The sequence below is a fragment of the Mustela erminea genome, chromosome 8 (genome assembly GCF_009829155.1).
Source record: "Mustela erminea isolate mMusErm1 chromosome 8, mMusErm1.Pri, whole genome shotgun sequence".
NCBI classification, from domain to species: Eukaryota; Metazoa; Chordata; class Mammalia; order Carnivora; family Mustelidae; genus Mustela; species Mustela erminea.
In genome coordinates this window covers 54,394,838-54,518,562 of record NC_045621.1, presented here as the reverse complement: position 1 = coordinate 54,518,562, position 123,725 = coordinate 54,394,838, and the positions used below count along the sequence as shown (strand labels likewise).

Below are 123,725 nucleotides of genomic sequence, written 5' to 3'. Positions count from 1 at the left end.
ATTGCCACCTGGGCCCTGAAGAGTCTTGATTATGCTCAGTGTCTTGCCACATTTCCCTAATTATGAGATTCAAACCCAGGTCAGTAGGCCTGGTGAGTAATACATATAGGAAAATAAAGGAGAGTATATTTATGACCCTCCAGAGGGTAAAACCTTCCTGGGGATTCACAAAACTCATAAATTAAGAAGGAATTCATCAACTGATTTATATATTTAAAAGTGGAGAATTTTTGTTCAATAGACATCAAAAGCAGAGTTAAAAAACAATTGTCAACCTGACAAAAATTTTTGCTACATGTATACACAAAAAGATATCAGCTTTAGTATCTAAGGTTTCATGCAAATTAAGAAGGAAAAAAACAACCTAATACAAATCTTATAAAGTATAAATGGTTAATAAACATGTTAAAAATGTTCAAATGCAAATTCAAACGGAGCCATATTTTTGCCTTTCAGAAAGACAAACCCTTAGAATATTTATAAGTCAGGAGGATGGGTACATTCCACATAGAAATGTAATTTGGGAGTACCGAAAAAATTATACTGTAGATACACCTTGAACAGACAAATGTCACTTCTGGATATCTTTTTTACATACATAGGTGCACTAAGACATATGATTAAGAGAATTAAAATTACCACATCAGAAAGAAAAAGTAGAAATAATCTAAATATCTATAGATAGAAGAATGGTTGATATGGAGCATTATAGAATGGTTAAACATCGTGTGGTTAAGTACCAATGAAAGGTTTCTCAAACATGTTATTATATAATAATAATATATATCATATTTAACAATATTATAAGCAAGTTGCAGAATAAAATGCATAGTATAATTCCATAAATGATAAGAAATCCTTCAGACAAAAGTATGTCATATATCTAACTATATAGAAAAATGTCTGGAAAAAAAGCACACCTAAAAGGTAAGGGAGTGCTTCTGATAATGAGAGTGAGGTCCATGGTGGGGGGAGCAGTGGGGAGGTAAGAAAGTAAGAGAGAGTTACACTTTTATTCTCTACACCTCTCTCTTGTTTATTATTTTTTTAAGATTTATTTATTTATTTGAGAGAGAGAACTGCACGAGTTGGGGGAGGGGCAGAGGGAAAGAATCCTCCAGTGGACTCCCTGCTGAGCACGGAGCCCCATATGGTAGGCTGGATTCCACCACCCCAGGAAATCACAACCCCAGTGGAAACCAAGAATCAGGTGCTCAGCGGACTCAACCACCCAGGAGCCCCCTTCTCTATTTAAATGGGTTATGACTAGAATATATTCACTTGTACTTATATAACAAAACAAAAACAAAAACAAAAACAAAACAAACAAACAAAAAAACCCAAATCAAAGTTATCCTTAGATAGTCCTGCTTGCTATGAAGTTCACCAGAATGAGAACTTCCAAAATTTTACCCAAGGTAATTTATATTTTCACAATACAATTGGAAATTCAAATACAAGATCACAAATAATCAGGACGCGTAGCAGGGTGATTCATAAAGCACTAAATTCAGGACTGGCTTCGGCACAGTATATATTTTAAGTTAATGTCGAACGCCTCATTAGAGCGAGTCAGTTGGGTCGAGGTGGTTTTGCGGACACACTGCATCGAGCCCCGTCACACTGAATGTCGTACTGCAGCAAAGAGTGTGACACGCTGGGATGGACCTTTCTCCTCTGCTGCGCTCTACTGAACTTTTGCTCTTTAACATATGAGAAAAACAGTGCAGAACGAAACTTCCCTGGTATTATTAAAATTGTGAAACGGACTTCAAACAGTTGTTTGGCAAAGTCGTTGCACAAGGACGTCGTTAATCTTTCTTGAAATTTCATGAGAAAGAGATTGATGCCCTAATATCCTTCAGTGTTCTGCCTCTACGACTGACCTCTTTGGTCTGCCATTTTTTTCCTGCTTTTGACTAAGACTGGAGTCCAAAAAATATTTCACTTTCCTCTTCTCTGTACACACTAGCTATAGAAGCAAAATAAAAGTGAAAACCCGACGGTAAACAGCGGTGTTTCTCTGCAGCAGCAGGAAGCGTCAAGGCAAGAGGAGGACTGGTTCCGAATAGTAAGTGTATGTGTGCCCCATTCCAGGGGGGCAGCTCCAGTCCGTTCCCACTGATAGTTGCCCTTTTGGAATAGAAATCCAGAGCTGCAGATGTTCTCACTGTCAAAGAAAAAAAAAAATCCTGATGATATGTAATTTTTACCAATTTTTAAATTGAGAAGTAAAAAATAGAAATATAAGACATAACATATAAAAACCATTTAGCCATAAGACACAGGAAAGCCAAATTTAGCATATGGGCTGCTGCTCTGCGATTTTGGATATATGTTGTTCCGTGTTCTGAATGTGCTGCATCACAGGTTTTCAAACAAGGCAGTGGGTAAGGATTACCTGCAGAAGTTACAAATAAAAAATACAGATAGCAGGCCTCACTCCGTGTACTAGATTTGAAACTATGTTTTTAACCAGTTCCCTTGTCTTCTGTAGACAGCTAGCCCAGCAAGACCTTCTGACTAGTGGCTCATCAGCCATAACTGGAATGGCAGATGGGACCCATAATGAATGCAAATCCAATTCCTTAATGGTGCACGGTTTAGGGCAGGGATTGGAGGAGTACTGCCACATTGTGACCAGATGCAGTGGGAAAGGATTGGTGATCTTTCAGTGATGCCTCCTTTGGGCATAGGGGGAGGGAAATGAGAACATGTGCAAATTCTTTGCTGACCATGACCCATGGGGTAGGAGTTACGGTTTCCAAAATATTTAAATTCCTCCATGATGAGGAATTCTTCTTCTTCTCGTCTCTAGTTTCATTATCCATTATACCCTGCCTCTTACGTGAGCTTCCAGCAACGTACTTTTACTTCCCTGTGGCTTTGCTTTTGTGGGTTCCCTCACCCACCTTTCCCTTGCTGGCTGACTCCTGTTCTGTTTCGGGCTCAGCTTGGACATCTACCTTCCAGAGGTGGATTATTCTGATCTCTTCTTACATTTCAGAATGGATTAAGTGTCTTGTGCTTCTTCGTAAAAGCATCCTAAGACTATCTCCATCATAGTATGTGCCTCATGTTATTAAAATGATCAGTTTTGGAGTACCTGGGTTGCTCAGTGAGTTAAAGCCTCTGCCTTCAGCTCAGGTCATGATCTCAGGGTCCTGGGGTTGAGCCCCGCATTGGGCTCTCTGCTCAGTGGCGAGTCTGCTTCCCTTCCTCTCTCTCTGCCTGCCTCTCTGCCTACTTGTGATCTCTGTCAAATAAACAAATAAATAAAATCTTAAAAAAAAAAAAAGAAAGAAAAGTAAAAAAAGATCAGTTTACACTTGCCATTTCCTCCCTAACCTGGAAGCTTTCCCATCTTGAATATCTTCGTTATACATGTGTGACTTCACAGAGTATTATTGATTGTATATCTAAACTACATATGGCACATTTGCAGTGCTCAATTAATACTTATTAAATTGAACTTTGCCGTTTGTATTATATGTACAGCCCTGTAGTATATATATTTGCATTGAAGACACTTATTGCTGAATTTTATTTTGTTTAAGGACAAGGTATCTGGAAATACAGATGTTCAAAAAAACTTAAAGCATAAAAGTCCCTTTAGAAATTATCTTATCAATATGTTTTTCATGTAATTATGTCTAAGAGGTTTCAGGAATCAGACTGTCTGGGTTCAAATTCTGACTCTGCCACTTCCTAGCCATGTGCACTTAGATATAAAGTCTAAGCTTCAGATTCTGATGTGAATATGAGGCCAATAATACTAACTACCTTATAGGGATAATATGTTGGTTCAATGAGAAAACCTACTTTCAGGGCTTGATAAAACTCTTATCATGTTGCGGGGTGCCTGGGTGGCTCAGTGGTTTAAGCTGCTGCCTTCGGCTCAGGTCATGATCTCAGGGTCCTGGGATCGGGTCCCGCATCGGGCTCTCTGCTCGGCAGAGAGCCTGCTTCCCTCTCTCTCTCTCTGCCTGTCTCTCCATCTACTTGTGATTTCTCTCTGTCAAATAAATAAATAAAATCTTTAAAAAAAAAAAAACTCTTATCATGTTGCAAAGATTAAATAAATGTTAGTTGTCATAATAAGTTAAGTCATTTACCCTCAAAATAACAGTCTTAGTGAAAGAGCCAGAAGGAGAACCCAGTTTGCTATTTTTAACAGTTTGATTGGATCCTGTTCCCGGGGGCCCTCCCGCAGGTTTGTCCCACTGAGCAGGGCTCCAGCCAGACAACATACTGGATCCCCTCACAGGGCAGAGTTTGACATTCCCCTGGATGCACAGGGAACTGTTGCTAAGTCGGGGCAGAGGACTGGACCGGGAAAGGACACCTTCAGCTCAGGAATCCTAGCCTGCACACTGCCCACAGCATGCTCTCTCATCACTCCCTGCCAGGCTGCAGGGGGTGGGAGCTTGGCCAGAAGCCCCTCTGCTGGCCGTGAGGGCTTGAGCAATGTGTGTGTTTTTGGGAAGCTTTTGAGCATGCCCTCTGCACCTAGGCACTGTCCAGGTCTGTGCGGGGAGAGGCCTGGGAGTTGCATTCCTGAGTGGTGTGAGCCCAGCTTATCAGGTCTGGTGAGGAAGAGTGGTGTCCTCAGCAGAAGAGGAAACCATCATCTTGTCCTGGAGTGGATCTCAATAGAAAATATCTCCAACAGTTGGTCTCGAGGTATGGAGCAGGGAGCTGTGATACTGAGGGCACATATTGGAAGATTAACAGAAGTGGGAGGAAGTCTCCAGGATTCTGCCCCATGTCAGTGCAAAAACCACCCAGGCTGGAGACCAGGTACAGACTTGCAGATCAGTAGCAGTGGGGAAAAGTCTTTAGGGCAGCCACCTAGACTAAACCCTGGAGCTAGTGGGGGGCAGGTGTGCGAATTGGGGCAGCTTGCGGTTTGAGAAGCACAAAGGGCAGAGACCTGCCTGGCCCTGGGAATGTTGCTGTGAGGTGCACACCCCAGGATGCTGTGGCTTTTAGCAGCACAGACAGAAACAAAGGCAGTGTGGCCTGGAGAGCTCAGTGAAGAGCAGACTGTGATCTCTCTGTTCTGAGACAGAGATTTGGATATGGCCACTTCTGCTCTGACTCTTGGAAGTGATGCAGAAAGCTGCCAGAGAAAGCTGCCAGAAGAGCCCCCACAAAACCGGTTTTCACTGAGCCCATCCCCCTCCCACAGGGGGCAGGGCAACTCTGCCCAAATAGGGTTACCTAAGTAACAGCATGACAGTCCCCTCCCCCAGAAGACAGGCTGGAAGAACAATAGGCTGACAACCCTAAGGTCCCTATAAAACAGGTGCATCTTGCTTGGGTTGTGGTCAATAATTTGGGCTCTGCACATTTCCTCAACCACCCCTCAACAGAATGACTAAGAGGAGGAACCCCCAACAAAAGAAAGAATGAGAGAATGTGACCTCTGCCACAGAACAAATGGATATGGATATAACCAAGATGTCAGAAATAGGCTTTAGAGTAATAATTATCAAGGCAAAATCTAGGTTTGAGAAAAATATTAATGACAATATAGAATCTCTAAGGACAGAAATGAGACCTAATCAGGTCAAACTTAAAAATGCTATGAATGAAATGCAGTCTAAACTGGATACTTTGACTGCCAAAATAAGCAAGACAAAAGAATGAATAGTGAGCTAGAGGATAAGATGATAGAAAAGAAGGAAACTGAAGCAACATGGGAAAAACAATTAAAACCCAAGGAATCAAACTGAGAGAGATTAGTCACTCAATGAAACATTCTAATATCAGAATTGTTGGCATCCCTGAGAGGGTGGTGTGAGGTCTAGAAGATATATTTGAGCAAATCGTAGCTGACAACTGCTAATCTGGGGAAGGAAACAAGCGTTCATATCCAAGAAGCAGAGAAGACCCCCTCAAGATCAAGATCAATGAGGACAGACTGACGTCATGACATAAAAATAGAACTTGCAAATCTTATATACAAGGAGACAACCTTGAAAGTGATGAGAAGAGATTGTTTTTTTTTTTTTTTAAGATTTTATTTATTTATTTATTTGACGACAGAGATCACAAGTAGACAGAGAGGCAGGCAGAGAGAGAGGGGTGGAAGCAGGCTTCCTGCAGAGCAGAGAGCCTGATGCAGGGCTAGATCCCAGGACCCTGATCATGATCTGAGCTGAAAGTGTAGGCTTAACCCACTGAGCCACCCAGGCACCCCGGGGAAGAGATTTCTTATGTACAGAGGGAGGAATATCAGAATAATGTCAGACCTGTCCGCAGAGAACTGGCAAACCAGAAAGGGCTGGCAAAACATATTCAGAGTACTAAATGAGAGGAACGTGCAGCCAAAGATACTTGATTCAGCAAGGCTGTCAATCATAATGGATGGAGAGACACTTTCCAAGACCAGCAGAAACTGAAAGAATATGTGACCACAAAGCTGGCCCTGCAAGAAATATGAAGGGAGCTTCTATAAAAGGAGAAAGATCCCAAGAGTGATATAGAACAGAGGTTTACAGAGAAATTTACAGAGAAAATCTGTAGAAACAAGGACTTCACAGACAACATGATGACAATAAAATCATAACTTCAATATGCTCCCATAAAATAACATAGAGTTGCAGATTGGATAAAAAGCCATCACCCATCCATATGCTGTCTATGAGAGATCATTCTGAACCTAAAGATACATCTGGACTGTAAGTAAAGGGATGGAGAACCATTTTTCATACCAGTGGACCTCAAAAGAAAGCTGGGGTAGCAATTCTCATATCAGACAAATTAGATTTTATGCTAAAGACTCTAGTTAGAGATACAGAAGGACACTATATCATTCTTAAAGGGTCCTATCAGACAAATTAGATTTTATGCTAAAGACTCTAGTTAGAGATATAGAAGGACACTATATCATTCTTAAAGGGTCTATCCTACAAGAGGGTCTAACAATTGTAAATATCTGTGCCCCAACAGGGGAAGAACCAACTACATAAGCCAACTGTTTACCAAAATAAAGAGACATATTGATAATAAGACCTTAATAGTAGGACACCTCAACACTCCACTCTCAGCAATAGGCAAATCATCTAAACAGGAAATAAACAAAGAAACAAGAGCTTTGAAGGACACACTGGACCAGACGGACCTCATATCTATACAGAACATTCCGCCCTAAAACAACAGAACACTCAATCCTCTTGAATGAACATGGAACTCTCTCCAGAATAGATTACATAATGGATCACAAATCAGGTCTCAACTGATACTAAAAGATTGAGATTGCATGTTTTCAGACCACAGTGCTTTGAAACTGGAACTCAATCACAAGAAAAGATTTGGAAGAAATTCAAATACTTGGAAGCTGAAGACCATCCTGCTTAAGAATGTTTGGGTCAACCAAGAAATCAACGAACTTAGACAATTCTTGGAAACCAATGAGAATGAAAACACATGGTCCAAAAACCTATGGGAATCAGCAAAGGTGGCCCTAAGGGGGAAATACATAGTCAGCCAAGCCTCAAAAAAAAAATTAACTTTATATCATTTATATGTATATGTATATATATAAAATATATTATGTAATATATATAATATATAACAAATTAATTTTGTATCTTAAAGAACTGAAGAAAGAACAACCAATAAAGCCTAAACCATGCATGAGAAGAGAAATAACTAAGATTATAGCAGAGATCAATGAATTAGAAACCAGAAATAAAGTAGAGCAAATTAATGAAACTGGAAGCTGTTTCTTTGAAAGAATTAATAAGATCGATAAACCACAGGCCAGACTTCTCCAAAAGAAAAGAGAAAGGACCCAAATTAATAAAATTATGAATAAAAGGGGAGAAATCACTACTAATGCTAAGGAAATGGAAACAATTATTAAAGATTATTATCAACAACTATATGCCAATAGATTAAGCAACCTGGAAGAAATGGATGCTTTCCTGGAAACCTATAAACTACCAAGTCTTAAACAGGAAGAAACTAACAACTTGAATAGACCAATCTCCTGTAATGAGATTAAAGCAGTGATCAAACACCCCCCCCCCCCAAAAAAAAAGAGTCCAGGACCTGATGGATCCCCTGGGGGAATTCTACAAAACATTCAAAGAAGAAATAATATCTATTCTCCTGAAGCTGTTTTAAAAAATAGAAACAGAAGGAAAACTTCCAAACTCATTCTATGAGACCAGCATTACCTTGATCCCCAAACCAGGCAAAAACCTTATAAAAAAGGAGAATTACTGCCCAATGTCCCTGGTGAATATGAATGCCAAAATTCTCAACCAAAGCCTAGCTAAAAGGATCTAACAGTACATTAAAAGGTTTATCTATCATGACCAGGTGGGATGTATCCCTGGGATGCAAGGGCGCTTCAGCATTCCTAAATCAATCAGTGTGATAGAATATATTATTAAGAGAAGTGACAAGAACCATATGGTCCTCTCAACTGGTGCAGAAAAAGCATTTGACAAAAATACAGCATCTTTTCCTGATTAAAACTCTTCAGAGTGTAAGGTTAGAGGGAATATTCCTCAATTTTATTTAAAAAAATCTAGGAAAAGCCCACAGTGAATATCATTCTCAGTGGGAAAAAGCTGAGAGCATTCCCCTTAAGATCAGGAACATGAAAAGGATGCTCACTTTCGCCACTATTGTTCAACATAGAACTAGAAATCCTAGCAACAGCAATCAGACAACAAAAAGAAATAAAATGTATTCAAATTGCCAAAGAAGAAGTCAAACATTCTCTCTTCATAGATGACATGAATTTTTATGTGGAAAACCCAAAAGACTCCACCCTCAAATTACTAGAACTCATACAGCAATTTAGTAATGTGGCAGGATATAAAATCAATGAACAGAAATCAGTTGCTTTCTTATATAATAACAATGTTACTGTAGAAAGAAAAATTGGGGAATTGATTCTATTTACAATAGCACCAAAACCCATAAGATGTCTTGGAATAAACCTAACCAAAGTGGTAAAGGATCTATACTCTAGAAACTACATAACACTTATGAAAGAAATTGAAGAAGACACAAAAAGATGGAAAAACATTCCATGCTCATGGATCAGAATAATAAACATTGTTAAAATGTTTATGCTCCCCAGAGAAATCTATACTTTCAACACCATCCCTATCAAAATACCAATGACATTTTTCAAAGTGCTGGAACAAACAATCCTGAAATTTGTATGGAACCAGAAAAGACCCCAAATTGCCAACGAAATGTTGAAAAAGAAAGACAAAGCGGGGGGCATCACATTGCTTGATTTCAAGCTTTATTACAAAGCCATGATCACCAAGACAGCATGGCAGTGGTACAAAAACAGACACATAGGTCAATGGAACAGAATAGAGAGCCCAGATATCGACCTTCAACTCTATCATCAACTAATCATCGACAAAACAGAAAAAAAATATACAGTGGAAAAATGACAGTCTCTTCAATAAATGGTGCTGGGAAAATTGGACAGCTATACACAGGAGAATGAAACTTGATCATTCTCTTACACCATACACAAAGATAAACTCAAAATGGATGAATGACCTCAACGTGAGACAACAATCCATCAAAATCCTAGAGGAGAACATGGACAGTAACCTCTTTGACATCAGCCACGGCAACTTCTTTTAAGACACATCTCCAAAGGAAAGAGAAACAAAAGAGAAAATGAACTTTATGGACTTCATCAAGATTAAGAGCTTCTACACAACAAAGGAAATAGTCAACAAAACAAAGAAACCCTACGGAATGGGAGAAGATATTTGCAAATGACACTACAGATAAGGGGTTGGTATCCAAGATCTATAAAGAACTTCTCAAACTCAATACCCTAAAATCAAATAATCAAGTCAAAAAATGGGCAGAAGATATGAGCAGACACTTCTCCAAAGAAGATACAGAAATGGCTTACAGACACATGAAAAATGTTCAATATCATTAGTTATCAAGGAAATTCAAATCAAAACCAAATTGAGATATCACCTTACACTGGCTAGAATGGCAAAAATTGACAAGGCAAGAAACAACAAATGTTGGAGAGGTTGTGAGGAAAGGGGGACCCATTCCCTGTTGGTGGGAATGCAAGGTGGTGCACCCACTCTGGAAAACAGTGTGGATATTCCTCAAAAAGTTAAAAATGAGCTACCTATGGCCCAGAAATTGCATTGCTGGGTATTTACCCCAAAGGTACAGATGTAGTGAAAAGAAAGGGCACATGCACCACAATGTTCATAGCAGCAATGACCACGGCAGCCAAACTATGGAAGAGCCAAGATTCCCTTCAACAGATGGATAAAGAAGATGTGGTCCATATATACAATGGAATATTACTCAGCTGTCAGAAAGGACTATTACTCAGTCATCCAACATTTGCGTCAACATGGATGAAACTGGAGATTATGCTAAGTGAACTAAGTAAAGCAGAGAAAGATAATTATCATATGGTTTCACTTATTTGTGGAACATAAGGAATAGCATGGAGGACATTAAGAGAAGGAAGGGAAAAATGAAGGGGGAGGGAATCAGAGCGGGAGACAAACCATGAAAGACTATGGACTCCAGGAAACAATCTGAGGGTTTGGAGGGGAGGGGGGTGGGAGTATAGGTGAACCCGGTCATGGGTATTAAGGAGGGCATGTATTGTATGGAGCACTGGGTGTTTTAAGCAAACAATGAATCATGGAACATTACATCAAAAACTAATGATGTACTATATGGTGACTAACATAACATAATAAAAAAATGAAAAAAAAAAAAAGAAAATACCCACAAACAAACAAACAAACCATTTGATTGATTCTCTTCTATGGCAGACTAGATGTTCCCTAATTCTGGCATTGGCTTGCCCCCAAGTGCCTAATACCTAGCATGTTTTCTCAGATGAGGGATTTTTGCTAGGGCTTTTTACTTTGACAAGTAACTTCTAGGTACTGGGAAAGTGTTCTCTACCAAAAACAAAATGAGACCAATAAAACAATCGGGACTGAGTGAATCAACAAATTCTTTTCCTCACATATAATGTATTATGTAAAGCATGTACATAAGCTACTAAATACATTTGAATCAAGTTTGCTTATGATTTTTTAAAAGTCATCCATTGTGAAATGTTGAGAAACATATCTGTGTCCTCTCAATAATGTTGTGCTTATAAAATGTCTAGCATATACAAGTCCTTGCTAAAATCATGACAAGTATTTAAATCCTAATCATTGTAAATAGTGAAAATAAATTATTCTTCTAAACATTGTCTGTAGCACTTCAAATTGTTGAAGTTCTTGTTTTTAAATCAACTGTTCAAGATTCTCATTAATCTGAAGAAACCAAAGAATTTTGTGCCATTGCAGTGGGCAACCAATTGTTTATCTCGTCAGCTTCATACAGGATGTTCTGTTTGATGAAGTTTCTGGCATCAATTTCTTTGTCTTGCTTATGAAATTCTCCATCTAGGCTCCTAGACATAATTTCATATTAGCTATACTCATTGGAAACTGATTAATTTGATCATATGTGTATAAACTAATATATGATGCATATCATATATGATCAAATTAGTCAATTTTTAATACATATTATTTTTAAATTAATCAGTTTTAATAGCTATCAAATATCTTGGGATAATTCCAGCTTTGAAGCTGACAGAAGTTATTCTGTTTTTACTGCAAAAAATAATGCTTAATTTTAGATTTAGATCAATGTATGGCAGGAATCTAAATCTTTTTTTTTCTTTAAAGGGCATATGTCATTTGTGCAGAGTTGAAACTGACATGGAACTTTGGTTCTTTTTTTTTTTTTTAAAGATTTTATTTATTTATTTGACAGAGAGAGATCACAAGTAGGCAGAATGGCAGGCAGAGAGAGAGGAAGGGAAGCAGGACCCTGCTGAGCAGAGAGCCTGATGCGGGACTCGATCCCAGGACCCTGAGATCATGACCTGAGCCAAAGGCAGTCGCTTAACCCACTGAGCCACCCAGGTGCCCGGAACTTTGGTTTTTGATGAAAATGTGATCTACCAAATGAACATCAAGACTGCCTATCTTCAATTTCCTTATTAATGAATAAGAACTGGGCTATATGCCTATCACTAGACTAATCATTGGCAAATAGAGACTTGGGCCAATGATAATTCACCCTTGGGGCTGGACACATTGAAACAAATCGGAAAGAAGGGGATAATGAGTGTTGAGAAAGTGACCATCATTGGGTGCTGTATCACACATAGAAATTAATTCAAAGAACAGAACCCAGTGCTACAATAAAGAACATTATCTCACACCAAGGCTGTCATTCCTAACAATCAGGCATTCATGTTCATAAAAAGCTTGGAGGAAAAAAGGTATGCAAAAGCAATAATTATTATGAATTTTATTGTGGTAATAAAATGTACACTAATCTATCTAAAGACTGCTCTAGTATCTATGCATATTGTGGTATATTTAGGAAAACTTTTGTTATTTTAGGGCCACTAACTGGTGCTACTTAATAAAGAGGTTTTAGTTAATAAATAAGATTAATGTTATACCAAAAGGGTTAGTAATCACTAGTTGTAACCCAAACTGGGCTTTAGAAATTCCAAGGGTTTATGGGATAAATGAAGAGCATTAGTGTGAAAAGTGAACGGCCCAAGGTATTTGTGATTTGAGCAACAAAGATATTTGTAGACATTTTGTGACCTACAGAGTTTAAAGTGACAATATATAAAATAAACATGCCTGTTCTGAGCATATTAGTATTCTTAAAGGGTGAATAAAATGTAGTTAAGTGTGAGTAGAAACCTTTGTTTAAAAAAAAAAAATGAAACAAGCCTACTTGTGTTTGCCTCTATCCAGTGGTTTTTTAACTTTCTGGGTTTGAGGGCCTCATTGAGAATCTGAACAAGATTATGGAACATTTCCCAGAGATTCACATTTGCATATTCATGTAATGTTTTGAATATTAATAACCCCTTCTCTAATGTTCTTCTTGATCCTATTTAAAAAACTGCAGCAGCATAACTAACAACTAACAATAGATACCGTTAATCCAGTCCTTACCAGTCTTCCACTTTCCACCTAGATCTCCTGAATTAGAAGATTTCGGAGCTCAAAAATTCACAATTTTATAAAGTTCCTTTATAGGTTCTGAATTCAATTGGATCTCTCTTTATTAGCCGAAAAGCAAGGGCTTTAGAATCAGACATACTTGAGTTAAAAATAAAAATCTTAGACACGGGGCACTTGGGTGCCTCAGTGGTTTAAGCCTCCGCCTTCGGCTCAGGTCATGTTCTCATGGTCTCAGGGTCCTGGGATCGAGCCCCACATGGGGCTCTCTGCTCAGTAGAGAGCCTGCTTCCCCCCCCACCCCGTCCCCCCTCCCCCGTCTGCCTCTCTGCCTCCTGTGATCTCTGTCAAATAAATAAAATCTTTAAAAAACAAACAAACAAACAAACAAAAACCTTAGAATTAGACTCATTGAGCTAGGGCAAGTCACTTAAAACCTTCTGAGCCTTAATTTATCCACCAATGGTAGCTGTCCTCTCACCAGTGTGGCAAAGAATGTATGACAGCATCAGCGCACCCCTAGCGTATAGTAAATACCATAAATATCTGTTATTTATTGTGGGTATTCATAAAGGACCTGCTTCATTTGAGGTGAAGATATGGTCTATTAAGCAATTATTTGAGCTAAGAGATTCATGGCTGCAATATTTGCAAATTGCAAAATTTGTAACTGTTAAGAACAGAAATTGGGATACTAAAATAAAGATAACCATAGCAATGACATGAGCTGGAGAAGCCTTTTATTTGAGCCACATAATGTATAAACACATCAGCAAGTCAAAGGTCTCAGAAAACAAAGCTCACTGACCCTAGAACCTCATGCTTCATCTTTAACCCTAATTTTGCAAGGCTTTTGGAAGTGTTCCAAATCTTAAAGCTTTAAAATGTTCATTCCTATACAGTACATTCTTGGTTGTATGGAAGAAGACTCTGTCAAGCATTCAAAATAGTTCTGAATTGGGAAAAAAATAAAACAAGCCACGTTGTATGCTTAGCAACAACAACAACAAAAGAATCTTTGAGCATGATGCAATGAACTGCAGAGAGGAGTTGAGATTTCTAGATTTACCCTGATTTGTTGTTTAGTCAACAGAAAGGGTATTCTTATTACAAATGCTAGCTTTTAAAAGGACAAAAAGAAAGTCTAGGTTAGGAAAGAAAATAAATAAAAGGGCAGTAAAGGCACAGGGTGAAATTACTCAGGGAATGGGAGAAAGTTGTTCTGAACAAGAGAAGCAGTGACGATTGCTGGCAATTTTGGAGAGGTTTTAAAGTAATTTTGTACTGCTCGGTAACTTACCTGGAAGTTTTCTGTCATTTCTTATGTTAATGCATCCTTGACGTATCCAAGGGGCTGTGGGGTGGGCTAGGCATACTCAGGTCAATGACAGAGTGTCCATAAATAGAATCAGATCAATAAAGGAGCTTAGTGAAAGTTAGTGAGCCATGAGGCCACTATTATTTTTTAGAGAAACAGCTTATAAGATAAATATATTCTCAGAGCTCATGAATGTCCTGTTGAAATGGAGACTGGGGAAGAGTGATTGTGAGTCAGTACCTTCATAAAGAACCGAGCCAACTCATGTTTGCCTTTTTGCAGTAGTCTCCACATTTTTCATTCATGGACCTTATTGAAAATCTGAAAAATGAATCTATATACCCTTCCTAAGAAATAGTTTTCATTTACATATAAGCATAGTGTTTTATAGATTGATTACCACTTCTCTAATGTTCTGGGTCTTTTTTTTTTTTAAAGATTTATTAATTAATTTGTTTGAGAGAGAGAGAGAGTATGAGCAGGGGAAGAGGCAGAGGGAGAGGAAAAGGAGAGACTCCCCCCCCTTAGCCCGACTGGGGACTCCATCTCATGACCCTGAGATCATGACCTGAGTCAAAATCAAGAGTTGGACGCTCAACTGACTAAAGCATCCAGGTACTCATTGGTTGTTCTTGGTCTTATGGGGAAATGGGAACAGTGTAACTAAAAATGATAGCTTCAATTCATTGATTAAATTGATCAAACTAATGATAACTAATAGCTACTATTAAGTCCTTACTGTGTTAGAGATATGATGCTAAGCCCTCTATATGCATTATCTCATTTAATCCTTACCTTGACCCTATGAAATAAAATATATTATCAGCCTCATTTTACAGATGGGAAAACAGAGGCATAGGGAAGTTACACAGCTTGCTCAAAGCTCTCCAGCCAGAAGGGGCAGAACCTGGAATTAAACTGAGTTCTGTTTGATCCCAGAGCATATACTCTTAAGCAGTTTCTCATATTACCTCTAATTATTTATGTAATTTTTTTCAGGTACTTAAGATCCTGTATTAAAACCTAGGTTTGGAAAGATTAGTGAATCTTTTGAATTTACGTGCTACTGTGTTTGTGTGTGTGCACACACACGTTTTTGCAATATTTGTTTTGCTGGAGATCCATAGTTTGAATCAGATTCCCTTAGGATAGCTCATCTAAACAGTTAAAAGTTAGTCATCCAGCTATGCTAGAGTTTAGCTATGGATTAAGTTAGGCCGTCACAGAGCCACGTATTTGGGGCACATGGGTCATCTCCCCTCTACTTTCTCATTTCACAGAATTATTGTTATGGGTTTGGTTTTGGAATTAGGTCCTAATCTTGAATTGAAGCATACTACTAGAAATAGTGGTACAAAATCTACTATTGCATTTTATTCTAGAGATATGTTTGAACAATATTTTTAAATATATCTTTTGGAGCCCTTTAAAGAAAACCTCAAGCAATACTTTTGGAAGAAAGAAAATATCTTTCTTGTGTATAATAAAGAATGTAATGACATATCCTTTTATTCAAAAGCCGAAATTTCAGACTCAAATCTGCAATCCAACCTTAGTACTTGTGCAGGGGTCTTTGGCCTATACATTTGCATTTTACCTTTTTCCTCATTAATAACCATCTGCTCCAATTTCAATTTTTTCATGTTTTGAATATATAGATTTCATATGTTATTGTAAGACATCTCAAATTCTTCGTGGAACACAGAGAAATATAAATTAAAAATTTAACTTTTGTTACTTTTGCCTTTTCTATTACTCTATGCCTAAGAAGAGGCAGAGCTTTGAAATCTTGCAGAACTTTGTTCTTTAATACCTTAACCTTCACAGACACATGAAAATGATCCTCACTTAGGAAAACATAGCAGATTAAAATAATACCAAGACCTTCAATGGCAAAAACTTTCTTACTGATAAACCTAGTAGAGGATTAGATCTTTTTTCCCTCTTCCCCTACAAGTACTTCTCTCAAACAAAAAAGACTTTCATCCATGATTGAATTTTCCAAGAATTAGCTCTATTGTATGTATTTTGCACTGTGAATCAAGTGAAGGCCATATGCTTTAAACCCTAGATTCAAAGGGGGCAAAGTTCTCTTTCAGTTGTGTACACTTGAGTACACAAATGTGAAGTCTATCCCAGTCAAAAGATCAACACACCTACACAGGAATTGGCCAATATAGTGCTATCTATGCACAGAGTCAACATTTTTCTCAAGGAAAAATTTTGGGTTTTCTTAAGTAGTTGCAGCAATTGGTTGAGAGTCCATACCTTGGTGCCATAGAGCATAGCTCTTGAAAACATTTTAAGTCAGGATGAACCAATTGAACTTTGCTGGGAGTCTATAAAAAATCAGGAAAAAACTCTAGACACTTTCACTGGATGTCTCATTTAAAAACATGTATCCAGAAAATCTTATCCACAGCCTTGGTTTTAATTACCTCTTGCATACCAGGAGAACTCTCAAAGATTTGCTTCTAACCAAGACCAATATTCTGAACCCTAAAGCTATTTTTTCTAATTACTGCCTCCTCAGCTCCACTTGGGTGTCTCACATTCATTCCAAACTCAAAGTCCTTAGTGGAATTCATACATATCCAACCTGAATCTTCACAGTGTTCCCTTTTTTAGTGAATGGAATCTTTGTTCAATCAGCGCAGAGATCAGAACCTTGGGGCATGCCTAGAACATTTCTCTCTTTTCCTGCCTACTCCTTCCTCAACAAATAACCCTTCTTTCCATCTCCCCTGCCCGAGTGGGTTCTTTTTTTTTTTTTTTTTTTAAAGATTTTATTTATTTATTTGTCAGGCATAGAGGGAGAGCGAGCGAGTGAGCACAGGCAGACAGAGAGGCAGGCAGAGGCAGAGGGAGAAGCAGGCTCCCTGCCGAGCAAGGAGCCTGATGCGGGACTCGATCCCAGGACGCTGGGATCATGACCTGAGCCGAAGGCAGCCACTTAACCAACTGAGCCACCCAGGCGTCCCCCCAAGTGGGTTCTTGACAAAAATCCTTTATCACCCACATGATTGAATAATCCTCCCAACTAGTGACTGAGATTTAACTTGTGCCTAGGCACAGCCCATTCTCCATACTAGTATCTGTAAGCGTTATTTTAATATTTCAGACTATGGCATTCTCTTTCTTAGAGTTTTTCAGTGACTTCCCATTACCTTAAAAATTGGGTGCCAAATTCTTAATGTGGCCTAAAAGACACCCACCTGATCGAAATATTTCTTCTGACTCATCTAGTACTTTTCCATCTTGTCACATTGGCCTTATTCAGGTCCCTTTAAAACCACATGCCTTCTTGCCCAAGTCCTTAAGATCACACTCATACACAAACAACATCTAGCTAATTTCTGTTCTACTTTCCAGCCCTGGTCGACATATTTTGTACTACAAACTTTCCTTGCTACCTCCGACAGATCAACTTTATCTTCTTGTGTTTTATAGATACACAAGGATTAGCATCTCCCATGTTGTAGGTGTTCAGTAGTATTTTTAGATAGCTATGTTGATTTACTTAGACTTTTATTAACAAAAGGAGTGCCTGGACTCTAAGTCTGTTTGACTTCTGTGTCAAGAAACCATTTCCATAATGGAGTGACATAATGGTCACTCCAATTCTGAAAGACTGTGGAAAAGACAGCTATTAGCAGTAGTGCTTTGATATATACACTAAAGATGTATTAATGGTTCAGAAAACTTAAAACTTAAAACTTGGGGGCTTTTTGGAAGTAATCTTAATCAAACCAAGATAGAAAACAGCAAGTTTTCTATCTGCTTCTTTGCCATATGTTATCAGAAACTTTGACCTCTGAGGTTTATGAAAGCATCTACAAACATTCTTGTTCTCCATTTCAATTATCCTAATTCCATCAGAGCTTGCTAGATGTGTCTGTGCTATAACATGACATGTTTCAGGACCTTGAAGAGGCAGATGACAACTGGTTGTCCACTTCCCTGTCCCTATCTTATTTTCTTGGCTTGTTTTCTTAAGAGACAGCTGCAACAGGGCAACAGAACTGGCCACTCTCTTCAGGGAAACTTATCTTTGGTGTTTTTGATTTCAAACTTGACTGCCAGTCATCCCCATAGAGTTAAATCTGGTGCTGCAGAGAATTGAGACCCTTGCTACTGTGTGTGTATCTGTGTGTGTGTGTGTGTGTGTGTGTGTGTATTGCACTCATGCATGTGTCTCTTTGGTGCTCTTTTGCTTTGGATTCTGATATGGTTATTCTGTGAAGTGATAAAGCCATGCCTACGTGGGTGGGAGGAGAGTGTATTTTCACTTTAAAGAGTTGGATTTTCCAGGGGTCAATGATGTGGTGAAGAGGAGGGTTTGTGGAAAAGAATGAATATTGAGACGGTGGGCTTAAAAGTGCAAGAGGAAATATCGGTTGCTCTCTGTGGTCAGCCTCCATCTTGTTAAAGATGGCCCCCGCCAAATAGGCCACAGGAAAAGGAGCCTGGAACTGTAGGATGAGGGAGAAAGGCCTCTCTAGAGACTACAGGATAAAATATGAGCAAATGATATTTTGTGAATTATGTTGCCTAGTTGTATGGTTTTGTTTTTATCTGGTTTGTTTCCCTTTTTATTATATCTGAGCTTTAAGTGGAATTTATTTAAATATTCCATTCCTGTCAACTCTAGTACTAGAAATTTAGAGAATAGTTGTGTTCCACATTTGAGCCAGAGTATTATAGGTGAACATTTTCTTCTACTTGACTACCTTATGTCCTCACTCGCTGGGACCAAGTAGTGGTATCAGAATTATAAGCTATCTATCCATCTTCCTGTTCCCCACCTGACAATATCCTCTCCATTGAAATCACAGAAAATATTAGACTTAATTTATTGAGTCTGATTCTGGTCTCCTTAGAGGAATATCTTTAGACTCTTCTTTACAGTAACATTTCAAGTTTCTCCATAGCCCTCAGATTTCTCCTGAATCAGGTTGCCGTTCTTTGGAAGTCGTTGAAGAAAAATAGAAGTACTCAGCTATAGTAGTAGCCTGACAGAATTTTGTTCATTCTGAATTATACTGTATTGACCAATAAACGTATGATTTCATAACATTTCTTGATTGAATGAGAGGTATGGGCCAAAAATAGAATTCTTTTGTACAGAGATGAAGGAAATAAGAGAAGCTAGAAATATCAATGGCAAGCTGGGGTTACTTTGCCTTTTTTCTTGGAGTGATGCATATTTACTTTCAACTAGATCTAGATAACAGGCTGTGCTCTGAGTCCTTTTGGTCTATGGGGAATGTGATAAGCTATGAGCCAACCTGGTTTTGAGTAATGGGCCAAGTACTGGGTGAGTTTTTCCCCAACCACAGCAGTGTTTCTTAGGAAGAATCCAACTCCCAGAGAATGCCTAATAAATAGAAGTTTGAGTACATTTTACATTTCTACATGACAGGAGGAGGGAACTACCGAGAAAATAATGTACCCCACCATCCCAAATGTCATAGTTTGCTGTATAGTTAAAGGTCTTGATGTAAGAGTCATCTTAAAAGAAATAGTTGTGTTGATAATGGCTTATGAATTTCTAAGAGCAGAGACACATTTAGGGGACCTTACCACAAGATAAATACCCTACTTTGGCAACAGATTGGTGAAAGCCATTGGGTCACGTAGAAAATCTAACAAGAAAAAGTTTGGATCCAAACACTATAAAACCTGTTGGGTTTTATTGAGATGGCCCACCATTCTTCTTCTCAGTCTCATACCTGTGCCTCTGCAGCTTCAGACAGCAGTGCTTTCCATCCTTGTTCTCTTCAGTTTTTTATTTTTATTTTTATTTTTATTTTCTATTAGGTTCTAGAAGAAGCCCTGATTTCTGAGTTTAGGGATAAGTGGCTTAGTCCAAGGGAATAGAAAGTGATTCTTTTTGGGGTGTGTGTGTGTGTGTGTGTGTGTGTGGCTTTTGTCATTTGCAATCCTTTTTTAAATTTTTTTTACATTTTATGTTTTACATTTTGTTTTGAAAAGCATGGAGAACCAAGCCCCTGCCAGACAAAGAAACAGGCAAATAGGAACAAGAAGAAATACACGGTCCCTTTAATTTGGAAACAGGTCACTCATGCCAACCAATATTTGTACATAAACGTCATTTACCATCAAAACAGCAATGGTAGAAAAAGATCCAGTATTTTTCAAAGAATTTTAGCAACAATGTAACTTGCAATTTTTAGAACTACATTTAAGTATTCTACTCTTTTCTTTCTAACGCAAGTGATTAAAAATCTGTTGCCTGTGTTTGTCCAACTTCTTCGGAAATTCAAAAAGACTCCACATGATCTTATCTCATTATCAACAGTTCTATGCAGGGGAAAATATTATCCCTATTTTGTGATAATGATATTATTACCACTTTATACTTGCATAGTAGTCTAAATAAACCTTGGAGGTACTTTTCCCATATTATAGAAGAGTGTAAAATGTTGTAAAGCTGTCGCTACATAAAGCTTACAGGAAAAACCTCAATATCTGACTGTAACTTTGGAAAGCTTAGGTAACTAGCCTAAATTCTAGAAAACTGAGACCAGAACTGGATTTCAGGATTCCAGCTTGTCATTCATTCCTTTTGGACCACCAGCGCCTTCTAGTATTGATCCAGTTTGGGGGGAATTCCTGACTTTATGAATCCTTACTCTATAAAAAAAGCCTGATGCTTGGGTCCCAAACCTCATTTGAAACTCCAGTTAGGGTGAAGAAAACTGGCTAGTGTCCAGATGTAGCAGCTGGAAATGCTTTAGCTGAATCATGCACTGTCCAGCCTCAGGGTGTTAATGGTGCAAGATGTCCTGTCTGTGCTTTGTGAAAGAAGGGGGGCAGAGCATCTCTGAGGCCGGGTCTATGGTGGGATGGGTATGTTGTCCCTGGCCCTGTGATTTCCAAGCCTCTTCCTTTCTTTTCTTTTCCTTTTCTTTTTCTTTTCTTTTCTTTCCTTTCCTTCTCTTTTCCTTTCTTTCCTTTCCTCTTCTTCTCTTTTGTCTTCTTCCTTCCTTCCTTCCTTCCTCTTTCTCTCTTTCTTTCCTTTTCTTAAGATTTTGTGTATTTATTTGAGAGAGAGAGAGAAAAAAAAAACACACACACAAGTAGTGGCGCGGGGGGTAGAGGCAGAGAGAGAAGCCGGAAGACTCCCTGCTTATCAGGGAACCTATCACAGGGCTCAATCCCAGGACCTGGAGATCATGACCTGAGCCAAATGCAGAGACTTAACCACCCAGGTCTCCTACATGGACTTCTCTAGAGAAGGTATGAGCTATTTAATATTCTTTAATAAGCTTAATTTCTGCTTAAACTTATTAAGATAAGCTTGTTTGCAACTAAAAGCTTTGACCAATATGCAGCTCAAGTTTCTTTTGTTGGGATGACTTAGACCACAAGCCAGATGAGCACTCTTTTGTCCTTTTTAATGTTTACTCACTTTCAGCTTTGGCATTCATTCACATTATCTGTACTTTACCCAAATCACTGTCTCTGGTTTGGCAATGTGAATGAAAAGGGAGCAAATCTTTCATTATAAAAATGCTGCTGTTGTTCAACTAACTCATTTATTCAACAAACATAGTGTCAGTATGAGGGGAGCAGAGGGGAAGATGGACATACTCTTGGAAAAGCAGGTTTGGGACAATACAGTTGAGGATCTTAAATGTCATTTATTCATTCAACAAGTATTTATTGAGTACTTATTATGAGCTAAGCTGATTTCGAATGCCAGTGTTAGAATTTCTGGTGTTAGAAATGGCAACGTGTCTTAGATAGCTTTCAGTGTTATGATCACATCTGTGCTATAAAAAGATTCCTCTGGCTGAAGGGTAGTGGGAATAGATTGGAGAAGAGTGAACCTCAAGGAAGGGAGATCAGTTAGAAGGCTTTTTGACATTTCAAGTAAAAGAAGATGGTTGATCTGAGGTAGGATGGTGGCAGTGAAGTGGGAAGAAGTAAAAAAAAAAAAATTGAGAGATATTTAAAAGAGTTAGAATCCATAGAAACTACTGATTAATTTGATGTGAAGGAGGAGAGAGAGAGAGGAGAGATAAGGGAAAAAACCAAGGCATCTGACGTGAGTGGTGACAATTACCAAGATAAGTAAGACAGGAAGAGTAGGTTTGGGAGCAGGTTCTGTTTTACACATGTCGGTTTTGACCACCTTTGCACTATATAGGTAGAGATGACAGTAGCATATACAAATCTGGAGTTCATGGGCAAGGTCAAGGCTAGAGACAAGGACTTGGAAGTCTTGAGCACAAAAAACCAGAAATAAACATTGAAGTCATGGGAAAGGATTAGATCACCAAGGGAGAGTATAGAGAAATGAGCTATTCCATAGGTCTCAAGGTATGGTTCAGGGAGACTTGTGGGTATTCAAGACCATGCTGGAGGGTCTATAAGGTAAAAATTTTGTCTATAAGTCATTCTAAGATGTAATTTGTCTTTTCCAGTACATTCTGACACAAAGATACAATGGTATTTTCCAGAAGCCACAAGATATGTATGATGTTAATGCTTTGGAAGCTAATGGAATGTGTGCTTGTGTATGCCTGTGTTTTAAAATTTTCTCAATTTAAATTTATAATATGATAAATGTTGATAGTTAGAGCCCACTTAAACATAAGCTCTCTGGGGTCCTCAGAATTTTTAAAGTGTAAAGGGATCATAATAATCAAAATGTCTAAGAACCAGTAGGCTAGAGAATTTAGCCTTGATTCTGTATGCAAGGGTGATCACTAAAGATTTGAGGGCAGGGGAAAACATACTCAGAGTCATGTTAATAAAAAGGTATTCTGATGGCTGTTTTGAGGAAACATTTTGATGGGGATAACATGAAGCAATGGAGGTGAGTTAGTTGGTAATTACAACTCAGGTAATGAAGATGTTAGGGGCTTGAACTTCGGAAATAACTGTGAATGACAAGGACAACACAAAAGGAAAATAAATGTGATTTTATTATGACTGAATGTGGATCATGACTGAAGAATAAAATTAGTAAAAGAGAGCTGGTGTTGTAACGACATGTCTGGAAGAAAGGTCTTGTTTCTCCTGCCATTTTAAGTGCAGGAAAATTGACAGTTCCTTGACATCTGATGAAGATTCTTGAGGTAAAAACTGTCTAATAAAACTAGGATGGAAGCCATACACATAATTCTAGATTTCCTACTAGCATTTACAGGCAAAAGGGGTGAAATTAATTTTAATAATATATTTCATTTAACCCAGTATACAAAATACTATCATGTCAACATGTAATTAACTTTAAAAATTATTGAGACTTTTGGGGGTACTAAGTCTTTGAAGTCTTTTGTATATCTGACACTCACAGTACCTATGAGATCAGACTAGTCATATTTCACATACTCAAGAGCCACAGGTGGTTAGTGGCTGCTGCCCTCAACAGAGCAGCTTTAGATTACTCTTTTGCTTGAGTCAAGGTCATCGGAACACCAGTGTTGATTTGGCTGGGATTGAAGTAACTGTGTTTTTTGTTTGTTTGTTTGTTTTGTTTTGTTTTTAGTTATTTACTCAGGAAGGGATGGATTTGTACTGAGTCCTATAACTCTCTCACCTCCTTGTCACCTCACTCTGGTAGAGTATAATTAGAGGTCCTTTCTAAGGAAATGCTCCAGGTAGTAGTGGTCTGCTTACTTGGAACTGAATCTTTGACCTGCATTTTACAGAGCCTGTACTGAATGCAGCTAATAAGCCCAGCACACTGACATTAATCAGTAGGAGGGAAAACTGAGACAAAGTTTGAGTTATTTGGAAAGACCATATTAATAGTGTTAGGGATAGTAATAGTAATAGTAATAGTAATAGTAATAGGGATATGAAAACTCAGGGAAGAGATGCAGCCATTTTGGAAGGTGGTGAAAACAGAAAATGTAAGTACTTAAAGACTTTAAGCTTTTAGCAGTGGCAGTGGAAGAAAGAACTGTTTGATGTCCCACTATCATGTCCACAGAGATGCCATTATTTTTCTTCTTTATGAGACTTGAACTGTCCTTGAGGTAGATGGATTAAAGTTACATACTATAGAACCTTAATAAAGGTCCTAAAACACATGACTATTTTCATGGAATGAAATGACCAATCAAAAGGAGAAAGAGGAGAATAGAAGTGAACCCGGGTTCCTTAATAGAAAGATTTCTGGGATTACAAGATGAGAAGAGTAGAAATGAGTTTATCATAGGCTCCTTTAGGAAGAATATGAGTTTAGGGAAGGAAAAATGCAGTAAAATGAGAACAGACTAGACCTTGATAGTATATAGCAAATTATTGTAGTATGCCTCCTCACCATATGCTCATTCCATGATAAGTTCATGTTCCAAGATGAAATGAAAAATTAAGATGCATGGCATGGGAGATTCTAGAAAGGATAACAAAAAAAGAAAAATGTATGATAAAAAAAATCCCAAACAACCATACCCAACAAGTAGTCATTTTTAAAGTTCAATTATTATACACATTTGTTTGCCTTATTAATTCAGAAAGTTAGTTTGCAAATGTGTCGAGTCATTCCAATTTAAACTTCCTATACTTGTTTTTCTTGGTTATGTAAGATTCATTCAACCAAAGCCTATTTCACTGGTGGGTTATGAACTCCTTGATTATTGCTGTTGTTTTCTTTTGATTATGAGGATCCAGGAGTCATGATGTAATGTTGCTATGGTAATGAATATGTACAAATAGATGATTAAGGGTGGGGGGGGGAGGTTAAGTCCTGAGAAACACATTTGCATATAAATTCTTTCCAGTGAATTAAAAAAAAAAAAGTCACACGTGAATTTTTTCTGTTACGTACAAAAAATATAAAAGATGTGTTATATCATATCATATATTCAACAATGCATTGTGTTGCTTATATTCAATGACAGGAGTCACTCACTATTCTCCAAAGAATATTTTCTTAATAATAGTTCACACAAGGGGTGTCTGGGTGGCTCAGTGGGTTAAGGCCTCTGACTTTAGCTCAGGTCATGATCCTAGGGTCTTTGATCAAGCCCCGCATCCGGTTCTCTGCTCAGCGGGGAGCCTGCTTCCCCTGCTCCCCTGCCTGCCTCTCTGCCTACTTGTGATCTCTGTCTGTCAAATAAATAAATAAAATCTTTTAAAAAAATAATAGTTCACACAAAAAGGTATTGGATTAAGATTGGATTAATTTCTATAGGGATGTGTGTGTGTGTGTGTGTGTGTGAATAAAATATACTCTTCTAAATTAAAATTGGGACACATTATGATGATTAAATTCTTTTCTTGGTTGCCACGAAGGTGGTGTTAAGAACACAAGCATATCAGAAATATTTATAATTATCTAAGAGAATACTTTGCCAGCTATTGGGCTTCAATACATTTAGAATGACTAACTCCTTACTTCAAAGCCTCTATAGTATTGGTGTTGGAAGGAGACCATGCACCAGAGTACAGAGGGAAATGGTGTTTGAAGATGAAGTTAAAAATACTTCTACAAATTACGTGCTTAGCTTTTGACATACTAACCTTTTTGTGTGTGTGTATGTCACAGAACTTTGTGCCAAAATGCAAAAGATCCTGATTCCTTTATTGGCTGGCCATATGTTGACTGGCAAGGCACCCAACAACTCCAATTTTTTTTTTTAGTACTCTGCTTAAGACCTTGCCATTGATGAGGATTCACTAGACCAGCACTGCCCAATAAACACATAATACAAGCCATATGTATTTTAAAATTTTTAGTAGTCATGTTAAAAAGTAAAAAGAAATAGGTAAAATTAACTTTAGAAATCTATTTAGCCCAATACTTTAAAAATATTATCATTTCAACATAAACAATAGAGAAGCTATTAATGATATATTTTACCTTCTATTTTTATATTAAGTCTTTGAGATCTAGCATGTATTTGATACTTAGAGCATGTCAGTTCGGATTAGACACATTTCAAGTGCTCACTACCTACACGTGGCTAGTGGTACCAAAGCATGTGGCCAGTGGATTCTATAGTGGACAGGGCATCATTAGATGCAGAGACAGTGTTGGGTTTGTTTAGAATATTAAAGTTATTCAATATTAAACTTCTTGCGTAATAACCTTGCTTTTTTTTTTTTTTTTTTAAAGAAGATAAGAGCTTTCTGACATGCAGGGATGTTGCTTCCTGTATTCAAGAGACAAAATAAATATTGAAAGTAAATACCTGACATTAGTATAATGCCTGATGGCTTAACAGTGCTTTCACGGTCACTCCTCTTTTAAATCCCAGTCATGGTTTCGAGAAATAGGGAGGGATGAAGTTCCATTTACTCTTGAGGAAGCAGGCACAGACACTAAATCCTGCTCTTTCAGCTCCAAATCTCATGATCCAATGGTAGATCACAATCTAGGGTTCAGTTACCAAATAATGAGCCAGCCGAGTCAGCCAAAATATAATGTGTCCTAGCATTTTCTTGTCTTTTTTTTTTTTTTTTTTTAAGCATCTGTTTTGTGGGTGTCTGGAAGGGCTCAGTCTTGTCCCACATCTCCACTTTTTTTTTTTTTTTTTTTTGCTTGGATCCAGAATAAAATTAGAACAAAGTCTTTTTACCCTTAGGAATGTTTTGATTCATCCAAGGTGGTGATGGTGGGGGTGAGATCTTGAGGACTGTCACCAAATCCAACAAACATCCCACCCCCATTACTGTGATCTTTTGGTGGTGAAATCAATTACATACATTATTTCACCAGAAGACTTTCATAAACCTCAGAAAGAACACTCTATTTAGAGCTGAGGGGGTGAGGAAGCAAGTAATACCTCTTACTCTCAAACAATTAATATATATGACAATCGATTTTCAAGGCGCCCCCTAACAGTAGCAATAATACCAATGTCGGCTTTTGGGCTTTGTGTGTGGTTCAGGCTAAAATAATCCCATTCACTTTAACGTATAGGCTACATATATGAATTAAATTTGGGCTGATTTCTGTTAATTGGCAACTATGCCCTTAAATTTTCAATCACAACCCGCATGGGAAGCTCGCCCGTTTGATGAGGGGGCTCCAGGAATTAAATTCAAACAAGTTTCCAACACATTATTTTAAATGACTCTTCACCTTGCCTTAATCCTTGAGTACGATTCCCCTCTTCCGGCCCATATTTTCATTGCTGAAATTGTTGCAAGAGACCTTCCATAGCGCATAGGACGACGGGTATTTTGCCTCCAAATGTGTCAGATAACTACATGGCCTGGCGCTGGTGGTCCAGTTTTGGTCCATTCTTGGGAGGGGGGCGGTCATCGGAATACATCGAGTAAGAAAGTTTATTAAGCCCAAACTATGGGTAGCCAAGGCAGTAGGGATTGGTTATTTCCAGGGCTGAACAGAGAGGGCGCCCTTCTACAGACGCGCGCACAGCCAGGACAAGGTGGTGGGACGAGCCCCGCGGGAACACCTGAGGCTGTCTCAAGGCTCAGTCTACTTAGAAAACCTTTAGCCCACGGGACTACAAACAAATGTCAAGAGATCTGGACGAGTGGCTCTTCTCTAAGAGGCTGTAGAGCGACCACCAGGAAGCAATTGCGGCAGGGTTTAAGTTTCCCTAAAGCCTCGGTGGGGCTCTTCCTCGCGTCCTGACCCTTTCCCAGCTTTCGGGTCCTGTGGGTTCCGCGCTACCCAATCCCCTCTCTTGTCCCCAGCTCTGGGCAGTCTCATTGCCCGGCCTTTGGGCTCCCTTTGCCCGCCTGGCCGGCAACGCAGGCCCGGGGCTGCTGGAAGAGGGCGCAGGGGGCGGAGGCGCGGCGGGGGCGGGCTCTGTCCCCCCCCCCCCCGCCCTTTCAGCGGGCTGCTGAGGCCGGTGGCAGGAGCGCCGCGCACTGCCAGCCGCGGGGGGCAAGGGATGGGGAAGGCACGAGAGGGGGGCGCCCGCATGGATTAGAGCCAACCGCGCTCTTCAAAAAGGTGACGGGGCTGTGCTTCCATCCCGCCCGCGCCCCGGGAACTTCAAAGCGGCCCGGGCGGCTCGGACCGCCTAGCTCCGCTCTGGGACCTCGCAGCCCCGGCGCGGCCGCCTGGTGGCCATGACCCGAGCGCAGTGCGCGACGCTCCGCCAGGCTTTCCTGTTGCTCGCCACCGCCGCCGCGCTCTCGACAGGTACGACGGGCGCTCCTTCTGCAGCGCAAGAGAGGGTGGGAGTCGGGGGAGGTCTGCGGGTGGGCACGCGGGTGGGGTAGAAGGTGCTGCGAGTACACTGACTTTCCACTGGGCGGAGTGGGAAGCGCCAGTTGGATCAAGAGGGCGCGGGATAGGGCGCAGCGTGGGCACCTGATGTCTGGTAGCCATAGGATTAGACAGACAGGTGTGCTGGGGACGGAGCCACCAGGAGGAGCGAAAAAACGACAGGGACGTGGGGTAGTAGGGGTGAGGTGGGTGACAAATTTGGGGGCAGTTTGCAGCGGAGGGAGTGTGTTTGTGGGTGTGCGCCGGGCTGGGGAGTTGAGTGGCACCAGGAGTTCACTCTGCAGGGGCTTCGGGCACGCTCTGTACTGGGCTCGGGAGAGCTGAGCCAAGATTGTGGCGCGGTGGTGGTGGAAAGGTGGGGAATGGTGGTGGCGATTCGGTCTGAGTTTTAGGAGGCAAGGGATCTCTCAGAAGCCGCTGGTGCCAAGCTCTGTAGGCGGGAGAGGGAGCTTAGATCTGCGTGGTTTGCAACGCACATTGCTTTCGAGGTACGATCTTTACCAAGAGTTGCAGGAGAAAAAATTCTGGCAAGCGCCCCAGCGTTTTTAACAGGTCTGTGCCTTGATAGGCTAAATAGAGCCCTCGGCCCAAGCTGGAAACCAAACATTTCTTATAACGTTTACTAGAAACTGGGGCAAATGCATCTTCGGTAAAATCATAGTGTGCTATGAAGAAAAACCCTTTAGCTCTAAAACTGTTTTCGTTATAACATTATCTTGGGCTATGGAGAACAGCGGCAGATTCCTTGCTAACTCGTTCTTTAAACATTTCAATCAGACATTTAAGACATTTGCACACAAAAACCTGGTGTTTTTCCATAGAGCTGTACTTTGTCCGAAGCTGATTTTTATGCATTTTTGTTTTCCCAGATGACAATCTGTTTGACATTAATAGCTATACTCCAGGGTGGGTAGTTTTCCTTTTAGTGACATGTGCAGGGGAATGTTTTGAATAGTATGATTTCTGTCAAGTGCAGATTTCATGTTTCAGATGGCCTGAGAGAGTCACTTCATACAATATTCAAATGAAAATTGATTATTGGAAGTGATTAATACAATATGAGGATTAAAGCATTTTAGTTATCTTTGGAAAAGCACAGGCTTTTAGGAAAGCTACTACTCAGAGACTGTCCAGAGAATGATGGGATAAAGTGAAACATTTGCATTCAGAGTTAGTAAATTCATCAGTGGGAAGAAAACTGACAATGGGAAAGTCTTTATGAGAAATGAGCAGAAACTCCACTAACTTGGAACACTCAAAGTACTCTTGATGAATTTAACAGACTTTAAAAAAGAAGAAGAAGAAGAAGAAGAAGAAGAAGAATTAAATAGCCTTCTAGGTATCACAGTTTTGACGAGGTACCTGTAAAATTACCTCCACAGATTGTCTGTACAACACTTTTTATTTTAGGGAGCTAATAAATTTGCCACAGACATTTAAAAAAGATAATTATTTTTTTTATCTAATATATATTTTGTTATATGTCAGAATCTTCAGAAAATTTTAGAGACCCTGGGCATAGCAGTATTGATAAACATGCAAAGCTATGTTCTTTAAAAGGCATGGAGACTTTTGACATTGAAATGTATGAAAAAGAAAAAAAATAGACCATCCATTCAAATTTTTTTTCCCTCAAAATTTTTTTCCCTCAAAATATCTCCGATATGGAGATAATGTGTCAGTATAGTAAAGAAGTACTTACCAAAATTAAACTTTTATAATAAACTTCTCTATGTCAAATCTCTTGTAAGAACTTTATCTCTCTTTGTGTCCTGCAGAAACAATGTCTATTGCTGTCTACTTTCTTGAATTTCACTTTTATACCCATCTTTGATTATTTGGCAGAGGAGGTCAAAGTCGTTTTTTTAAAACTTCATCTTTTAAATTGTTTTTCTCATGTGGTTACCTGTATCTCATTTTTTAATCTAGTTACTTTTATAGATTACATAGTTTGTCATAATGGTCAATTTTGAAAATGTAGAAGTCGCTGCTGACACTATAACATGGCTGAGTGGCAGAAAACACCACTTTCCAATCTGACTCCGCTGAGCACCAGGCTTACGACTTTAAATACCTGAAGACATCGATAAACCAATAAACTCTTTCTGCTTGGCTGTTATTCCTCAGCATCTCTGTCACCTAAACCATGCCATGCATTAGCAGTAGAGTAGAAACCATTGCTCCTTGATGAGACTCTCAGAGGGTAACCATTGATGGAAAAAAAAATGAGAAAATATTTATTGGGCTGGGCTGGCTAAAAAATTAGGCTGCTCTGAGTTACAGTAATTATCTAGTGTCTGGGTTCCTTGTTATTTGGTAAGAAAGACCTGAGATGATCTCACATTTATCAGGTATACTAAACAAAAAGTCAGCACGAAATATCTTGGAGTTCTAGAGTTTGAAGCTGTGATTGGGATATTATATGGATTTACACATTGTGCATTCTCTACTAATTTTATGAAATTCCTTGGTCTCCTGGTTGGGAATGGATTATTAAGAGTCTGGAAAGCTACAATAAATAAATAAGTAAGTTAGTAAGTAAGTAAAAGTTCAGGGGCTACGTAGTTGGGTTAGTCAGTTAAGTGTCTGCCTTCAGCTCAGGTTATAATTCCAGGACCAGGGATCCAGGACCCCCTCTCCCCTCCCCTGCCCAGGGCTGGGCCCGCTCCTGAGTGGAGAGCCTGCGTCTCCATCTCCCTCTACAGTTCTCCCTGCTTGTGTTCTCTCTCAAATAAATAAATAAAATCTTAAACAAAATAATAAAATAAAGAGACTGGAAAGCTAGATGCAGTTGCTCTAAGAGTGAGAAGATAACTTTTCGTTTAATAAACAGGGTAGGGGTTTCAGATAGAGAGATGTTTCCACTGCCCATTTTAAGGTGTGCTGGAAGTGAAAGTGAAAGCCTTGGGCTGGATGAGGCTACAAATGCAGAAGACGTTGCCACCTTTGCCCTTCTTTAAGCAGGGTCATTTATTGGTTGGTTGACACACATGTGACAAGGCACAGATGGTTCTTAAGGAAGAGACTTCTCTGGCCCAGGAGAAACTCTGTGCAGAAGTCCTTGGCAGCATATTTCTTCATTAACTGTAGTACCTCAACTTGTTATCTAGCCTCAAGTTTACAGAAGTATCAAACAGAGTTCCTCAAATAAATGTAAGTGTAAGAGAGGAATGGGGATGATTCCAAATTTTTGATTCGAGCAGTGGAGGAGTAGTACCACGATGTGGGGTCAGGTTGGCAACCTCAGGAGGAGCAGATCTCAACCCCAGGTGGGGGTGGGGATGGTGGCCCAGAGCTGGAACTAAGTTTCGGCGTGGAGAACTTAAAATGCCTAGTACACACCAAAGTGGAGATACCAAGTAGGCAGTTGGTTGTTTAGGGCCTGGAGTTCCGGGCACAAGTCTAGACTAACGCTAAAAAATCAAGAGTCAAAATATTTGGTGTTTGATTCCGATTTAACTGAGTGTTCTGTACTTTTACCTGGCTGTCCTACATGAAAGAGATAATTGCGGTGAGCTAAGCTGCTCTTGTTTCCGATATGCCAGGATCTTAGGTTAGAAAGAGAAGCACAGACCTCTTTTCTAGCCCTTTCTCTTACCACTTGTCTTTAGCTCTGCCACCGTCCCTGTATGTGTCTCTGACTGCTCACCTCTAGCACTTGCGGTCATGTGTTGCCTGGCTCTACTGTTTCCAGTGAACGGAGAGACAGCCTCTCCTAACCTTACATGGGTTCTTGACCTGAAAAGGTGGTGAGAAAGTTAGAGCTCTCTAGACTCCCTGGTGGGTGAAAGCAGGTGGTTTTGCCCAACTATTTTCTTGAATGTGATTGTTATTTTCAAATGCATTTTTAGAGTATTTGCCTTTTGAATAAGCGTTCCTAGGTTTCTCTTTTAGGAGAACTGCTTCCAGGCAGTAGCCAAGATGCAGTTCATTGTATTTTTCTTGGCAGTACTTGTATCTCTTACTGTAAATAAGAGACGGATAAGGGGAGTGGAGAATGGGCAGAGTCAGAGCAGGGGAGGGGGTACCCTCACAGGACCTGTTCATCAGAGGCAGATTGAGGTTTAAGAGCAGGTGCCTAAGAGAGTAACTGCTCATCCTTTGGGGAATGGACAGGGATACATTAATTTCATCTATGGACTTTTTAATTCTTGCTCTGAGCTAAGTCTTGGCCAGCTACCAAATGATTAGTATAGCCTTCATTTTGAGATTTGTAGAGGACGGTGGCCTTTAAATGAACAACTCTATGCATGGATCTTTAACAAGCTTAAACGGATATGTTCGCATGTATATAAAGGGTTTATTTTAATAAAATGAGAGAACTAATTTCTAAATATAAATAGAAAACAGAACTAAACGGGGAAAAAGAGGGAAAATTCTAAGCACCAAAAGTGTCCTCTATATTATTCCTTATCACATATCTGTGAGGCCACCTCTGGGTTTTTCATTGTTTTGGCTGTCTCTACTTTAAATTTTCGTAGCCAATTCTCAGATCTCAAGTTTTATCCTTACATTATTTACGAAACTGGGATAATAAAGGGATATATTTGTAAGTGGTACAGATTTTCCCCTTTTCCTAGGAGAAATAGGAATACCTAATATTGTCCTGTCGCAGCTGTGCTTCTCCAGTCTAAGAGGGGTCATTCAGGGTGATATCCAGAAAAGAGAGGCAAAATAAAGCAAAGTAACTGTTCTTTTGGTTACCTGGTACTTTGTCCCCTAATTGCATGGCAGAACTCTAACCTACTCCTCTTTTCAAACTTTGTAACAGTTAAACAGCCTAAGGATAAAGGGGAAGAGGCTATGGTATCTCAGAATCCTGGATCCTGACACTGATTGAAAGGCTGCAGGATGCCTGCCAAGTAAAGCAGGATGGCGGAGTGGGGACCTCTTTCTCCATTACCTCACATTAGTCCGCAGCCTTCTTGGTAGCGGACAAGTTTCAGGCGATAATGTCAGGGGCTACTGCTCAGGCAGGAAAAGGTGGAGAGTGTGTGGAGAGAGATGGCTGGTTCTCTTCTACCAGGAAGCAGGTCCTGCTCTTCCCACATTTGTTACCTCTGTAGAAGACAGGACTGTGGTCATGAACCTGGTGCCTTTCACATTCTTTGGAAGCCGCATCCCTAAAGCACATGGGCCTCTTGGTTCCCCGGAATGGGGACAGGAAAACCACTACTCCTCACATTTAGGAATCCAGTAAAAAGTAAAAGGGAGGGAGGAGGTGAGTAGGAGTGTGAAGCAGGCAGGAGGAGACTTCATTTCCATAGAAGCCAGCACTCCTAATTGGGAGGGGTTGCTCTTTGCTTTACCACATGGCTCTTGCATTCACTTGCTCTGATTGGCCAACGAGAATCATAAGGTTCTACTCTGTCCTCATTTTTTTGCTTTTTGTCCTCCAGAGTAATTTCCCTTTTCTGTTGTTCTCTGCTGTGTTTTAGAGTATGTGAATATACTTATGTTTCTTTGGAACTGTTTTAAATTAATCCCCTCAAGAATTCATGGGTGAATCATTCAGTATGACTCAAGAGCTTGGCTTATTATTTTTTAAAACAATTTAAATTTGCCAGTGACTTAAGGATCCCAAATTAGATCTATCTACTTTTTCATTAAACTTTTCACACCGAGAAAATGATTAGGATACTTTAGTTTTGGAAGCGAGACACATATATTTTCTTCTAATTTGTTTTATCATCCTTATCTCATGATAAGGTACAATGATTGAGAAAAGCACCGTATCTCTGTATGTGGATTGAGTTATTTTTAAATATTTTGTTTAACACCATGATTGACTTGGTCAAAAACAAGATGAGAAATAAATCTAACCCATTATGGTCCAGACAATGAGCATTTTAATGCGAAATGTTTAGTTTCATAAATGCATGCTTATCCAAGAGATGTTAACTCAAAGGGTGGTAATCCAGATTAACACAGCTTTAAGGAACCAGATTGTTTTAAAACAGAGCCAAAATATATTGAAGAGTATTAATGCATCACATCTCATAATTTTATCTGATGACATTTTTCTGGACTGCTCCCCTAAAAGTGTGTTTATTTCTTTTCTCCATTCCCATTATTGCTCTTCAAGAATATAAAAATCTGCTCTGTGAATATTTGTCTGCTCTAATAATCAAAGGGAGACTTTGTTCTCACTCAAATTCCACCTATTACCTGTAGTGTATATTTCTCAGAAATAGATAATCCATTGAAAATTTGAAACTCTAAATAAAGAATAAATATATGATTAGCAGAACGTTTCTTTCTTTTTTTTAAAAAAAGATTTATTTATTTATTTATTTATTTATTTATTTATTTATTTGAGTGAGAGAGACACAGGGCTAGAGGGAATACAAGCAGAGGGAGTGGGAGAGGGAGAAGCAGGCTTCCACTGAGCAGGAAGCCAGATGCGGGGCTGGATCCCAAGACCCTGGGATCATGACCTGAGCTGAAGGCAGACACTTAACAGACTGAGCCACCCAGACACCCCTAGTAGAACATTTCTTACAGGATAATAAATGTGTAATTAAATGAATCTCTCTTTATTTTTTAATTTTTTTCCCTACAGCTGTTCTCTAGCTGTATATTAACTATATTAAAAGGTATTACTTTTTGCACAGAGGAGAAAATTGATTTCATTAAGAAAAATGGACTTTAAAGAATGAGATTTATTGTGTCAAATCAAGATGAAGATGCTCTTTTAGAATTGCTTTTACTGAACTCTGCTTTATATATTGTCATTATCATAAAGTTTTTCCTAAATTCCTTTATTATGTTTCTAATATCTATAGGGTTTATAGTGCTGTCTCCTCTTATATTTCTGAATTGGGAATTTGAATTTTCTTTCTTTTTCCCTTGATCGGTGGGAGTTTATAAATTTTATTAAATTCTTTCAAATAAATAACTTTGGCTTTATTGATTTTCAGGTTTTTTTTTTCTTTAGTTGTTTTCTACTCTTAACTTAATATTTCCTTCCTCTACTTACTTTGAGTTTAATTATTCTTCTTTATTCTAGCTTCTTAAGTTGGTACTTTAGATCAACAGCAGGCAAACTTCTTCTTAAAGGATCAGAAAATACATATTTTAGGCTTGTGGGCCAAACAGTCTGTGTTACAATTACTTGATTCAACCATTTTCGTGTAAAATCAACCATAGACAATGCATAAACAAATAGGTGTTGCTTTATTTACAAATGGGACAGCCAATGGGCCATAGTTTGATGACCTTTTCTTAAATCATTCATTTAAGACCTTTCTTCTTTTCTAATACAGGCATTTAAAGTTTCACATTTCCTCCTTGGCAACTGTTTCAGCTCATTCATAAATTGTGCTATGTTGTATTTTAACTTTCAGTGAGTTCAGTATTCTCTAGTTTTCTTTATGATTCTCTGGGACTTGTGGGTTTTTTAGATGTCTTTTGTTTAATTTCTAAATATTTTGGGAATTTTCAGGTTGTTTTTTGTTATTGACTTCTGATTTAAATACACTGGGAGTGAAAGAACATAATCTGTATAATTTTAATTTTTCTGAATTTATTGATCTGTTTTAGAGCCTAACCTGTATCTGACCTGTTAAATGTATTACATGTTCTTGAAAATAACGTACATTCTGCTGTTGTTGGGTGGAGTGTTCTATAGATGCTATTTGGTCAAGTTGTTTCTCAGTGTTATTCAAAGCTTCTATATCTTTATTGATTTTCTACCTGCTTCTTTTTCAATTACCAAGAGAGGATTGTTGATATCTCCTACATACATGTGAATTTGTCTGCTCCTCTTTTTAGTTTTTCTGATTTTTGCTTCATGTGTTTGAAAATTTTGTTAATATGTACATATACCTTAAAATTTTATGTTCTCTTAATGCATATTTATCATTAGGAAATCTCCCACTTTACCCTGGTGTTATTTATTCTTATGCCATGCCTCTCTTTATCACTTGTAATCTTTGCTTTAGAGTTTACTCTGTTGACATTAATATAGCCATCCCAGCTTTTTCATGGTTAATCTTTTTGTATCTCTTTTTATATAGCCACTCCTGCTTTCTTTTGCTGATTGCCTGCATATCATAGATTTCTCTTATTCTAAACTTTTATTGTATCTATGTATGTATACATATATATATATATATATACATATATATATATATATATACTTGTGTGTGTGTATACACACACACACAAGTATATATATATATATATGTATATATATATATACATATATATATATATATATATTTAAATTGGGCTTCTAGTAGAGAGCATATGGAAAGGTCCTGCTTTTTTATTCAGGCTTACATACTTGTCTTTTAACTGGAGAATTTAGACCATACACATTTAATGTATTTATCAATATGGTTGTGTTTAAATCTGTCACCTTATTGTTTTTATGTCTCTCCCTTTATTTTTCTATTTTTTGCCTTTGTTTGGTTTAATTGACAAAATGTTACTATTCTGTATTATTTCCACTATTGGTTTATAAGCTACATCTCTTTGTCTATTTTTAGTGATTGTTCCAAGTTTTATAATATCCATCGTTAAATTATCATAGTTTAATCTAAAAACCTTATTCTTATATTCTTTCATTTTTTTCTTCTTGTCCCTTGTGTAATTAATCTCACATGTTTTACTTCTAAATATTTTATAGACCTTGAAAAAAATAGTTCTTATTTTGGCTTAAATACTTAGTTATTTTTATATGAATTAAAAAATGAATGCAGGATTTTGCATTAACCCACCTATTTATCATTTCTGCTCATTGTTTTCCATTATTCTGTGTAGATGTGAATTTACATCTGGTGTCTTTTTCCTTTAACCTGAAGAACAATTTCTTCTGACAATGAATTTTATTTTCTGGAAAAGATTTATTTCATTTTCTGACAATGAATTTTATTTTCTGGAAAAGATTTATTTCATTTTCCTTTTCCTCATCACTTAGTTAAACTTCTCATCAATTGACTATCTCACACCAGTCAGAATGGCTAAAGTTAACTCAGGAAACAAATGTTGGCAAGGATGTGGAGAAAGGAGAACCATCTTACACTGCTGGTGAGAATGAAAACTGGTACAGCCACTTTGGAAAACAGCATGGAGTTTCCTCAAAGGGTAAAAATAGAACTATCCTATGAGCCAGCAATTGCACTACTAGGTATTTATCCAAAGGATACAAACATAGTGATTTGAAAGGGCAACCACACACCAATGTTCATAGCAGCAATGTCCACAATAGCCAAATAATGGAAAGAGCCCAGATGTCTATCAAGAGATGAATGTATAAAGAAAGTGAGGTATATATTAACAATGGACTATTACTCAGCTATCAAAAATAATGAAATCGTGCCATTTGTAATGATGAGGATGGAACTAGAGGGTATTATACTAAGCAAACCACATTAGGCAGAAAAAGACAAATAGCATATGATTTCACTCATATGTGGAATTTAAGAAAAAAAAACAGATGAACATAAGGAAAGAGAAGAAAAAATAAAATAAGATGAAAATAGAGAGGGAGGCAAACCATAAGAGACTCTTAACTATAGGAAACAAATAGGGTTGCTGGAAAGGAAGTGGTTGGGGGACTGGGGTAACTGAGTAATGGGCTAAGTAGTATACTTGATGTAGTGAGTCCTGGGTATTATATGCAACTGATGAATCACTAAATCCTATCCCTGAAACTAATAATAATAACGAAAAAGAAACTTTTTATTAACTGGAATTGAAAGAAATTTAGTTCATCGATTCATATATCCGTCAACTAGATCATACCATTATGCTTGCTTTATCACATATATATCCGTTTATCTATTCCTCTATTCATCAAATACGTATTATTTTTATGTATTTCTAAGTAAGTTACAAATATCATTACACTACCCTCTAAATACTTCATTATGCATTTATACAAGTACAATACTTGCTAACATTTTTCTCTTTTCATGAAACATTTACATATATTGCATATAATAACATTCACAAAGCTTATGTGTGCAGTCATGGTGTTTTGAGAATTTCATTCCCTTAATCTTTTCAAGATGTTAATAATAAACACCATCACAATAAGTTTCCTCCTGTTTCCACCCAGTCTTTCCTGAGTTTGTATTTTATCCAGCATAGATTAGTTTTAACTGTTGAGTGTATTCCTTTTAAATGCCAATTAGGTACAGTTCGTTGATAATATTGTTCACATCATCTATATTTTTACTGAGAGGGGTATTGAAAATCTCCAACTATACTTGTGGATTTAGCTTTCTCTCCCTTTAGTTCTGTCAGTTTTTATTGCATATATTTTGAAACTCTCTTATTAGATACACACATTTACAGTTGTCGTGTCTTCCTGAAGCAATGACCAATTATTATTAAATATCCCACTTCATCTCACTAATACTTTTGTCTTCATATCTACTCTGTGCAAAATTATATATAACTATGCCAACATTTTTATGCTTCATATTTGCATGTTTGTTTTTCCCATACTTTTACTTACACCCCGTCTGTGTCTTTATCTTGGTTGTGCAACTTTTGTACATGGCGTATAGCTGGTTCTTGATTTTTATCCTTTAACTATATTACAATATCTGCCTTTAATTCAAGTGTTTAGGTCATTAACATTTAGTATAATTATTGGTATGGATTCATGCCTACCCTGTTGCTACTTGTCTCTTTTTTTATTATTTTTCTGTCTCCTTTTTTTGCCTTTTTGGGGGGGCTAGTCACTTTTTTTGAGTATTCCATTTCATTTCCTTTATTGATTTCTTGACACTCTCTTTTAATTAATTAATTATTTACTTGTTTTGAAAAGATTTTGTTTATTTATTTGACAGATAGAGATCACAAGTAGACAGAGAGGCAGGAGGAAGCAGGTTCCCTGCTGAGCGAAGAGCATGATGCTGGGCTCAATCCCAGGATCCTGGGCTCAATCCCAGGATCCTGGTATCATGACCTGAGCTGATGGCAGAGGCTTTAACCCACTGAGCCACCCAGGCGCCCCTCTTTTAATTATTTTTTTTAGTAGTTTTTCTAAGCTAACATGTATTTTTTCTTAATTTAATGTTCCTTTCGAGTCAATATTGTACTATATCATACATCACTCTTTACACTTAACGCTTCATTTTGCCAACTTCACTTCCCTTTTTATCCCATGACACCTCCTTTACACCTTCAGTGTAAAGACCTTTATAATTCTATGATTACATTTAACAGTTTTGTAATTATATTGACATCAACCAAACATAATGAGGCATTCAAATAATCAAGGAAATACCTTGCTCATAAGAGACAGGGCACTCATGATTTAGGTATGATGCAGATATTGGAACTATCATATAAGAATTTAAAATAATTGTGATTAAATACTGTAGTAGAAAAGGTGGGAAATACACATGAACATATGTGGCATTTTAGCATAAAGGGAATATTAGAAAATGTCAAATGGAAATTCTAGATATGAAAGCATGAGATGAAGAATTCTCTTGATATGCTCATCAGTAGACTCAGCACAGCCAAAGGAAGAAATCATGTACTTGAAGATAGACAAACAGAAATTACCTTGTAATTATGTAATTATGGTATTACAAGATGATTACAATAAAATGGGAGGTGTCAGGAGATAAAAAGAAAAAGAGTGAAAAGGCCCAAAACAGAGCATCCAAGAGGTGTGAGAAAATATAAAGTGGTATAGCATATGTGTAAATGGAATTCTATATAGAAAAGGGACAGAATGGGATAGAAGAGATGCTTTTTAAAAGATTTTTATTTATTTATTTGACAGAGACAGAGACACAGCAAGAGGGGGAACACATGCAGGTGGAGTGGGAGAGGGAGAAGTAGGCTTCCTGTAGAGCAGGAGCCTGATGCAGGGCTCAATTCCAGGACCCTGGGATCATGACCTGAGCTGAAGGCAGAGGCTTAATGACTCAGCCACCCAGGCGCCCCCAGAAGAAATATTTTAAGAGATATATTGGTTAATCATTTTCCAAATACAATGAAAGACATCAAATTACGAATCATAGAGGCTCAGAGAAGCCCAAGCAGGATAAATATTTCTTTTCCCAAACCCCACACTGTTAGACACATCATATATGAACTAATAAAATTCAGAAGTAAAAGAGTAAATCTTGAAGGCAGTCCAAAAAACATAGACCTATTACAGAGGAATAAAGTTAAGAATTACAGCAGACTTCTTATCAAAAACTGTGCAAACAAGAAAACAATAAGGTGACCACTTTAAAGAGCAGAAGTGGAAAGCAACCAAGTGTTCTATACTACATGAAGTTATCTTTTATTTTTTATAAAGATTTTATTTATTTATTTATTTATTTATTTATTTATTTATTGAGAGAGAGTGCACAAGTGGGGGAGAGGCAGAGGGAGAGGGAGAAGCAAACTCCCTGCTTTGCAGGGAGTCAGATGTGGGGCTCAATCTTAGGACCTTGAGATCATAACCTAAGGTAAAGGCAGACATTTAACTGATTGAGCCACCCAGGCACCCCTGAAGTTATCTTTTAAAATAAAGGGGTTAATGACATTTTAAATACATAAAAACTGAGAATTCATTACTTCTTGACCTGTACAGCAAAAAATATTAAAGGAATGTTTTCAGACAGAAAGTGTACAGTATCATAGACTTGAATACACACAGAGAAATATCTCTGAAAATGGCTAAAATGAATATAAATATAAAATATATTTTCCTTAATTTTAATCACCCTTAAATATCATTGACTTTCTTTTTTCTTTTTAAGATTTTATTTATTTAATTTGACAGAGAGAGATCACAAGTAGACAGAGAGGCAAGCAGAGAGAGATGGAGAAGCAGGCTCCCTGCTGAGCAGAGAGCCCGATGTGCAGCTTGTTCCCAGGACCCTGGGATCATGACCTGAGCCGAAGGCAGAGGCCCTAACCCACTGAGCCACCCAGGCACCCCTATCATCGACTTTCTTAAGCAAAAATACTAACAGTGCTCTTTGAATGTATAGCATAGATATAGATAAAATATATGACAGCCTTAGCACAAAGGATAAGAAGGAGAAATTGAGAATATACAGTTGTTTAGTTTTTTATATTTATGTGAAGGATTATAGTATTACTTGAAGTTATATTATGATTAAAGATGTATAATGTACAACCAAGAACAACCCTTGAACTATTAAGTTATAAATGCATAAATAAGAATATATTAAAGTACATGAAATGAAATAAACATTTTGAATCCAAAAACATGATAAAATAACAAAGGTGTGGGGCACCTGGGTGGCTCAGTCATTAAATGTCTGCCTTTGGTAGGGTCATGATCCCAGGGTCTTGGGATGGAGCCCCACATCGGGCTCCCTGCTCAGTGGGAAGGCTGCTTCTCCCTCTCCCACTTCCCCTGCCTGTGTTCCCTCTCTCACTGTATCTCTCTCTGTCAAATAAATAAATAAAATCTTTAAAAACAAATAGCAAACAAATACCAAACAGAGGTGAAGCAAATAGAAAGAAACCAGTAAAATGGCAGATTTTAATTCAGCCATATCAATAATTACATTAAATGTGAGTCATTTAAATATACTGATTTAAAAACTGAGATTATAGCTCTAACTATATGCTGGCTCTAAGAAACACACTTGCAATATAAGATATACACTTTAACTATAAAGGCACAAATAGACTAAAACTAAAGATAAGAGAAAAAGTTACTGATCATAAGAAACCTGGAGTGACTAGATTAATAACAGATAAAGTAGACTTCAGAAAATAGAATGTTGCCGAGGATATTCCATAATGATACAGGGCTCACTTCACCAAGAAGATATGATAATCTTAAATGTTCAGGTACTTAATCATAGAGCTTCAAATGCATGAAACAACGATTGATAGAGCTAGAAGGGCAAACAGACAAATATATATTATATTTTGAGTCTTCGACACTACTCTTTCATAACTGATAGAATAAGTGGGCCAAAAATTAGTAAGGATATATAAGATATGAGAAACACTTTAAATCAACTTGACTTAATTGACATTTATGTAACATTCCAACTACAACAGGATATACATTATTTTAAAGCACATGTAGTATGTTAAGATAAACCATAATGTGGGTCATAGAACAAACCTAATACATATACAAAAATTTAATGTACACAGTGTATTTTCTCTGAACATATTGGAAAGAAAGTAGAAATCAGCAGGAACTTATCTGGAAAATCACCAGATATTTCAAAATTAAGCAACAAATGTCTAAATACTCATGGATTAAAGTAGAAGTATATATTACTTTTAATGAAAGGAAAATGAAACTACAACATAACAAAAATTGTGGAATACATCGAAATCAGTAAATAGAATGAAATTTATAAGAATAGCAAATGAAGTCAAAGCAAATAGATGGAGTTAAATAATAAAGTTAAAAAGAGAAATCAGTGAAGTTGAAAATAGGAAAACATTAAAGAATACCAAGATATTTTTTTAAGATCAATAAAATTGACTCACCTTTAGCTAGATTTACCAAGGAAAAGAGGAACAACCTGAAATAACAATGTCAACAGTCAAAGAGGGGATGTCATTGCACATACTACATATACAAAAATTAAAAATTAGGAAACCTTTCAAAACATCTTTATGCCCACAGTGAGAAAACTTAGGAAATGAACAAATTCCTTGAAAAGTATAAACCACCAAAGGCTCCTCAAGAAGTAATAAATAACATGGAAAATTTCTGTTAAAGAAGAATCCAATCCCAGATGGCTTTACTGATGAATTCGGTCAAAAAATTTAGAAAGAGGGCCATCTGGATGGTACAGCTAGTAGAGCAGGTGTCTCCTAATCTCCTAATCTCAGGGTCATAAATAGATTACTTTAAAAAAATTAGGAAGAAATAATATTTAGTCTACACAAACTCTTTCAGAATATGGAACTGGAGGAGATACTTATCATCTCATTTTATAAGATCAGCATTACCCTGAGACAAAAACTAGAAAAAGGCATCTTAGTGAAAGAAAACTACAGACTAATATTTTTCATGAAGATGCAAAAATCTTTAATAAAATACTATCAAATCAAATCTAAGAGTATAAAGAGGATATTATAGGATTATACATCGTGATAAAGTGGAGTTTATTTTGGGGAATGCGAGACTGGCTCAACATTCAAAAATCTAATATTCCAACTTACCATTTCAGCAGACTAAAGAAGAAAAAAAGACATATGATTGTATCAATAGATACATAAAAACCAGATGTCAGTACTTAATATCTTTGATAAAAATTCACTAAACTAAGAATGGAAGTGAACTTCTTTAGCATGATAAAGAGATTCTTCAGAGAACTTACAGCTAACACTACACTTACCTGTGAAAGTGGGTGTTTTTCACTACAGGTGAAAACAAGGCAAGTTATCTGTTCTTACCAATTGTTATCAGTGCTGCATTGAAAGTCCTAGCCAATGCATTAAGATAAATGTATATGGATTGGATAAGAATAAGAATTTTCTCTATTCACAGATTATTTGGTTTTATGTAGAGAAAATGCCAAAGAATTTCCAAAAAAGGAATTAGAACTGAAATTCTAGTTCAAATTCAAGGTTGCAAGATCCACATTAATACACAAAATCGATTGTATTTTTATATATCCTAGCAACAAAAAATTAGAAATTAGGGAAAAAGGGAGCCATTTACAATAACACCTAAAAACCCATGAAATATGAAGGTGAAAAATCTAACAGGATGTATGGAAGGTCTGTATTGAAAGGAAGGATGTATTGAAAGCTCTAAAACACAATTGAAAAAGTTTAGACAAGACCTGAATAAATGGAACAGTATAATATATTCACAGTATCAAAGTCACAATGTTGTTAATATGGCAGTTATCCCCCAATTTAGTTTATAGAGTTAGTGTGATACCAATCAATGTTCCAGTTAAAATTCCAGCAGGGATTTTTGCAGAATTCACCAAGCTGTTTTTTCAGATTTATGTGGAAAGGTAAAGGAACTAGAAAAACCAAATCAATTTTGAAAAAAAAGATCAAAGTTGTCATATTTACAGGAACTTAAATTTGAAGTCTTATAAATCTCCAAAATTAAGATTGTGTTATTGGTAAAAGGACATGCACGTTGACTAATGGAATAGAATAGAGAGAGCAGAAATAGACCAGTACATATATTGCCAATTTTTTTTTTTTTCTAACTAAGGTACAAAGACAGTGCTATGGTGAAAGGATAGTCTTTTTCGTCTTTTCAGCAAACGATGATGCAGTGATTAGACATTGATACTCAAAAAAAAAAAAAGAAAGAAAGAAAAGTACCTCAAAACATGTTTTGCCTGTGTACAAGTATTAAAATAAATCATAGACCTAGATCATAGACCTGAAAATAAAATCTAAAACTATAAAAAAAACTTCTTAAAGAAAACATAGAAGAAAATCTTTTGGTCTTGGGTTGAGCAATATTTCTTAAATGTGACCACCAAAAACACAATCCATAAAGGAAAATATTGATAAATTGGGTTTCATCAAAATTGAACACTTAACATTTTTTTCAAAGATGCTGTTAAGAGAATTGAAAAGACAAGCCACAGCCTGGAAGATAGTGTTTGCATGACACATATTTAATAAAACACTTGAATCAGCGTATGTAAAGAATTCTCAAAACTCATTAACAAGAAAACAACCCAATAAGAAGTGGGCAAAAGAGTTGAATAGGTATAAAGAACATGTATGAATGGAAATAAACACACCAAAACTGCCCAGTGTCATTAGTCATTGAGGAAATCCTTCTTAAACCACAGGCAACTTTCCACTGCATATCTATTTGCATGACTAAAACAAACAACAACCAAAAAAGCTCAAGGAAACAAAGATGACAATACCAGTGTTGGCAGGAATCCTAAGTAATCAGAATTCTCATCCATTACCAGTGAATATTCAGTAGGATAGCCAGTTTAGACAAAACACTTTGGCAATTTTATATAGAGTTAAACATACATTTAATATAAAATATAATAATTTCACTCTAGACAGTTAGCAAAGAGAAATAAAACTGATTTCCAGCAAAGATCTGTATGTTAATGTTTATTGCAAGCTTATTCCTAATCGGCAAAAACTGGGGGAAAATACCCACATGGCTTTTAACTTGTGAATGGATAAACAAACTGTTTTATGTCCATTTAATGAACACTGATGTATGCAACAACATGAATGAAGGCCCTAAGAAGTGAATGAAAGAAACCAGAATCAAAAGGCTGCATTCATTTTGACATTCTGAAGAAGGCAAACATCAGGGACACAAAGTGTCACTGCTTGCCAGGGACGGGAGTGGCAGGAGGAGTTGTCTAAGAGAGCCTGAGAGAATCTGGGAAGAGGGGTATTTGAACTCAGTTGTCAAAACCCATAAAACTCTATACTCATAAGAATGAATGTTACTATATATAAATACAATCTTAATAAGCCTGATCCTCCTCCCCAGATTGGAGAGTATGTATGAGAACTAACGAATCTTGTATAAATCAAGAAGTTAGCCAATAATGTTTCAAATTGGTTAATTAAGAACAGCGGTGTATTTTTAGAGTTAATGTCCTATGATAATGTCCTAGAGAAAAACAACAAAAATCGTTAAAAGTGCCTTTGTGAAGTGAGACTGGGGAGGAGTAAAAAGAAGTGGGATAGATTCTTTCTTTTAATTCTTCCTATACGAATTTTTTTTTTTTTAACCATATGCACTGATAGGGTTGGTTATAAAAACAAAACTATTTTAAAATTACAAATAATTGACTTGTTTTCCCTATACAAATAAGGGATTTCTGTTAAAATGTTTTTTGTGTGTGTCATCTTCAGTCTGATGGCATAAAGTAGAAAGAAATGAAATGAAATTAGGATAAATTAGACTGTGTTTAATTCATTAACCTGGAGTAGTAGTGATTTCCTCTCTGGGCAAAGGAAACTGCAACTAAGGTACATCATCCATATGTAGATAAAGCCCATTGTAAATGCAGCATTCCTCACCTGCTCTTTTAGGTGAAAGCATTTGGTTCGACTTGAAAGGTCATTTATCACCTACAAGGGAGCACTTACTGGCTGCTTGGGCTCTTTTTGTTGGTTTCCTAGAGCCTTAAACTTGCTTATGGAGAATTTTGCTTGCACCAGCAGTCTATACACGGGCTTATTAATGCATTAACAAACCTCATTTTGCTGAGCTAAATTAGAGGTAACCCTCGTTCAGTACAGTCTCATGCACACAGTGGGCAGTCAGCATTTCTTGATTGTTCTCTACACAGTTAGGGAAAGTCACCATGGGTGTTTTGACCCTCTTCCAAGACAGATTTAAAGATGAGAGGTTAAGATTAGGGAAGGATCAGGTAAATTTCTAGGGTTGAGTAAGAGTCATTGTATAATACTCATGCACCTGAATTTTCAGGGACAATGATGCTTTCAAATATGCTAGCCTATTTTCAGATCACAAATTCGTCTGGAAAATAGAGTTGCTGTAAGCTGTGGGGTAACATGGCAGCGGGAATGTGGGTGTTCACCAGACTCCAGCATCAGTGTTCTTTTAAAGACCTATACAGAGTTGCTGTCTGAAAATATCACTGTGATTCCCAAAACAAATCTCATGATTTTAACAAAATATGATGACTTGGGGCCCCTGGGTGGCTCAGTGGGTTAAAGCCTCTGCCTTCCGCTCACGTCATGTTCCCAGGGTCCTGGGATCAAGCCCTGCATTAGGCTCTCTGCTCAGCAGGGAGCCTGCTTCCTCCTCTCTTTCTCTCTCTCTCTCTCTCTGCCTGCCTCTCTGCCTACTTGTGATCTCTAGCAAATAAATAATAAAATCTTTAAATTGAAAAAAAATATGATGACTTTAGTATCATAGTATTAATATGTGTTCTTTGTAGGAGATTAGAGAAAAGCATTGAAAATTATAAAAATCATCTTTAGTTTTTAGTTCAGAGGAAACTACTATTAATATTTCGTTGTATTTCCTTCTAATCTTACTTTCTGTGCACATATATATGTAAATTGAAATCATATCCTATATAATTCTACTTTTCATTTAATAGCCACAGTGAGCCATTTCCATTCCCTTTAAATATTATTAAAAACAGGACATTATGCCATCATATGTTTTGTCAAAATTTACTCACCTGTTTTGATTTAGGGATATTTTGATTATTTCCAATTTTTATTTTTGTGAATAATAACTGCAATGGAAATTTAAAATAAATTTTATTTTCCTTTTATTTTATAAAGAGGAAGTGGAAATACAACCACAAATAATATATTTTTAGGACTCCTAAGACAAGCATTTCAGATTGTATTCCCAAAAGTTTGTACCAAATAATGTTCTACCAACTATGAATAAAGATGAAATTTCACTGATAACCCCTTGCCAATTCTGGGTGTTGTAATTTTTGAAATCATTTCTTATTTGGCAAATGGAAATAATGTATTACCATTTACTCTGTTCATTTTTCCACGGACAACATAGCAACCAATATGAGAATTAACATTCTAGATACTTCCACTCTTTGATCATGCCCAGATGCTAAAGGCTTGTTTTTTTGTTTTTTTTTTTAAAGATTTTATTTATTTATTTGACAGAGAGAAATCACAAGTAGACGGAGAGGCAGGCAGAGAGAGAGAGAGGGAACAGGCTCCCTGCTGAGCAGAGAGCCCGATGCGGGACTCAATCCCAGGACCCTGAGATCATGACCCAAGCCGAAGGCAGAGGCTTAACCCACTGAGCCACCCAGGCGCCCCTTGTTTTTTTTTTTTAAAGAGAAATTTTCTATTTGTTTTGGAGCTGCCAATGTTATCACCTTGAAGTGGCAATGTTGCTACCAAAGGGAAGGTTAAAGCCAGGAATGGTTGTCAGAACACTGAGAGTTGGTTTTAGGGAGTGTGGTTTGGGCCTTGAATGTTGAGCTGTCCATATAGCTTATAATTTGTAATAGCAGGAGCTTAATTTTTCGTTTTTGTTTTTAAACATCTGCTGTGCATGAAATGTTTTATCTAAAATATCTCTTAATCACATAAAACCTTGTGAGATAGGGATTATTATCCATGTTTCAGTAGTGTGTAGTCATGTTTGGAGAGGTGGTACAACTCTGCAGGCCCTGAGGCTGGACCAGTGGGGACTCTGGATTTCAGCTACAGGCGGAGCGTCCTTGGATACACAGGATCCTTCCCCAACACCTTGCTGAAGTCTTACAACAATAAACTCAAATGAACAGAACTACAAAGATACAGTTTTTTTTTGTTGTTGTTTCTTTCCTGTAGTTTTATGTTGTTGTATTGTTTTATACTTGTTTAACATAAGAGAAGCAGCAAAATTGAGGCAAAACAATGTGCCTTAGACTTCTCTTTTGTTCTGGCTACTATGAGTTCTTTGAGACTTCTCTGAGGTCCTCTAATGTCTTTTTCTATTGCTTCACTTTTATGTCTTGAAATATATTAGTATAGCTGCAATGAAAACAGTTATTTTATTTAATAATGCTTTGATAAACAAAAGAAAATGTAATTCCAGAGAAAGCTGTATGACTGACCTTCTAAACCAGCTATGATAATCCCAAAAAGTCTGAAATTTAGGTGTATATTTTTTAATTACAGATTTAAAAATTTCATTTCCCATTGCTCAGCTCTTCCTCCCAAGTACCTTCTATGGATAGAGGGGCAGGCGAAGCTGCCTGTCTGCCTGTCTTACTTATGCTTGTATAATACAAGTTTTCTTACTATCTATGCCAATCCTTTGAGTTTTAGGGTCAGTGTCAGAGAGAGGACCAATTAAGATCAGCCTTTAAAAAAAAAAAAAAAGCTTTCCTTCTAAATTACTTGCCCTCCTTTTCCCCTTTCAACTCTTCACTTACCAATCTATTTTTAGTTAGATCATCTTACTTTGGATAGTTTCCTTTTATTTCTAGATTGAGAATTATCTATTCCTTACCATATCTGATCATATAAATGAATAACTGTAGATCATGATAAAAATTTCTGACAAGTGAACCCCTGAGAACTCAAGGACTTTAACTTTTTAATTTTCTTTTCTACTTTTGTTCTAAACTTCAGATAGTTTTGTCTCTTTTTCACTCTGCATGTTCTTTTAGCCCTATAGTTCGACTATTACCTATTGATTATTTGTTTCTTTACTGATTACCTAATTGCCTCCCTTAATCAAGTCAGAGCTTCCTTAGCTTTAAAAACTTCTGTTTTTACCATTAACTTTTTGTGTTTTATTTCATCTCTCCAAAAGAGATTGACCATGTCACGTGCTCCTGTTTTCCTTACATCACTAAGTTCTTTGTGGTTCTCTCCCATTTGTTTTCTGTCTTTTCTACCTCATGGAGATTGGAAACACAAAGCTAGATTTCTATAAATTAATGGACCCCCAATGTAGGAACTCAAGATTATTGACTTCAGTCCTTATCAGAATGAAACAGTATTTTCCTGAACTATTTTCTTTGTGATCTCTGATTCCAGGACAACTTCTTTGTTCCCTGGGTATCAAACGCTCATATCGCTCTTTCTGATACTACATGGCAGCCCTTGATGCATTCATTTCTTTGGATCATACAACTTTAGAACAATTGATGATCATCAAATTAATTGGACAGATCAGTTGAGGACGTAAAAGTCCCAAAGGCCACATTAATAGAATCAGGATTAGAACTTCAGGTCTTCTAACTTGGACCGCAAATGCACTAGACAGGATTAGAACTACTGCACTGTTCTTCTCTTTACCCAGGTTCATTTCTCCATGCAAAATGATAGGAATTTTTGCATATCAGTACAAGATGTTGCTGAAAAATGTATTTTATGAGATTTGGGTCGCGGCCGACGCGACAAATCGACCAGGAACGTGAGGTTAAGAGGATGAAGAAAAGAAGTTAAGAGGCAAAGAGATGGGGGCAAGAGGAGCACTGAGGAGGGTCCAACAGTGCTAAGTTTATTCAAAGCATTAAGGCCATATATATAGTGATAGGAGAAACAATACACCTCTGTCCAGTTAAACAACCACAAGTTCCCATAATAAGTTTCACATTTAACTATAAGCAGACCTCCTGACACCAAATGGCTGATGCTAGTACAATTGTTCTGTATTGATACAGCAAACCTGAAAGTAATTTATGAGCAGTATTAGGGCAGCAAGGACCAGCAACGAACTTTTGACCCCAACCAAATTGTTCTCATTTGTTTAGCAAGCGTGTGGGAAGTCACGTAGGTGAGCGCACAACACATAGCACAGACCCTTTCTCAGTGCTACTCAACTTTTCCTGTCCTAAACCTTTTGTTAGGTTATTCGGACTTTAAAGGAGGCACAAATCAGGGCCTGGTTTGGTCCTCGTCTCAAGCCTTATTGTGGCCTCCCACAGATTTGGTTGTAATTAGTCCCAATTTCTCATGAGAACAATACTAAAAATGGTATACTCCTGATCAGGAGTTACAATGAAGTAAATCATAGATTTGACAAGCAATATATTGAACACAGGTCTGTAATGATTCAAAAATTATATGTCATCCTCCAAGTCTTGTAAAATAGACCCTAGTGTGTAGGCTGATTAAATATAGTGCTAAGCTCTGTGCCCCACTACTGACGGAGGCATTGCCTAGAGTGAACTCGCCGAATTGAGGCCAAAAGATCCGGTAGCCCCTTCACTAAACAAGACCCTTATTAGCTAGACCACGGATCTGGGATCTGGACAGATCTTAGGTTTCTTGGTAGCTTGGGATGGGAGGCTGTTACTCATCTTTTTCAGTTTTCCAGAATATCCATACTGAATAAAAATAGCACTATAGAATATTGCCTTTTCCATTCTAGAGAACATTCCTATATGGGTTGTGGCCGTTGACTGTGAACAAAACAAAGTACAGGAATAGGTTGGGCACTCCAGATTAACAATTTGTTTTGGAAAAAGACAAAAGAAATGTAACATTATATGAAGTAATTATATTTTTCAACATTTGAAAATTTAAAAAGGTATCTATGATCTTAGCAAAGTCAACCTCTAGTTCCTTTATGTTCTTCCTTACTTGGTTGGTATTATTATAACCTTTCTTTTTTGAAATGATGATAATAGAAGTTGCTTCCCCTGGTCCCCAGTGTTCTCCCTTGGGGAAGGCAAAAATTTAATGCAACCCTGGTTGCGTCCTGAAACTATTTTTGAAATTTAACTGGTTGGTGAAATCCCCAAATCTGGTTACCACTATTAAATATGGTTTTGTGTGAATATCAACAACTATATGGCCAGGACCTAGGTCTAGAATGCATTCATGCCAGTGCTTGGCTGAAAGCCTGAGGATCCCTGGTAACCCCAGCAGGGATTGGCAAACAGGTCAGATGAAAAGGAAGCAGAAGCTCTGTGGCCCTCTTTTGGGGAGGACTCTGAGCCTTATCCTGCAACTCCAGGGAAGGCGGGCTTTTCCAACCAGCAGCTGAGTCCAGTGGCCCTATGAGGCTGTTCCTGGAATACTGATGCCTTTTGGACTGTGGATGGAATTTCACGTGGGGGTGTGTTTAACAAGAACACATTGGCAAAGTGGGAACAGGTTAAATCCTCTACATTTCAGCGCCACCACAGGAGACATTTCCCGCCATATATTGGTTGAGGGCTGCCTCAGTTTATCCAGGCTGGTGGGGGCTGGCTGGAGGATCTTTGATGACTGCTGAGAGGGTGGGATGGGACTACGGAGGAGAAGAATGGGTTGGGAATAGTGAAGAGCAACTGTGTTCCTCAGGACTCACCTCAAAGAAAATTCCCTGCATGCTCCTGCCCCCTTTCCCCCAGGTTGGATTAAGCAGTTCTCAACCTTTGTTCCCTAACACATTGTGCACACAACACTGACTGTCTTATCATGCTATCATAATGTGCTTTAACTCTATAATTCCTTTAAGGAATGGTCTTTTTTTCTTTTCTTTCCTTAGCTCTTACCATATATTTGACATACAGTAAAAATATTTGTGAAGATGAATTTTATATGTCAACTTGGTTAGGCGATAGTACCTGCATATTTGGTCAAACACCAGTCTGGATGTAGTTGTGAAGGTATTTTTTAGATGAGTTTAATATTTAAAGCAGTAGACTTTCAGTGAAGCAGATTACCCTCCATAGTTGCGTGGGCCTCATCAAATCAGTTGAAAGCTTTAAGAGAAAACAAACTGAGGTTCCCAGAAGAAGAGAGAATTCTGCCTCCAGTCTTCAGACTTGAACTGCGATATCAACTCTACCCTGGAAATTTTTGAATTGTCAGACTCCTCGGTCCAGTAAGCCAGTTCCTTAAAATAAATTCTCAGTGTCTCTCTCTCTCTTCCCATGTGTGTGTGTGTGTGTGTGTGTGTGTGTGTGTGTGTGTATGTGCATGCATATATACATATATATCCTACTGGTTCTGTTTTCTCTGGAGAACCATGGCTAATACAATATTCTTTAAATAATAATTTAAGGAAATTTTTAACATCCAGAAACTTACCATAGAGTAATTCATGTATCACCTGCCAAAGAGATTTATTTATTAGATTTATTTATTATTTAACACCACCATCAAATCCACATAAATTTAGGGATTAAGTGTATTAAAAAGTCATAAACTGGATGGGGGATTTCCTAAGCTTGAAAGCAAAGGAAGAAGGTGCCAAGGAAAAGATTGATTGATTGATACTATTTCCATCTGTCACATTAGTTTTTTTGATAGCTAGAGTAAAGCTCCATAGAAAGATATTTGGAGAGGATGTTAACATTAGTCATTTTGGTGATATGGGATTAGGAGTAATTAATTTTATTTTACTTCTTTATATTACATGTATTACTTGACTTCTTTTGACAAGGGCCAAGTATTTTTTTTTTTTCAAAAACAATGAAGATGGTACATTAGGAAGAAGCAAATAAATGTGAAACTGGGAAAAATTTTATGTAACTGTATGGCAAAAGATTTCTGTTCTTTATAATGAGCTCTTTGAGAAGAAATTTAATACTTATCCAAGAGCTAAATGGCATGGACAAAAAATTCACCCAAGAGGAAATCCAGAGGAAATATTTTTTTTTTTTAAAGATTTTTTTTATTTATTTATTTGACAGACAGAGATGACAAGTAGGCAGAGAGGCAGAGAGAGAGAGGAGGAAGCAGGCTCCCCGCTGAGCAGAGAGCCCGATGTGAGACTCGATCCCGGGACCCCGAGATCATGACCTGAGCCGAAGGCAGCGGCTTAACCCACTGAGCCACCCAGGCGCCCAAGAGGAAATATTTGAAAAAGAAAAATTCAACCCCAGTTGTAGGGAAGTGCAAATTAAAATAGATGCAACACCCATCCATCATTTTATTAAGATTTTAGTGAGACTATCTAATGCTGATAAATGGGTTCTTTCATATAGGGCCAATGGAAATCTTAATTGGTACAACTTTTCTGGAAAACTATTTGACAGTGTCTATCGAGAAAGTCTGGAGTTGTGATTCCACTTCTGGGACTCTAGCCTAAGAAACTAAATTTGGTTAAAGATTAATCCACAGAAATATTCAACACAGTGTTATTTAATTGCAAAAATTGGAAACTTTTAAAAAGCCTGCCATACCTAAATGTTCTATAGCAAATATACTTCAAGATGAGCTTAAAAAAAAAAAAAAAGATTTATACTGAGTGAATCAGGAACCATAAACTCTATAAAAGATTCTCATTGTACTTATGACTGATAATTTACCCATTTATTTAGTCATTTATCCAATAAACATTTTTCAAATTCTACTTAAAAAAATGGAAACAAGAGAAATGCCTAAAAACAGGTAAATGCTGGATGTCATTCATTTACACTAATAGAGGGTCTATAAATGCCATTAAGTGACTATAAACAGGTGATTATAAAAGCTCATGATATAATACTGACAAAATAAAAAGGAAGAACATAAAGTTGTGTTTATAGGTAGAAACCTATATAGAAAAAAAGACTGGAAGATAATATACCACAGTGAGAATAGTTACAGGGTTGTGAGTCTTTTCATGTGTTTGATCATTTTCCATTCTTCCATATAGTTTTTTAAAAGATTTTATTTATTTATTTGACAGAGAGTGTGAGCGAGAGAGGGAACACAAGCAGGGGGAGTGGGAGAGGGAGAAGCAGACTCCCCGCTGGGCAGGGAGCCTGATGTGTGGCTCATTCCCAGGACCCTAGGATCATGACCTGAGCCAAAGGCAGATGCTTAAAGACTGAGCCACCTTGGTGCCCCCATATAGTTTTTTTTTTAAATATACGTTTTAATTTAATACACGTTTCTTGGTTTTTTAATTATCTGCCATACCCTATTGTAGGTATTTGGGATGTGATGATAGATGAGGCAGAAAGCGTCCCTGCCTTCATGTACTTTTCATTCTAGTGGAACTGATACAATAAATTAGCTAACTGCAGATAGCAGTATATAGAGGAAAGGATGGGGAGAAGACCACTTATGGCGAGGAGTCTGAAGATTTCCCTGCAGTGGTGACATTTGAGCTAAGGCCCAAAAATTAGAAGGAGAGGAAGCACACTCCAGACAAAGGGAGCAGCCAGGGGGGTCGGGGTGGGGGAGAGAAAAGAAAAAACCGTTAGGTGGGAAAAAACTTGTTATCTAGAGCTCTGAAAAGGAGACCAGTCAGTATGTCTGGAGGGCTGTGTGGTAAGAAATGAGGTTTAAGAAGTGGGAAGGAGTTTGAGGAGTTCATTATAGATCCTGGATATCAACCTTTTGTCCGTACTGTCATTTGCAAATATCTTCTCCCATTCCATGGGTTGCCTCTTTGTTGTTTTGACTGTTTCCTTTGCTGTGCAGAAGCTTTTGATTTTGATGAAGTCCCAAAAGTTTATTTTCACTTTTGTTTCCTTTGCCTTTGGAGACATATCTTGAAAGAAGTTGCTGTGGCTGATATCGAAGAGATTACTGCCTATGTTCTCCTCTAGGATTCTGATGGATTCCTGTCTCACGTTGAGGTCCTTTATCCATTTTGAGTTTATCTTTGTGTACGATGTAAGAGAATGGTCTTCTACATATAGCTGTCCAGTTTTCCCAGCGCCATTTATTGAAGAGACTGTCTTTTTTCCACTGTATATTTTTTCTTGTTTTGTCAAAGATTATTTGACCATAAAGTTGAGGGTCCATATCTGGGCTCTCAACTCTGTTCCACTGGCTTATGTGTCTGTTTTTATGACAGTACCATGCTGTCTTGGTGATCACAGCTTTGTAATAAAGCTTGAAATCAGGTAACGTGATGCCCCCAGTTTTATTTTTGTTTTTCAACATTTCCTTAGCGATTCGGGGTCTCTTCTGATTCCATACAAATTTTTGGATTATTTGCTCCAGCTCTTTGAAGAATACTGGTGGAATTTTGAATGGAATGGCATTAAAAGTATAGATTGCTCTAGGCAGTATAGACATTTTAACAATGTTTATTCTTCCAATCCAAGAACATGGAATGGTCTTCCATCTTATTGTGTCTTCTTCAATTTCTTTCATGAGTGTTCTGTAGTTCCTCAAGTACAGATCCTTTACCTCTTTGGTTAGGTTTATTCCCAGGTATCTTATGGTTCTTAGTGCTATAGTAAATGGAATTGATTCTCTAATTTCCCTTTCTGTATTTTCATTGTTAGTGTATAAGAAAGCCACTCATTTCTGCACATTGACTTTGTATCCTGCCCTGTTGCTGAACTGCTGTATGAGTTCTAGTAGTTTGGGGGTGGAGTCATCAAAATCAAAAGCTTCTGCACAGCAAAGGAAAGAGTCAAAAAAACAAAGAGGCAACCCACGGAATGGGAGAAGATATTTGCAAATGACAGTACAGACAAAAGGTTGATATCCAGGTTCTATAATGAACTCCTCAAACTCAACACACACAAAACAGGCAATCATATAAAAAAAAAATGGACAGAAGATATGAACAGACACTTCTCCAATCAAGACATACAAATGGCTATCAGACACATGAAAAAATGTTCATCATCACTAGCCCTCAGGGAGATTCAAATTAAAACCACATTGAGATATCACCTTACACCAGTTAGAATGGCCAAAATTAACAAGACAGGAAACAACATGTGTTGAAGGGGATGTGGAGAAAGGGGAACCCTCTTCCACTGTTGGTGGGAATGCAAGTTGGTGCAGCCTCTTCGGAGAACAGTGTGGAGATTCCTCAAGAAATTAAAAATAGAACTTCCCTATGACCCTGCAATTGCACTCCTGGGTATTTACGCCAAAGATACAGATGTAGTGAAAAGAAGGGCCATCTGTACCCCAATGTTTATATTGGACTGTGGCAATGGCCACAGTCACCAAACTATGGAAAGAACCAAGATGCCCTTCAACGGACGAATGGATAAGGAAGATGTGGTCCATATACACTATCGAGTATTATGCCTCCATCAGAAAGGACGCATACCCAACTTTTGTAGCAACATGGACGGGACTGGAAGAGATTATGCTGAGTGAAATAAGTCAAGCAGAGAGAGTCAATTATCATATGGTTTCACTTTTTTGTGGAGCATAACAAATAACACGGAGGACATGGGGAGATAGAGAGGAGAAGGGAGTTGGGGGAAACTGGAAGGGGAGGTGAACCATGAGAGACTATGGACTCTGAAAAACAATCTGAGGGTTTTGAAGGGGCGGGGGGTGGGAGGTCGGTGTACCAGGTGGTGGGTATTATAGAGGGCACGGATTGCATGGAGCACTGAGTGTGGTGAAAAAATAATGAATACTGTTATGCCGAAAATAAATAAATTAATTTAAAAAAAAGATTAATTAAAAAAAAAAAAAAGAAGAAGTGGGAAGGACCCAAGTTGGAGCGACTAGCTTATGAGGTCACAAATAATGGCCATGGATTTGTTTTATTCCAGATGTACTTAGATTCCATTGAATATAGCTCTCTTCTTAACTAGAAGACAAATTAAAAAAAATCCCAAGACTGAGAGAACAGTTTGATGAGAAGCCATTTAGGCTGGCAGCCCAAGAATAGAACTTCTTAAATTAAAGGAGAATGACATGGGAGGTGACAGAGGAAATGTGTCTCATGATTAGGAACACCTTCTTCTTCGACATGATGTTTTGATATGAGAGATCCCAAGTGAGGTCCTTTTCTTCTGTCCATGGCTACCAAGTCTAAAGCTGGCCAGAGAGCTGCAAGAAGTGTGCCCTCCCTAAGGAAACAAGCATATACTTTAAGAGATGTCACGCTAGTCCCAAAAGCAGTCATCATGAAACTGCCACCCCTAACAGCCTGTTGCCAACGACTGCCTTGACTTCCAGAGGCAGAAAGGACAAGGCTGTCCTCTCCCCAGCTCGGAATTCTTCTGCATTTTCATGCTGTCACAGGGATATTTTAAGAGAATCCGCACAAATAATACCATCATCCCCCCCTTTTTAGATTAGTTTAGATTAGTTTTTTAGATTAGATTAATTTAGATTAGATAACCTTTATGTGTTGTCTTAGTTTTGTATCATACTGCATGAGCTTAGGGGCTAATGTTATTAGTAGTGATTTTGGAAAAGCCCTTCTTTGACAAATGAACTTTTCAGTTACTATGTGGAGAAGCAAAAATGTTAAACTGATTATTTTTCTCTGTTAAGTTTTTTTTTTAAGATTTTTATTTATTTATTTGATAGGCAGAGAGAGATCACAAGTAGGCAGAGAGGCAGGCAGAGACAGAGGGGGAAGCAGGCTCCCTGCTGAGTAGAGAGCCCGATGTGGGGCTCAATCCCAGGACCCTGAGATCATGACCTGAGCTGAAGGCAGAGGCTTAAACCACTGAGCCACCCAGGCACTCCTCTCTGTTAAGTTTTTGAATTGCACAAATAGTTTTTCGAGATTATGCCATAGGACATGTCCTTTCTGTATCTGGTCCCCATTTTGAGGCTATAAGTAAAGAAATATCTTAATCCTGGCCAGCTTTAAACTTTACTCTTTTTGTCAGCCATTTAAACATTATTGGGAAATGTTTTCACTTCTATTTAGTAGAATCAGATTTTTCTGTGTTGTGGTACTCTTGAATAGCTTTTGGTCTCATGTGCCATTTCTGTGTTGGTGTATATATCTGTGATTGAAGGATTAGGCAAGACTTTAAGTGTCTGGCCCAATTCAGAGAGGTGATGAACTTCCCCTCTCTCCCTAAAAATATTGTGCCGATATTGGAAAAAGCTTTAGATTCTCATATGATACAGGACACGGTTAATAATCTTCAATGTTAACTGGAGAAATTTTGTTGGATTATAAACTAGTAGGAGCCATCCATCCACTAAAATATCATTTTGGGAATTTGGGGGGTATAAACCTATCCTTTGGGTGCTCTCTCTTTTTATTTATCATACCTAAGATAACCCCTGTAGTTAGTTATACTGAGTATTGGGACATGGGCTCAGAGCAGGAAAAGACTATAAAACTGGGGTCTTTAAAAATCTTTTTATCTGCTTCCTGACCTTATATTTCAGGTGAGGCATCTATAATGCAGAGACATTGTAGTGTTGGGTGGTTTGCGGTGGAGATGGGCTGACACGTCTGGTTTCATCTAGTGTTGCCTGTGGAATGAGGGCATTCAAAATGGCTAGTCCTATTATTCAAAATGTGCTGGACTCTTCCTAATTTGAGCCCTGCAGCTGGAAGTGAAAACAATTCTCTTGGATGGAATCCCTCCCGTGAGAGTGGTTCCTTTCTGAATGTCCTTGGATCAGCCTGGTAAATAGAATTTCTAAAAGTTGTATCTCTTTTGAAAACTCCTTTGGCCAAAAAGTTTACCTTTATTTTGTCCCTATTTTAGTAATTCTGCTTTCTTTTTCTATCATATTTTTCCCTAACATGAAGGAAGAGAAATGATTTGAAATGACCCCATGACAAGAAAATCAAATGTTGAAAGGAATAGAAGGGAAGCTAGGTCTTTGCCTGATTTCTTTTGACCTCTCTCTGGCTTTCCTTTACACACACTAGTGCTAGTTGTCCTGGTGTTCTTTTTATATTCAGCACATGGATGAGCTTGAATTGTTCCTTTGTTAACTCAGAAGTCTGCAAATGATGAAAAGATTATATATTCAGCAGGTCAAATTGGAGACAGTTTTCTGAATTAAAATAAAAAAATCTGTTCAATAGCCTGCTCTAAAATTAGGGAAATTGAATCAACTGATGTCTGGAGAAGAGGAAAAGTAGTGTGTCAGAAATTTGTGTAAGACACTGGTCAATCGATATTTTAGCATATAAAATGTAGGTGACTGATTTATTGCAAGTAGTATCTAATTCAAAACAACTAATATTTCCCAAGCAAATAGTTGGCTTTTTAACTCTTGTTAGCACATAAATACAAATTAATAAACTTGGTTATTTTTCTGCTGTCTGATGGATTTTACATTTCTGGACACCAGGGTTTGCTTGCCATCACATGAAAATATGGATGAAAATTTATTTTCTGGTTGATTAAGAATGTGCACATCCTTTGGTTTCATGTGGGTAACAGATGTCTTATGAGTAACAGATGTCTTGGCTTTTACACACTAATTGGCAAAAAGGGGGAAAAGGGGCTAATTAAAAGGGTGGGAGGAGATACAAGAAAAGTGCAATCTTTCTTGTGGGGAAACTCTAATAGACCTCCTTATTCTGGGTAATTACCTCCTTCTTCAACTTCATTTGCTATCCCTTTCCATATGACTCAAGTACATTATAATGGGAAAGTACAAAATAAAGAAACATAAGGCTGGACTACTGTCTGCTAACAGCCAGATTTATCCTGTCATGGAATATTCTAGTATAATTGACTCAATTAACATCAGTCTTTTAAAAAACAAAATATGAAAGCATAAGTCTAATCACTAAGGGCAACTTATGTTTTAATTGGCAGCACAAGGGTTCTATGTTGAGGGTGGTTGATATAAATATAATTTAATTATATACCAAATGTGACCATATAGTGGTTTGATGGGAAGAGAAAAATGCAAGACTGAATATGTTGAATGTTAGCTATACATCTTAGTTTCCTTTTAGTTTGCTGTTTGTTCTCCAGCAGGGTTATAGTACTGACAGCTGACCTGGAATAAATGGGAACATTTAGCAGATGTTTGAAGCTATTATCAACACATTCTCAGTTTTGTCACTGTTTTCCATTGTGTACCATGCAAAGCAAGGTGGCATTTACTGTGCCTTAACTATGTCACCTCGGTCTGAATTAATCTTCTGATTTGTATCTTTTACTTAAAACTGAAGGAAATCTTTATAGCTCATTAAACATTCAGTGAGTATCCACATTATTCCTTGATAAGAGCTATTAATTATGTAGTCATTTTTATAAGGAGCTAGTAATATTTTCAAGAAAAGGTATCAGGTTAGACACTTAGAGGTTCACACTTAATACACAACTTAGACAACCTGAAAGGTAAGGTTATTTAGGTAGATGCACACACATGGTAATTTACTTTTATTTAACTATCTGTCTTCTCAGAAAATAAGTAGGTTTTTAAAAATATCAACTGTGTTTTGAAAGATAATTAGGATAATACAGATCAAAATCTCAATTGTCAATTGTCAATTATTAACTTATTTCTGCTGTATTAGAATTATATTTTATTCAATTGCTGGAAACTGGTGAGATAGGAAAATGTTTTATGGACTTGTCTTTTAAAAAAATAAAATATATATATATATCAGTTTTGATAGGGGAGAAACAACATTGCTTGAGTAGTCTTTTAGCTTCTACATTAATTCAGTCACTTGATTTTTTTTTGTTTGTTTGTTTTTGAGCATTACTTCATTATCTATAGAACGGAGATAGGGACACCTAACTCCCACACTGGCACTGGGAATTATACATAAGTAATGATAAATATACATGAAACTAACATATGTTTAACTGTTGAGTGCTTTATGCTTGTCTTCCTTCGTGGACCCATATTCCATAGTTAGTTGCCTTGATTTCTAGGCTAGCTTCTCTTGGAAATAGAAAATTTATGGAGACTTTGATGAGGAGTCTAGTAACAACTGGTTTGAGACTGTGTGTCAGAAGACTTATTCTTCCCAACTTCAGCCCCTTAAAATATGAGGGTAAAGAATAACCACAGTGGATTACGTTTCTTCAATGTCAAAGGCTTTCTGTATTTTGTAATTGTAAATTTCCATGAGTTATAAAATCATAGACTATTAAATGGTGGCACTCTATGAGGTTTCAAGATTTGGGGATCCACTGACCTGACCCTGGTTTATTTCCTATTTCCAGAAGAAGCCACGGAGCCCCTGTAAGGTTAAATGTCTTCTCTAAAGTCAATGAGCAAGTTAGTGACAGAGGTAGGACAGAGACCTTCTTTTCCTGAGGTCCTTATTTGGACCGTGGCCAGACACCACCCTGCTGTGTGACTATCTAGGTTCTAAACTGGTCTGTTAAAAGAAGGTGAGCACTCAACTCACTCCACAGGTAGAAAGGGATGCATTTCTTTGTTATGCTTATGTTGGACAGTGCCCCTTGGTCATTGTGTTACTGGGTCCCAGCATTTCACCGGGAGCTGTTGATTTAGGAATAGGCCAGTTGAGTTTAAAAAGGTGGGACTTAGACCATGGCTAAGAAAATTGTTTTAAAATACAGTAGCAACTGAATAAATTCACAAAAATACAAGCAATAATAAATGAAGATTGGGCCACCGATTTAATAAAACCGGTGACTGAGGGGTAACAGAGAGCAGGAGCATATATTTATCCAGTGCTGTTCATTTAAACCCTTCCTCAATTTTCATTAAGATTGAATTCTTCTATTCAAGTATTAGGAAATGAATTTGCATGATATCTTACCATCTGTATATCTGTATATCTATATCTATATATCTATGTCTTAAAGCTTTCCGCCTTACACGTTCCAGGATTGAAGTGTGTATGTCTTCTGTGTGACTCTTCAAACTTTACCTGCCAAACTGAAGGAGCATGCTGGGCTTCAGTTATGTTGGCCAATGGAAAAGAGCAGGTGATCAAGTCCTGTGTCTCTCTCCCAGAACTGAATGCTCAAGTCTTCTGCCATAGTTCCAACAATGTTACCAAAACCGAATGCTGCTTCACAGACTTTTGCAACAACATAACACTGCACCTTCCAATGGGTAAGGCATTCCTCTTTGTTCATTCCACATTTAATTGTGCTAGGGGGAAATTATATAAGCATGCTAGAAATCAAGGTGTTGGTTGTTACTGTACATAGGAAAATCCATTTTACAGTTCTCTCCGTTTTTTGACTGGTGGCATTCTCTAGAGCCTTGGTGAGGCTGATTTTTTGTTTTAATCGCACAGGGTTGTCAAAACATTGACAACCGCATAATAATTGTGAAGACATTTGTCCATGTGAATTGTATTTTTTGAAGTGATTAATGGACCCAGAGTAAAATGCCAATTTGTATGGATTCTTGTAAAGGAAAGAAATTGAAATGTATACCAAAGGGGGGGGGGGGGAGAGACTAAAGAGCAGAACTAAAAATAGTAGATTGCCACTTATATGGAGACAAAATCTTTTTTTCATGGGCACCTTCTGGATAACTTCTTTGCCTCCCTGTGCAAGCCCTCAGGAGCAGAAAGATGGAAAATGGGGTGTAACTCTTCATTATTGTGCAGATAAATTCCTGCCTTGCCCCCAATTTCATGGTGTTTTATCCTAATTTACAAGACACTGAAAAGCTTAATCTCATTTTTTTATCGGTAATTTGGAATCTGAAACTTGGGGGGATGTTAAGGGGCAAGTAATTAAAATCACAAGCTGATTTATGACAGGAAACATTCTGTAGTGAATTTTCTTTAATGTGTATTAATTTAGTAATAATTCAGTGCTTATTGCTATGTTACTATCTGCACACCGATACATAGTCTTCCTTACAAAGTAACATTTTAAGTTAGCGTTATCATCTCAGCTGCTCCCCTATCACCATATCAATATTCTACTGTAGTACTTTTTAACCTATTATCTTTTCTGTAAATTCACTGTCCCCCTTTTTTCTGAAGAACATTTATTTTATGCAGAAACTGGGCATCACTACCACAAATGAAAAACCAGTTTACTTACCATAAGTAGAAGATGACTGTGTGCTTAAACAAACATAGCTACTGCATTCCAGTTAAGTATTTTATATTTTCTTTTAGTTTAAAAGACAGAAGAATGTGATGTTTAAGACATACTAGCAGAAAATAAGGCTTTTTGGTTATCAGAGAAACTAAGAGAATTAGAAAAATAATTATTATGTAATTCAATGTTATTTAAATCATTTTTGTTGACCATTCCAAATCATCTCAGGAACACTTAAAATCATTTTATGTGTCACCACTGAGACTTGTCCCAATCTTTGGGACATTAAACTACCCACTGCAAACTCAGAAGTCATATCTGGCATATTTCATCCCCCAAGGTTACTTGCAGTTATGGATGTTAGACCATACTTAGACTCTGTGTCTCAGATTCCATAGGCTTCCTTGGTTTGGTGCTGATCTGGCATTTATTCTGGATACTGTATTTTCTCCCATGGTTATCCGAGATACCCTGAAGTGAAGCCTCTCTGTATCTGATATTGGTCTTCCCATGACCAAGATCCAAAAATTAAGGAGGGGGACATAAGTCTGCCTTAGCCTGTGGCCATGACATCTTTGAGGTGGTTTCCCACACGCTGCCAGTCAGTATAGACACAAGATAGTACTTTGACAGCAACAAAACGTCTTGGAGGGCAAAATGGTTCATATGCAGTTGGGCAAATTAAAGATACTTAGTGCAGCTAGATGGTGGGTCCTTTCCAGCCTAACTATACACTCTGAGAAGCTTATATTCTACCCTGAAGTCCATGTAGGAACCAGTCTTTTTTTAAAATCAATTTTATTGAGGTGTAATTTAGCTATAATAAAATGCACACATTTTGAGTATATGGTTTGATAATTTTTGGCACACACATACTCGGTACAACCACCACCACTTTTCCATTGCCTCATAATGTTCTCCTCAATCTATCCCCAGTCTGACCAGGGCTCAACCGATCTATTTTTCTGTTACTGTGGACTAGATTTACTTTCACACCATGGAGTTCTTATGGAAGATGTTATTTTACATTTGACTTCTTCCAGTCAGGGTTTTTTGAGATTTATGCATGTTGTGGGTGTGGTAGTAGCATATCCATATAATGGTAGTATCCATATGATGGTAGTATCCATTATATGGATATACTACAGCTGTTGCTGGTACCCATTCACCCACTGATGAGTCCTCACCTTGATTCTATGTGGGGGCTCTTAACAAAGGTGCTATGACTGTCTATGTACAAGTTTTTGGATATATGTTTGTGTGTGTGTGTGTGTGTAAGAAAAATACCCAAGAGTGGAATTATAGGATCATATGATAAGTACTTATTTGTTTTATAAATATAATCTCCCAAGTAATTTTCAAACTGTACTGTTTTATATCCCCAACAGAAATGTATGATAGTCCCAGTTGGTCCATACTTTTATAGTCACCTGGTATAATCAGTTTTTTTTTTAATTGTAGCCGTTCAAGTGATTGTGTAATGGTATTTTATTATGGTTTTAGTTTGCGTTTCCTTGATGATTAATGATGTCCATTTATTTTTATGTGCATATTGGACAGCACATAAAGACACATATTGTGTCTTGCTTTGTAAAGTGTCAAATCTTTTCACATTAAAAAAGTTGAATTTAAAACTTCTTTATGTATTCTGAAGACAAGTCCCTTATCAGGCATGTGTATTATATTTTCTCCCACTCTGTGGATTGCCATTTTGTTTTCTTGAATGTGTCTTTTGCCGAGTACATTAAAATTTGTGAAGTACCTATTTTTATTATGTTTTTCCCATGTGTCCTGTCTTAACTGAGGAAGTCTTTATCTACAAAGGCCATAAATACTCTTTTATATTTTCTCCCAGAAATTTTAACATTTCAGCATTTCCATTTAGACCTATATTCAGTTTAAACTTAATTTTTGTTACTATGTGAGGTTTAGGTGAAATTTTATTTTGTATATGGATCTGAAGTTGTTTCAACATCATTTGTTGAAAAATCTATCCTTTCAATTATCTTACCACTTTGATTGAATGCAAAGTGACCAAAAATATGTGTGTGTATATTTCTGACCTCATAATTCTTTTCAAGTGTTCTGTATGTCTATATTAATGTCACTATCCAACTTTCTTTATTATTGTAGCTTTATAGTAAGTATTAAAATCAGGTCGTGTGACCTCTCCAACTTTGTTCTTTTTTAAAATGTTTTGATTATTGTGAGGCCTTTGCATTTTTATTTAAATTCTAGAATTAGTTCAGCAGTTTTTACAAAAACCTGAGATTTTTTTTGAGATTTTTATTAGATTGAGTTGAATATATAAACTATTTGAAGAAAATCGTCATTTTAACATTTTAGTGTAGAATATAGCATGTTTTCCCATTTATTTTTCTTCAGTTACTCTTAGCAATGTTTTGTAGTTGTGAGAGAACAGGTTTCATATATATTTCCTGGAATGTTTCTCTAAATATTACCTGTTTTGGGATATTGTGAATGGTATTTTTAACTGGTCAACATTAATTGTTAGTATATGAAAATAAAATCAATTTTGTATAGTGACCTTATTTCCTACAAGCTTGCCAAAATGAATTTATTAGTTCTGGTAGCTCTTTTAAAATTTGTTTGTCATTTTCTATATATATGTGAATACAGGCTATTTTACGTCTTCTATTCTGGTCTGTATGTGTTTTATTTCTTCTTCTTGCTTTTTGCACTGGCTGGGATTGCTAATACGATGATGAGTAGGAGTGGTAAGAGTGAAGATCCTTGCCTTTTTCCTGGTCCAAGAAGTGAGTGAATGCACTCCCTCTTTTACCATTAAGTATGATTTTAACTCTAGTTTTTTGTAGATTCCTGGTATCAATTGATGAGATTTGCTTTTATTCCTAGTTGGGGGGGAGGGTTTTATTTTTTTAATCCTATATGAATATTAAATTTTTTAAATATTTTCATGAATGTATTGAGATTATAGAATGCTTTTTCTTCTTCAGTCTATTGATATGATAGATTACAGACATTGGTTTCCAAATATTACTTATAACAGGAAAGATATGTATTGTCTCATCAGTAATTAGTATGTCTGCAAAAAATGCTATGGGACATTGAATTCAAATGTCTTTTCTTGAACTAAGAATTTTTGTCCTTTAGTGACATTGTGTGGTCAGCTGACATGAAATTGAACAGGATTGCATGTGTAGTCATTTTGTGTCGGGTTGTTCTGTCTGTGAGGCAGCGCTTAATGGTTATTAGCTGTATTTGGAAGAGCAGCTGTTTGGGAAGGAACTTCCAGGCTGAGCACTGACACAGTCGGTGCCAAGAACTCCACTGTTTTTGTGTCATCAGTGAGTGTGATCGCTATCCATTCCCTGCTCTGCCTAGAGGAGATTTATTCATTTCAAATGTGGTTACATATATATATGAAATCTATAAAAGCACTCTGCTGAGTAAGCAGTGTGACATGTCTACAGTGTTAATGCTCTGCAATCACAATGATGGGCAGAATAAAGAAGAAAAAGGGAGGAAAGTCACCAGAAGAGACTGGAGAAAATCAGGACTTCCCCTTTTGGTTCCTCTGAAAGCCAAGTAGACCCTTGGCTCTTTGGCTTTTTCACCCACCACCCCAGACTGTGGGGCCATGTCTGGGTAGTGACTTAATGGAAGTGGAGTAACCAAGGCTTGGGATGTGTTAGCTGACCCTCTTTGGTTCATAAGTCCTCCGTGTAATGATTGGGCTCTTGCTTTGTTTCTTTGTGACAAAATTCCTACCTTGAGTACAGCTTGGGACTTTTTCTCTCCCTTCCTCTCTCTGCTAGTACAATTGTAACTCAGCAGTTGGAAACTGTAGGCCCTCCCTCTTTCCCTCCTATAAATTCTTTTAAGTGTTTGGCTGTAATTCCTAAAGACTTAGACTAGTGGCTTTTATACAGATTTCCACTGAGACACACAGAAGAAGTACATTTTATACAATATCCCTCAACCTGCATGCATGCACAACTGAAATAATTGAATTTTTACAAAATATTCATACCCTTTAAATGTGCGAGGCACCATATGAATTTTCCTTAATTAGGAATGCTGATTAGACCCCATTAATAGGTTGTTCACAGTTTGAGAAACCCTACTTTAGTTGATATTTAAAATGTGGTAATTTAAAATGGAGCAAGGACACTTATTATTTTAATTTACTGCACAAAACTCTGGTAAGAATCTAGTTACCATTTTAATCTGAAATGTTTTCTTTCTAAATGAACTTTAAAACCTTTTACCCATTCAGTTTTAATATTAAGTTGCATTAGATTTAAGTTGAATTAGTTCAGATATTTGTAAGCAAGATTTGATTTAGATCACATTAAATTCAGTAATTTGCCCTTAACATACTTTCTTCTTTGACATTGCACATGAGTTTAATTTTTAGGAGTTAATAATTTTTTGGATAGAAGCAATTTTATAGTTTGATAGAGATATAATATTAGAAAAGCTTGCTTCCTCCCCTGAAGCTTATTAAAGTTGGTATCTTTGTTGTCACTAGAATGACCTTCCAAGTTCAAGTATTATCACAAATATTTAGAAGTTTATTTTTCTTATGTAAAACTTGAAAGGCAATATCCATTTCCAAAAACAGCCATTTATTTGACTAGTACTTTGAGTTCACATTTCTTCCAACAGCAAATATGTTATTATTTTCATACAACAAGTGTAGTACTGAATATCTAAAAATTGAATATAGACAATGCAAATCAGTTAAACAAGATAAACATATACTGTATGTAGTGTACCCTGTCTAATCTATTCTTCCTCTTTATTTTTAGATCCTCAATTCCAAACATATCTGCCTACCTTCCTGGGTGCTACTTTTCTTGCTCTGACTCCAGTCAGATTCCAGTTCTGACTTTAGTACTCCCAGGCTTAAGGAAACTTCCTGTGCAGTAACTCCTGCAGATTGCCCACTCTCAGCTTTCTTTGAATTTATGAAAGAAGCCACTGAGTGGGAAAAATTTACCTTTAAAAATAAATGATTAATTCTTAGCTCTTGAAGAATATTTCCATTTCAAAAAGAAAAGACTTACTTGCACAAATTGGTGTGCACTTGGTGGGGGACTCGGGGATCAGGTAGGGTTAACAAATAATAATAGATCTTCACATTGGGAAGTATTTAGATATGTCTCTATGACGGGTTCTGTCCGTGAACTTTCTTTCTTTTTTTTAAATTTAATTTTATTTTTTCAGTGTTCCAATATTCATTGTTTATGCACCATACCCAGTGCTCCATGCAGTACGTGCCCTCCTTAATACTCGCCACCAGGCTTCCCATCCCCCCAACTCCCTCCCTTCCAGAACCCTCAGTTTGTTTCTCAAAGTCCACAGTCTCTCGTAGTTTGTCTCCCCCTCTGATTTTCCCCAGTTCACTTTTCCTTTCCTTCTCCTAAAGTCCTCCTTATTATTCCTTATGTTCCACAAGTAAGCGAAACCTTACGATAATTGACTTTCTGTGCTTGACTTATTTCACTCAGCATAATCTCCTCCAGTCCTGTCCATGTTGATACAAAAGTTGGGTATTCGTCCTTTCTGATGGAGGCATAATATTCCATTGTATATATGAACCATTTCTTCTTTATCCATTCATCTGTTGAAGGGCATCTTGGCTCTTTCCACAGTTTGGTGATTGTGGCCATTGCTGCTATTAACACTGGGGTCCATATGGCCCTTATTTTCACTGCATCTGTATCTTTGGGGTGAATACCCAGTAGTGCAATTGCAGGGTCATAGGGTAGCTCTATTTTTAATTTCTTAAGGAATATCCACACTGTTTTTTAAGATGTCTGCACCAACTTGAATCCACACCAACAGTGTAAGAGGGTTCTCATTTCTACACATCCTCTCCAACACTACTTGTTTCTTATCTTGTTAATTTTGGCCATTCTAAGTGGTATCTCAATGTGGTTTTGATTTGAATCTCCCTGATGGCTAATGATGAACATTTTTTCATGTGTCTATTAGCCATTTGTATGCCTTCTCTGGAGAAGTGCCTCTTCATGTCTTCTGCCCATTTGTAGAAGTATCATGTTTTTTGGGTGTTGAGTTTGAGGAATTCTTTATAGATCTTAGATATCAGCTGTTTGTCTGTAGTGTCATTTGTGAATGTCTTCTCCCATTCCGTGGGTTGCCTCTTTGTTTTGTTGACTGTTTCCTTTGCTGTGCAGAAGATTTTTATCTTGATGAAGTCCCAAAAGTTCATTTTCACTTTTGTTTCCTTGGCCTTTGGAAACACGTCTTGAAAGAAGTTGCTGTGGCTGATGTTGAAGAGGTTACTGTCTATGTTCTCTTCTAGGATTTTGGTAGATTTCTGCCTCATATTGAGGTCTTTTATCCATTTCAAGTTGTCTGTGAGTCTTCTAATAGGTTCTTTTTGGTTCTCACAATGCCTTCACTGAGTTTGTGCAAGCTGGGCCTTTGGCGTCTATTCTCTATATCTCTTAAAACCTTTCCTTCATATTTTCTAATGTTTGAATCTCTGATAATATTAATATCTACAGTTTATTTAAGTTTGAATTTGCTGTTTTTTTATTTTGCTGACTCATATTTTTGGGGCTAATTACCTTGTGTTTTGTAATTTTTGAATGTGAGCTCATGTTTTTGGGAACCATATCTGGAGGGCACTTTTGAGACCAGTATTTAAAATATGTTCCTTCAGAGAAGATTTACTTTAGCTTCTGCTAAGTATCTGCTAAGTATCTGAAACCCATTCAGTGTTTTGATTAGCTTTATTTGGGACAACATATAATACGAATTCAGGCTCTAAGCCTGCCTATCGTATACACTGGGGTGAGCAAGTCTTGAGGATTTTTTTTTTTTTTTTTGCTATATAAAAGTCAAGGTTGAGGCAGACAAATAGACAAGTATATACCCTGTCTCTCTCTACAGAACATTTTCTGTTTTATTTTCAGTGTAATTTCACTCATAGTTGCCTGATTTAGATGAGGGTCTCTGATCTGGCCTTGCATTGTCTTAGGAACCATATTTTATCTCCTGATTTTGTGCTGAGGTCTGGTAAGCTAAGTGGGTAACCACCAGGAACTGGCAGATGCCTCCAGGGTAAATAGCAGCCCCAGTGCACAAGCACCTCTCTGGATTTTCACTTTATTTGTGGCTCCAAGCAATTCATTTCTTTTCCCACCAGCTTAATCATGTAATAGAAAAAAAAAGTTTTTCATTTATATTTTATTCAGCATTTTTGCATGTGCTGTACCAAGAAGGGCTTCTGTGGACATCTAAATTGTAACTTGGCAGAAATGGAAATTCCAGGATAGTTTATTTTTGAAATGATGCTGGCATAATTATCTATCCATCTGGAAGAAAACAGGGCTGTACCACAGTGTCATACCATATACAAAAATAAATTACAGCTTGATTAAATATCTAATTGTGAAATATAAAACAATTTAAATGTCAGAGGAAAATTTAGAAAAAAAGATTTTTATGACTTTATAGTATGGAAGCTGTTTTTAAATAAGACAGGAAATCCAACTGTTATAAAAGGAAAAGAGATATAATTGCAAGCAAACTAAAATAAAAATGAGTAATGAAAGATAACATAAATAAAACCAAAGATAAGTTAAATATGGGATAGAAATATTTGCAGCATGTGTGACTAGAGAAAAGTTAACTCTGAGAAGGTAAGGAGCATCTTGCGTGTGTATGCTGCATGTACGTACATGTGCATGGCAAGAGAATGGAAAGAGAAGGAGAGGGGATGCTCAGTGAACAAGTGGGCAGGAGACACAAACAGGAATTTTACGGAAGAGAATATTCTTTTTTTAATTTATTCATTTTTGAAGGAGAGAGCACAAGCAGGGGAAGGGGCAGAGAGAGAGAGAGGGAGAAGCAGACTCCCTGCCGAGCAGGAAGCCTGATGTAGGATTCAGTCCCAGGACCCTGAGATCATGACCTGAGCCAAAGGCAGACGCTTCACTGACTGAGCCACCCAGGCACCCGGAAGAGAATATTCTATGTGGCCAGAGTATTGAAAAGATGATAAATATCACTAGTAGCTGGAAGAATGCGAATTACAACCACCATTTCTCTTTTCCACCCATTAGCTTTGCATAAGTTAGAAGAGTGATGTATAGGTCAAGATAGTTTCAAATAAAAGTATCAGAAACTTAGATAATAATGTCTTAATAAGGGACTTCACTAACTCAACATGATTAGGAATCTGGAAGTAGATTCTTTCCATGGTTTATTAACAAAGAGGCTCAATAATATCACCAGGCTATTTCCAGAATTCTCATTACATGAATCGGTAAACACCCTTATTATTAAGATATTATTATGTAACTTTCTGGTACTTTTAGCTAAGACTCTTTTCCTCACGTGTATCTGCTTTTTCTAATATGGAAAATGTTGGGTTTTATTATCAGGGATCTCAAGGTTGAAGGATGACGAAGGTCAAGAAACATGATTTGCTCAAATTGGATTGTCTAATAGAAGGCACCATATTCAGCAGAGATATCAAAGGTCTCTTTGCATACTGCAAGCTTAAACAAGATACAAACCTATCTCCTTTTAACCCCAGGGAGGAGGTTTGGCCTTCTCACTAGGCAGAGAGGGAAAATGAAAAACAAACAAAAAACCTGTCCCTGAGAAGCTACGAATATAGCCCGGACAGGCCTATGTTCCCATTGTCTGAGTGGTTCAAGGACTCTCCAGGGAACAAACGTTCTTTAAGGTAGTCCCAGACTGTTAGTGCCCCCAAGTCTGCCAGAAGAAAGTACCAGCTCTCTAGAGGAAGGGACTTTAATGTTAGGTCTCAAGCAGATAAATCAGATGCTTTTTCAAGGACGTGAGCAGTACATAGTGAAGAATAAGCTCGCAAGCACACGGGGGGTGCAGGGCAGCATGCAAGAGCCAGCAGAATAGAGCACAAAGGTTTCGTATATCGGAATTATCAGAAAATAATTGTAGACCAACTATCCTAAGTTTAAAAAAAATAAGGCAAATTTGGAAAAACTTTGTTTTTATTAATGTATAATGTATAATTTCAGAAGTACAGTCTGTGATTCATCAGTCTTATACAATTTACAGCACTCACCATAGCACATACCCTCTTCCATGTCCTCACCCAACCACCCCATACCTTTCACTCCCTTCCTCTCCAGCAGCCCTCAGTTTGTTTCCTGAGATTGAGAGTCTCTTATGGTTTCTCTCCCTCTCTGGTTTTATCTTGTTTCATTTTTCCCTCCCTTCCTCTATAATCTTCTGTCTTGTTTCTCAAATTCCTCATATCAATGAGATCATATGATAATTATCTTCCTCTGATTGACTTAATTCACTTAACATAGTACCCTCTAGTTCCATAGATGTTGTTGCAAATGGCAAGATTTTGGGTTTTTGATGGCTTCATAGTATTCCATTATATATGTATATCTACCACATTTCCTTTATCCATTCATCTGTTGATGGACATTTAGGGTTCTTTCCATAGTTTGCTATTGTGGACATTGCTGCTATAAACATTTGGGTACACATGCCCCTTCGGATCACGACATTTGTATCTTTAGTGTAAATATCCAGTAGTGCGATTGCTGGGTCGTAGGGTAGCTCTATTTTCAACTCTTTGAGGAACCTCCATGCTGTTTTCCAGAGTGGCTGCACCAGCATGCATTCCCACCAACAGTGTAAGAGGGTTCCCCTTTCTCTGCATCTTCGCCAACACCTGTCCTTTCCTGACTTGTTAATTTTAGCCATTCTGACGTGTGAGGTGGTATCTCATTGAGGTTTTGATTCATATTTCCCTGATGCCAAGTGATGGGGAGCACTTTTTCATGGATCTGTTGGCTATTTGGATGTCTTCTTTGCAGAGATGTCTGGAAATACTTTTAAAGAAGATATTATGAGGGACGCCTGGGTGGCTCAGTTGGTTAAGCAGCTGCCTTCAGCTCAGGTCATCATCCCAGCATCATGGGATTGAGTCCCACATCGGGCTCCTTGCTCCGCAGGGAGCCTGCTTCTCCCTCTGACTCTGCCTGCCACTCTGTCTGCCTGTGCTTGCTCTCGCTCACTCTCTCTCTGACAAATAAATAAAATCTTTAAAAAAAAAAAAAAAGAAGATATTATGAAAAAGTGACCTACCAGACTTGAACAGTAACAGAATAAAACTTTATAAAAATTAAAAATATAATAACAAAAATTGAAAACTTAGCAGATAAGTTTAATAGCAATTAGTATAAGGAGAGAATTAGGGATCTGAAATACAGGTCAGAAGTTATTTTGTGTGGAGAAAGACAGAGAATACGTAATGGAAAATACAGAAGAGAGGATGACAAATAGATGAACACATAAAAAGGTTTAATATGTGCTTTTACACAGTGGTCCATAGGAGAGGAGAGAAAGATTTGGGCCAAAGCAGTCTCTGCAGAAGTAATAGCTCAGAATTTTCCAGAATTGATGAACACCAATCTATAAATCTAAGAAATTCAATCAATATCAAGAGGAGAAATAAAAAGATAGCTAAACCTTTACATAGCACTGTAAAATTGCAGAACACCAAAAACAAAGTGAAACACTAAAAGCTGACAGACAAAAGGGTAAATGAAATTCAAAAGAATTACACAACAACTGACATTGTCTTTTCAATAACAAAAAGCAAAAAGAGAAAAGGTGGAATTATATCTTCAATATTCTAAAAGGAATTAACTGGTAACCCAGAATTCTACCCAGCAAAAATACCTTTAAAGAATGAGGTTAAGTAAAAGACATTGTCAAAGTAACACAAATAAGGGAGTTTCACATTATCAAAGTCTTTGATAAAGGTAATTCTAAAGATGTACTTCAGGCAAAACAAACAAGCAAAAAACCACAAAAAACTATACCAAAGTTCTGGCATGCAAGGAGGAATGAAAAGAAAAAGAAAAAAGAAAAAGAGAGAGAGAGAGAGAGAGAAATATGTGGCTAATTCTGAAGAATATTAATCTACAACAACAGCAATGTCTTATGGGGTTAAAAAAAGATAAAATGGTCATTCAGTATAAAAATAGCATACTATACATGTCAAGAGAGACATAAATGGAATTAAACTTTTCTAGGGGCCTTGTTTTGTCTAGAAGGAGGATAAAAATATTGTTAATCCTTATGCTTTCAAGTGTCCCTGTTGTCATATCTGAATTACTTCTAAAAGAGTGGTGACTATGTTCCTTCTCATCTACAGTTGGAAAAATAGAACAATAAAAACTATCAAAAAAAAGTAAAAAAAGAAAAGAAAAAGAGAGAGAGAGGCAAAAGAAGCAAACAACAGGTGTGACAAAAAGAAAATATCCAAATGTCAGTAATAATTAAACAAAAATAATTTAATGTAAATAGACTAAACAAAGGTTACCAGATTGGAGAAAACAAATCCAATTAAATGTTGTTTTAAAAATGTCTTAAAAATGAAAGTTTAGAGAAATCTTGAAGTGGTTTTTGATGGAAAAGATATACCATACATATTTTATTTTATTTTTTTAAAGATTTTATTTATTTATTTGACAGAGAGAGATTGCAAGTAGGCAGAGAGGCAGGCAGAGAGAGAGGAGGAAGCAGGTTCCCTGTCAAGCAGAGAGCCCGATGCGGTACTCGATCCCAGGACGCTGAGATCATGACCTGAGCCAAAGCTAGAGGCTTAACCCACTGAACCACCCAGGCACCACAACCATACATATTTTAAAACAAAACAAATCAGTTTATATTAAGAGCAGACAAAATTAACTCTGAGACAAAAAAAATTCCTAGAGTTAAGAAGGGTCATTTTATAATGATTAAAGTTTCAATTTACCAGGACTTTTTTTTTTTTTTTTTTTTTTAGGAATTCTTAATACATTTAAATTCCTGTATACTTAAGAATGGGACTCAAAAATAAAGAAAATATTTGAGATCTGTAAGGAGAAATACAGAAGTCCACAATCTCAGGGGGGAGATTTTAGTATCCCACAGTCTTGGTAATTGATAGAACAAGTGGATAAATAATTAGTGAGACTATAAGGTTGAAACCAGATGGCTTACAAACAATCTAATTTTTTAGAAGATTGTAATTTACTAAATCTGAGTAATATTATGATAATAAAGAGTCTGAATCAGTAGTTTGAAAAAGGTAGGAAAAGTATATCCAGAAAGAAAATTTCAAAGCCCATGAGGGCTATCAGAAAATTTTGATAAACTTCAAGGAACAAATAAATCTCACACAATCTCACACAAATCTCTGCCAAAATGCAGACAAAGAGGAAACACTCCTTCACTCATTTTATACATACTCTTAATACCAAAACCCAACAAAGATAGTATGAGAAAAGGAAATTACAAGCCACTCATATTTATGAACATGTATGCAAATATGCCAACTTGAACCTGGAACCATATAAGAAAAGGGATTCTGGGAACCACAGTACAAGGGTAAGGAAGTCATTGTTCCTCAAATCAGGATAAGTGTTACCCTTGGTTAAGAAATTAGGTTGTGACCATTTGGGGGTATCTCAGAGTAGGGGGGAAGGGGGAAGGGGGATGGGGAGAGGAGATGCATGGGAGTTTATCATTCTTTTTGTACTCAACCTATATAATCTGTGTGCTTTTCTGTATATTCACTATATTTCACAACAAAAGAAGAACAAAACATCAAGTTTCAGGGTAATGTTTGGGTTGAGGTTACACATTCTATGAACATCTGAGTTGGTGTTGGAGTGCTGAACAGCTGAGGACATTAGGTAACTCCTTTCTTATCAATTCTCGTACAGTACTGTCTGATTTATTTCTTCGCACATGTGTTCTTTTTCTAACGAGAAAATCTAATAGATCAAAGTTTATTATGCCTATAAATAAGTGTTTCAAAGACATATTCTTTCCTCCAAAACCAACTTTGTAGCAGGACCTAGACTTCTGCTGATAATATAGCTGTCCCCCTAACAGACAATGTTTTCAGCTACCCTTATAGGTAAGTGTGGCCATGTGACTAGGTTCTGGCAAATGAGATGAATGTGAGTGTTTTGAAGTCCATTAGAATTGGCACATCCATCCTGATGCCTGGATGTGAAGGTGGTTTTAGTGGCTGCCTTTGGACTGTGAGGAGGCACCATGGGGGTGGCGATACGGAACTGACAGGAGCCTCACTGAAAACTTCATGGACTCACCTGCTCACATTGGACAACTCATCTTCAAGTGTTGTTTCCATGACTGAGGAAACTTCTGTCCGGTTTCCTCTGTTATTTGTAGCTAAACCCAATTCTAATTACAGAGTTCTACCTGCTTACGGATTATATCTGGTTCACAGGTTTTGTTTGACCTATGGTTTCTGGAAAAGGAAAGAAACAGGAATTTCTTTACATTGTTAAAAATTCAGAGTCCTCATATGAAACTTTCCCATATCTGGCTTGTTTTGAAAAATCAGGGATGGCACCCTTGATGTCTTCTTCATTTATCTTTTGGTGGAAGCTGAGAAGTAATTCATTCTTCCTTAGTGGACACAGGCTTTCCCTGTTTATTCATTCAGGCAGTATCTAGCAAGTTTTTTTTTTTTTCTTTAAATATTTTATTTATTTATTTATCTATTTGAGAGAGAGAGAAAAATGAATGGGGGGAGGAGCAGAGGGAGGAGCAGAGGGAGAGGGAGGAGCAGACTCCCCACTGAGTACAGAGCCCTTTGGGACTGGTTTTGGGACTGGGTGCAGGGCTTGATCTCAGGACCCCAAGACCATGACCTGAGCCAAAGGCAGAAGCTTAGCCACCTGAGCCACCCAGGCATCCCTACTGGGTTAATTTTGATAGGAATTGCTCTTTAGTTCAGGCTTGCACTAATTACCACCTTTCATATGGAAATCGGCTATTCAACGAAAGCATCCAAGTTCCAGGTATCTTTGTTCCTATTTTGCTACCAAAACATACAGCGCTTGAAAAGGTAAATGTACTAATAATTCCCTTTCAGATTTCATACGCTATTTTAATAATGCTATTATATTTTTTGCTTTCCAAATAATTGGTTTTAGTAAAGAAAAGACATGCACAACATGAAAATATTGGCTGCTTTATTAACCTCAGTACAATTTCCACCTTCCTGTTCTGTTCTCAGTTGTGTAAAGAGAAAAAGGGAAAGTGATTATTTATATCAATCAGGGTAGGTAAACAATGCATATTGATTAGGTACATGTCTAAATTAGACTTTCATTTAAACCAGCTGAAGGATTACATCTGAAGGAAGATAAACTGCCAAAACATTACAATTAGATTTATCAAAAATTAATAATTTCAAAGGATGCTATAATTATAAAAATTGCAGACTCTGATCGTATTATTCTTTTGGGACTTTAAACGTCTTGTGATCTGCAATTCTTTAAAAAATTCATTGTTGTTTTCAAACTTTCTTATGGTTTTCTATTTTAAATCAATTCATTGCTTGAATCAGTGTAAGGTGACATCTACCTGCTGAGAAATACTCACGGGACCCCTTGTGGAATTGTTCTGCCATCACAGGAGCAAATCCATTTATAGCCTATCCTCTGAGGATTCAGTGCACACCTGACAGGTGTGCCAGACAGGGCTCATTTTTTTCCCCTCCGTAAACTGCAAGGTGCTATGATTTTTATATTTGAGAAAATGCTATGAAATATAAGCATACAAAGAAGTCAAACACGTGCCTTAAAGTCTAATATAGGAAGCATTTCCTATCTCGGTAAAGAAGTACACTGATTTCAATTACGAAATTTTGTTCAGAGGGATGTAATGGGAAATTGGAAGTAAAATTTATAACCAATTCTAAATTGAGGATTTCACACAATGTGAGCCTCTACTCTCTCAGTTATGTAAATACTATTAACCGTTTGCTGGAATACTTTTTGGGTGATTATCCTGTACGGGACATTGGGTTGGGTCAAAATAGGATGATATCGCATCAGTCTTTTTTCCAAGTGAAAAACCTGCTTTGTGTGAGTATGTTTGCTGTGGGAGAATTTATAGTAGCAGGAATTTCAGGACAGAGAAGTGTAACTTCTTTCTCTTGGTCAATGTTTTGGTGTTTTTGTTTGTTTATTTGTTTTTAAATTTATTTGTCAGAGAGAGAGAGAGAGAGCACAAGCAGGCAGAGTGGCAGGCAGAGGCAGAGGGAGAAGTAGGGTCCCTGCTGAGCAAGGATCCCGATGTGGGACTCAATCCCGGGACCCAGGGATCATGATCCAAGAGGAAGGCAGCGGCTTAACCAACTGAGCCACCCAGGCACTCCGTGGTCAATGTTTTTTTGTTTGTTTGTTTGTTTTTTTATTTATTTTCAGCATAACAGTATTCATTATTTTTGCACCACACCCAGTGCTCCATGCAATCCGTGCCCTCTCTAATACCCACCACCTGGTTCCCCCAACTTCCCCCCACCACCACTTCAAACCGAAGGGGCACTATTTTTTTTTTTTTTATAAACATGTATTTTTATCCCCAGGCAGATGGGCAGTGGTCAATGTTTTTAAATGGCTTCCCTGAACAAGGCTTTGTTATGAGAGGGGAAACAGTGATAGGAGAGACAGGTGCTGCTTCCAAGGGTCTTTCATTTTTTTCCATGTAAAAGGTTGGCTTAAGGAAAAAAAAAAGCAACAACACTGAAATAGTTTTGAGTAATTACTACCTAATTTCTATACAAATATGTATTGTATCATATCATATGTGTTTTGATGACAGATAATAAACTAATCTCTGGGTGCATGCACTGAAATAAAGAACAACTATGGAGCTGATTTAAATCCTCCTTCTTACATTTTATTAGTTGTGGGGCTTGATCCCAAGACCCTGAGATCATGACCTGAGCCGAAGGCAGAGGCTTAACCCACTGAGCCACCCAGGAGCCCGTCCTTCTTACATTTTATTAATCTTATCTCCCCTGAAGTCGAAGTTCCACAGACCCCATGCCAAAGTTGATATTCTTCAACCTCACATTCCTAATTCCTTAACATATTAAAACAATTTTATTCTAAATTCAGACAAAAGTGGACAAGAGAAGATTTGAAGATACCCAGTGTTCCTCACATATTCTCGGAAGCCCAGCAACACAAGGAGAACTGCCAGGAAATATGTTTATGTGTGGTGCGATCAGCACGCCATAAAATCATGAAATAATTCCAGGGGAAGATGGTGGATGGAAACAGCCATACGTAGACTGAGCACTGAACAATGGAATGGCCCCATCGATAGCTCATTGGATTCAGTTAAAAGGCAGAAAATACTTCTCACGTTATTTCTGTCACCTTCATTGCTCTGCTGAATCTCTAGATTAGATGATATTCTCCCCTTGTTCTGTCCTTGAGGTTCCTGATCAGAAATAACCTGTTTAACATGATTATTCTTACTCCATGGAGAAGGGTGGCCGTTTGCTGTTCCTTGTATTGGAGTATGTTGGAGGGATCTAACTGAATTCACTTCTCATTGGATTATTCCTGATGACATTTATAAGGGTCACTGTGAAGAAGTAGGAAGCTATGAAAAGCTCCAGAGAGTGGGGAGCTGCCTGCAATTCATGAATGTGGAATAATGTAAGAGTATTAGACAAATAAAACCAGTATCTTTGACTTAGCAACAGAGACCCATTCACTGCCCACATGTAAGTGCAGTTCCATGTGGTTTTATATTGGACTGATCATGAATGGAATTCTTCATCATGATCTTTCTATTATCTCCTACTTGTCTTGCTCTTATGTAAAGTTGTCTTCATATTTTTACTGTAGAAATTGTTTTGGAATTTTTCCCTAGGCGGATCATATATTCCTTAGTAGAATTTAAGTTCCATAAGGATGTGGACTGTGCCTCATTTTCGGGCATCTGCCCTAGAGAGTTGTTCTCAGTGCGGCGTCACACAAAGCAATCCATTTGGATCCAGTCTTTCAGTAGAGCAGCAAGAAACCAATTCAAAATGTCTTTTCATTGCCATCAAGCAGATGTTCGAAATTATGGTATCCACATTTAAGGATGATTTGAAATGGCAGATTCAAAGAGGTTCATCGTGAAGACTTGGGAGACTTCTCAGTGCTTTACATGTCTTTCTCTTTTTGGCAAAAGATATTATTCCTGTTGAGCTAATTAACAAGATAGCTTTCAACATCTTAGGGCAATGTATTCTCTTGTTTCAGCTGCAGATATTACTTCCATGATGTCCCCCAGACCCCTATGAACTAAACTAAACAAAGACCCTTTCATTAATGTAACAGCCTGTGTCATAGAGGGTTTATAGGGAAGGTGGACGGATCACAGCATTCATTTGACCCCGGTGGCATTTTTTCCACATGCCAGGGCAGAAGCACACCCTTCAGAAGGCATCTCAAACAGCATTGTCTGTTTTCGTTGGCTTACTACCTGAGAACATGCTCCAAACTGGAAAAAGAAATGCTTCCTCTTATGGGGAGAAGGGGAGGGGAGGCAGTTGAAGACTTGATATTTATACATTCATGGTTACAATCTTGCAAAGTGGTATCTTTTCCCTTGGGGCAAAACTTTTAATAAAAGGAACACGAGTGGTTTTAATATTAAATTAGTCTGTGGTTTCTTTAAGGGTGTTTTGGATCCTCTTCAATTTCTATAGGTTGTTTCCTATAACAGCTTTGGGAAGGAAGCACTAACCCTGCGAAGTTTTGTAAAAAATCATTTTGGACAGAGACCTCTGTTTTCTTTGGATTTGTTTTTCACCAACTGTTTGACCAGTGTGTATGTCTTTAGTCATTCTCTGCTCAAAGAGTTTCTTTTTTCTTTTCTTTTCTTTTTTTTAAGAGAGAGAGGGGAAGGAGGGGCAGAGGGAGAGGGAGAGAAAGAATCTTAAGCAGGCTCCATACCCAGCACAGAGCCCAACAGGGGAGTCCATCTCCCAACTCTGAGACCATGACCTGAGCTGAAATTAAGAATTGGATGTTTAACCGACTGAGCCACCCAGATGTCCCTTCTCAGAGTTTCTATTCCTCACTCCATTGTAATGTCTTAGTTTGTAATCAGTTGAAAGGTGCTTAAATATAATGAAATGTGTCTTTACATGGAACATAGACATTTTCAAGATTTCCATACCAATAATCAATATGGGCTATTTGAAGCTATTGATCTAGTCCAGAGCTCCACTTAGTTCTGTCATCCTACTAATAGCATAAACTAAGGAGATATAAATTAGTTAATTTAAAGGTCATATACATCTTGCAAACATCAGTAATTATAAAAATGATTTTTAATAAGGAAAGAGAAGAGGTCAGCAGGGGAGGGAACATGGGGGTCATGGCTGTATTACCTTTTTCTTTTCATCTTGAAGAATGCTTCCCTAAAGCTGAAAGTAGGGAGTGGCAAGGAGGCGCTGTCCTAGAAGAAGTTGAGGCATTGAAAATAGTTCTGAAATTTGAGCAGCGGCAGTGATCATTGACTTTCACCATGAACAGTTCTACTCAGGTCTCCAGTGGAAGTTGCAAAGTTTACACACACACACAAAACATATTTTTTTTTTTTTAATTTGCTCCTTTCTCCCTCCTTCCCTTCTTCCTTCTTTTCTTTTTTCCTCCTTTTTTTCCTTTTTGGTTCTTATTGTTTTGTCTTGTCTTACTTTCTTACATTCGTCTGCCTTTCACATGACTCTCTTTAGCTGTCCAGAATCTTCCACCCCATTTGGGTCAATGTGCCCTTCTCCCTACCTTGTTAATACTTCCTTCCTTGTGTTGTTTGGTTCCGTGTATTATAGAACTTATATAGGGGAGATCTTTGTGACCTAGGCTCTCACCTAGAGCTTTTCTCTGCCCCCTCCCCCCATCTATTCTGTTTAATTGCTGGAGAGTGAAATTACATGAATGAACAATGCAGCATTCCCCAGACCTCACTTTGGGGATTAACACACTCTCCCGTGGAGCTGCTTATAATATGGAGCGGGCATTTCATTTGGCACAGGCAATCTCAGATTGGAAATTACTGAATAATGAGAGTTCTATGATCGAGAATGTAAAACCTGCTAGAAAAAATAATACACTCATCAAAGGTAACTTATTAAAATGTATTCTTAGCTGCACTGCTATCTCCTTTGCTATGACTCATTGGGTGGAGACTACAGTTTTTCTTCGTTTATCTTCTATAGAGATTACAATCAACATTTGGTTTAGAAGATAGTTTTACAAATGTTTGCTTTAAAAATTGCTCAGTGTTTAAGGAGCTCTTTCTGGATGTTGTTGCTAGCCTTTTTCTAGCGGAGTAATCTTTTTTTATTACTAACTCCCATCAGTAAATTTGTTCACAAAAGTAGAAAAATTGCTCATCTGTAATAAATATCTCTGAGAGCAGTAACCTTCACTAGAGCAGTACAATTTTATAGAGAATATTCTATTTTCAGGGTTACTGACCTTTCGCCTCTTTATTGGTTGCCATAGTGATGATCTGAGCTCTGCTTAATAGAGCTACTAAAATGAAGACAATCAATAAGCTTTTTAACTCTAATGTTTATCTTGGTAGCTCCTGATAACATATATTGAAATAAGATATAGGCATATAAGTGGATCTAATAGTGGAATTTTATTTTTTAAATTTTATTTTTGTTTTAAAAACATATTTAAGTGAGGTGTTTATGTAGGTTGCAAAAGATTAAGTGCTTTCTGTGGCTTTCATAGAATTCCTAGAATACCATCGTGAGAACCTAGAGATACAGATACAACTTGAAATGTGTGTTTGAAAGATCATTGTGAAATGAATAATAAAACCCTTTTATGATAGCAAATGGTAGAAGTTGCAAGTACTATGGTTAATGATTTCTAAAGCGAAGTCAAGTCAAAGAACTCCTTTAGCACCTTGTCATGAGAACATTCAAGGCCAAGTTCTTCTCATATGCACCTGGACACCTCCTAATGACTTCAGTGGAATCCTGAAACACTCCGGAGAAGGAAAGTTGGTGATCTGCCAGAATTCCCAGGGCAAAGTGGAAGAGCATGGATAATGTTTGTTTCCAGGGTTCTCTTAACAGTTTTAATTATTTTATTTATCGGTTTGAAAAAAAAAAACAGCTATTTTTAGGATTATAGTGATACTCGTATGAACACGTTTTTGAAGAATTCGATTCCTTTTCCTTGAGAATTAAATATTTGTTTTGCCTTTATACTCATATATTCCGGTTGACATATTGTAAGTACAATGGAAATGCATTTAATATAAGGAACTCTTCAGGATTGTCATTGCAAAGAAGGAAGTCTGACGAATGGCTTAATTCACAAGGTCCATTATCACCGTCATTTGTTTAGATTCTAAGGGGCAGTTGTTGTGCTGCTGCTTTCCATGCATGTCTGCAACCCTCTCTCTGGGTACGCCTTGTTAGCTCAGGAAGTGTGTCGTTTGCTCAAGGCATTAGAGCCACAAATGGAGATACTCTTTGCTTACTTTTGCTTCTCTTTCTCCAAAGCCTGCATTCTTCTATTTCTCCTTGATGTCTGAGAAGCTGAGATGCCAGAGTTCTGTTCCTATATCCTATCAAATACTTCCTAGGGTTTATTAAAAGCAAAAAATCATGATCCCTAATGATAGGATATGGGGATAAAATTAAATGGATGCTGAGGATGTCTAATGAACGAAGGAAAATGAACTATGTGCTCATTTCAAGTGTCAAAATAATTTCTTTGAAAAATACAGAAAATATCTGCCATCGTAGATTTTTCATGGAACACTATTTTCCCTAAATTAAAAAGATTTCTTAGGTGCAAGGAGAGCTTTGGAAAAAGTTGCTCTCTGTGTTTTAATATTAGAGTCACAAATTATATCCTTATGTTACTTGGTTTCAATTATTAGGTTTATTTTTCCAAAACTAAAAATCTTATCCCTTACCGATTAAGAACAAAACTAGTAGAATTTTTAGTGGTTCTGCTATTCGAGAACTATTAATCATCTCCATTTGTAAACACTGGGGATATAATTGTGAAAAACAGGCAAAGTACTTTCTCTCACCAAGCACACCTTCTTTGGAGGGAATCCAATAATAGATAAACAAATACATGAATATATGATGTGTCAGACAGTGATACAACCCAGGAATGAAAACAAAACAGTAAAGGGTTGTAGAGAATGAATGGGGACTGAGAAGGAAGTGTTCCTATTTCAGATTGAGTTCAGCCAAGACCATCCTGTCCCCTCCTGCCTGGATGATCTCATGTGTCTCTTCACTTTTACTCCTGCGCCCCTCTGCAGTCCTGCTGCGCCCCTCTGCAGTCCTGCAGAATGGAAGTGAGATCACGTAGTTAGTCTGCCTGCTCCAAGTCCTGAGACAGCATCTGCTTGGAATAGAATACAGAGTCCTTCACTTAGCCTACCATACCCCACATGCTCTTTTCCTTGCTTGCCTCCTACTGTCTTCTGCCTTTCTCCTCGCTTACTGCACTCTAGGCAGGGGTTGTTCCTGAGCAACCCGAGTGGGCCTCATCTTGGGGTGTACACTTGCTTTCATGTTGCCCAGAGCACACCTTCCTGGGCTCTTCCTGCTGTTCTCCCTGCCCCTTCCCAGAGGAGCCTTTGGGAGCACTCTGTCTTAAGGGGCACCCCGGCATCATGGGCTTTCCCCTCTGCTTCATCATAATGCTGAGGGCCTCCTGCTTGGATATCGCATATCCATCTGTTTAGTGGGTGTATGAGAACATAAGCACCACGAGAGCAAGGATTTGGCTGTCATCACCACTGTATCTCCAGCACCTGGAATAGTGGCGACATATTGCCAGAGCTCAGTAATTATTTGTGGCGTGAATGAATGAATGTGCTCTCAGGATGGACTGCTGAAAAATGGGAAGAAGATAGTAGGAAAATGTCAAATACCTTGGAGGATTTAAAAAGGATCCCACGCACTAGTGCTTTCCATGATGTTCATTCTGGCTCCCATCTTCACCTGGCATAATTATGCTGGGTGCATCCTGACCTCAACTCCCTTTCCCCATCTTTGCTTATCCCCCAGAGAATCTTTACCAACTCACCTAAGTGCATAGGGTGTAGCTCCACATCAAAGATGTGAGATTTTGGTGATCACACTTCAAATTCCAGAGTACCTTAAATGGGTTGTTGTAGTATGGTCATGTTCTTTTTTTTTTTTTTTTTTTTTTTTTTTTAAACTGAAGCATCTCCAAATGCCCCCAAACTTGGACCCATGGAGTTGACCGTTGTCATTACTGTGCCAGTCTGCCTCCTGTCCTTGGCCACAGTTCTGACCATCTGGGCATGCCAAGGTCGACCGTGCACAAACAGGAAGAAAAAGAGACAGAATGTGGAGGAACCCCTCTCCGAGTGCAATCTGGTAAATGCTGGAAAAACTCTCAAAGATCTGATTTATGATGTGACTGCCTCTGGATCTGGCTCTGGTATGTGCCTGTTGTCCATTTTGTAGTAAGAAAACTCTTATCTAAAAAAGAAATAAAAACAATTTCTAACAAAAAGGGCCCCAATATTTTGAACTGGGTCATTTAGAATGCTTGATGTGGTACGGGTAAGTTCTGATATTAAAACTGGTTTTTGGATTTGATGAAGAGAGCCAACAGCTGTGACCAAAAGAATTAAGTCCTCTCAGTTGCCTTTTCTGTCCTTAGGTATTCAGATTTTCATTCTTATATTCTTTCAGAATGTACTTCTGAATCGATAAAGAGTTTCTCTTCTCTCCCTCCGCCCCCCACCATTATGGTTAGTAATAATCATTGTTGCTCTCTTTGTAATGTTTCATGGGCACAAAAGTTACTGTATTTGAGGAGCTGAGTTCTGAGGAGGATTTTAGTTGAGCGAAGTGGTATTCTTAGAGAGTGTCTTTGCTTGTGGTAATGGAAGTCTTTAGAATCCGAAGCACCCCCTGGGAGGTGTGTGTGTGTGAAGTCAACGGGGAGCTGACCTAAAATTAAAATCAAGAATGTATTCTTAAAGCACAGAAACAGAGATGATAGGGATTAGCGCAGCCCTCCTGTGCTGACTTTTGCTAAGGTAGTATGGTAAGTCTATTCCTCTTTAATGGAACTTCCCAACCCCTGGTGAAGCAATTCAAAAGACCAGGCTGTTTTATGGCCTAAATGAGCCTTTTTCATCGCACAAACCATATGAGGCCATTTTGGGTTTTTGGCTACCAAGCAGATTTCTCTGTAATAATAAACTTTCTAAAATGACCTTTCCTAATGTATATGTCCAGAAATCCTGCCGGCATACAGTACTGAAAGCTGAACTAGGGTAAACCTATGTGGGTCACTTTAGGAGCCTCTGGGACTCCTCTTGCTTTGGAAGGATCTTTTAGGATGATTGCCTCAAAGAGACTTCGAGAAACTCCCCAGCTCACGGCCTTTAGGTGCATCCAGGCAGGCACAATGAACAAGAGCAGATGCCGGAGGGACAGTAGCATCTGTATAAGTGTCTGTATTTAACAGGAAGTAGCTTTAGAGTCCCCGAAGAGTCCAGGAAAGAGAGGCCTAATCAGGCCATCCATAGAGTCCAGAGAGTTTGTTGTTTTGCTGTGTCATGGACCAAGGTCTCAATGTGTTTGCCATCACTGCACAAATTAGGTGGCATGTTTTCAAAGGAGGCATCCCAGAAAAAATGGTCTCCAGACTGCAAAGTTTATAGAACTAAAATCCAAATTAAATTATTGCATAGAAAACTGATGTTCTTCCTTTAAACATAAAGCTGTTCAGATTCAGTACTCATCCTTCCTTGACTCTTATATCCTGGGACCCACTGGGTGCTAATTTCCTGGACACTGGTGGCATTCTAGGCACAAAATATGAGCAGAGAATGCTCTGATTTGTGCCCAATTCCTTGAAACCTCATATAATTTCTTGATAAATTTCAAGTGATTAAATAACTATTTAATATTCCCCCCAAGCATTTCAGTTTATCTGAAGACGTTAAGTAGCTCCTCCTTGAATATATTTAAGATGACTAAGAATTTCCCTCTCAAATAAAAATAATAGAGACTTTATAACTGGAGAATGGATATTTAGTTTAAGAAAGTACTCATGAGCCAAGACATGAAATTTAAAAAATTAACCTTAAGATATTTTGGTGTTTTTGTGCATCTTTAAACCTAAATCTGGGTTTATTGACTGCTGAACTCTCATCTTTAGATTATTCTAAGATCTTTCTTAAAAAGAAAGCCGTACATGTACCCAAGCACAGATGATTTTAATGACCAGTTTGAAAGAGTTTTATACTTTTTCTTAGAGTCAACTATATCTATTTAGCAGTGAGCACTGGCTAAAAGTACCTGATGGCAACAGTGCCTTTGGTAATCAGAGAGAAAGGGTCTAGCTGCAACAAGTTTTCCATCATGAAAGCTCGTTCATTGGGAGGAAATCAGGTGCTTCTGCTTCCGCTTCCCCTTTGGTTCTCTTAATTGGCCAGCAAAATTTAGGCAAAAGCGATTTTGTTAGTTGTTGAAAAAATTGTGAGGCTTATCCCTGACCAGGTCATTTCAAAGAGATAAAATACCTGCAAAAAAGGCAAGTGAACAGATCTGCTGCTGGACTATTTCTGAGAATGGCTTGTGTTTCAGGTGGTTTCTGAAAAACTGGGTGGATGGCTGCTTTCCTGTTCCAATATAACACTTCTGATGGGTGGTGACATTACTGAAAGATGCCTTCCCATCAGACAGGCATCTGCTTCTACAACTACTGGTAAAAAAAAAAAAAAAAAAAAAAATTAAAAAGTGAAATGAACCTACAGGGAGAAGCAACGTCTATGTATCTTCAAATGGAATCTCTAAGTGTATAAACAAGAACTAGATTATTTGGAGTGGTTGCCTTGAAAGATACCGAAGCAACTTTCCCTGAATTTTAGTGTCTCAGCTTAATTGCTGTGCTCAGTACCTTTATTGATGTTGTGTTCCTCTGTCCCTGGTCTGTGGCATTGGTCCTGTGTTTGATCAATTTGCAGTTTGAAAACAGAGGCTAATCGAGTTCTCTAGTCAGTTACTGGTGGTAGTGGTTGTTGATGGTGGTGTTCTGGTGAGTGTGTGCGTGCAAGATTGGGGAGGGAGGAGGGAGATTGAGATTTCAATTTGGCCTGATAATTGTTAGTACAACTTTTACTGCATGGTCAAGTAGTAAACTTGGCCATAAGCCTGAAGAAATGGGCCTTAGAGTTTGCGGCTGGAAGTCTTCCCAACAGGGGAAGACTGCGGGCATATCCTCTGAATGGTGAGAACAAGAGTTTTTTTTTGTTTTGTTTTGTTTTAAATTATTTTTATTAACATATAATGTATTATTTGCTCCAGGGATACAGGTCTGTGAATCATCAGGCTTACACATTTCACAGCATTCACCAGAGCACATACCCTCCCCGGTGTCTGTAACCCAGCCACCCTCTCCCTACCCCCACGTCCCCCAGCAACCCTCAGTTTGTTTTGCGAGATTGAGTCCCTTATGTTTTGTCTTCCTTGAGGGAGAGCAAGATTTTGGACTGAACACCAGCATTTCAGCTGTAGGTTGGCCTCCCACTAGAGCCTATTTCTGGGCCAGTCTTCGATTATTGCAGGGCCCCGATTTTCTCATCCCTAAAATGATAAAGTTGAACTAGACTATCTCAGAACTTCCTGGCTATGGGGCTCTATGACTAATTGTTGAGATCCATAATAGCAACCTTATAGTCTGTGCTTATTTAGCCACAGTGGGTGGTTCTTAGGAAGAGGAGAACATCTGAATAAACCGTGGCTCATTTCAGGAGCAGAGGCCGAACCCTGCAGAGCTTAGAGGGTTATAGCAATGAGAGTTTCCAAGCCATCTGAGCACATGGAAAATAACTAAACATGACCTCCCAGAGTAAACTTAGACTGTAACCTCTTTACCTACTTTCCTCTAATTTTAAAAGTGGTAGGTACCTATTGTGGAAATTAAGAAAATGTATATTAGAAAGAAGAATATCACAGTTCATCCTGATTCCACTAAATAGGCAGAACCATTTATAACATTTGGCAAATTTCCTTTACAGGCTTTTTCCTGTGCATATTTTGAATAGCTAGGTATATTTATTTAGATGAGTCGAATTTACTGTGTTATTTTCATTTTACTTTATAGCAAAAGTATTTTCCCATGTCATTAAGAAATACCTCCTCATAAACAGCATTATTATCATTTGCTCTAAGTAATCTGTTCTAAGATAGAATATTAAGGGCTGACCATTACTGAGCATGTAATATACCAGATACTGTCCCAGATGCTTAACATGATAATTCATTCTTGTGTTACCCCTATGAGATAAGTACTGTTAATATCCCCTATTTTTTAGATGAGGAAGTTGAAGCTAAGAGAAATTCCGATACTTGCCCGTGGTTACCATGTGGCACAGCTGAAATTGGAACTGAGGTCTTTAAATTTATCTTTTCTCTTAATCACAGTACTATGTTAAACTTATCTTTTCTCTTAATCACAGTACTATGTTTAACAATTTTTCTATTTTCCTTCTATTTCCTGTAAATATTAAGGTATTAAATATTTTGACATGTTTCTGCATTTTGCATTAAATATTTAGGATAGAATTCTAGAGGTGGGGTTATTGGTTCAAAGAATCTAAACTTTTAACATACACTTGGAATATATTTTCTTTGAATTTTTTTTTTATTTCACAAAGAATGTCCATTTGGTGTTTTCTATGATGATGCCTTGCTTTTTTTAGCGTAACATAATTATCTCACTTGATTATTGAATCTGATTCTTCACTTTGCAATTTTAATTTTTTTTTTAAGATTTTATTTATTAATTTGACAGACAGAGACCACAAGTAGGCAGAGAGGCAGGCTGAGAGAAAGAAGAGGAAGCAGGCTCCCCGTGGAGCAGAGAGCCCGACTCAGGGCTCCATCCCAGGACTCCAGGATCATGACCCAAGCCAAAGGCAGAGACCTCAACCCACAGAGCCACCCAGGTGGCCCTTTAATTTGGTTTTTGAAAAAATTCACAAGGAATTCTTCTGCTTCCCCAGTTGTACTAGAAACAATGCATTTTGTTTTAGAGGCTGATGGCATTTTTTTTTTTTTAACTTTTGTGTATTTAGTAACCTGACTGGCTTTCGTGGGCAAATCAGGGAAATTTCCAGCAATTCTGAAAATCAGATATCTGTAGCAGCAGGCTATGTTCAAGAAATCTTTATTTGGGAATGTGAGAAGAGAAATTCATATGAAGAATTTGGAGTGTTTTGTTTTTTTTATTTTTTTGAGAAAGGTTTGACCTAAAAGTTTGATACAATGGTACTTATTTCTTCAAAATCGGTAAAATTATGAAAGCGCTTCAATGTTTGCCTTTTTGTGTGAAAATAATAATCATTATGATAGCTCTTTCCTGACACTTCCTTGTTTGTACTCATCAATTCCATCTTTTCTTTGGTTAGGTCTACCTCTGTTGGTTCAAAGAACAATTGCAAGGACGATCGTACTTCAGGAGATAGTGGGAAAAGGTAGATTTGGTGAGGTCTGGCATGGAAGATGGTGTGGGGAAGATGTGGCTGTAAAAATCTTCTCCTCCAGAGATGAAAGATCCTGGTTTCGGGAAGCAGAAATTTATCAGACGGTTATGCTGCGTCATGAAAACATACTTGGTTTCATTGCTGCTGACAACAAAGGTATTTTCTATCTAATTGGGTTCAGCAAGTAAACATGTCATGTCCATCATCAGATCACCATAAATAATTTCTTTGTTTTAATAAAATACATAAAAGTCTAATTTCTTTATTGAGGATGGAAGATGCTTTTCCTCTTCTCCACAGATAAATGTACAGAACCATACAATAAAAACAGGGCAAATGAGTGACATGAAATCATGATGACGCCATAGCCGGGCTGACACTTAAAATATTTGGTGACTGGTATGGCACAGGAACCATCCAATCAGAACAGAAGCTTCAGCTAGTCCAGAGTCCTGGGGGAACCGTGCCGTGCTAGTTTTTATCGCTTACTTGCTGGTTCGTGAAGAGTTGGAGAGGCATCTTGTCAGGGGGTGGAGTGGGAGGTGGGGGAGGTTGCTTTGGGTGTCTAGGGCAAAGGGATGACATTGGAATTTTGAATAGCAGCTGTTAACCAATGAGGACAGAAATATTTCAATATTTTAACTGGGACAGGCATACCAGTGACTGCTAGTTGAATATTTACCTTTGCTAAGACTGTACTTCTCATCTGTATAAATAGGCTTCAATTCCAAGACTCAAATTCTCTATGAGCATAACCAGAATGGCAGCAAGCAAATCAATTTCAATGAAATTTTCTATTAATGTACTTTGAGTATAAATTATATTGAGACTGAACGTCAACAACCTCAAATAGTATGACTTTTTGAGATTTGTGGAACAAGACAGAGCTTCAATGTTTTGGTATTGAAATCAATTTTCATAAAATATTGTATAAATCCCTGAGTAATCAGGGACTGGGTATAATTTGCAGATTACTTACGCTTTCTTTCTTCTTTTTGCATGGCTTTTACTTACTTAATTGTGCATTAGTTCCCATAACAAAGGGAAACAGGGCACAATGACGAGCAAAACATGACCCAGTCAATTTTTTAAAATTCGAATCAGTAATACTCATGAAGAACTTTGGTGAGGTAGAGACTGTAACCTCTATCTAAAAAACCAATTACCTGTGGATATCAGAGACCCACCATTGCCCATGGAAATTAAAATCTGTGGTTATTTTTATCTATTATAAGCTTGATTATTACTAACTAGATGACAAAAGAGAGGCTTAGAATTATTGTACATTTTGGCCATAATTATGTTTGCAGATGGTATATGTGTTTTCTGATCTCCCAGGTATAAACTGGATAAAGATGAGCTATAAACAAAAAAGGTTCTTTCCAAATTCTTAACGCTGTGTACTTTGAAAAAATATCCAGACTACTGAAAATGAGACCTTTCTTAGTAAGCTAAGAACTTTTCCTTTTCCTTCCCTAAGATTGAGCTGAGGTGTACCTACTTATCAGATTAATTAGCATTGTTGTCAAAGCAGTAATGACTTTAGTTATATGGATCATCTTGAAGAGGCTAATTTCGTCATGATGTTTATTTGATTATAAAGCAATAGGCCCAAGGGAGATCATCCTTCATTGTCTCTCCTTCAGTTTAACTGGTCTACCTCTGGCGCTGGCTTATCTGGCTTTGTGCATGGTTTCAAATGATCTCCAACATTGCTTTCATCCTCATCCTCATTTCTAAATCTTTTGTGGTATTTATAGTTCCACTGGTTAGTCAACAGTCTGACAGAGACATTGCTATAAGAGGACAAGATAGCCACTGGTGTTGAGCAGGGACAGAGTCAGAATAAGGATTAGTTTAATACATGGTTAGTTTATTACTAAACTTTATCATGTTATGTTGATTTTTGTATTCCAGGGAAGTTTTATCACTACTGGATTTGAAAAGTAAATATTTGAATTAGGAGTAGCTCTTGTACATAAAGCATTTAATAGAAAAAGTCCATAGCAAATGTTCATTATAGCTTCCTTTCTCTGAGTGTTGGAACAGATCAGGACTGTTCAGAGCTGCTGTAGATATTATTCCAAAAGCTAAAGCTAACTCCAGGGACTCTAATACCTGAAGAAGTTATAGGCTAATTTCTGTTCTGCTAAAAATATTTTATAAGCTGGATTAGCTTTTGGTAATGAAGTAAATTACTTGAAAATGTCTAGTAACTGTATTTAGCTCTTAACCTTAACTTTTGGGGAAAATCATCAACTTCATATTTTGAAAGGTGAAGAACATTGAACGTTCTTAGAATTTTAGAGTCTTTATTACATTAATAACACTTTGTGTAAATTTGTTGCATTTCTGGTTTGTACTGGAACAATCTTTCTTGAAAGCTCAGAGTAATTTTAGCACGACACTGAGCCCAAGTACATCTGTCAGTAGCTTCTCCTATAATGTGGTGCTATCAGTATAAAAAGAGAGTAAGAGAGGAGTTGTTCACTTAATCAGAATCACTCTCACAGCTTCCTGTAGCTCTGGTGGATACATGCAACAGGTTCTAGCATATCAGTATTTTCAGAGATACAGTGAGAAATTTTACTTTGCTCATTTGGACCATCAGTGTCCTCACTAAAGGAATTAACTTTGCTTTGTGAACCGTACAGCTTTACTTTAAATACTGACATTTGGTAAAAGCTTTTGGTTTCTTTCTCAACATATATTTATAGCAATAAAATGACTTTTTCACATTTAGATAATGGTACTTGGACTCAACTTTGGCTTGTCTCCGAATATCATGAACTGGGTTCCTTGTATGACTATTTGAATAGAAACATAGTGACCGTGGCTGGCATGATCAAACTGGCCCTTTCAATAGCTAGTGGCCTGGCCCACCTACATATGGAGATCGTTGGCACACAAGGTACGTGTTTTCTTTCTAAGTTTTTCCTGCTTATTTATGAGGATAGAAACACCAAGTTGTGTTTTAGTGTTTAATTGCATTTTAGTTTATTAAAAACAATTATCAAATGTAAAGAAACACTAAGATACTTTATAAAGCTGAGGATATTATAATATAGCCAACTCTCATCTACACACTTTTTGCATATTAGCCATAGTAATATTTTTACACTTAGTGGCTCCAACTTTGTCATTTAGCACATACACCTAGAGATCATGCTTTGGTGGCAAATGCTCTATGTTCAGAGAATATAACTAATTTAAAATATTTACTTCTGATAGCTAAAATAATTGGAGATGGTAATATTATCTTGAAAAAAAAATTTACATGTAAAGTACTTAAAGGTCAAATGATTCCCACTGTCTTTTCTATTTATTGAGCTAATAGTGAATTTGCTCTAGAAAGTCATTAGTTAGTCAGGGCAGTGGTTACCAAATTTGCATTTATGATCCCTTAAACTCTTAAAAATTATTGAGGACCCCAGAGGTTTCGGTGTATTTTCATTCTATCTGTTAATATTTACTCTTTTAAAAACTAAAATTGAAAAAAAAGTTAAAGTATTTATTAATTTACTTAATAATTATTAAACAAGTTTCAAAAAAAATTTTTTTAATAATACAAAACCAATATAGTGAAAATATGATTTTGTTTTTACATTTTTGCAAATCTCTTTAATGTCTGACTTAATGCATAGATTTTCATGCATGCTCTTCATTCAGTTGTTCCTTTATGTTTTGGTTGAAATATGTGCAGAAAAGTTAATATCCCACAGCTGTGTATTTGGAAAAGAGTATCAAACACTCCCAGGGATTTGGGGGTTACTTCTGAGAACTGCTAGTCTAAGGTAGTAGAAGTTTGAGACTTTTTTGTAAGAGAATATTTGCTGTGTTCTTATGTGGATGTAGCAATGCTAATTCTTTCCCTGTTCATTCAACAAATATGTACTAGTGGCTACTAAGTGCCACCTAGTGTACTAAGCATCAATGACATGCTGAAGGCTGATGAATAACACACAGGCACTGCCCTTAGGGAGCTTACAGTCTAGCTGGGAGAGACAGATAATCAAACACACATGTGAATGAACAGTATAGTTTAGGGAGTAATAAGGGTTTTGAAGAAGGCAAAATGGCGTACTCTGTGGAGACTGACAGGGGATGTGGACTGTGTGGTCAGGGAAGACCTGTTTTTGGAGGTGACTTTTGAGCCAGGTGTTCAATGTGATTCCTTTTAAGGAGAGTCAGCCTTCGGTAACAACAGCAACAACAAAAAAGAAAAAAAAATGTGTATTCTTTTCTTATGCTTCATAGGTAAACCTGCTATTGCTCATCGAGATATAAAATCAAAGAATATCTTAGTGAAAAAATGCGAAACATGTGCCATAGCAGACTTAGGGCTGGCTGTGAAGCATGATTCAGTACTGAACACAATTGACATACCTCAGAATCCTAAAGTGGGAACCAAAAGGTAAGATCACTAACTTTGGTGGCACACTCAGACAAATGACCGTGCCATAAACATGAAATCCTGGGATGAGTGTGTGGGTGTTTTGAGGGTGAAGGTGGGAGTCCAAATGGAAAATCATTAGGCCGAGGAAAGCAAAGAGTCTTCTCTGCGTCATTGAGAAGTCAGTAACAGAATGGTTATAAAGTGAGGACAGTTGGCATTTTAGTCATACAGACAGTAGCTATCTGGGTGGGGAATCCAGTAGAGATGGATGGTGGAAGATACATTATTTTGAGTGGGCCAGTTTCCGGAAATACATTTTCCCATGGCTAGGAGGGGAAAAACATGTCATCAGTATATAGCTCCCCCAAAGCCTTTATACTCATAAGGGAACTGAAACTCAGGGCTAGTTCTATTTTTTCAATGTTCTAAACAATAGATACAGTCAATGTGTTGAGCAAGATAAGTGAGGGACTCTACATAAATACATACATGTGCTACTGTACACTCCCTTCGTATTTAAGAATATGTAACAGTTTTTGTATTTACTATAATTGTGCTTATTCTTAAGTCTCCCAAATTGATGTATATTGAGGTAGTAGGAGTTTGGACACAAGTTCCACATTCAAGGAACAGAATTTTTGAGGGCTCAGAACAAATATGAGAGAAACAGAACATATGACATGTATATTACTACAGGCCCATTAGTAATGGGATTTCTGGCGGATTCTTGTTCTGGCCAGCCTGTGGTCATATGGCCAGTGTACTTCCATTTCCTTTTATTCGAATATCAAGCTCATGCTACTTTGACATTAATTCCTGGGTTCTTGACCTTGAAGACAGAAAACATGAAAACATTTTCCTGGAGTTGTCAAAGGCTCTTTGGAATAAGGGATTTCTGGTATAGTTGACCTCCAAGCCATGTTTAAGATTCCAAGCCCAAACCTCTGAGTCCTTCCCTTGGTTCCCTAGGACAATTTAATGACACCCCAGGAACACTTCAGGGCAGTTTATTCAAGCTGGGCAACCCTATGGGACTTCTCTTCTTTCCCCTATAAAAAGTAAACTTCAGCTTGCCCATCGGAATGTATGCCCATCACAGACACCCCTCACCCCCAACCCCCCGGGAAGCCTTGGATGCTAGACTCCTTCAGAGGTTCTAAAACTTTTAAGAGTTTGGGAGGGTTTTGCATCCTCATCTTAATACTCTGGGAAATCGTAGAATTCCTCTAGGACAGCTAGACTCCATCAGGTCCCATAGGCTGTAGATTTCTTTGGTTTAGTCTTATTTGAACAAGGCTGTCATTTTCTTGTAGCCACTATATAAGGTGTATATATTTCTGGAAGCCAGTTTATAGTAGAATTGTTCATTCAGAGAAGGTGTTTATGGAATGCTGCTAAGCACTGTTTTAGAGTCCTGGGCCCACCATGATGATTAAGAGATGCTCTTTGCCCTAAGGAGCTTTCCAAGGCAATGTTTGTTGGTGGAGGTTGAGTTCCATTTCTCCTATTGAATGCTTTGCTTACTGCATTTCCCTCTAGCTTGTCCTTTGCAAGTATTTGGCTCCTGGCACCTTGCTTTGATACGCTGAGTAGGATGACCTCTAGTTTTATTTAAAATGTTTTTAAAATTATAGTTCAGTCAATAGCTATATTACATAAATTTAATTTATTACAGTAGCTTGGATCTACTTTTAAATTTGATGTAAGCTATTAATTTATATTTTATGTGGGGATTTATTAAGGTTGTATTTTACTGGATTGCTATAAAGTCATACAGAGGATCCGGAATGTGCATGTTTTTTTAAGGTATATGGCTCCTGAAATGCTGGATGATACAATGAATGTGAATATCTTTGAGTCTTTCAAACGAGCTGACATCTATTCTCTTGGTCTGGTTTATTGGGAAATAGCCCGAAGGTGTTCAGTTGGAGGTAAGATGTTGGAGATACTCTTCGTATCTGTCTTTTCTCAATGCTCTGAATACAAGATATTTTTTCTATGTATTTTTTCTAAGCATTATATTGAATCATTTTTTTAATATTTAAGAGAATGCCCTTTGGTGTTATCTTTCCCGTGGCAAGAGTGGAGCACCCTACATATGATGATGATTTTGTATTATGATTACTGCTCAGGTGGGGGTGACAGTTCTGATAATTCTGATTTTCTTAATGATATTTTGCGAAGCACTTGAAAATTTTCTTGAGTTTGTATGCAGTTAGCTGTATCCCTACTTTCTACCAGAAATTGAACCCAAAGATGTTAAATGATTTACCAAAAGCCACAGGACTTGATGTCTTCTAGTTTTCAGGTTTTTCCAGTTTTTGTTTGTATGCTTTTTTTTTTTTCTTTTTAAGATTTTATTTATTTATCTGACAGGGATCACAAGTAGGCAGAGAGGCAAGCAGAGAGAGAGAGAGAGAGGAGAGAGGAGGAAGCAGGCTCCCTGCAGAGCAGAGAGCCCAATGCAGGACTCGATTCCAGGACCCTGAGATCATGACCTGAGGCAAAGGCAGAGGCTTAACCCACTGAGCCACCCAGGCGCCCTGTTTGTATGCTTTTTGTTACTGTTGTTGCTTTTTCCTTATGATAATGAATGTGGAAGGGAGAAAGTGGAGGGCAGAGGTGGAGAGGAAGACTAACTTCCTGACTCTACTGTTCCTAGCTGTTTAGAGATTAATAATGAGAGGAGGAAGATTTTGAAAGGATGAAACCCTACAAATGCAGTTTATGAAGCTGTGGCATCTGTGGAGAAAAGTTACCTCCTGGTAGAAAACTGATTAGGGTTTTCACTTTCCAGTGAGACCGACATAACACTAAGCTGTGGTTTAGCAAATTCCTGAATGTCTGACTTTAGGCAAGTTACCTGGTCTCATTTCCCTCATCTGTAAAATGAGTAATAAAACTGATCCCTTGGGTTTTGAGGATTTAACAGATTCATTAGATTAATTAATTAGTACAGAGCATAGGACAGAGTAAATGTTCACTAAAAGAGCTGTCATTATCAGACAACTGTCAGTTTTTGTATTTTGCATTGATATAATTTTCCCTTATACCAATTTCATTTTTTTAAAAAAAATGGGTTAAAAATGTTTTTAAACTTACAAGGGTAAAATTCTTTTGAATGAGAAAACATACTTTTCCCCTTTTTATTCACAAATAAGTTAGTAAACCATTCAGGAAAATGAAGCAGTTTATAGCAGCAATAAAGTTGTAGTGGAATCCTCGAGCCTGGGATCGAGTTCCAGATCTGCCACTTACTAGCTCTTTGACCTTGAGCAAACTGATGACTCTTTGTGCCTCAGTTTCCTCATTCTGTAAAGTAGGGATAATATGCTACCCCTTTTAGTCAGTGGTTTTTGAGGAATAATTAAAACATGTAAAGAGTTTAAGACAGTGCATGGTGAATAGCAAGATTGAAACGTGTTTGTAATAAATTTTTTAAAATTTCATATTAATATTCTTCTAGATCTGCTTTTTGGTCATTGTCCTTAAATTTTCTTTAACTGTTGAAATACTTAACATAATATTAGTTTATTTTAAGTATTTTAATTAATTTAATTAAAATTAAATATTTTAAATTGAAAGGACTGTTAATTTAAACAATTTTAGGAAGACATTCTCAAGTACAGGTAATATTCTGATAATAAACTTCAGATCTTTCTTTTTGAGACTCTTTAATATGAACCTTCATGTTGAACTGTGCATCTTCAGTACCTTTGCTGCTTCTTTGGCACATTCTCTGGTACAGTACTTCCAAAATCCAAATGTAAGAAACTCAACTTTTAAAAGATTGCCTATCAATTTTCAAAAAGCGAAAACTATCCTGTTTTGAAAAGGTTATTTAATGGAGAAACATATTTCATTCCCAAATGGGACCATGCTGTAAATTTTGCAATTAGGCATTACTTTTGAATTGTACAATGGTATTTTACATAAATCAGTATTCACATAATTTTTATAATATACAATTATATTTTATATAATTATTAAAATTATATACATGCAATTTGTTTATACAAAATTGTATGATTTTATATAATTGCATAAATTATATTTTTGTAAAATGGATATAATTTTATGTTTTATATAAAATTTATATAATTTTCAAGATTATGTAAACTTTCATAATATGTATTTTAGAACATATGCAATAATTATTCATCTGAGTGCTTTATTTATATCCTTAGTTTTATAGTGATATACAATTATCATAAACCTGACTTTCCAGTTTCTCATAGTGCCACTTGTGCCTAGAGGACTTAATTGGTATTCTTTTTGAAATAAGCATCTTTGTTTATTAGTCATACTGGGAGATTTATTATGCAAATTTCTTATAGGAATTGTTGAGGAGTACCAATTGCCTTATTATGACATGGTGCCTTCAGATCCTTCAATAGAGGAAATGAGGAAGGTTGTTTGTGACCAGAAGTTTCGGCCAAGTATCCCAAACCAGTGGCAAAGCTGTGAAGTAAGTCTGTGTTCCTCTTTGGCTGGGAATGGAGTGGGGCAGGGTTTCGGGAAAGGGGCAGAGGGAGAGGGACAGAGAGAATCTCAGGCAGGCTCCATGCCCACTGTGGAGCCCAGTGCAAGGTTTGATGTCTTGACCCTGAGATCATGACCTGAGTCAAAATCAAGAGTCGGACACTTAACTGAGCCACCTCGCACCCCAGGTGCCCCAGGCTATGTTCTTACATATGTTTTATCTGTTATAATTTTGAGGTAAGTATCGGGGAAGATTTTCAGAGACCATACAGTTCTACTGTCTTCATCTAGGCATCCAGTTCATTCCACATGTATAAGTATATGTCCTTGTATCAGTCTTCAAAAAGATTTTATTCCCTTCAGCCATATGTACACAGAATGCCAAGATAAGTGGCAGCAACAAGCATCCCAGTGACTTTACACAAGACTATTTCTTGCTATGGACAGTCCCCTATGGGTCAGGCAGCTGTGCTCTCTGTGGTGATTCAATGATCCAGGTAACTTTGATCTTGGGATGCTGCTATCTCAACACAGTGTCTAGGTCAGGAAGTGTCTAGGTCAGGAAAAGAGAGGAGCTGGAGGGTCACCCAGGGCTTTTAATGCTTTGGCTTCAGGTGACTCACCTCACTTCCGCTCATGATTCACAGACCAGAGTCAGTCACACGGCCCGATCTGCCTGCAAGGAGTCTGGTAACTGTAGGAGCACAGACAGGTTTGGTCGTCAGTGTCCATGCAAGGCGGAGTATTGCAATTTTTCGATCATCTTTACAGCCAGTACATTTGCCAAAGTTTGAGCTTCTGTTTTTAAATCAGAAAAGCTTCCTCATGGCAGAGGCCACTGTTCTCTCATCACCAACAATGCATCCAGTAAGCATCATGTCATAGGCATAGATTGTGGTTATCCCAATGCTTGTTCTGCCTTACGTGAAGTGAGAGACTTTTCTAGTTCCCACAGGGAGAAGGAGGGGAAGAAGAGGGAAAGATTGCAAACCATCTGACTAATTCCACAACTGTTTTATGGCTTTCCTCTCCCTCAGCCCCATTATTACTGTTATATTCTACCATACGTAATTGTAATATTTCAGGTCTTTTTATGGTGACATCTTTTAGCTGGACTTCATCATAAGGGTTATTTCATACAATAGTTTTTCTCCTCATTTCCCCTCCTCTTCATGTTTCATTCAATTCTTTTTCTATTTAAGGGAGGAATTATGTCTTGATGTTTCTATTCTGTATAGATATCTTACCTACATACTTATTTTAGAAGCAGAATTTGAAATATTTATAACCAAATTGAAATTAAATTAAATTATTTCTATTGTTAATAATTTTATGTATATGAAAGAATATGTAACATATATATAAAATTTAAGCATAATAATAAAGTGGCAGTCAGTGAATTCACTACTAAGTTTAAAAAATAGAACAAAGATCCCATACTGCTCTGAGAGATTACAATAGTGATTATTTATTATTGCCTTGCTTTTCTTTAGGAGAAAAAAAATATATATAATGTATAAATATGTATATATAAATATATATATATATACTCATGCTAAAATATATTGTTTACTTTTTTGTAATTGTGAAACATTATTTTTTTTAGATTTTTAAAAAAATTTATTTATTTGAGAAAGCGAAAGAGAATGAGAGAGACAGACAGAGAGAGCATGAGAAGGAGGAAGGTCAGAGAGAGAAGCAGACTCCCTGCTGAGCAGGGAGCCTGATGCAGGACTTGATCCCAGGACTCCAAGATCATGACTTGAGCCAAAGGCAGTCACTTAACCAACTGAGCACTCAGGCGCCCTGTGAAACATATTATTGAAACTTACTGTAGATAGTCTTCTTAATTTCTATTCACTTTGATTTATATATGTAGCTATAATCTGTTCATGCTCATATCAGTGCAGTAGTCCATTATATGGGTTCTTATTGTTGATTGTCTTATGTGTGATTTTAATATTTTTTAAACGATGTTGATATATATACATATATGTGTGTGTATATATATATACATACACTATACATTATAATATATACATACACATTATATATATGTGTGTGTATATATATATATATATGCATGTGGGGGAGAAAAATGTCTTAGAGTATAAAACTGTAGATTCTTTTGGGGTGTCCACATAGATGATCATATCTCCAAATAATGAGAGTTCTGGGACAAATTCTTAAGCCTTTTCTTTACTTCTTCTTGAGTTTCTAGGACTTCCAGTATAGTGTTGCTTAAAAATTGGTAATGGATATCCATGTTTTACTCCTTAAAATTTTGTACATTTCTCCTTTGAGTATGCTGTTCGTTGTAGGTTTTGTTTATCAAAACTTTAATCACATTAAATAAAAACTGACTTTGTTTGATAAAAGCTTTTTTCCTACCTATGAGGTAATGATATAGCCTTTCTAGTTTTGTCTCTTAATGTGATAAATTGCATTTATAAATTTTCCACTGTTAAACCAATCATACATTCCTAGAATAGAACGAACATAGTCATTTTTTATGTGATCAATTTTGTACATTGCTGATAAAAGCAATTTTTGTCCATTTTAATCCAATATTTTAGTTCTATTTTATTCTGTATTAATCCTATGTATTAGATATAGTGCAATTTTATACCACTATTACTTATTTAAACTTAAGAAGATATTTATCATTTTCTTTGTTCAACATTCCTTTTTGCCTCTCAGAGCTTCCTTCTTTTTTTTTTTTTAAGATTTAATTTTTTATTTGACAGACAGATCACAAGGAGGTGGAGAGGCAGGCAGAGAGAGGGAGAGGAGGAAGCAGGCTCCCCGCTGAGCAGAGAGCCCGATGCGGGGCTCGATCCCAGGACCCTGGGATCATGACCTGAGCCAAAGGCAGAGGCTTAACTCACTGAGCCACCCAGGTGCCCCTCAGAGCTTCCTTCTAAGATCATTTTCTGATTTCTTAATGTGCATTTTTTAAATGTATTTTATTTAAATTGATTTTTTAGAAGGACCTAGAAGTGATGAGTAGTGATGTTGAGCATCTCTTCATGTGTCATTCTAGGACATTAATTCTTCTAGGACATTAATTCTAGCATCTAATGTTTTGATGGATTTGATTTTACTGTTTGTTGTTTCAATTGATTCTTGCTTATTATACTTTATTTTCTGCTGTCTTGTGACTTTTTGTTTTGAGCTTAGGCTTACTGTAAAATTTTAAGGCCTGGGCTTGATTTTTCTTCTTACCAAGAGTCAAGATTTAGATAATATTCTTTACAAAATTCCTTATAAGACTGATTCACCTGTATATCCAGGACTTTGGAAACATCTTGACCTGATACTTCCTGTGTGTTTTGATGGCGTTTCCTGTCTTTCCCATGTTGTTCATCAATTCTGAAAGTCTAGACTGTGAGATCATCAGATGTTACCAGAGTGGACGCTGGTTCAGTGATTTCTTCCATCTCCAGATTCCTGTGTTCTCTGATTGTTTTCCACTCTGAGTATTTATCTTATTTATTTAGCAGCTCACTTATACTATTTTTTTATTCAAATTTTTGATATTTACACCCAGGTCATTATTTTATTATGGCATAAATTAAATGTTCAAATGCACAAATCTTAATATGCAGCTCAATGAGTAACAAAAAGAGTATGCGTGTATGTACTTAACATCCAGATCAAGGAATGTGCAACTCCTCCTGTATGCCTTTTTGTCTTTCGTGTCCCTTCTCAGAAGATTTTAAAAGAGAGCTACTCTACCATATTCCCAGAAATCAGTGGATTGAATTTTCAATTAAAAGTTAGTCTCCATAAGGTTAATGTGTGTGTGTTGACTGGATTTTTAAAGAGGTTTGGTCCTGATCTTCTGATACCGTTTTAAATTTACTATTTCTTCATCAGAGCTTAGCATCAATTCCTGGGATTGTGGTTATGCTTCTCTTGGACTGTGTTTGTGTGACTAGCTAAAGTGTTTGATATTTTTCTCTCTTAAAGGCCCTCCGAGTCATGGGGAGAATAATGCGGGAATGTTGGTATGCCAATGGGGCAGCCCGCCTAACGGCCCTTCGTATTAAGAAGACTATCTCTCAACTTTGTGGCAAAGAAGACTGCAAAGCCTAATGATGATGATTCTGTTAAAAAGAAATCTCTTACAGCTTTTTTTTTTTCCTCATTTTCCCTCTTTATGTGAATGTTTTTGCCTTTTTTGGTTGTCGTTCTACCTCAAAGATAATGCAGTACAGTATTTAAGAGCCCAAAGGCAGCATGGAAAAAATAACTGAAGTCAAGCATGGGCAGGAATTGACTTCATCCCATCTCTGTGTTGTCTTTAATTTTCTTTCGAAAAGCACCACATCAGTTCATCTTTTTATTTAATAAGAGAGATATTGCAAGAATATAAAATAAGCTATATAAAACTAATACAAGTCATTAAGATTTTATTTTACTTGAATCAAAAACACATGAATGAAGAAAAGGAAATGTAAAAGCTTTTTTTTTTCTGAGATGAAAACACCTTCATTAAAAGTGTGAACTAGAGCATGTTATATCTCAGCAGAAGCTTAGATTGTATAATCTGCGGTTTTCTTTTCTTTTTTTCTCTTTTTCTTTTTTTTTTTTTTTAAATTAAGAAGGGTATTTGAAAAAAATTACATATTGCCCTGAACTTCAGTCTCTAAAACACTTAAAAGGGGAGCCGCTCAGTTGGAAGATAGAACTGAGGTCCCAATAGCCACTGGCTTGGCCTCCTTTCTACCTGCTATCCTGTTCTTCATAACCCGCCACCACAGCAGCCCCCAAAGCAGTATGAAAGCCACTACGATTGCTACTTCCTCCCATTTACAAATGAGACATCGGACAGCTTGGACATTGAGACTTCCTGAAAGTCACATAACCAGTGGTGGAGCTGGCACTAGGTCCAAATCTTGTGATAACTCACAGTTGTAGACTTAGCTAACTTCCTGCTTTCCCATTAATTCCCATATAGTACTTTTCTCCTTATGCAGAAACGACAGCTTTCATGATGGTATTCATGGTTTAGTTAAACAGAAGACCACCTGGGTCATTCTGCCCAATCATAATGGGCCTGCATGAACTCTGAGGACAATATCCCTTGACGTTTTCTTCATAGAAATTTCATAGTCTGACTATTTGTGAGATAAATATTAACGTTTTCTGAAAACTTCCAGAGATTAATCAGGTATAAAGATGCATTGTTAGGAGGGGTCTTTAAGATTTATTTCAGAGGTTCCCACTGCTTTTGGAATACACACTTAGAAAGAATATATCGGAAGTAGAGGGAGGAGGAAGTAGAAAATATTTTGAGAAAAAATAAGAGAACTCTTCAGTAACTGTAAATAGCTATTTCCCTACCTTTTCAAAATGAGCAAGTAAATGCAAAAGAAGGCTCATGGTACTTTTGCTTTTATTCTACTTCCTGTGGAGACAGAAGTGATGAATTCTGAATAATACTTGGAACACTGAATCTTTCCTTCAAATCTGTAATTCTGCTTGGGTAAAGGAGATTTAACATGGTATCTTTTGTTGTTGTACAGCACTGATTCCTAAGCTTTGATCCTTAGAACATTCTTCTGTTGAGACGTTCCAAGACCAAAAGCATTCTTTGATAGATTCTTAAAAAGTGATAGTATACATTAGTGTATCTTGTACTTTGAGGAATCTAGCAATAAAGAAATGTTGTGGGAGCTACTTTTAATTAGATTTCCCAAATTATTTGGTCATGGAATCCTTTTGTTAAGAGGCGGGAAAACATTTTTACTATCCCACATTTTAGAGTTCTACAAAACATAGCTTAGGTAACAGTGTTCAAAAGGATATAGCGATGTATTTTCGTGCAGAGCACAATCTAGTGATTATAATTCATTTCACTATGGAAATATGTTACTGAACCCACCTTCATTTGATTGGAATGAGATAATCAAGGGCAAATATCTGACAGCTGTGGTCATCCATTCATTAAATAAGATAGGGGACCCCTTATCTTCATTGCCATAATATTGGGGTCAGTAGAGAACAGATGCATCATAGGTTCTGCCCTCAGGGATTTTAGAGACTCATTTGGAAATGGGAACAACGATGTAGGTATTGGTTTGTGGGAAGGAAATAAATTGACAATGTAGGAAGTCTTGAGTTCCATACGACAGTGGGTTCTGGAAGTTATTTTCAATTTGCAAAACATTTACAAGGTATATTTATTGGGCCAGTGCAGACAATCTAATTATATAATCAGTTTTTTAAAATGCATATGGGAAGGGATTTTAAAAAGAGCTTATGGGAAGGGGTGATCTGACTTCTTATAGGTTGTATTTGGATATATGAAAATGAAATTATTTATTTACTATGGTTGTATTATAGTTAAATGGTTGTTCAAATAAATAAGAATAATATTTCTTGTTTTATTCACTTATGTTGGGTGAATATACTTATTTCAGTGTTTAGAGAATGTTTTAACATTTCCATTTTCCTCTACATTATGTTTTATAATTTATTTGGGTGTGTCCAAATAGAACTCCATATTCTTATTGGTTCAACTTTTACTCTAGAGAAATTTGTACATTTTGAGATGTTTTTCTTGTTTTCATGTTAGTTTACTGTAATTTCTAACTGACTGGTCTTACATCTTAATTACCAAACACACTTCTTAAGAAAAGAGTTAGGTTAACAAAAATGATTAAAAAAAGATGAAAGTTCTAATTTTTCTTAACTCTCAACATGATTATAAATAGAAAATGCTCACAAGAACAGGATAATGTTTAGAGCATAAATTTATTGTATATACCTTTCCTGTTAAACTTCATATTATTTGTTTTTGATGGAGTGTCATTGTGTAATATTTATTTCTTTTGAATTGTGTGATAAGCAAAAAATATTCTTAGACTCAATGTGTCAGTGTTCTTTGCTCCTTTCAAATATTTTGACTTCGGGTATAATATAAAGCTTGGGAAATTGCTATTTATGAAATGCCAGTACTGTATAAAGTGGTGATGGGGTTTCTATGCAGCATCACTTTTTAAAATAAGGGAAACATTATGTGTTGTCAATATTACAGCATGAACTTGTTGCCTTCAAGCTACACGTTTAAGTGTGTAATTGGTACGAATTATGTTGTGTGCTTTCTTCTCTGTCTAAAATATTTGGCATGTCACATCTAGAATTCTTAATTTATGTTCTGACTTGAAAGTTAAGTGAAACATGACTGTGTCGTGCACTATTTTAGGCATAGCACTTGCTTTTCATCTTTATACTTTCAATTAACTTTGCATTTTAAATTTCCATGATTGTATGAAAATAGTAACCTGGTTGCAGTGTCTGAAGACTTCAAAATCAGATTTTATTTTAAAATGAATATCTACAATAGATTCATTGGGTTACAAGTTCCATAAGAATTTATTATTCTTAATACTTCTACTTTAGTAGAATTATTAAACAGAACTACTAACTGTGCTGAAATTTGCCACCATGTGACTTACTGGGGCAGAGAAAACTCAGGGCTGTCTTAGAGTTTACGCAAAAATACCAGGGAACCTACTGAGAAATCATCTGAAAGCAGGAAGCCCACGTTTGCCATTGTATCAAATTCAACTTAAAATTTCTTAGCAGGGAATATTTTTTGATTACTTATTTAAAATATATATAGAGGGTTTTTTGTTTTTGTTTTTGTTTTTTTTTTTTTAGATTTTATTTATTCATTTGAGAGAGAGAGAAAGCACTAGCTGAGGGGAGAGGCAGAGGGAGAATCAGACTCCTTGCTGAGCAGGGAGCTCAATGTGGGGATCCATCCCAGGACCTTGAGATCATGACCTGGGCCAAGGGCAGATGCTTAACCATCTGAGCCACCCAGGGACCCTGGAGATGTTTTTTGTTTCAATAAATTTATTTAAAGTATGGACATTTTATGTCCCATCAGGAAATTGAGAAAGTAACAGTAACAAGTGAGTCAAGTTGATGGTGTGTGATTATTTCAATAAGCATCACTTTAAGTAAATTTACAAATATAGCATTTTAGGTCACTTGAAAATATTTAAGAATTCATTTCTTAAAATGGTGTCATTATGGTTTTTGAAGATATTCTAAATACCTTCTTTCATGAAACATGCTCCTGCTGTGTTTGGCACTGCTCTGTATTAGCTCCCTCCATAAGGTAATACCTACAGGGACTTTAGGTACTATTTAGTGATGACAGTCATCCCTTTGCTTCTGACAGCTTCTTCTAAACAGAAGAAAAGATGTTGGTTGGAATACAAAAGTTTCATTAAAAATGTTAATATTAAATAGAATTTCCATAATAGGCAGTTTTTCAAAGTATGTCAATGCAAATTTTCCAATATTTGACACTCTTTTTTTCTCCTAGCTTTGCTTTTATGTTTTGTTATTTTTCTCACCTCCTTTTAAAATATTCCCTACTGTTTTCCAAAATTATATTTAGTCCCTAATTTAAAAAGCAACTAGACATCATTTAGCTTAATCACTCTAATATTTAGCCTTCTCATGAAAGGGAATCCTTTGGTGGTCTAAGTTATTTCAGATGTGTCACAGACAAAAACACAAAAACCAGAACTTGGAAATTATAAGGAATGTAAAAGGTTTTATAATTTAATTTCCATATTTTATAGATAGAGACACCAAGGATCAAAGGTTACGTGACTGCTTGTTATTAGCAGAATTGATAGGCAAACGCAGTGGTGACTCCCACACCAGGACCCTACCACAGTCAACATTTGCTAATTAAAAAATTATTAACATGCCTCTAAACCTACCTTGAATGTACACTGATAGAATGCATCATTTAATTGTGTTGATCAAATCTCAATTCTCTCTCTCTCTCTCTCTTTTTTTTTCCCCTGCTAAAATATTTTGCTCACTCCTAGTGGGGTCAATGAGAAGAGCTAAAAGCTAAAACAGGCCAGGGGAAAGTTGTAAAGTAATTGTCAAGCTAGGTAGGCAACCACTGAAGTAGTGAATAAAATTTAGGAATTGGGAGAACGTATTATTTCTTTGCACAAGTAGCAAGTAACGATGAGACACTTCATGCCTCTGTTTCTCCCTTTTCGGTAACAATTGTTCTTTTTATGCCTGGCAATGGGAGCGGGAGACGATTAGCCTTTCAATCTCAGACCATGGCTAGTAGCATATTATCTTCTCTCTTTTCAGTTTCTCATTACTTTTTCTTCTGTATTCATTTTCTTTAGATACATTAAAAAATCTTTGCCGGATATCATCAGTTCTAGTCACTCTGTAATTTCTGTTCTTCTAGCCTATGTTCACATTTGCTCCACATTGAACTTCCTGGCAAGATTGTAATTTGCCATAACCACATATGAGAGGTTTTGTCTTGTGCCTTTTCCAGTGGTTTTTCATTTGGCACAATGAAGAGAGGATTTGTTAATGGCAGAGAAAATTTTCTTTCACAGTTTAAAAAGACTACCAGTCAAGTTACATTCTAGCTTTTAGCTAACATACAAGGAATGTCTACTTTTGCCTTAATGCCAAATTCCGCTTCAAAGATGATGACTTTGGACAGAGAACGTGAAATTTTTGTCTCCTAATGCAATTGCTAAATTTATTTCTGCTGCTTCATACAATCACTTTGTTTTGCTTTGGCCGTCTTTTAAATTAAGCTGTTATGGCATATGGTTTGTACATAAGATTGTATGGAAATTAATCATCCCCATTTTAAACTCCCTTGATTAAAAGCTTCCTGTCCTTCTTAATTCAGATATAGATTAACACAACATTTGAGAGGATAGGCACACTGTCTCATCTTAGACTTTAATATATTCTGATATGACTGTATTTTCTTATCGCTGGTCCCTGTTATTGTGCAAGAAAGTTTTCTCTGCAGATCTAACTGTTTTAACTGCAAGATTTGTACATGGGCTACATGAACCTGAATGTCAACAGTACAACTGAGAATCTGAATGTATTAGGAAATGGGCCTTCTACTGAGTGTCACCAGATTGAGCAGGCTATGTAGTGTCCTGCATGAGTCCTCTCCTTTGAGGGAAGATTGGGGCTAAAATCTAACCCGCAGTTGGCTCCTCAACTCAAATATTTTTATATTTTTCAGAAAAATATCTTACATGCTGTGTATCTTCAGAAAAAGAGTCCGCTTCTACAACCTCAGAGAATGATCATTAAATATTCCAAAATGCTTCTTGACATCTGCAAATTGACTAGAGAACCTAGGGGAAAAAAATTCTGTAGATTTTCATCCTAGTATTTCTAAAAGAGTGAAAGAGACTGTGTGTTCAATCTGTTGATTTAATTTTTCAACCCAGATAATCTGAAGCAAGACATGTGGGCCCTCATTTAATATCTCTGTTGAGTTTTATTTCCGTGTGCAAACTTGTTCATTGACTTTGCTTGTGAAGAGGTAACTACATGCCTAAATTCTGTGTAACTAAGGCAGGTATAAAATGAAATTTACCAGTATCTCCATTTCCTTAAGTAGGCTAAAGACAAGTAATTAAATATTTTCCAGATTCCAACTCTTTTTTTTCCTATTTATATAAGGTGTGTTTGACCCAAAATATTAAATTCTAGTTTGTTTCCACAATCACTAGTGTCAAGCTCTTGTACTCTTCTGAACCTAGGCTGGTGAATATTATTCAAACTTGATCTGTATTTGAGGCTTTAAAATGTCCTAAATACAGAAAATTAGATTCATATCTCAAAAAAAGAAAAGGGGGATTTTTGGATTGACTTTCAAAGTACTAATACTAATTATACTTTTCTTTTGGTAGTGTGACTTTTCTTATACCTAAGAACATATTACAAATGTCAAAACCATTGCATTTTGACATTGCAAAACATGCCTTGAACTCTTGAACTACTGTGAAAAGAATCACTGTTGTAAAGACTTATTGTAAGCTGGCTGATATTCATAGGTATGTAAAAAGATATTACCCTTCAACAGACAGGCCCAAATGAATGTATATAAGGAATATGAAGAAATAAATTAGGTTTTAAAATGAGAATTGGGCAATAAATTGTATAAAAAATGCAGATGGTGATTTTAGTAGTTATAATTTTAATTGTTGAAGCTGAAGAGAATTCTAAATTCCAAAGAGAAATGAATGATATTCAGATGTTTCATTAGCTTCTAGTTTATGGAAATATGCATTTTGTAGTAATATGTATACTTATTTTCTTTAGAAAAATAGTATTTTAGAATTTAGTAAGAACTCAGTGATAGCCTTCATACCAAAATGTTTAAATTTACTAACAGTAAGTCATAAAGTATTTATTTTAAAGCTTTTTAAATATTATTGCATAACTTTCAGCTGCCTCCAATGTAAATACTTATCTGCCTAAATGTTATATTTTTATGTATGCATTTCTGGAAATGTATTGTTTTGTAAAGTGGCAAAGTTAATAAATCAATCACTCCTTGCACTTGTTTCTGTGAAGCATATAGAGCTCTATTTTAAATAAAAAGAAAATGTGTCATATTTTGGTTTCTGTGTTCTGTTACTTTAAAATTGTCTTTATATTTGCCTGCAGTAAATGGAGAGGTTTTGGAAATTTAAATGTTTTTTGCAAATGGACTTTTTCTTCCTCCCTTCCTTCCTTCCTTCCCTCCTTCCTTCCTGGAAGAGGAACTTGCTTCTTCAATAACCATTTCTCTATGTGAAAGTTAGCACAATAGTTTTTGACTTATTTTTCCTGTAGAGTAACAATTCCTTGTACTTATTTAGGCATTTTTTGAAAGACTTTTGGGTAGGCCTACTCTCAAACAGAACATAGCTTCCTTCACATTTAGATAAAATCCTGAACACTCATGTGGTCTATAAGCACCTTCAGGTTATGGAACCAGAAAACTTCTCTGCCTTCATTTCTGGTATCTCCCCACCTCCAGACTGCTCTACAGTCTTCTGCTCCTTGATGTTCCTTGAACTTGCAATACAACTGCCTGTCCCAGGGGATTCATTCTATTCCCTCTGGCTGGACTATCCTTCCTGCAGATAGTTGTAAGTATAGGTCTCTGTTAGTATACCATCACACCAAATGGGCTTTTTTTTGCCATGCTTTCTAGAATTGCACTCTTTATCACTCACTGTCCATTTAGCCTGTTTTCTTTTTCTTTATAGTACTTTACATTAACTGGCATTATATTATATCACATACCTTGATCTCTGATATTAGGGATCCTTGCACTTAAGTTTGAAAATGTAGTTTTAAACATTTTTTTAAAAAGATTTTATGGATTTTTTTGGCAGACAGATCACAAGTAGGCAGGCAGGCAGAGAGAAAGCAGGCCTCCTGCTGAGCAGTCAGCCCGATGTGGGGCTTGATCCCAGGACCCTAAGATCATGACCTAAGCTGAAGTCAGAGGCTTAACCCACTGAGCCACCCAAGTGCCCCTTGAGGATGTAGTTTTAAAACGTTAAGAATTATATATTGTGCACAGTAAGAAGCACTCTGTGGCAGTCATTATTTACCCATTTCCTCCCCCATGTCTAATAAACCTTAAAGGACACTTATAAACTCAATCAAGAATAGTTTATCCAAATTCATAGTGGCTGTTGCAGAAAGACATGAAAAAATTAGTTTTGAGGTTTATACATTCAATCCTACAAAGGTGGATTTTTTCTGGGCATTAGTGTAGAGAGGCAAAACACTGCATTGGTTTTACTTTTGGTATCAGCTCTTCTGTTCTTCCACTTCGTTTTCTTTTTCTACGTTGAGGGCAATCTTATTCATGTGTCCTCATTGCATTAAATAGGTACTAACCAGATTCACACTCAAATATTCTTCCCCAACAATCATTAAATCAGGCTCTCATTTGGCTTCATGATTAGATTTTTCTTGGAGTTGTAGAGAAAAGCAAAAATATTATCTTTGTCAATCTGGATTGTGAAACCCATGCCTGAAATAAGACAAATACTTTTGTTTCAGCAGGCCTGGTAGTAGTTGGTTTTTTTGGTTGTAACTTTGTAATAAACTCTCAGCATTTTTATTTTTTAACAGTAATGTGAGCAAAAGTTGATTAACATTCACAATGATGAAATAATTTACCTAATGAGTGAACTTAAAAGTGGATAGTCAACTTTTATTCCCTTAGGATAGATTCTTTGAGTTTGGGGATAACTAAATCTAGGCTGTTTTACGGGGTGTTCTGCAGGTGCAATTTTAAGGAAATGTTCAATGACTTTGAGCATATGCTGTGGTTAAATAGAGTATTTGAACTGTGAATAGTTTCTTTAAAATCTGTTTAATGAGAAAAACTCTTCTATAGAGAAGTTTTCTTTTCTTTTGTTAATGCTATATGTAACAAAATTGTAATTACCATCAATCATTCCTATAGTTAAGATAGGTTCAAATTATTTCCCTCTCAAATGTTAGTCAACAAATCTTTATCCAACGGTGCTGCCAAGCACATAGTATCATTGCAGTTGATGTAGGTGCTACTAAGAAAACAATATGAAATGCTCCTGCATTTCAGAAGATAATTGGTTTAAGGAACACAAGGCAGGCACACAAATAGCCTATCTAACCTCAGAAGCTAGTAACAGAAAAGATGTCATAAGGAAAAAAGTTATGAAGGCTGAGTGTGGTTACAGACATGAAGTGATCACAGAGGCATAGAAATGAGGTATGAGTTACACTGGAATATTCAAGAAAATTAAGGAGTTGATACTGTAGGATGGGAAAGATTTTTGTAAGTGGAACAGAGAAGTCCCTGGTAGGAAAAATGTCTGAAAAAACGACAGGGATGATCAAGGCAGTGAGTAAGTTAGAGGAGTAGAATGGAGGGTTTTTATAAGGTTTAGATTATAGCATTTAAACTTGATCTTGCCTTTGAGGGAGACTGAGATTTTAAAGCTGCAATGGTAGTGGAAAGTTAGGACAGGCATACTTCAAAATACTGCGGGTTCGATTTCAGACCACTACAATAAAGCAAATACCATAATAAAATGAGACAAAGAAATTTTTTGGTTTCCTAGTACAAATGAAAGTTTTATTTACACTATCCTGGAGGCTTTTGAGTGTGCACTAATATTATGTCTTAAAAAAACAATGTAAATATCTTAATTGAAAAATAATTTATTGCTAAAAAATGCTAACCATCATCTGAGCTTTCTGCAAGTCCTAGTTTATGACTGCAGATCACCATAATACATATAATAATAGTGAAAAACTCTCAGATATTGAAAGAATTATCAAAATATGGCGCAGAAGTACAAAGTGAGCAAATGCTGTCAGGGAACTGGCACCAATAGACTCAGTTAACACAGGGTTGCCACAAACCTTCAGTTTTTAAAAAACACAATATCTGAGAAGTGCAATAAAGTGAAGCACAATAAAACAAAGGTGTACTTACATTTAATAAAGGAATTTAAAAAGTTACCTTCTTAGGAGATATAGCAAAGAGACTTGAAGATTCCTCTATTACCTTTCCTCCCTAATTGGTGGATGTTTAGAGATAGCAGATGGGTGAAGAATTTTTTTTTTTTCCTAAGGATTTTATTTATTTATTTGAGACAGAGAGTGAAAGAGAGCATGAGAGGGGAGAAGGTCAGAGGGAAAAGCGGACTCCCCATGGAGCTGGGAGCCCAATGTGGGACTTGATCCCAGGACTCTGGCATCATGACCTGAGCCGAAGGTAGTCGCTTAACCCACTGAGCCACCCAGGCGCTCAGGTTAAGAATTTTAAGATGAGCTGTACAGTTGGTATGATGTAGGTGTCTCTCCTCTTTCATGTGTCTTAAAAGCAGGCTATATTCACAAGAAAGATAAAAAAGAAATGAAAGATTTCATTCTTATAAACTTTGTTTTATTGCAACTATGAATTTTATCTCTCTCTCTCTCTCTCTCACACACACACACACACAATAAATCATTTAAAAAGTTCTTCCTCGTAATTCCATCTCCGCATGAAAAATTTCCAGGTGCCACTGAACTGTGTGCAGTACATTTCAAATATAATCAAATTGGGTTTAGAAATACTAATGGTGATTTCATAGAAGAACCCTTGCTTCAGCAACTTAGGAAATTACACTTGATTTTCTTTTGAGTGTTACTCAATTGTGCTTGAAATTGTTCGTTTGAACTCTTCTAAACAAGAAGCAGGTGGTTAAATGTGGGCACTGTTTAACATTTACACAAAACATTCCAAACACAATGCACTTTTGCCCTTTGAATGTCAACCGGTTTTCTTCTCTCTCATAGCCTGTCCTTCCTTGGCTGTTTGATTTGACCTCACTACATCCCTGAAAGGAGAACTGGTTCAAAAGTAGTTACCTGCTAGGAAGCATTAGGCTATTTTTATAATCTTCCAGCTACAGCTTTTAATGTGGCAACTGCTGGTTACTGAAGCAGTTTAAGAAAAAGGAACTGCTGAGTTGGACTTTTCTTTTTCTTTTTCTTTTTTTTTTTTAACAGTAAAACACAAGGTGACACAGAGATATAAGTGAACCAGAACCAGGAAATAGAGCCAAGTTATGCACAGAGCAAAAACAAGACTGCAAAACACATTTCAATTCTATACCGCAATCAAGATCTTTGCTTTTATATAATACATGAACTAGTTCATGAAATGTACTTTTCTCTAAGTCAGCTTTTCCTTTCCCAGAAATACATGGGTGACATCATGAACTTCTTACTGAGAATCTATTTGCTACAAAGTATTTAGTAAATACCCCCAATTTACAGTCAGGTAGGAAAATGACATTCAGAAACATAGACGTGACTATTTCTTTGTTTCTTCTTTCTTTCCTGAAACACACTTTTGTAGAAGTAGGGAACAATTTTTTGATCCCATTTCCTTTCTGCCCTTTCACTTCCTTCATCCACTGTAGTGAAACTTTTGCTCTCATTACTCTTCTATCTGCCTTCTCTATGCTCACCAACGACGTTATATAGCTTAGGGCATCATTAATTTATCATAATCTACCTTGAATACTGTCATGTCATGATACATATCAAGTAAGAATTTTACAAAACACATTTTCATTTTCTCTCTCTTGTCCTTTGTGCTTTTGTTGTTGTAGAACTTATTTTTTTTCTATGTTATAATTTCACAATATATTGAATTATTTTTTTCTTTAAACTGTGAATTATAATTTAAATAAATTAAAATATAAACTTTATTTTTTTGTTTTTTAAGATTTTATTTATTTATTTTGAGGGGGTGGAGGGGCCCAGAGGGAGGGAAAGGAAGAAGTAGACTCCCCACTGAACATGGAGCTGGGCCTGGGGCTTGATCTCACAACTCTGAGGTCATGACCTGAGCGGAAAACTACAGTTAGCTGCTTAACCGACTGAGCCACCCAGGTACTCCTAGATTTGAGTTTTAGTTTGATATTATGCTTTTCAGTCAGAAGATTTTCCTTTAACATTTCTTATACATGGAGGAATCAGATTTCCTCAGCTTTTGTTAAACCATAAATACATTTTATTGTTGAAGAGTATTTTCACTGGACATAGAATTCTAAATTAACAGAATTTCTTTTATTGTTTGAGTCTTTTTTGTCAGTGCTTTAAAGTCATTGTTTTGTTATCTCCCTGTTTGCAAGGTTTCTGATAAGAAAGTCAGCACTAATTCTTTTCTCCCTTTATGTTGTGGCCTTTTTCTGCTGTCCTAAGATTTTCTCTTTTCACAGGTCTCTGCCAAGCAAATTATGATGGGCTTTGGTGTAGTTCTTTATTTTTATTCTACTTTTGTTTCAGTGAATTTCTTGGATCTATATGTGTACAATTTTCACTGAATCTGGAAAATTTCTGACTCCCATAGTTTCTTTGGAAGTTTCCTACCCCACAAACTGACTCCTTTTTTACAGAGAGCTTCAAATACATGCATATTAGATATCTTGGCATTGCTCTGTTGGTAACTGAGTTTCTATTTTTTTTTTTTCTGCTGCTTTTTATCTGTTTTTCAGCTTGATTTGTTTTGATTGCTTGTGACTTCAAGGTCATTACTCCTTTCCTTTACATTTTCCAATCTCCTGATACAACATCCTTGCGAAATTTTCATTTCAAATATTATATTTTTCACCTCTAGAAGCATCATTTAGATTGTTTTTATATCATATCTCTTCTCATTATTTTCATGCAACTTTTAGTCCTTAAGTACTATAATACTGTTATAAAGTCTTGTCTTTGTCTTCCTCTGGGCCTTTTCTTTTCTTTTTTGAATTGCCTTTTCTCTTGTTTATGGATCATATTTTCCTTATTTGTATGTCTAGTATTTTTTTTTTTATTAGATGCTGGACATTGTATAGGTTGCATTATTGAGTGTCGGGATTTTATTTTCATTTTTTCCCCGGAGATTTGAAGTTTGATTTAAAAGTCATTTATAATAGTTTTATTCTGTCTAGTCTTGTTATTTTAATATTTGTTAGGGTAGGGTCTAGAGTAGCGTAATCCTAGGGCTAGTGAGTATTGTTTGTTCTAGTTCTGTGAAAAATGCTGGTGTTATTTTGATCAGGATTAAATTGGTTGTATATGGGGTGCCTGGGTGGCTCAGTGGGTTAAAGCCTCTGCCTTTGGCTCAGGTCATGATCCCAGGGTCCTGGGATGGAGCCCCGCATTGGGATCTCTGCTCAGCGGGGAGCCTGCTTCCCCTTCTCTCTCTGCCTGCCTCTCTGCCTACTTGTAATCTCTGTCTGTCAAATAAATAAATAAAATCTTAAAAAAAAATTTGGATGTGTAGATTGCTCTGGGTAGTATAGACATTTTAACAATATTTCTTCTTCCAATCCATGAGCGTGGAATTCTTCTGCTCTATATCACAGTAATGGTGCTGCCAACTTTGGTTTTCTTTTTCAACACTTCATTTCAATATCCAGGGCCTTTTCTGGTACCATACAAATTTTGGGGTTATTTGTTCCATTTCTTTGAAAAAAATAGATGGTATTTTGATAGGGATTACATTAAATGTGTAGACTGCTTTAAGTAACATAGACATGTTCACAGTATTTGTTCTTCTAATCCATGAGCATGGAATGTTTTTCCATTTCTTAGTATCTTCCTCAATTTCTTTCATGAGTACTTTATAGTTTTCTGAGTACAGATTCTTTGCTTCTTTGGTTAGGTTTATTCCTAGGTATCTTATGGTTTTGGGTGCAATTTTAAGTGGGATTGACTCCTTAATTTCTCTTTCTTCTGTCTTACTGTTGGTGTATATAAATGCAACAGATTTCTGTGCATTGGTTTTATATCCTGACACTTTACTGAATTCCTGTATGAGTTCTAGCAGTTTTGAAGTGGAGTCTTTAGGGTTTTCCACATAAAAGATCATATCATCTGCAAGGAGTGAGAATTTGACTTCTTTTTCGCTGATTCATTTCTTTTTGTTTGATTGCTGAGGTTAGGACTTTTAGTACTATGTTGAATAGCAGTGGTGATAGTGAACAGCCCTGACCTGATAGTGTTCCTGACCTTAGGGGAAAAGCTTTCAGTTTTTCCCCATTGAGAACAATATTTGCTGTGGGTTTTCATAGATGGCTTTATGATATTGAGGTACGTACCCTCTATCCCTACAATGTGAAGAGTTTTGATCAAGAAAGCATACTATACTTTATCAAATGCTTTTTCAGCATCTATTGAGAGTACCATATGGTTCTTGTTTCTTTTTTATTAATGTATTATATCACATTGATTGATTTGCAGATGTTAAACCAACTTTGCAGCCCAGGAATGAATCTTACTTGGTTGTGGTGAATAATCCTTTTAATGTACTATTGGATACTACAAGCTAGTGTTTTGGTGAGAATTTTTGCATCCATGTTCATCAAGGATATAGGTCTGTAATTCTTCATTTGATGGGCTCTTTGTCTGGTTTTGGAATCAAGGTAATGCTAGCCTCATAAAATGAGTTTGGAAGTTTTCCTTCCATTTCTAATTTTTGGAATAGTTTCCGGATACTAGGTATTAATTCTTCTATAAATGTTTGGGAGAGGGGTGCCTGGGTAGCTCAGTGAGTTAAGCCTCTGCCTTCAGCTCAGGTCATGATCTCAGGGTCCTGGGATAGAGCCCCAAATCAGGATCTCTGCTCAGTGGGAAGCCTATTTCCCCCTCTCTCTGCCTGCCTCTCTGCCTACTTGTTATCTCTCTCTCTCTCTCCCTCTTAAATAAATAAATAAAATCTTTTTAAAAAATGTTTGATAGAATTCCCCTGAGAAGCTGTCTGGCCCTGGGCTCTTATTTTTTGGGAGGTTTTTGATGACTGCTTCAGTCTCCTTACTGGTTATGGGTCTGTTCAGGTTTTCTGTTTCTTCCTAGTTCAGTTTAGGTAGTTTATATGTCTGTAGGAATGCATCAATTTCTTCCAGTTTGTCAAATTTGCTGGTGTACAGTTGCTCATAGTATGTTCTTATAATTGCTTGTATTTCTTTGGTGTTGGTTGTGCTCTCTCCTCTTTCATTCATGATTTTATTTATTTGGGTCCTTTCTCTTTTCTTTTTGATAAGTCTAGCCCGGGGTTTATGAATCTTATTAATTCTTTCAAAGAACAAGCTCCTGGTTTTGTTGACTTGCTCTACTGTTCTTTTGGTTTCTATTTCATTGATTTCTGCTCTGCTCTTCATTATCTTTCTTCTTCTGCTGGGTTTATGCTTTCTTTCTCCAGCTGCTTTAGGTGTACAGTTAGGTTGTGTACTTGAGACCTTTCTTGTTTCTTGAGAAAATCTCATATTGCTATATATTTTCCTCTCAGGACTGCCTTTGCTGTGTCCCAAAGATTTTGAACAGTTCTGTTTTCATTTTCATGTATTTCCATGAGTTTTTAAAATTATTCTTTAATTTCCTGGTTGAGTCATTCATTCTTTAGTAGGATGCTCTTCAGTTTCCATGTATTTGAGTTCTTTCTATCTTTCCTCTTGTGGTTGGGTTCTAGTTTCAAAGCATTGTAGTTTGAAAATATGCAGGGAATGATCCCAATCTTTTGGTATTCATTAAGACCTAATTTGTCACCCAGGATGTGATCTATTCTGGAGAATGGTCCTGTTGCACTAGAGAAGAATGTGCATTCTGTTGTTTTGGGATGGAATGTTCTGAATATATCTGTCCATCTGGTCCAGTGTGTCATTTTAAACCTTTATTCTCTTGTTGATCTTTTCTTAGATGATCTGTCCATTTCAGTGAGGGGGATTGTTAAAGTCCCCTACTATTATTATTGATGTGTTTCTTTGATTTTGTTATTAATTGGTTTATATAATTGGTTGCTCCCAAGTTAGGGGCATAGATATTTAATATTGTTATATCTTCTTGTTGGACAGACCCTTTGAGTATGATATAGTGTCCTTCCTCATCTCTTATTACAGTCTTTGGCTTAAAATATAATTGATCTGATATAAGGATTGCCACCCCAGCTTTCTTTTGCTGTCCATTAGCATGGCAAATTGTTATCCACCCCCTCACTTTAAATCTGGAAGTGTCTTTGGGTCTAAAATGAGTTTCTTTTAGAAAGAATATTGATGGGTCTTTTTTTTTAATCCATTCTTATACCCTCTGTCTTTTGATTGGGGCATTTAGCTCATTTACATTCAGGGCAACTATTAAAAGATATGAATTTAGTGCCATTGTATTGCCTGTAAGATGACTGTTACTTTATATTGTTTTTGTTCCTTTCTGGTCTGTTCCTTTTAGGCTCTCTCTTTGCATAGAGGACACTTTTCAATATTTCCTGTAGGGCTGGTTTGGTGTTTGAAAATTCTTTTAGTTTTTGTTTGTCCTGGAAGCTTTTTATCTCTCCTTCTATTTTCAATTATAGCCTACCTGGATATAATATTCTTCATATTTTTCTCATTTAGTACTCTGAATATATCATGCCAGTCCTTTCTGGCCTGTCAGGTCTCTGTGGATAGGTCTGCTGCCAATCTAATATGTCTACCATTGTATGTTACATACTTCTTCTCCCAAGCTGCTTTCAGGATTTTCTCTTTGTCACTGAGACTTGCAAGTTTTACTCTTAGATGATGGGGTGTGGACCTATTTTTATTGATTTTGAGGGGGGTTCACTATGCCTCATGGAGTTTGATGTTTGTTCCCTTCACCAAATTAGGGAAATTCTCTGCCATAGTTCAATCCAATATACCTTCGGCCCCTCTCTCTCTTTCTTCTTCTTCTGGAATCCCAATTATTCTATTGTTTCATCATATGGTATCTCTTATCTCTCAAATTCTCCCCTTGTGGTCCAGTAGTTGTTTACCTTTCTTTTTCCCAGCTTCTTTATTCTCTATCATTTGGTCTTTTATATCACTAATTCTCTCTTCTGCCTCATTTATCCTAGCAGTAAGAGCCTCCATTTTTTATTACACCTTATTAATATCTTTTAGATTACAACTCGGTTAGATGTTAGTTCTTTTATTTCTCCAGAAAGGGATTCTCTAGTATCTTCCAAGCTTTTTTTGAGTCCAATTAACACCTTGATAATCATCATTCTGAACTCTAGTTCTGACATCTTACTAATGTCCATATTGATTAGGTCCCTAGCCATTAGTACTGCCTCTTGTTATTTAATTTAATTTTTTTTTTGAGGTGAGGTTTTCAGCCTTTTAATTTTTCCAGATAAGAATAGATGAATGAGAGAACAAAATGCTAAAAGGGTAGCAACAACTCCAGAAAAATAACCAAATTGGAAGAGACCCCAAACCAGGGGGAGAATAGAACAGAGCCACACACTTGACTTTGGGTCTATTTTAGTCTGTTAGAAGAAGCAGTCTCCAAATATTTTAAAGAAAGGAAAACTTATACCTATACAAAAATAAGGGTAAAAACAATAAAGGTAAGGAATATGACTGTAAAGATAAAAATTTTAAAAAGATTCTAAAAAAGGAATTGATAAGATAAGAAGTTGGTTGAAAAAAAAGAAAAAAAAAGAGGAAAGAATGTGATCAGGCTGGAGACTAGAACAGAGCCATATGCTAGATTTAGGGTATACTTTGATCTGTTAGAAGAAATTGTATCCCTAAATTTTAAAGAAAGAAAAACCTATATGTATACAAAAAATAAGGTTATATACAATGAAGGGATAGAATATAACAATGAAAATTTAAAAATATTTTTAAAATGGCATCAATATGTTAAAATAGTTGAAAAATGTTAAAGTAAGAAAGCAGAAAAAAATTTTAAAATAGAATAAGAAAAAAAAAAATTGAAAATATTTAACATTGAAAGACTAAAGAATCACGGGGAAAATGCCATGAATTCTATGTATGTGTTGCATTCTCCTAGTTCTGGAGTTCTGCAGTTCTCATTGATTGATAAACTTGGTCTTGGCTGGATGTTCTTGCTAATCTTCTGGGGGAGGGGCCTGTTGCCATGATTTGTAAATGTTTTTGCCCCTGGCATAACTGCACAACCCTTGCCAGGGGCCAGGCTAAGCAATCTGCTTAGTTTTGCTCTCAGTAGCTTTTGTTTCCTGAATGCTTTTTGTAGAACCTTGGAGGACAGGAATGAAAATGACAGCCTCTCAGTCTCTGGCCTGGAGGAGCGGAGAGCTCGGGGCCCCCACTCCTCAGTGCACCCTCAGAGAAAAGCAGTCAATCCCTCCCGTGTCCCTGGTTTCCTACCACATTCTGTGCTCACCCAGCCTGTGACCAAGCATTTCTATCTCTGGTGCACAGCCCTGTTTGGAGTCTCTAAACCCAGCAGATTCCTGCAACACACTCCTGTGCCACTCCTTCCGGATGAGGAAGGATGGTGTCTCCCCAGATCTGCTGCTTGTGGGGTCCCTGCTCAAAGAGCACTGTGCTTTGGACCATGACTTAAGGTAACTTTGAGCTGAGAGCCCCCACCTCAGCTCCATCTCTGTATCCGGTCCCCACTCGAATATCTGGGAGCTCTGCCACACTCAAGACACCCCTGGTCTTTTTGTAACCCTATGGGTCCTGAGACCACACTGTCCCCACAAGGGCTCCACCCCTCCACTTGGACTCCAAAGTGACATCCCTCAGTGGAGCAGACTTCTAAAAGTTCTGATTTTGCACTCCACTACTCTTTCTTGCTGGGAGCCAGCCCCTCCCTCTGCAGTCTGCCTTCCCCTATATCGCCTTGGATTCACTTCTCCGCACTAACTTCCAGAAAGTGTCATTTTTCTGTTCCTAGAATTGCTGCTCTTCTTCTCTTCTATCTCCTGTTGAGTTTGTAGGTGTTCAGAATTGTTTGATAACTATCTAGCTGAACTCTTGGTACCCAATGGTACTTAGATCTATTCCTCCACCATCTTGCTCCTCCCCCAGAGTCATTATTCTTGTTGATTGTCTCTGTTCCTTTTTGGTCTTTGTTGCTTTTGGTCTCTCTTTCCTGCTTAGAGTGTCCCAGTTAGTATTTCTTTCAGAGCTGGTTTGGTGTTCATGAACTCCTTTAGTTTTTCTTGTCATGGAAACTATCTCTCCTTCTATTCTGAATGACAGTCTGCTGGAAAAAATATTCTTGGCTGCATAATTTTCCCATTTAGCCTGTTGAGTATATCATGTCACTGTTTTCTGGCCTGTCAAGATTTTGTGGACTGGTCTACTTATAACCTTATGTGTCTACCCTTGTAGGTTAAGGACTTTTTGTCCCTAACTGCTGTCAGAATTCTCTCTTTATCTTTGTATTTTTCAAGTTTCACTATGATATGTCTTGGTGTTGACCTGTTCTGTTGAATGTGAGGGGAATTCTCTGGGCCTCTTGGACTTAAATGCCTGTTTCCTTCCCCAGATTAGGTAACTTCTCAGCTATTTGTTCAAATAAAACTTCTCCCCCCTTTTCCCACTCTTTTTCGGGGTCTTCTATGATACAGATATAACTGCACTTTGTGGAATCACTGAGTTCCCTAATTCTATATTTCTGATCTAATAGCTTTTTTCCTCTCTTATTTTCAGCTTCATTATTTTCCATAATTTTATCTTCTATATAACCTATTCAATCTTCTGCTTCTTCCATCCTCATCATGATTACATCCAATCAGTTTTGCATCTCAGTTATAACATTTTTTAATTTTGTCTAATGAATTTTTAGGTTTTTTATTTGTTTTTGT

General features: G+C 37.1%; 1 protein-coding gene across 3 annotated transcripts; it reads left to right on the top strand.

Moving 5' to 3' along the window:
* Nucleotides 1-2,048: 2,048 nt before the first annotated feature.
* On the top strand, nucleotides 2,049-103,948 carry ACVR1C (activin A receptor type 1C). Of its 3 annotated transcripts, none has more exons than XM_032355638.1 (9): nucleotides 2,049-2,071; nucleotides 62,327-62,557; nucleotides 85,581-85,820; nucleotides 90,811-91,041; nucleotides 93,629-93,796; nucleotides 95,143-95,299; nucleotides 97,088-97,212; nucleotides 99,619-99,749; nucleotides 103,736-103,948. In XM_032355638.1, the coding sequence occupies exons 2-9, from the start codon at nucleotides 62,404-62,406 to the stop codon at nucleotides 103,859-103,861; spliced, it is 1,332 nt and encodes a 443-aa protein (XP_032211529.1). In that variant the 5' UTR covers nucleotides 2,049-2,071; nucleotides 62,327-62,403; the 3' UTR covers nucleotides 103,862-103,948. The 3 variants fall into 3 exon arrangements, with proteins under 3 accessions (XP_032211529.1, XP_032211528.1, XP_032211527.1); XM_032355636.1 differs by lacking the exon at nucleotides 2,049-2,071 and adding an exon at nucleotides 27,744-28,459; XM_032355637.1 differs by lacking the exons at nucleotides 2,049-2,071; nucleotides 62,327-62,557 and adding an exon at nucleotides 27,743-28,459.
* Nucleotides 103,949-123,725: the final 19,777 nt, after the last annotated feature.

Excerpts from the sequence above, each read along its gene's own strand:
- ACVR1C (XM_032355636.1), top strand. The coding sequence starts at position 28,387 with ATGACCCGAGCGCAGTGCGCGACGCTCCGCCAGGCTTTCCTGTTGCTC. Across the intron at positions 28,460-62,326 it reads CGCCGCCGCGCTCTCGACAG|GATTGAAGTGTGTATGTCTT; the intron begins GTACGACGGGCG and ends TACACGTTCCAG. Across the intron at positions 91,042-93,628 it reads CATTGCTGCTGACAACAAAG|ATAATGGTACTTGGACTCAA; the intron begins GTATTTTCTATC and ends TTTCACATTTAG.